Genomic DNA, 110133 nt, shown 5'->3' with positions numbered 1-110133 from the left:
CAACTCCTTGTTACAAATATGGTAGAACCATCACTTCTACCACAAAAGACTACTTTATAAATAATCTTCCTGATTTATCTCAATTTCTCAGCATATCCAATAGCTCAGAACATCTTTATGATGTAACAGAAACTATTGACCCTCACTTTTCTAGCGCTTTAGATACGCTTGCTCCTTTATGCTTAAGGAAGATTAAGGAAAAGAATCCAACACCGTGGTATAATGAGCACACTCGGGCTCTAAAGAGAGCAGCTGGAGAAAAACAAAATTAGAGGTATTTCGTATTGCTTGGCGGGAAAGTACCCTATCCTACAGAAAAGCATTAAAAATGGCTAGATCTGCTTACTTTATGTATCTTTTAGAAGAAAACAAACACAACCCCAAGTATTTATTTAATACAGTGGCTAAATTAACAAAAAAATATAACATCAGCAGGTGCAGACATTACCCAGCAGCACAGTAGCAATGACTTTATGAACTACTTTACTTCCAAGATCGAAACTATTAGAGATAAAATTGTAACCATTCAGCTGTCAGCCACAGTATCGCATCAGATAGTGCACTATAGATCCCCTGAGGAACAATTCCACTCATTCTCTTCTATTGGAAATGAAGAATTGTATAAACTTGTTAAATCATCTAAACCAACAACCTGTATTTTAGACCCTGTTCCATCTAAGCTCCTAAAAGAAGTGCTTCCAGAAGTAATAGATCCTCTTCTGAATATTATTAACTCATCGTTGTCATTAGGATGTGTCCCAAAAACCTTCAAACAGGCTGTTATTAAGCATCTCATTAAAAAAACACAAATTGACCCCAAAGAATTAATTAATTACAGACCAATCTCGAATCTCCCTTTTCTGTCAAAGATATTAGAAAAGGTATCATCACAACTATGTTCCTTCTTAGAGAAAAATGATATATGTGAGGATTTCCAGTCAGGTTTTAAACCATATCATAGTACTGAGACTGCTCTCATTAGAGTTACAAATGACCTGCTCTTATCATCTGATCGTGGTTGTATCTCTCTATTAGTGCTCCTGGATCTTAGCACCGCGTTTGACACTATCGACCACAACATTCTTTTAAATAGTCTAGAAAATTATGTTGGCATTAGAGGAAGTGCACTGGGATGGTTCAAATCGTACTTATCTGACTGCCATCAATTTGTGGCAGTAAATGAAGAGGTATCATACCATTCACAAGCGCATTATGGAGTACCTCAAGGCTCAGTACTCAGTAGAGATCATTAGGAAACATGGTGTTAGCTTTCACTGTTATGCTGATGATACCCAGCTCTATATTTCTTCGGGACCTGATGAAACTTACCAATTTGCAAAACTAACGGAATGTATAGTTGATATCAAAAACTGGATGACTAGCAATTTCTTACTGCTAAATTCTGAAAAAACAGAGGACCAAAAACTTTTGCATGTAATAACAGATCACTGTCTAATACTTGATGGCTGCTCTGTAAATTCTTCGTTATCAGTTAGGAACCTAGGCGTACTTTTTGATAGCAATCCTTCCTTCGAAAAACATGTTTCTAGCATTTGTAAAACTGCATTTTTCCATCTTAAAAGTATATCTAAATTGCGACCTATGCTTTCAATGTCAAATGCAGGAACATTAATTCATGCATTCATGACCTCGAGGCTAGATTATTGTAATGTTTTATTGGGTGGTTGCTCTGCACGTTTAATAAACAAACTCCAGCTGGTTCAAAATGCAGCAGCTAGAGTTCTTGTCATGAATCTGGTCTATGAACTTCCGTTAACTCACCACCAGAGGTCACTCGCTCACCACATGGACTCTTGCACCACACTAACTGTTGCACGCCACCTCAGACTACAATTCCCATCATCCATATTGCACTGACGACACACACAGCTGATTGCACTGATCACACACCCTACATAAACCATGGACTTCCTCTTCCTCTCTGCTGAGTATTGTATAGCGTATATCCTAGCGATAGCTACTCTATGGAGCCCACGCAGTTGTTATAGTCTTGTGTTGCCGGTTTTCTCGTGTTTTGATATCTGCCCGTGTTTCCTGGATTAACCCTTTGCCTTGTCGTTTGGAATCTGTTTGCACCTCGCTTGGATTATTGCTTGTGTACCTGGATTATCTCTCTGCCTTGCCCTGTTGGATATTGTTCGCCGATTGCATGCCCTAGGATTACTCTTTGTTGTCTGTGTTGCTCCTGCTTGCCACTGAATGATCCTTGCTTGTTTTGTAACCACGCCTTTGAATAAAGCTTGCAAATGGATCTGCATGTCTCACGTTACGGGGCAAAAGAGACAGTTCTTACTAGAACCAGGAAGTATGACCATATTAGCCCGGTTCTGTCAACACTGCACTGGCTCCCTATTAAACATTGCATACATTTTAAGATCTTGCTAATTACTTATAAAGCCCTGAATGGTTTGGCACCTCAGTATTTGAGTGAGCTCTTATCGCATTATAGTCCTTCACTGCAATCTCAAAACTCTGGCCATTTGATAATACCTATAAAATCAAAATCGACTGCGGGCGGGAGATCGTTTTCCTATTTAGCGCCCAAACTCTGGAACAATCTACCTAACACTGTTCGGGAAGCAGACACACTCTGTCAGTTTAAATCTAGATTAAAGACCCATCTCTTTGACCTGGCGTACACATAACACACTATCGCATTTCTATAATTCAAATCCGTTAAAGGATTGTTAGGCTGCATTAATTAGGTCAACCGGAACTGTGAACACTTCCCAAAACACCCAATGTACTTGTTACATTGTTAGAAGATTGGCATCTACGCTAATATTAGTCTGTTTCTTTCTTATTCCGAGGTCACCGTAGCCACCTAGATCTAGACTGTATCCAGATCAGATGGTGGATCAGCACCTAGAGATGACCTCTACAGACAGGACACGTCCATCGGGACAAGATCACAGGAACCAGATGAGCCCTTTGCACAATCTGATTCTGCTTTAGCCTAGATTTAAACTGCTGATTTTGTCTGGCCAGAGGAGAATGACACTATTTCGACAAACTCTTTCCCCGTCTAAATACTATAAAGCTGATATAAAGCCACCCAGCTTTATATCAAGCAGATGTAAAGCTGCTTTGACACAATCTGCATTGTTAAAAGCGCTATACAAATACAGTTTTTTACAATCGCTATGGCAGTTTTTTCAATACATTTAACAAGTTTCCTAAACTCTTAACACAGTTAGCACTACATCCGCCTGTGTAAGCTATACTATTAACACATTTCTTGTTGCTTTAACACAAAATGCATACAATTAACACAAATTTAAAATGCTTGAACTTCTTTTACACACAAGCTCAAACAAGACCAAAACAATGGATTTTTACTGCCAAATTTACCAATGCTTTAACACTGTATGTCAGAAGAGATAACACTATGTTCTAAACCTAACCTTACAGGCTAAAGTCAAAGTGAACAGCTGTTCATATTGTGAATTGAAACACAAATATATTCCCTGTATTTTATTCCATTGATAATGAGAAACAGCTTATTGAAGTTATGCAAATATACAAATCACAGCTGATTCCCATCTAGGAAGCACACTCAGGTGTTGAGGTTCTTTCAATCACATGATCATATGTTCTAAAAGAGGACTCTTTGGGCTGATCTTGTGTGGAAAAGGAACAATATAGAAAGAAAGAAATGCCTGCACGAGGGAGAGGAAGACGAGTACCAGGACAAGGGAGAGGAGTGGGACAAGGACAAGGGAGAGGAGTGGGGCAAGGTAGAGGGAGAGGAGTTAGAATGCGTGGTGGCGCTCAAAGAAGGACCAGAGCTAGGGTAACTGATCAAATAAGAGCTACTATCATTGACCATGTCATAAACCACGGGCTATCATACAGAGAGGCTGGTGAACGAGTACAGCCAAATCTCAGCCGGGACACAGTGGCATCCATTGTCCGTATTTTCAGAGAACCCAACAGGTAGGATATTGCTTCTCCTACAGCAAAGTATAAATACTGTAATATTACCATTTACAGTATTAGAGTGACTGTATGCCTCCAGTCTCTAATATGTAACTGTATTTTGTCCTTCTAAGGATTCAACGTCTACCTCCCTCAGGGGGCAGAGGGAAGCTCCTGAATGAAGAACAGGAACTTGCTATTGTCAACATGGTGATTGCTGACAATGAAATAAAACTGAAGGACATTCAGTCCAGAGTTGTAGAGGACAACCTTGTCTTTGGGAACATTGCAGCAATCAGCATAACATCCATTTCTCGGACTCTAGCTAAACACAGAGTCCGAATGAAACAACTATACAAAGTTCCTTTTGAAAGGAACAGTGAGCGTATCAAAGAACTCCGTCACCAATACGTCCAGGTAAGGTTACGCAATACAGTCATTACTGTACTATACACAGTGTGTTTTGCAGTAAACTGCTCTATAAACCTGGAGTACATTAGGACATACAGTAGATATACAGTACAGCATTTACATACACTGTGTCTAATTATGTTCAGAGAGTCATGGAGTTGGAGGCCAATCAAGTTCCACATGAAATTATCTATGTTGACGAGGCTGGCTTCAACTTGGCGAAAAGGCGTCGCCGTGGGAGAAACATAATTGGCAAAAGGGCCACAGTTACCGTGCCGGGCCAGAGAGGAGCCAACATCACCATGTACGCCGCAATCTCCAACAATAGTGCACTCCTGCATAAATGTGAGATTGGCCCCTACAACACCGACCGTCTTCTCCTGTTTTTAGAAGACCTGCACGAAAGACTGGTGCCAGAGGTAGAAAGGGGACAGGTGGGGGACCACTTGCCAATATATGTGATCACATGGGACAATGTGGCATTCCACCATTCCGGTGCAGTCACAGCCTGGTTTGACGCCCATCCAAGGATGATGTCCCATTTCCTTGCCCCTTACTCCCCTTTCCTCAACCCCATTGAGAAGTTTTTCTCAGCCTGGAGATGGAAGGTTTTTGACCATCGTCCACATGACCAAATGTCCCTCCTGGATGCAATGGATGCTGCATGCCAAGACATCACAGCTGAACACTGCCAGGGGTGGATAAGGCATGCAAAAAGATTCTTCCCACGATGCCTTGCCAGAGAAGATATCAGGTGTGATGTGGATGAGAACATGTGGCCAAATGCAGAATACTGGGCAGATTAGAAGATTACTTTTTTTTTTTTAATTATTATTCCGGTGCTTTTTCTGTTTGTATATCTGCAGTAATGTCATTTTGCAAATAAAGTCTTTACTGCAGCAATTCTGTCTCTGTCTTTTTTTTTTTCATAAACTGTACATTCTATAAAGCTACTCTGAGATGGTCATTTATTTTTTGTATTGAATTTCTGCAGCGAAAGAAACAATGCATGCATTTACTAAACCCAACAAAACAAAAATTTAGACAGGCTTCAAAAGAAACTACAGTGCAAAACACAATCTATGATCAATACAATATACTGTCTATTGTATAAGGGCAGACCTGACACATAAAATAATGCAGTTTCTGTAATTTCAGCTGATGATAGTGTTTTTTTTGTCATTGTGTTATGATTGACTAAATGTTCCTGTTGGAAGAGAACATGTGTTTTGAATAATTATTTGATTTTGAAACATGTTTGCAGTGTTTTGTTAGACATAGTGTATTGTGTTAGTGTATTATTGTATTTTGAAAATAAGTTTTGGGGTTTAGTTTACAATGTGTGATTTTGAGCATGAAATTAACTGTTTTGCCAATTGTGTGTTTTAGGTGAGTTGGTGCGTTAAGAGTTTTGGAAAATTGTTAAAAGTATTGAAAAATCTGTCATAGCAATTGTAAAAAACTGTAATATTGACTTGACTTATGTTCTTGGAATTGTGAGTTTACATCTTGCAATTCAGACTTGATTAGAATTGTGAGATAAAAAAAGGCACAATTACCCTTTACCCTTTATACTCCATGGCAGAAATAAGCTTTCATAGGTTCCACATGTGTAAGAGGAAAAAACACACATTCTTACTCTTCTCCCTTTTTCTGATCCACCTACTCCTCTCCCCCTACAACTATATTCCTCTCTCTCTGTCAGGCATAATTTTTTCTCTATGATTCTTTGTGTTGTTCTGCATCCACAAAACCAATTCAAAGAGGTATTTTTTCCTCTATGTTGATGTAATGGAAAGAGCTTCAACACCTGACTGGAGACTGGAATCAGCCATTTCTAAATATTTCAGTGATCTGTTACTTAAAAATGGTTATCAGTTGTTACAATATTTTATATATAGAGATTTTTTCCCCAGTACTTTTAAGCTGCTGCTATTGTAGCCTAACTAGAAGCTTTATACTATATTTAAGGTTTGGAATATTAGGTCTTCATTTCTGACATGCTGTGTTTAGCATTTGTAAATGAGACTAAAAAGATCCATGATTTTGGTTTTGGGTAAGCTTGTATGAAAAGAAAATGTAAGCATTTTAGAAACACGGCAATTGACTGCATATTGTGTGAAAACAACACAAATTTTGTTAATAGTATAGTCACAACAGACGGATATTGTGCTAATTGTGTTTAGAGTTTTGAAAATGTGACTACAGATTGGTCAAAAGAATGTCAGCAATTGAAAAAGACTAACAAAAAACATAATCAGTATAGTATGATGAGGTGCTCTATGCAGTGTTGGAGTCCCAGAGGACCTTTGAGTGTTGAGTTGTATGTTCTCCCCATGTTGATGTTGGTTTCCTCTGGGTTTCTCCCACAATACAGGACAGGTGAACTGGAGACTGTAAGTGTGTGTGATGGACTAGCCATCTGTCCAGGGGGTTTTCCGGCCTATGACCCAGGAAAGGCTCTAGCCTCATGACACTACATAGGACAAGTGCTTTGGAAAATGTATGGAATAGATGGATGGATGTTCAGCAGTGTGTGGGTTCTAGTCCCTCTCTTTGCCACTCTTTTTCCCCCCACCAATGTGTCTTCCCTGATCCATATTTCCAAACAAAATCATTCCAAAGCCATCCATTTATCAAAAGAGTTAAAAAAGAAAGAAAGAAAGAAGACGACTAAAAATAGTACATTTGGTTTGACTTTCAGCTGAAATTGCATTCTTCTAAGATTTTATATTTCAATATAATTCAATGCATTATTGTGCCATCCCAAAGAGGCACAAAATCACTTTCACAGACTTTTTCATTAACTGTTCCCATCTGGTGGAATGACCTGCTCAACTCAATCCGAGCAGCTGAATTCTTAGCCATCTTCAAGAAACGGCTAAAAACTCATCTCTTCCAACTTTATTTGACCCTCTAACTCTAACACTCTCTATTCTAATTTAATTTTATCTATCTGTCTTCTTTTTATTTAAAAAAAACCCCACATTTGACCTTCTATCAATTGTATATTTATTCTCTAACTGCTAGCTTTTATTGTAAAACTAACATTAGCTTTATTTTTTTCTATTCTATCTACTTGTTTCTTATAAAAAAACAAAAAACAAACAAACAAAAAACACTAGGCATCTTTTTTTTTCTATATTCTATCTACTCGTTCTCTTTAAAAAAAAAAGAAAAAAAAAAAAAAAAACCCTTTTTATGTGTACTGCGTTAGGCTAACCAAGACTTATAGCACTTGTTGTTGCTCTTTTGTTGGTTTTGATTGCTTCTAATGTCCTCATTTGTATTTCGCTTTGGATAAAAGCATTCGCTAAATGACTAAATGATAATAATTCCTGCAGAAATGGACAGTTTTCCATCGTTCTGATTTGAATGTGCTTTTATCAGTTTTGAAAGCAGTGTGTTAGCATCTGAAAAAATTGCTGAAGATGTACAGTGTTTTGCAGGTTGTGGAGTATGACTGACAAAAGAGTTTGAGGATTTTGATTTTCAATTTTCATTTTGTCTGAAAGCAATGAAAATTGATTCACAGTTTGGTCCACATAGACGTCTGTATCGCTGAATGTGTGCACAGTTTTGAAAATGTGGCTTCAGTATTGAACAATGCTTGCTAACAATAGGAAAAAAATAACTAAAAACAAAGCTCATTTTGTCAAAACTTCACACAATCCACACACACAAGAATCAGAACATCTCAGATCTTTTGCTAAATGAAACACTTCATTCAAAACTTTACAATAATTTAACAAAACCCAGTTTTGGTATGGCACACTCATGGTTCATTCAGTTGGATTCTGTTTGAACCACTTACACACTGCTGTGCTCAATCGTAAACTCTTGTCAAATTTCTATTTTTGATACATTATTTTCTTTTGTGAGATATTGTTAAAGTACATGAATATATTGACCAAACATAACACATGAGACAAGTACTGCACATTCATGAACATATTTATTTTATATATTTATTGTAAAATCCTTCAGTACAGCATTGCAATTAGGCTGCATTTTGCACTGAAAATCAGAACATATCCCAAATACAATATAGTACATAAACTTTTGTGGGGACGGGAAGAAACACCTTAGCATCATCACAAACGTGAGTATGTGGTCTGTGTTGTAAGGAGCTATTTTGGCATGAGGACCTCATTCTGCGTGATTACAGCATATATTGTGATGTTACCACCACGTTGATCAAACTGAGTTTAAAGCATGTAATGTGCTTACAGTTTTGCAGACTTGGCCAAAAGATTAGGTATATGAGTGAATAAGTGTCTTCAAGTGTCACTTTTAGTGTCTAAGCAATTTTAAAAAACTAATGTTTTTGAGTGTTGGAGCATAGTATGCTAAAAGTGCATTTTAGTTCATATTCATGGTGTCTCAAAATAGCACAGTTGAGTACACTTAGATGATCTTAAGTTTATCTTAAGGAGTACTAAAGGATCATTTTTAGTGTATTAAGTACAAAATTAGTGCGCGAAAATAGAGCACTTTAAGTACATTATGGAAGTGCACTTGTATTTCACCTGGGTTCTCAAACAAAATGAGTCATTTTGGCCATTGAGCTTCAGTTTCAGCCTGTGTGTTAACTGTTTTGAAAATGTGATATCTGAGTGGAAAAATGTGTTTAAGCAATTGAGAAAAACTGTAACTCACAGGCTGAAACTGAAGCTCAATGTCCAAAATGTGAAAATTGCACCAAAATGGGTTAAAAAACTGTAATATCAAGGACAGTGATAGGTTGAAGGGTTCATTCATTCATTCATACTTTATTATTGACATTATTCAGAATTATTATTGAATATCAAAAAGGTCAGTCATCCTTACAATTGCATCTCCCATTAGATTTGTTGGCTGTGTTGTATATGGTCCATAAAATGGATTGCTTAAAGACAGGGTGATGGAAAAGAATACAAAAGTTTTGTTTTCCCCTGAGTGACTTTGCATTTGCATACAAAATATTTACATTCTTTGTAAACAAACACAAAGTTTCTTGGGGGAACCAAAATATTGTGAGTGACTAACACAAAGTTGAGTATTTAGGTAAATTGCATGAAATTAAAATATGATGAAATTAACCCTATAAAACATTATTGATACATTTCTAAGGCCTCTGTAAAATCAGCATGAACAAAACTTTGCTGAAAAATCTGTTGCACACAATCTCATACATTCTTTCGTCTGACAGATAGTTCATAATTTTTTTTTAAATGTTTTTAGTAATGCCTTTTAGTATCATTCTGAAAATGCCCACCTTGAAGTACACATAAGAATAACTTTCATATTGTTAGTCACATTTTAAGGTGAGCGTTTAATGGACTGAAGCAACTTAGGCTTCCCCGCCCACAATAAAAACAACAGAGCTTTGATCATTAAGCTAAACATTATATATCATCTGACAAACATAGTATTTGAAGAACTAGAGTGACAACTGATATTACTGAAGTAATTTTGGAGCTTTATAAATCTCTAGAGGGTAACCATCAATGTCAGGGTTTTAACATTTTGCTTTACATTAATAAAATAAAAAATATATTGCAGGCCAATTGGCTCTTCTAAACGTTCTTTTTGGTCTTGTTGACTGAGTAAATGTTCAAATCATTCAAATAAGTTGCCATGATATATCTCCTGGACAGGTGGAAGTACATAAGTTGAAATAATATTTTTAAAGATTTATTTTTGGCGTTTTTTTTGCCTTTATTGTTATAGGGCAGTGTAGGTGAGACACGAAGTGAAGTGGCAGAGAGAGAGAGGAGGTGGGATTGGGAAAGATCCTCAAGCCGGGATTCGAACTCGGGACACCCGTAGCGCAAATAATATTCTTAAATGTAATTAATTGTTTTAGGGTTTACTGTCATCAGTGGAATTAACCTTGCCTGTCTTTCCCCCAAAACTCCAATGTAGTGCAAATGGGAAAACCTGATCAATCCAGGTCTTCAGAGTTTTGTATGATCAGTTTTTAGTTTTTTTTAAGATGAGTGAAGATCGGTCCATTCGTACCTTTAACATTCTAGTAAACTGAATGCCAGACCCTCCTTTTTCATCTCTACATATCATATATTTTTTATATCTTTATATAAATAAAGGTGACTTGACTTGACAAACCCTAAAAACAGAACCTTAACTATATTTGTCCCGAGAACTGAGACAAATCGCAGGCCCTCATTACCCATACCCCCCCCATGTACTGTGACTTACAAAAACTCATTTGTGCCTCTAGGGGGCACCCCAACCATCTGATACGTTCTCAGTATGTCAGAAGGTGATTATAGGCTACATAAAGTTTTCTTTGCTCAATGGAGTACCACCCTGCCTCCTAGTGTGCATACTTTCTAATAGAATGTGAGATTAGAATAAGCATTTCTCAAAGCATATGTTGAGAAGAGTATGCCAAAAGTCCCCAGAAGATATACTATTACTGGTATATTTTTGAAGTGTGGATCCATGCACACTCAACTAATTTGGCTTTAAGATAACAAACATGAATTGAATGAGTGACAAACATTGTTGATGAGTGTGAGACTGATGGCTAAGTGGATGCCCTGAAAGGGGCTTGAGTTATTAAAAAATATCAATCACACTTTATTTTAAAGTACAATTCTCATTATTAACAAACCATTAAATACAACTTTTGCCTCAATAAACTTCTAATTTGCTGCCTGTTAATAGTTAGTGAAGTAGTTGTTCAGTTTAGGAATTGGGTGTATATAGTCACTCATGCAGAATATGTGCTTTATAAGTACTAATAAACAGCCAATATGTGAAGAGTTCAGAATCAGAATGAGCTTTATTGCCAGGTATGTTTGCACATACGAGGAATTTGTTTTAGTGACAGTAGCTCCACAGTGCGACAGAATGACAGCGACAGGACACAGCGACAGGACAAATAGCACAAGCACAATATACAAAATAGACAATTCGGTATGACCAGGTATGTTAGGTGCAAATTTGAAATGTAATAAGTATGTGTGTAAAATAAAATAAAAAGTATGATAGTGTTGTGTGTTTCATGTTTATTGTTAAGAGTTCAAGTATTCATGAGATGGATTGCCTGAGGGAAGAAACTGTTCCTGTGTCTGGTCGTTCTGGTGCTCAGAGCTCTGTAGCGTCGACCAGACGGCAACAGTTCAAAGAGGGAGTGTGCTGGATGTGAGGGGTCCAGAGTGATTTTACCAGCCCTTTTGCTCACTCTGGATAAGTACAGTTCTTGGAGAGTGGGAAGGGTACCAATGATTCGCTCAGCAGTCCGGACTACCCTCTGTAGTCTTCTGAGGTCAGATTTGGTAGCTGAGCTGAACCAGTTATTGAAGTGCAGAGGATGGATTTAATGATGGCAGAGTAGAACTGTTTCAGCAAGTCCTGTGGTAGGTTGAACTTCCTCAGCTGGCAAAGAAAGTACAACCTCTGCTGGGCCTTTTTCACAATCGAGTCAGTGTGAATATCCAACTTCAGGTCCTGAGAAATTGTGGTGCCCAGGAACCTGAATGACTCCACTGCAGTCACAGTGCTGTTCATGATGGTGAGTGGGGGGAGAGCAGGGGGGTTTCTCCTGAAGTCCACAATCATCTCCACAGTTTTGAGCGTGTTGAGCTCCAGGTTGTTAAGACTGCACCAGACAGCCAGCTCCTTAACCTCCTGTCTGTAAGCAGGCTCGTCACCGTCCTGGATGAGGCCGATCAATGTGGTGTCGTCTGCAAACTTCAGGAGCTTGACAGAGGGGTCTTTAGATGTGCAGTCGTTGGTGTAGAGGGAGAAGAGCAGTGGCGAGAGAACGCAGCCCTGAGGAGCTCCAGTGCTGATGGTGTGGGTGTTGGATGAGAATTTTCCCAGCCTCACTAGCTGCTGCCTGATCCACTGATCCAGTCTGATCCACTGACAGACGGAGGTGGGCACGGAAAGCTGAGTTAGTTTGGGCAGGAAGAGGTCTGAAATGATAGTGTTAAAGGCCGAGCTGAAGTCCACAAACAGGATCCTCACATAAGTCCATGGTCTGTCTAGGTGTTGCAGTATGTAGTGCAGTCCCATGTTGACTGCATCATCCACAGACCTGTTTGCTCTGTAGGCAAACTGCAGGGGGTCCATTAAGGGTCCAGTGATGTCGTTAAGATAAGCCAAAACCAGTTTTTCAAATGACTTTATGACCACAGATGTTAGAGCCACAGGTCTGTAGCCGTTAAGTCCTGTAATCTTGGGGTTTTTTGGGACGGGGATGATGATGGAGCGTTTGAAGCATGAGGGGACTTCACACAGCTCCAGTGATTTGTTGAAGATCTGTGTGAAGATGGGGGCCAGCTGGCCAGCACAGGATTTCAGACAGGCTGGTGTCACACCGTCTCGGCCTGGTGCCTTCCTTCTCTTGTTCTTTTTGAAGATCTGGCTCACGTCATCTTCTGTTATCTGCAGTTCAGGTGTGGGGGAGAGGGGGCTTGCAGGAGGTGTGAATGGTGTTTTTTCAAACCTACAATAGAACTCATTAAGATCGTCTGCCAGTTGTTGATTCTCCACAGTGCTGGGGGATGGTGTCTTGTAATTGGTGATGTCTTTCAGACCTTTCCACACTGAAGCCGTGTCACTGGAAGAGAATTGGATCCTTAACTTATCGGAATAATTCCTCTTTGCCACTCTGATCTCCTTTTCCAGTGTGTATTTGGCCTATTTATACAAGACTCTGTCCCCATTCCTCTAAGCATCTTCTTTGGCCTGACGGAGCTGTCTGAGTTTTGCAGTGAACCACGGTTTGTCGTTGATATAAGTTACATGAGTCCTGGTAGCAAGGCACATATCCTCACAGAAACTGATATATGATGTTACAGTCTCTGTGTGCTCATCCAGATCATCAGCAGCTTCAAAAACAGTCCAATCAGTAAGGTCGAGACAGGCTTGTAAAACCCGCTCTGTTTCATTAGTCCATCTCTTTACAGTCCTTAATACAGGTTTAACAGATTTAAGTTTCTGCCTGTAGGTTGCAATAAGATGAACCAAACAGTGATCAGAGAGTCCTAAACCTGCTCGTGGAACAGAGTGATATGCGTCCTTTATCGCTGTGTAACAGTGATCCAGTATATTACTGTTTCTGGTGGGACATGTAACATGCTGTCTGTATTTTGGATTTGCTTTATTAAAGTCCCTGAGAATGATTAAAACAGAGTCCGGGTGTTGTTGTTCTGTGTCTGTGATCAGATCAGTGAGTTTCTGTAGAGCTGTGCTCACGTGCGCTTGCGGTGGAATGTAGACCATGTATATAGGTGGAATGTAGACCATGCGCTTGCGGTGGAATGTAGAATGTAAAAAAGCGTCTGTCAAATGACTAAATGTAAATGTAGACACTCACGAGAGAGGGTTTACAGTTGATGAAAAGTGTTTCTTGATCTGAACAGCAAATCTTCTTTAACACAGTTACATCTGTACACCACCTCTCATTGATGTAGAAGCATGTCCCGCCGCTGCACAATTTCCCCGTTGATTCCGCGTCGTGATCTGCTCTGATCAGCGTGAAATTAGGCAGATGTAAGGCGTTGTCTGGAATGGTGTCATTCAGCCAGGTTTCTGTGAAACACAGAGCAGCAGAGTTTGAAAAGTCCTTGTTTAACCGGGAGAGCAGAAGGAGTTCGTCCGTTTTGTTGGGTAGAGAGTGGAGATTCGCCAGATGGATGCTAGGCAACGGCATTCGAAATCCACGTTGTCTGAGGTTCACGAGCGCGCCGGCTCGCTTCCCCCGTCTGCGCGTCCTGAAGCGTCTAAACAGCGCCGCAGCTCCGCCGACTACTATGTTCAGCAAAACATCTGAATAATCGAAAACCAGTTGGAGATTTTGTGGAGTGTTCTGTCGAATGTTCAGCAGTTCTTCCTTGGTGAAACTGACAAACTAACGAACTAACAAAACTAACAAAAACACTAAAACAACTGGAGAGCCAAGCACAATGGCTGCCATGCGCAGCGCCATCTTGTTCTATCTTGTTCAGATGCATAGGTTCTTTTATAGTTTTTTTTCATTGCCATTAAAGTTAAATAACTGAACAGAAACATAGGAGCCTGAGAAAAATGCAAATTTCACAAGAACATTTCAGATGACACTTTTGCTTCTAAACTCTTCATATACATACACACACACACACACACACACGTATGTGTGTATGTGTGTATATATATATATATCAGTGGCGGCTGCTGGTCTTTCAAAGAGGGGAAGCTCATTTTCGGCCTACATCATAAAAATTGTCCATTTATTTATACATAAATTCTGCCATCGTGTGCAGTTTGCTAGCTGGCTAGTTCACCGCCTGGCCTACTGTATGAATGAATGAATGAACAAACGATCTAAAAAAACATTAAACTCGACGGAGGAAATGTGGGAATTAGGTTAAACTGAAACAAGGAATGTGGTGTATAATTGTGTGAAAAGTATAATGAAAATTGGCCAGCAATTTCGCCAAGCAAATATCAAGAAATAGGTTGCAGCAGTTTGTCTTTTGACTACACTTGCAAAGTCCACTATGGGCCTGAGCTCGAATCAGTGTTGCCAACTTCTTTCGATGGAAAGTAGCTAAAGCCAATTTGAAAAGTCGCTAAATGTCGCCAGATGACGTAATGCGCTAATTAGCATATTAATTATGTCATCGCGTCATATTGCCTTTTACATTTGTTTGTCTCTCTGTGCTCATACTGTATTTTAATGCAGCCAAATTCTCAATAAAACTGTTCTCCTTTATATATTTTACTTTTTATGTTGTCAGTCAACGGGATAAATATGAAATAGTGACTGAAACGCAGCCCTTTAAGAATACATAACCAGCTCTCCCTCCCAAGAAGTTAGTCTGCACAAAAATCCTAATTTATAATCGAGCCGTCGTCTGATTAAATCAAATAATACACACAAGATAAGACAAGACAATTCCTGTGCTGTGATTTCGGCTATATTTGCATGTAAAATTAGAGAAGCAACATAATATCTATTTGAACTGAACGCGCTGCTCCTCTCAGCCGCTCACTGAACAGAGAAAGAGGTGCGTGCGCGCTGACCTCGCGCCGTTGCGGCAGTACCAGCGATCACAGAGACTCGCTAAGGTTTGTCAAAGAAGTCGCTAGATTTGTCGCTAGTCACTTTTGGGGAAAAAGGTCGCTAGGGTGGTCTGAAAAGTCACTAGGGTGGTCTGAAAAGTCACTAAATTGGCAACACTGGCTCGAATAGCTTCAGCATCAGCGACTTCTTATAGGACACAATCGCTGTCAATCAAAAGGAGATGCAGTCTTTCGACAAACCCTCCAATCATCACGCAGAAGCCCGGAGTCCAGCCCCGCCCACTCCTCCATTCACCCCCAGAGACGCTGAGCGTCCGGGGGCGGGACATAATCTCAGCATTTATCCAATGAGCGTCTAGTTTTGAAGCACTGAAAAAAACTGTTCAAAGCAGCCCCATTGAAGTCAACGGACGCTGGGCTTCAACAGGCAAATACACTGATGCTACGGGAATATATGAGAAGGAAATCGAGTCACCTGCTATATGTAGCTGATTCTGAATGAACTCGTCTTCGAGATGAACGTGTTCTAACGCATTTTTAATCAATAAAATGTTAACACAATAGTACATGTTTGACCATTAATTTTTTGACATTTATAGGGGAAGCTGAGCTTCCCTTGCAGTCTTAAAGAAATCCCCACTGATATATATATACTAAACGTAAGGGATAATCAACGGCTAGCAGTGCATTAAAGGATTTTAATGCACACGACGTGGAGGCAAAGAACTGCCCGATGCGAGGGTGGTTGCCTCTGCAAAGTACATTTAAAATCCACGGCTAAAGCCATTGAGTATCCCACTTATTCCATGGTCATTTGCCAAGTTATAGACAAGTTAAAACTAGTATTGCTCTTTGCAGTGCAATATTTGACCGAATGGGTAAAAATAGCCACGGAAATTACTTTTTTTAGGTGCCACAGAATAAATGCGTTTTATTCATTTATTTATTTTTTTACATTTTGACATTTCAATCATACTATCATGTGTTTATGTCTAATCTTTTCTTGAATTTATCAGCATTTTAATCCATCTTGTAGATGACCTGGGAATTAAGGTTCACTAAAGTGGGAACTAAACGTCTTTTCCAACTTTAAATATACAGTCACAAAGAAATGTTTTTTACAGAGAATCTGTGCCAGTATCATGGACCAGAAGCATCACTTGGTCATTGAGTGTACACTTTTAAGTAATTGCAAGTTAGTCCAACTTAAAATAAAAAGTGAACACAACACATTTTCAAACTGTTATTTGTCAGTGTAACTCGGAATTGTCAAGTTCACTTAATGTATATCGTTAATTATGCATTAAGTTTATTTATTAATAATTGTAAAGCAACGGTTTTCCTACATTTTTTTTTTAAAGAAAAGTCTGATTGCTTTTTACAATGTTAGTTTGGGCTCCTCCTCAATGCATCCTTTTATTGACAAATCGCTCGCACATCCAGTCCGTTTTTCTTCATTACATTAGTAACATGCAATTTTATAGGACATGTTGAATTTTATCTTTAGATTGCATTTTTTATCATGTAGACAACAGGTTAAGTAAAAAATATTAATAGCAATAGCGAATAAATAGCAAAATGCTCCTCTTTATAGTTATTTTTCTAGCTGACTGATGAGCTTATGGACACTGAAAGGTTATATTCTGTGGTAAATATATTGTTACATGGCATTGATTACAAGCTTTACACGTTTTCCGCAGTTTAACACAGAATTTAACACATGAGGCATTTCAATAAGTTGTGGCTATAGGCTCTTTCATAAAATAGCCTACCTTTTGATGTTAAATCAGGTTCATGTCGTACTATAGTAGCGAACGCGACAGTATAATGGGTTCACTTGCCGCTTGAACTGAGGCGCTATTGCGATTGCGCCTGCCGCATTAAAGAGCGCCAAAACCGTATTTACTGTTTTATGAATTTTGATATGAATTAGGCAGAATGTTAAAGCTAATATTTTTTTTATTAAAAAGTAACAAAGCACAAAGCTTATTGTGATTACTGGACGGTAAGTGTGCTGCAAACAGGCTAAGAAAGCTCACGCATAGAACACAGACTAGGAGCTTGATAACAAGAAGCCATATTAGTAATGATTATAAATGAGAATTGTTAACGATATTGCCAATATCCACACAGCTGACAGCTTTACCTGTTGAAGTTTGTTTAAGTTGTGCACGAAATAGACACTGCTTTTCTGCACTTTCACTTTGCACATCTCCGTCATTTTGATCTCTCTCATGCTGCACAACTGAGCTGCGTTTAGCAGGCATTTCGGCAGAGATGACGACTGTTTGAAAGTCTTTTTTTTTTCATTAAAACTTTGATGCGCATCGTCTCAGTTTAATACGTGAACATAACAAAACATGTGATCGGAAAACAATCAGGAATTTTTTTAAAGTCATAACGTAAATACAGCCTACACGTGGGAAGTCGTGGCCTAATGGTTAGAGAGTCGGGCTCGTAATCCAAAGGTTGCGGGTTCGAGTCTTCTGGCCGGCAGGGATTGTAGGTGGGGGGAGTGAATGTCCAGCGCTCTCTCCACCCTCAATACCACGACTGAGGTGCCCTTGAGCAAGGCACCGAACCCCCAACTGCTCCCTGGGCGCCGCAGCATAAATGGCTGCCCACTGCTCCGGGTGTGTGTTCACGGTGTGTGTGTGTGTTCACTGCTGTGTGTGTGCACGTTGGATGGGTTAAATGCAGAGCACAAATTCCGAGTATGGATCACCATACTTGGCTGTGTCACTTCACTTTTCACTTCACTCATAGCCAGTGGCGACCTCAGCAAAAACTTCACTAGCAAATTAATATTGAAAACGAACATCCCCACGAACAACATCCCCTACCCTAGAAATCCCGTTGCAATTTACTTCTTACAACCGATAGAAATATTTAAAATTAATCACAATTACATGAGCTATGAATAATTTCATTTAAGCTAATTGCTACAGTTGCAGCATATTATAGTTAAACTTAGGTGTCTGAAAAGTGTTTCATTAGATAAACTTACACGAGAGCTAATGAATTCTACACCATAGTTTTAAATATCTGTCTGACTGAGAGGTGAAGCAGGCTGTGGGGTTGTAGGTCAGTCGCAGAGGGGAAGGCTGGCGTCAGTATTATAATTCAAGGGCTGCTACAGAGTTCAGCCTCTATGAGGCTATTTCATGTGATACAGTCACAATGTATGTGACAGCAGCTGCTTATTCATGGTCTGACCTTTGACCTTGAATACTGTTTGATCCTCCAGATGAATGGACTCACTGACAGTCAAATCAAAGCATTCTTCTGTCAGTCTACAATACTGTCTGTTCTTTATTCCATTACTGTGGTAACACACACACACACACACAAATAAATGACTTTCTGCAGTGCATTATGCATTATCTATTCTCTTTTTTCCGCGATCCCTCACATCTGCTGTTAATTAGAGCAGATACCATCTAAATTCCTTTTCTAGTTCCAAAAGAAAAACAATTCCACAACCCATGAGAGTGAGCAAAACAGAAACTTAACATTCCAACCCTCCAGTCCAGACCAACACCAAATCCTCCAAGTATGAGCCAAATAATTGTAAACAGGATCTTTTCACTGCAAGGCTGTAACCATGTCTTGAACATTGGGGGGGACCAATTAGTTTATATATATATATATATATATATATATATAATAGCTTTAATTGATGCACGCACACACACACAAAGTGCAGTATCCACACCGGTGGGGTGACTGACAGCCACAAATTAGATGAATCCGCGCTGGGGCCGGTGCACAATCCACGTAAGGAAGATAATTCCACAAACAGCTGCAATTGCTGGTTTTCAAACAGAGATAGCGACAGAGGCAAAACTTACGGACTGCAGCTTTTAAATAACTATATAACTATAAAAAGTCCCATTTATTAATCAATGTCTTTGCTGCTGACCTTCAATGATCTGATTTATCCATACTAATTAACAAAAATGACTTTAGATGAACATAATATTTGTGTGACGAGTGGGGCGGAGCCAAGAGCCGTGGGAGCGGAGCGAGGCCGGTGGAGTTTAATGATAATGAGCGACACCTGCGCCACTCACCGGTCTCGAGTACCATGGTGGAGCTCCGGAAGGAAAAAATTATGAGTGACAGTAGTGGAAGACGAGAAAGGACCAGGCCTGGACTTTCATTTTGTGTTTTGTGTGCGGCAGTCATCCGCGAGGGGCTGCCGCTTACTTTCATTTTAGTGTTTCTTTATTTTATTAATAAAAGTGTTTAAATGTTCGCCGGTTACTGCCTTCTTCTTCCCGTATGGGGAAAACCCAACTGTAACTGCAGACCATGAACACAACCATAGTCAACACAAGTTGTTGTTGTGCATTTAGCAGTTCTGTAGTAAATATCTAAGTTTAATAGTCCTGTAGTAACCTGCGATTATGTGTTTCGATCAAAGTCAAAATGGTGATTGGTCACTTAGCCTACAACCATTCAGTTACTAGTCTCAGCCTCAGACTAAACACCAATAAACCTCCCATAGTCTGTTTAAATGTCAGCTCATGTGGCATCAGCGGTTTTCAATTCCAGTACTGGTGACCCATCGCTCTGCACGTTTTGCAGGCTATGTCTCTCTTATGTAACACACCTGATTACATTCAGGTGAGGCACTGACATTATCAGCTCATTAGGAGAGAACTCCATTAACTTAAAACTGTTACCTCTTCTCCACTGGTGCTGGAGCTGGATCCAGAGTTGGGCAGTACTCGCTCATAACTGGCTTGTGTTTCCACTGACTTGGGAGCTGTGGAAGTTCTACTCACCGATGGCATAAATTCCCTTGTTTGAGACAAGCAAGGTTTTAGGGATAGTGTAGAACCAGAATTTTGGCCAGTTTTTATTTTTATTTTTACTTATTTATTTCCCTGTTGGTTTATGCAGGTATAGTGCTGGTCCAGGTTTGTTTATGCTGGTATAGTGCTAATTTATGCTGGTTAGTGCTGGTATAGTGCTGGTCCAGGCTGTTTTATGCTGGTTTAGTGCTGGTCTAGCTGGTGGAGCAGCATATGCACGCTGTTCTCAAGCAAAATGGAGCTGGTGATGCTGGTTCACCAGCATGGTCTTGCAGGGTTGAGTATAAGTAGGCCAGTTGTCTGTATGCAAGTAGTGTTTTGGGGACAAAGAGTTTTTACTTGCATATTTCTCCATTTAACACATAAATGATGCAACAGAAAAACAATATAAGGTTAAAACATGATTTATTGAATTATATGATACATTTGTAATTTCTTTTGCTCCCTCTGCTGAAAGTAGAATTGAAAATTTTACAGTTTTTCTCGATTGCTAAAACACTATAACCAGGCTTTTGAACTAAAATGTCAAAACCATAATGCCATTTTTCAAAAAGTACACCCCTTTCCCTAAACTATAAACACTATTCCCCTGCTTTGACACATTAGTCAGATTTGGTGAACTGTTACTGCAAAACTCTACACACAAATCCCTACATTTCTCAGTGCTTACACCATGTGGTCATTTAGAAGGTACTAGCATTCAATATTGTTCACTCAAGTCTGCACAGTTTGAGAGCAATTAGCACACAATTACCCAAGTGGAAACACTAGGAGTCAAAATTTATCACACACCAATCAGAATCTTCTATGGAGATAAAAAGGGCCAGAGTCAGCTCACAGTTTCTCTCAGTGGCTTTGGTGCATTTCTCAGACCAGAAATTAAATTCTCAAAACTACTTGTTCAACCTCCACATCATCTAGTCACCTGTGCACATCATAAAACGTTTTTCATTCTTTTGAACAAGTTGCAATTGTACATTTGTCTGCGGTTTCCTATATTATAAGTTGCTATTGTCATGTTGCTCAAAATGTGTTATATAGTTCTCTGTGCTATAGTCTTACCCCTCAAAACATCTAGTCATTAGTTCACATAAGTCATTATGGTAAATGCAAAATGGTTGCTCTAGTTGTCATAAACTGTCAAGCATATTTTTTTTACACATTTCTATTAGACTTAATAAATTTGGCATGAATTGTTCAAGTGAATCTTGACTTTCACTAATGAAGAGAATATAGATCAACCAATGACAAACCAGTTCTCTGAAATAGCTCAAAGGTACATCTCAGGAACCTTCAATTGGAAAGAATATATAGAGAGAGGACAACACAAGAGTTACAAATTCTGACAGTGGACTTTCTAATTTTTCTTTTCTTTTCCTTTTCTATTTCACAATGACATTGTAATGTTTTTTATTTTTTTATTTATTTTGGTCAAACCACTAGTACTGTAAAAGTGTAACTGTGAATCATATCCATTATATTTCAATCAATATCCCTTGTACAATAATGTACAAATTTGTAAAATGGATATATGGCATACATACCTGTAAGAATCAGAATGAGCTTTATTGGCCAGGTATGTTTACACATACGAGGAATTTGTCATAGTGACAGAAGCTCCACAGTGCAACAGAAAGATAGCAACAGGACAGGACACAGATAATAAAATAATAATATACAAATATAAAAATAGGCAATGTACAAAACAGCAAAAACAATAAATAATATAGACATTTATGTGTGTACAGGTCTGATATGTGCAAATTTGAAATGAAAAAATAAGTATGTTGATATAAAATAAGTATGGGGAATAAATAATGTGTAATAGAGTTGTGTGTTCCACGTCAAGTGTCAAGTGTTCATGAGATGGATTGCCTGAGGGAAGAAACTGTTTCTGTGTCTGGTCGTTCTGGTGCTCAGAGCTCTGTAGCGTCGACCAGACGGTAACAGTTCAAAGAGGGAGTGTGCTGGATGTGAGGGGTCCAGAGTGATTTTACCAGCCTTTTTGCTCATTCTGGATAAGTACAGTTCTTGGAGAGTGGGGAGGGCTGTACCAATGATTCGCTCAGCAGACCGGACTACTCTCCGTAGTCTTCTGAGGTCAGATTTGGTAGCTGAGCTGAACCAGACAGTTATTGAAGTGCAGAGGATGGATTCAATGATAGCTGAGTAGAACTGTTTCAGCAGTTCACAGTGCTGTTCATGATGATGAGTGGGGGGAGAGCAGGGGGGTTTCTCCTGAAGTCCACGATCATCTCCACAGTTTTGAGCGTGTTGAGCTCCAGGTTGTTAAGACTGCACCAGACAGCCAGCTTCTTAATCTCCTGTCTGTAAGCAGACTCGTCACTGTCTTGAATGAGGCTGATCAGTGTGGTGTCTTCTGCAAACTTAAGGAGCTTGACAGAGGGGTGTTTAGATGTGCAGTCGTTGGTGTAGAGGGAGAAGAGCAGTGGGGAGAGAACGCAGCCCTGAGGAGCTCCAGTGCTGATGGTGCAGGTGTTGGATCTGAATTTTCCCAGCCTCACTAACTGCTGCCTGTCTGTCAGGAAGCTGGTGATCCACTGACAGACGGAGGTGGGGACGGAGAGCTGTGTCAGTTTATTCTGAAGGGTGTCCGGGATGATGGTGTTAAAAGTGGACCTGAAGTCTACGAACAGGATCCTCACATAAGTCCCTAGTCTGCCCAAATGCTGAAGGATGAAGTGCAGTCCCATGTTGACTGCATCCTTCACAGACCTGTTTGCTCTGTAGGCAAACTGCAGGGGGTCCAGTTAGGGTCCAATGGAGGCCTTCAGATAAGCCACGTCTTTCAAATGATTTCATGGCCACAGATGTTAGAGCCACAGGTCTGTAGTCATTAAGTCCAGTAATTTTGGGTTCCTTTGGGACGGGGATGATGGTGGAGCGTTTGAAGTGATCTGTTGAAAATCTGTGTGAAGATGAGGGCCAGCTGGTCAGCACAGATTTTTAGGCAGGCTGGTGACACACCGTTTGGGCCTGGTGCTGTCCTTCTTTTGTTCTTTCTGAAGACCTGGCGCACGTCATCTTCGCTGATCTGAATTGTAGGTGTGGGGGAGAGGGGGGTTGCTGGAGGTGTGAATGGTTGTGTGGAGAGTTGTTCAGGGCGGGTGTGGGGTGTTTTTTCAAACCTGCAGTAGAACTCATTCAGGTCGTCTGCCAGTTGTTGATTCTCCAAAGTGCTGGGGGATGGTGTCTTGTAACTGGTGATATCTTTCATACCTTTCCACACTAAAGCAGAATCACTGGAAGAAAATTTGTTCCTTAGCTTGAGAGAATAATTCCTCTTTGCCAATCTGATCTCCTTTTCCAGTGTGTATTTGGCCTATTAATACAAGATTTTATCCCCCTTTCTGTAAGCATCTTCTTTGGCCTGATGGAGCTGTCTAAGTTATGCAGTGAACCATGGTTTGTCGTTGTTGTAAGTTAGACGAGTCTTGGTAGGAATGCACATATCCTCACAGAAACTGATATAAGATGTTACAGTCTCTGTGAGCTCGTCCAGATCGTTTGCAGCAGCTTCGAAAACAGTCCAATCAGTGAGAGAGAAACAGGCTTGAAATTCCGCTCTGTTTCATTAGTCCATCTTTTAACAGTTCTTAATACAGGTTTTGCAGATTTAAGTTTCTGCCTGTAGGTCGGTATGAGATGAACCAAACAGTGATCAGAGAGTCCTAAAGCTGCTTGTGGGACAGAGTGATATGCGTCCTTTATAGCGGTGTAACAGTGATCCAATATATAACTGTCTCTGGTGGGACATGTGATGTGCTATCTGTATTTTGGCAGTTCGTGGGAGAGATTTGCTTTATTAAAGTCCCCGAGAATGATTAAAACAGAGTCCGGGTGTTGTTGTTCTGTGTCTGTGATCTGATCAGACACATTATGCAAAAGTGCAGAAGTGCTGCTTTCTGCATTTCAGTACAGTAACTGTCATCCAAACTGTTGCCTTAGTTTACATCAGGTAATACTAACAGAGTGCACTGTTATATTGACAACATGACTAAGCATTTTGCCTATTTTGTTTGTGAACAATGACACAAGGACTTTTCATTCTGATGGCACTGATATGTTCATTAACAAATACTTTTGAGAGATTAACTAAATATTTTGAGTAAGTTACAGTCTTTTGCAGGTAATCCATTGTGTGGTGCTGTTTGTACAAATTGTTTTGAGAAATGCACATACTACTTTGCAAATATTAGAATAAGGATGATTCGAGAAATGCACCAAAGCCACTGAGAAAAACTGTATTCAGGTTTGAAACAATGGATCCACAGAGACGTGAATGAAGAGGTCAAGGACACCACAGAGGAGGAGGAGAAGGAGTAGGGAGTAGAGAAAGAAATGAAAGGAGAGGAAGAGTAGGAGGTGGAGAGGGAGAGGGCAAGAATGGCATCATTTTTCACAGGTTCTCATTGAGAAATAACAAACACACAATATAACTACCTCAAGAATCACAAAATGAACATAAATAGCACACATTTATCCATGTGTGAACATTCAGTAGCAAAATTGATGACACAGCAGTCAGAATCTCAGGATGATATGAACAGGAGCACAGGTGATTGTGTTTTGGAAAATGAATCCTGGTAATGGGATACAAAGAGGAATAGGAGGAGAAAATAAAAATGAAGGGGATGAGGTCAAGGGTAATTTGTTGCTGATGAAATATAAAGCATTATAGTTGACCATGTTCTTGTGCATGGAATGACCATAAGGAAAGCTGGCCTGCAGGCTCATCTACAGGGTTTTTACACTACTTACACATTACACTTGCAGTACATAGTAGCAGTATTTCAGATGAGAGGACTTTCACTATTCTTTGTACTGTAAATACTGTACCACACACCCTCAAACTCATAACGGTTGAATTGATTTGTAGCCAAGTACTACTTACATGTATTTGTGCAGAACTGAGAGTTGACTGTCTAGGGGAGGAAACATCTTTTGTCAGAAGACTAAGAAACTGCTATAGTATAACAAATAAGGATTTTACCAATACTGTAATGCAACTTGGCAGAGGATGCAGAATTAATTAATTTACAGTATTTGTTTATTGCTGTATAGTAACTGACAGTTTATGCCAATGTGTGTTTACTGTATATTCTGTTGTTTGATTTTTGTACTTTTCTCTTTTAGTGCTATTCATCTACTGTAAGATAACTTTACAGTAGTGTAATGAAAGTAAACTTTTCTTAAAGTTTATTGGTGAATTTTACTGTATCTGCACCGCTCTATTTATGCTGCAGACTGTAACAGTCATTGAATAGCAAGATGTTTCCTGTTTCCCAAAAGGAGGTTTTTGTAACAGTGTTTTGAATTGATCTCACTAGTGTTCACTAGTCAGGAAAATAGTCTGTGTATTTGACAGGTTTGTGTGTCATCTGAGGCCAAAGATTAGATTCTGACAAAAGAGAACATGTTTTTGACTAAAATGTTTGAGTTTGACCTGGAAGTTTGAAGTTTGCACAAGTTGGTGTGTAGTTTTGAGATTGTGTTTATGGTTGTGAGAAAATGGTGAATGGTTTCATGAATTGTGTGTTTGCAATCGAGAAAAGCTGTAAATTATTGTAAGAAATAAAACACTTGGCGTGTACCACAAACAAGATTTATTACCGGTTTTTGTAGTATTGTTTTGAATTTATCTCATCAGTGTGTAAGACTGTGTTGTAGTGTGTGTGTTTTTGAGGGGTTGTGTGTCATGTCTGAGAGCAAAGTTTGGTTGTTCAGGAAGATTGAGTTGTTTTGAGTGGAGAGCTTCATTTTGACCTGTACATAGGACGTTTGGGGAATTGAGTTCAAAGTTGTGGATTTGTGTTTAGAGTTTCGCAAAGAAGAGGCATAATTCCAAGAAAGGTGTTTAAGCAATCGAGAAAAAACTGTAATTGCTTTAGTTATGAAAACCTTATTAATTAATGTCACTGGTAAACCGGTAAAACTTTTTAAAGCATCAAAGGAATTCTCCTTTTTCATAAGATCTGTACACAAATCAGTTAAAAAGAGCTTGAGTACATTGCATAAATTCATTTAGAGATATGAAAACCACAAATATCTAATAGAAGTTTAATCATAAGCAGTTTGTTCAAAAACAGGGCTTATGAGAAGAGCCCTTTCAATGGGACAGTTAATAACAACTTGATAATGAAAGTTCAAAACTGAAAGTTGTTGTTTTTAAAGATGTTCATATTTATCTGGGAAGTCTCATATGTCTAAATCCAGCTGTCAGTCACTGATTTCAAAAAGTACACCTAGTAAAAGGTATGTCAGTGCAGTAAGGACCATGAAATATTATTGAAAATAGTGATAGCGTGCACTTTCTGCATGCAACTGCTGAATTAGAGTTAATTCAACCAAAGTCAATGGCAGAGAGCCCAGCTAAAGGGAACATTAATTACCATAATGGTAACATATTTCAGCAACCTTTGTACATGTACCATATGAAAGAAATAAAGCCAAACTGGTTTGCAATAAGTGAACATAGTAATTCTGTTTATGGAATTGTTTAATCATCATCTGTTAAAATTATGATTTAATCTAAGGTTGTGTTGCTGTAAGCAGTTGATGTGTTTGAGCAGTGTTTGTTTAACACCGGGGATTTTACTGTGTTAACATGTTACCAGCAACTGGTGTTTTTCTTTATTAAATAATTTGTTAAAATTGATTTGGAAAATTGTCTTTAACTACAAACACAAACCAATTTCAAAAGAAACGTGATATGTGACACATACACAAGTTTTGTTGTGGCCTTACTGGGATTATACCAGCACCCAAAAGACAACAAATACTGGTCCATCAGCACACCAGCATGGACCCAAACTGGTCCCAGCATGCAAAACATAACATTGCTGGTTCACCAGCACACCTGCTTACTGTGCTGGGGACCAGCAAACCAGCAACCAGCATCCCATGCTGGTCCCAGCTTGCAAAACATACCTTATTCTGGCGACCAGCAATGCTGGATTTTTCAGCAGGGTTTGTGTAAAAAAATGTGTATGGTAAAATGATAAATTCTCAATTTCTGATGCATAATGTCGCCAGGGCAAACTACAACATGTGCCAGAGTTATTTCCACATGTCTTTTATTTGTTGTTAGAGGTTAAATTTAGAGGGTTGTGTGTGTCGGTGTATCTCAGTTCCAGGCTGGGACAAAGACAAGACATACATACAACATGTAGTGGTGGGTTACCAGGACTGGAATTGAGAACCACTGGCTTACATTCGGATATGCATCATAGCAACAAGTTTAGCTGGAAAATATTAATAGTTTTAATCTCCTAGCATGACAAGGTAACAACATGACCACTGCCTTTTTAAAACGCATTTCAGTAATAGATAACTCATCCACATGATTTTCAGCATACCCTAATAAAACTGAAGGTCAGATGACTAGTCAGAGAGACTGAACATACTGAAGTTTCCACTTTCAGCATCCCAGCTATCAAAAACGAGTTGTCAGAAAGTTTTACTAACATTCCCATTAAATTATGAAAACGTTATTTTGGAAAGTTTGGTACACGTTGAAAATGTCCAGTTTTTTGAAAACGTACCATTTTGAAAACGTTATTACGGAATGTTTTGTACACGTCCTGTCCATTTTTTTTTTAAATGTTTGAGGAACATTCTACTCTACCATTGTCATAACATTATGAGAACCTTATATTTAAATGTTCTCTCTATGTTTGAAACGCCCATATTTGATGAGAACATTTTTTACTGATTATACAAACGTAGGACAAAAATTCCCTTTGATCTTTTAAACCTCTTATGACAACGTTATTTTTAATGTTATGTAAACATTCGAAACATTCAGGTTTTTTAATGTTTGAGGAACATTTGTTCTCGGTTATGTGAATGTTACAAGAATATCCCAATCTAACATTTTCATAACTGTCAGGAGTGCAAGATGAGGCAAGGACTCAGTAGTGCAGAAGATGGTATTTTATTAATAAAAACAAAACCAAAACAAACAACGAAACCTACCCCGTGGGGGAAAAACTCAGCTGGCAATTTGACAGGCTGGGCAGGAAAAGGCAGGGCAGGACACAACCAGAGAACATATGACGACGAACTGGCACAGAACAAGGAGAATAAATAGGGAGCAAATGAGGAGGGTAACGAGGGACAACAGGTGAGGCAACTGAACCAATAATGAGGTAACAAGATGGGTGGGGTCAAGACAATAGACATGAGAGCACATGGAAAGAAGAAAAAAGTGCTCACACAAAACAAAAAGAAGCTCATGGCCAGCAAAACAAATCACGGGCCATGTGCAAAACAAGACGACTACGCGGATGAGCATCTCCAAAGCTGAGTGCGATGCGATATGCATAACCAGTGATAGGATACATTCAAGATACATATGAAGCAGCTACCAATGCGATGAAATACGATTCACCCCTATTATGATGCAGTGCGATCTGATTTCAATTAAATTCAACACAATGCGATATGATGAAAAAAATTAAATAAAAATGATGCTATGCAATTCAGTATGGCACTGGGATGTGCCCAAATCCAAATACCATATTCAGAAAGGAAATGACTGTGCTACAGAACCCCAATGCAAACATGTTACAAACGATCCCATCGCTAACTTTTATGCCAATACCCCAGTGCGAATTGGCGAATTTTACCATCCATAGAACATGCAGCTAATGACAATACTCATAAGCCGTGTGTTCACACAAGACATGACAACACGAAAGCATGCAGCCAATGAAGAACACAAGCTCAACAGCACAAGACAAAACATAACATGAAAGCGCGTAGCCGATAAAAACACGAACTGCATGCAACAACACAAGAAAATGAGAAAAGCATGTGGCCGAACATGGAACCGCGTGCTACACAAAACCAAGAAAAAAACAAAACAAGAAACAAAACCAACACCACTCATGTGGACAGAGAAGCGCATGGCCGGAGTGAACTCGAGACCGCACACTCACACAACAAGACAGAACATGGAGCATGAGTGTCCGAACCCCGACACGGAGCAAAAACTGAGACTGAACAAGACATGAGTGCCGGGATCCGATCACCATGCTCCAACATGAAACAAGGAAACAGGGCACGCAGATGAGAGCGCCCTCGAAGCCGCATGCTCACAAGAAAACAGAGACATGACGGGAGTGTCAGGAATCTCTAGACCGAAGTGACAGAACCCTGACAATAACGTTATGATAACATTATATTTCTAAACTTTTTATATCAACATTATGAGGCTGTTTCTTAAATATGCTGTAAGAAAGATTTATTTTAACATGATGAGAACAATCAAGTACAAATTACATCACAAGGATGTTCTGAGAGTGTTGTTCTAAAGACATTTTCTCTAACCATTATGAGAACCTCAATCGTGTACAAATAACATCAAAATAACATTCCCGAGAATGTTGTTATAAGACCGTTTTCTCTTACCATTACGAGATCCTCAATCGTGTACAAATAACATTAAAATAACGTTTTGAGAATGTTGTTAAAATACCGTTTTCTTTTAACACTACAAGAACCTCAATCGTGTACAAATAACACACAAAAAAAAACATTCCGAGAATGTTGTTAAAAGATGTTAGAAGTTGGCAATCAAGAAATCACTTAAATAGGACCTGCCTGACAAAGTGAAGTAGACCAAAAGATCCTCAAAAGTTACACATCATGTTGAGATCCAAAGAAATTCAGAAACAAATAAGAAAGAAAGTAATTGAGGTCTATCAGTCTGGAAAAGGTTATAAAGCCATTTCTAAAGCTTTGGGACTCCAGCGAACCACAGTGAGAGCCATTATCCACAAATGGAGAAAACATGGAACAGTGGTGAACCCTTCCGTGAGTGGCCGGCCGACCAAAATTACCCCAAAAGCGCAGTGACGACTCATCCAAGAGGTCACAAAAGACCCCACAACAACATCTAAAGAACTGCAGGCCTCACTTGCCTCAGTTAAGGTCAGTGTTCATGACTCCACCATAAGAAAGACTGGGCAAAAATGGCCTGCATGGCAGAGTTCCAAGACGAACACCGCTGCTGAGCAAAAAGAATATAAAGGCTCATCTCAGTTTTGCCAGAAAACATCTTGATGATCCCCAAGACTTTTGGGAAAATACTCTGTGGACTGACGAGACAAAAGTTGAACTTTTTGGAAGGTGTGTGTCCCATTACATCTGGCGTAAAAGTAAAACAGCATTTCAGAAAAAGAACATCATACCAACAGTAAAATATGGTGGTGGTAGTGTGATGGTCTGGGGCCGTTTTGCTGCTTCAGGACCTGGAAGACTTGTTGTGATAAATGGAACCATGAATTCAGCTGTCTACCAAAAAATCCTGAAGGACAATGTCCGGCCATCTGTTCGTGACCTCAAGCTGACGCGAACTTGGGTTCTGCAGCAGGACAATGATCCAAAACACACCAGCAAATCCACCTCTGAATGGCTGAAGAAAAACAACATGAAGACTTTGGAGTGGCCTAGTCAAAGTCCTGACCTGAATCCTATCGAGATGCTGTGGCACGACCTTAAAAAGGCGGTTCATGCTCGAAAACCCTCCAATGTGGCTGAATTACAACAATTCTGCCAAGATGAGTGGGCCAAAATTTCTCCACAGCGCTGTAACAGACTCATTGCAAGTTATTGCAAACGCTTGATTGCAGTTGTTGCTGCTAAGGGTGTCCCAACCAGCTACTAGGTTTAGGGGGCAAGCACTTTTTCACACAGGGCCATGTGGGTTTGGATTTTGTTTTCCCTTCATAATAAAAAACTTCATTTAAAAACTGCATGTTGTGTTTACTTGTGTTATCTTTGATTAATATTTAAATTTGTTTGATGATCTGAAACATTAAAGTGTGACAAACATGCAAAAAAATTTAAAATCAGGAAGGGGGCCAACACTTTTTCACACCACTGTATATAAAGGTTTTAGAGCAACATATGCTCCCCATTACGTGTATTTCAGTAGGACAATGCAAAACCACATACTATCTATTACAACAGCATGTCTTCGTAGTAGAAGAGTCCGGGTGCTGAAGTGGCTTGCCTGCAGTTTCTTTCACATATAGAGAACATATGGCGCATCATTAAACGAAAAATACGTCAAAGATGACCACAAACTCTTCAGCAGCTGGAAACCTATATCAGACAAGAATGGGACCAAATCCAACACCAAAACTCCAGAAACTCATAACCTCGATGACCAGACGTCTTCAAACTGTTTTGAAAAGAAGAGATGCTACACCATGGTAAACATGCCCCCGTCCCAACTAGTTTGAGACCTGTAGCAGGCATCAAATTTGAAATGAGCTCATTTTGTGCATAGAATTGTACAATTTCTTAGTTTAAACATTTGTTATCTATGTTCTATTGTGAATAAAATATTGGCTCATGTGATTTGAAATTCTTTTAGTTTTCATTTTATTCAAATTTAAAAAATGTCCCAACATTTCCAGAATTCGGTTTATATATTCAGTTTAACCACCACAGCATCTTTTCTCCATTGGCTACACAAATGATTTGTGTTGATTGCATGTGACATTGTAATTTTGTATTTCTTTTCTTGTCGTCACAACCTGGCTACTGTTGTAAAATGATGATAGATTCAATTTAATTAAAAAAAAAAAATATATATAAATGCAAGTGATGTCACTTGCGGAAGTACAGGTGTCTGAAAATGGACATTTGAGAGTGGTCTGAAATTGTTCGCTATTCAGTTTGATTCATTTGCCTGATGAGAATGAGATGGATATTTACCTACAACCCACTGTTGGAAACAAAACTTGCAAATGTCTTCTATGATTTGACATCGATGAAGCAGCTTTTTATTAAGCGTGCAGCTTTTTAACAAAGACTCTATGCCGAAGGTAAAGACCATAGACAGAGTGTGTTTAAAAGGCTGGGTAAGGTTAGTCTTCCTGTGGCCACGGGTCAGAAATTAACAGGGGCTTGGGACAAACAATGCCCCTGAACAATTAAATTATATCTATTCAGCTGTCTTAAAATGAAAATTATTTGAGAAGTGCCGATTGTGGCATTAAGTTTAGATTTGTTAATGTTGCATCATGTTTCTTTGTACATGTTTTTACACTGTCGTGCATTATAACCAAACATGTGGTCCGGTGATCTTAAAAATGCAATGGCCAATCAAAAGCATTCAGAATGGCCATTGCTGAAATGCCAAAGTTTTGTTCAGTGCACAGGCTCGATGACTGAATTCTGTATTCTCATGAATTCTATCATCATTAACAACAAATTGCAGATGTACGTACGATGTAAGTTATTCATTCATCATACAGTGTCGACAGCTTCACTGATTATAATGGGAGTTTTTTTAGAGTGCTTAAACTCGCATTAGACTGAAGTAGTAATGTTCTATGTTCTTTGCTTGCAAGTTAAATACAAATTCAGTCAAATTAAAAATATCTTGTGGCATGACACCCGTATCTGGTACTTGCCTAAAAAGATGGGTTTATGATGTGCGTAGTTAATAGATTGCACTAACATTAGGCTACTTTTAGCCTAACCCTGGACTTGGTTCAGCCCCTGCCTACTGAAAAGACGATTTATATTCATTTATATCCAAAGCAGGATTAAAAAGGTGTATAAAAATATGGGCACACTTTTTTGATGGGGGGCCTGTGCTAGAAACACTTTATTTTGAAAGTCCACTTTAGACATTCTACTAACTATAATTAACTTTGTAACTACATGTCAACTAATTCTCATTAATTTGCAACTACATGTCTTCTAACTCTCAGAGTAGACTGTTAAGGTAGGTTTAGGGTTAGTAGAATAAGTTGACATATACTTGCAAAGTTTCTAATAGTCAGTATGTTATATGTTGTTTACCCATCAAAATAAAGTGTTAGAAGACATTAAACAGACAGTCTACGAATCCTCTAATGAATGCAAGTTGACATGTAGTGGCAAAGTTACTTACTGATAATAGAATGTCTAAAGTGGACTATCGAAATAAAGTGTTACCGAAACACCCCTGGTTCTGACGAGCTCAGTGAATTGAATTGTGGTACTGTGATAAGATGTCAACTTTGCAATAAATCAGTTCTTGAAATTTCATTCCTGCTAGATATTCCACTGTCAACTGTAAGTAGTAATTTTGTAAAGTAAATGCATTTAGGAACAGCAGCCACTCAGCCACTCAGCCAAGCATCAGTTGGAGCTGAGTAAAACACACTGTCACTGGACTCTGGAGCAGTGGAAACCTGTTCTGTGGAGTGATGAATCACACTTCTCTGTTTGGCAGTCTGATAAGCCAGGAGAATATTTCCTGCCTGACTGCATTCTGCCAACTGTAAAGTTTGGTGAAGCAGGGATGATGGTATGGGGCTGTTTTTCAGGGATTGGGCTTGGCCCCTTACTTCCAGTGAAGGAAAATCTTATTCATTTTGGACAATGCTATGCTTCCAGCTTTGTGGGAACAGTTTGGGGAAGCTTCTTTTTTTATTTTAGCATGACTGCCTTAGCGCATAAAGCAAGGTCCACTTTCCATGAGTGACTACACCAACGGTTCTCAATTCCAGTCATGGTGACCCACCGCTTTCCATTTTTTGTATGACTCTCTCTCTTATATAATTTAGTTGATTCAGAACATCAGCTCACTAGGAGAGTGTCAGATAAGAGAGACATAAAACAATGTGCAGAAAAGTGAGTTGATAGGAATTGAGAACCACTGGACTACACAAAGAACAACCAACACATACAAGAGCATATGTGTATCTGAGCATATGGATATGTTGTCACGCTTTCACCTAAACGTGTGTGTGTTGTAGGAGATGGTGTTTCCAGTTGGTTAGAAAGGTTAAGAGACATTCACAGAGAGGGGGAGGGCCACACCCAAGGTTAAAGGGTAGTGTAATGAGCGAAGAGCTGTCAATTGTCAGTGGATCAACAGCTTCCTGACAGACAGACAGCAGTTAGTAAAGCTTGGTAAATTCACATCCAGCACCCGCACCATCAGCACTGGAGCTCCTCAGGGCTGCGTTCTCTCCCCACTGCTCTTCTCCCTCTGCACCAATGACTGCACCTCTAAAGACCCCTCTGTCAAGCTCCTGAAGTTTGCAGACGACACCACACTGATCGGCCTCATCCAGGACAGTGACGAGTCTGCTTACAGACAGGAGGTTAAGGAGCTGGCTGTCTGGTGCAGTCTCAACAACCTGGAGCTTAACACGCTCAAAACTGTGGAGATGATTGTGGACTTCAGGAGAAACCCCCCTGCTCTCCCCCACTCACCATCATGAACAGCACTGTGACTGCAGTGGAGTCATTCAGGTTCCTGGGCACCACCATCTCTCAGGACCTGAAGTGGGATATTCACATTGACTCCATTGTCAGGAAGGCCCAGCAGAGGTTGTACTTTCTTCGCCAGCTGAGGAAGTTCAACCTACCACAGGACTTACTGAAACTGTTCTACTCCGCCATCATTGAATCCATCCTCTGCACTTCTATAACTGTCTGGTTCAGCTCAGCTACCAAATCTGACCTCAGAAGACTACGGAGGGTAGTCCGGTCTGCTGAGCGAATCATTGGTACCACCCTCCCCACTCTCCAAGAACTGTACTCATCCAGAGTGAGCAAAAGGGCTGGTAAAATCACTCTGGACCCCTCACATCCAGCACACAACCTCTTTGAACTGTTACCGTCTGGTCGACGCTACATAACTCTGAGCACCAGAACGACCAGACACAGGAACAGTTTCTTCCCTCAGTCAATACATCTCATGAACACTCAACAATAAACGTGAAACACACAACTAATACATTATCCATTCACCACACTCACTTATTTCATTTTTATTTTTCTAATTTCTAATTTCTAATTTGCACATACTTGACCTGTACATACATAGTTGTCTATATTATATATATATATATATATATATTTTTTTTTTTTTTTTTTTTTTGCTGCTTTGTACATTGATTATTGGCTATTTGTTGTTATTTTGTTTTTATTTCCTGTGTCCTGTCCTGTTGATGTCTTTCTGTTGCACTATGGAGCTTCTGTCACTACAACAAATTCCTTGTATGTGTAAACATACTTGGCCAATAAAGCTCATTCTCATTACTCACTCTTTGCCAATTCGCCATCATTACACTCACATTTAGGGTAACAACGGCAGAAGTTACACAAGAAAACACAAAGAGCTTACATATTTCTTCCTCGGTTTGGATTCTTTAAAATTATATTTTCTTAGTTGCATCTGATTTCCATTCAAGATCTTGTGAGGGAAATGTGTGCGTGAAGAAAAGGGGGGCCGGGGGTGATCGAGGGAGGAAGTCCAGCTTGGCAGGGCAGGGCGTAAGCGAGAGAAGAGAACAGCAGTGCAGACTACATAGGCTTGAGTAAGGACAAAAAATAGCCAAGGGAGAAGTAGATGTGAGAAAGACTACAGCAGGGAACACAACAACACACACTGCCTGGGCATTTAGAGTTGTTTGCAGGGGGAATCATGGCCTCCCTGCTGTTTGGATCTATCTGTGTTCTCTGCATTTTGTCAGCACTCACGCACACAGCTTCCTCGCAACAGTTAAACAAAGTCTACAGGGTAAGTCCTCTCTTTATGGCTGAGAAAAGAGAAATATTTGAATTATGAATTATTTGTTTATTGTGAAACCTTTGGCATCTATATGTTGATTTTAGTTCCTTTATTACTTGTTATACTTGTTTATAGATGCTGCAGATATACTTCTATCCAGAGCAGTTTCTTTAAAAGTGTTGCTTTCTTGTTAGAGCTGTGTGTGTTCAGAATTATCATTATTATAAAAATAGATTTCAGTACGCTCAACTATCTCTAATCAAATTCAGTGTTCTGATTATTTGATCTAGGCTATGCTAGTACTTGTCTCATTTGTGTTTTTATTTATCCTGAGGAATTATAGGAAAAATATCAGAAAAGAGTCAATTTAAAACAAAGTGTATCGTGAAAAGTGCCATACAGTATATAAACAAATTCGACTTAAAGTTAAACATTTCAGAACTTCACAAGCAACTTTAAAGCAATAGCACTTATCTCTGGGCTATTGTTACTGGAGATACTGAGATTTCTCAATAGTTGCTGATCAGAATTAAATGTTTTACGTGGCTGTTTGGGTGTGGACGTCTTGTATGGAATCTAGTGTTCCAATAAACATAAGGTTTAGTTTTGAATATGCTATGAAAAAAAGCGGTTTATAAAGGTCTTTACAAAGAGAGAGGCGTATGCATCTCATAATCTGTAAAAAACTGCCCACTCCAAAACTCTGTGCCCTTCCCACCCCCACCTACCCAACCAGCAGCTGTTGAGAGTCTAGAGGGTCTAATAGTCACTCCTCACCGGAAATGCAACAGAGGGGGGGACATGAAACAGACTGCATTAGGAGGAACTGATCCAATGGGCAGAGTGGGAACACTTCTGTACTGATAAATTCCCTGAGGATCAGAAGAGATTCAAGTTGTGTACCAAAGCTTGTAATAAGATCTCTAACTAGACCTTTTTTTTTTTTAGACATGTTCCTCCTAATGCAAAGTCTGTAAGTCTGCAAAGTAACAAAATAATGCTGCCATCAGAGAATTTGGCAGAATAAGGTTTCTTAGTTCATAATATTTCATAGTTATATTCAAAATATATGAAAGCTGTCTTTTATTAGAAGTTATCTTTAACGTCACCTTAATATTGTATGTAATTTAAACTCAGATTTCCGTGTTAACGGATTTAAAGAAAACAACAACAAAAAAAGTTGTAGTAACTTAAAAATTCTTGATATCTGTAACGATTCAGTCCACTGAACAGTGAGCGTAGTGAGAACCCAAGTGCAGTTTATTTACAGACGTGATCCAAAATACAAACATAACCTGAGACTTGGCATGAACAGACTAGACTCACCAACAGCGGGATACATCAATACACGACAAGGAACAATGACAACAAGATGGCTACTTATAGCAGTCAATACATATCACATGACAATAATCAACCAATGAGGAAACAGAACTGAGAGTAGCATGATAGGACAATAACTAATCAGAACATGACACAAAGAACAAGAGAACCAATAGCATGAATACAAGAGGGCAAGGGAAGCATGACACAAACAGGGACCATGACTAAACTCCAAAATAAAAGACATGAAAAAAGGAACATAGAACAAAACCCAAAACAGGCGTGACAGATCCCCCTCTATGGGTGGCTCCTGACGCCCCAAATATAACACCCACCCCAACCCAAACAAAACTGAAAAAGTCCAGTAGGGTGGTGGAGCGGAGGCGAAACAGGGGGAGGGATTGAGGGCCAGGCCTATGCAGGGGAACAGGTTCAGAATCATGGCCTGGACCATGAAGCAGTGAGCAAGACTATGGGCCATGGAGCAATGGTGGGCCTGGACCGTGAGGCAATGGTAGAACTAGGCTGTGGGGCAGAGGTGGGCCTGGACCGTGAAGCAGAGGGCAAGACCATGGGCCATGGTGCAGTGGCAGACAATGGAGCAGAGGGGGACCTGGGCCATGAAGCAGTGGCAGACTGATGATCAATGGAGGACCTAGGCCATGGATCAGATCCAGAGGAGCATGGAGCCATGGCGGAGCCGGCAGAGTAGAAATCCATGGCGGTGCAGGCAGAGCAGGGAGCCAGGGTGGAGCAGAGACATGGACAGACCACATGATCTTGACTAAACAGGCAGAGAGTTCATGAATAGCCCCCTTAGCAGTGACATGGGAGAATAAGGAGAATTAAGGGAAGTCGTGGCCTAATGGTTAGAGAGTCGGACTCTTAATCCAAAAGTTGCGGGTTCGAGTCTCGGGCCGGCAGGGATTGTAGGTGGGGGGAGTGAATGTACAGCGCTCTCTCCACTCTCAATAGCACTCTCAAAAGTACCCTTGAGCAAGGCACCGAACCCCCAACTGCTCCCTGGGCGCCGCAGCATAAAAATGGCTGCCCACTGCTCTGGGAGTGTGTGTGTGTGTGTGTGTGCGCGCGCACTTTGGATGGGTTAAAAGCAGAGCATGTATTCCGAGTATGGGTCACCATACTTGGCCGTATGTCACTTCACTTCACTTCACATGATGGGCAAAGTGTTCATGGACAGCCTCCATGGCCGTGACAGGACAGACACTGACAAGTCTGCCAGGTTCTGCAGTGGACGTCGCCTCCTCTGGAGGTTCTGCAGTAGAAGCCGCCACCTCTGGAGCCACTGGAGTGGATACATGGACAGGAGAGGCCTCTGGAGCAGACTCGTGGACAGAAGAGGCCTCAGGAGTGCAGTGTGCAGCCCACACGCTCAAAATGGCAACCGCCATCACAGGAAGTGCAGCAGACAGTGGGATGCCTGCTGGGCTTGAGAGCGTAGAGACCACTGGGATGTCAGCTGCTCGTACTGACATCAGTGGTGGGTCCATCACACTAGTAATCAGACTTTTACGTCCTGGCCCAAGCTCTGCATCTGCAGGAGCTTGGGTACTATGGTTCCCCACCCTGCCCCAAAAAAAAATCCTTTGGGGAAATTTTGGTGACAGCCGTGACATGGCGAGGCTCAGTATCAATATCTTTGAAAATTGTATGGGCAGTGGGTTTCTAGTTCCCAGCATACTTTGCATAGGACAGAAGAAGGAGAGTAGAGTGTTATTTTGTGTGTGTGTTTTTAGTAAAGGCAAAGACCTGTTAGTGTGATGCACATGCCGTTCATTCCGCTGTGCATAATAGCACCAAAGGAAAAAGATATATGGGCCATTCTACAGAATTGGTACAAACTGCTGTCCCACAACCAAAACACACATTTAAAAAGCATTTAAGTATTCAAATCTTAGATGCTTATTAAGAACATATTTTTATCTATTGAAACCCACAATAATATTTAAAACATTAGTAAGCTTTATAAAGTCACCATTTATTGGGTACTTTCAACTGGGAGTTGGCTGTTCCGAACCCTAACCCCTAAATTTCAACTTATAAAAATTATATTGATATAATTTTTTTATTTTTTTTTTACCCCACTGTTGTTTTTAAAAAATATCTTTTTGATTATTTTAAAAAGTGAAGTTCAAAAAATATTTATTTTATATTGTCTTTGTAAATTTTGAAACTTTGTTAAAAAAAAAAAAAAAAGGTGTCCTGCATTTTTCATGTCACTACCAAAACAGTGTTTTAGTCCATTGGCTGAGACTGATTTTAAAGGGGTCCTATTATGCTTTTTCACTTTTTGAATTTTAGTCAGTGTGTAGTGTGTATGTTTGGGCATAAAACGATCTACGAAGTTACAAATCTCTAAGTCCACTCCAAAGGGAGATATTTAGTTAAAAAAAAAAACCTTTTCAAGAACTACAGCGAACGGCTCGTTTGGACTACAAAGTTGGTTTCCTGTATTTATGACATCACAAATTGTAAATCCTGCCTACAGAAATTTGAATATAATGAAAATTTGAAATTTGAACAACAACTATAACATTACCACTGTAATATGTCTTGCAATATCCGTGCATGCAAATGTTCTGCACGATCCTCTTGTTCAATATTCTCGGGGTCTGAATTGATATGGCAATATTGACAAACTTGCTGTTCTGACAAGGGGCGGGGCAATACTGAAACACCATCTAAGCTGTTTACCAATCACAACGCACTGGGACAGCTAACCAATCACAACACATTTCGTTTTTCGGAAGGCGGGCCTTCACCAAACCCAGAACTAATTGAGTCTTTGTGCAAGGCTGGGGAGAAAGGTATTGTAATAATGTAAATTATGTGAAAAAATAATGCGATTTTCAAACCACCAAGCATGAGAGCATGTTCTAGTACACCCTCAAAACAAAATCAAGACTTTGTAAAAGAGCATAATAGGACCCCTTTAACTAAACCCATAAATTTATGATAAGGAAATATACCCGTGTTCCCGCTCTCATAGCTAAAAATTGTGAATGGATAGGTCTCATCATTTTGAGGTAAATGTGTACAAAGGTTCAAAAATTTGTGTGTAACTTTAAGGAACATCTCTACCAAACACCATTTTTTGGGAGTTATTCCATAACATTTAGTTTTTATCACTGTTCAAAACTGTGCTAGCTAACCATGTGCTGATTAGCATCTTTGAGCTAGGTTCAAAAGTATCTAAAATTGTCACTACCGAAACAGTCACTATACCGAAACATTTAGTGGAGTTTCGGTAGTGACATTTTTTTTTTGGGTGTTAGCCCATAGAGTTGTCACTACCGAAACATATGTCATCATTATTGTAGTGACAAAAGGGAACACATAATCCTCATATTTGGGGGAAATAAACAAAATGTTAGTACAGTTATGTAGTTTTTTTGTATTTTAGTATGTTTTAGTAGTGTTTTAGTTTGTGAGTTAAAATTCTGTAATGTGATCAGGGACGGATTACGAACCGGGCCAGCGGGGCCGCTGCCCAGGGGCCCTAGGGGTGCAGGGGGCCCATGGGGCCCCTAGCCCAAAACAATTTGCAACGCTTATCAACAATGTATTTTCGTTTGTCTATTTTAGAGGGCCTACATTCTTTGATCCTCTGCCTACAAGGGCCCCTGACCCTATAGGGAGGGCGTTTGGCTGCCAAGGGCCCTTGAATTGTGGTGGTGCTGGTGGGGGGGTCGGTGCTTTCAGGGGGCCCCCGGCCCTGCTATAGGAACTTTAAAGGGAAATGGGTGCATGGGAGCCTACTTTTAGAAGGCCCTCTTAGGCCCTCCTATTATAGTCCTGGCTTCTGGCTACCAGGGGGTCCTAGGGAGGATGGGGGCTTTTAGAGGGCCCTCTGATTATGAGGGCCCTACTAGGAGGCCCTAGAGAGGAGGGTGTAGTGTACCTTTAGAGGGCCATCTGATTACAAGGGCCCCTACCATGGGGCCCCTGGCTTCTGGGGGGAGGGGAGGGGGGCTTGTTAACAGCCTTACAGAAGGCCCTCTGACTAGGGAGCGGTAGCATGGTGGGATGGAGGCGGTTAACCTGCCCGCTGAGTGGCCCCCAGACCAGTGTAGCAGTGTAAGAGTTTGACCAGTGTAATCACTCCCAGGGCTGTAGTGGAGGCTAAACGCAAGTAAACACGGTTTACCCACCTCTGAAATTTCAGAATTAGAGTTTACCCACTTCTCAATTGATCTAAATGCACATCATAGTATAGTTTATGCACAAAATGTGATCACAGAATTCGTAGTTCACCCACCTCTTATTTTACCACTACACCCCAGATCACTCCGTTCTGTATGGGGATATGGTACACAGGTGGATTCTGGCATGGTTCAGCTGGACACGGTACACATGTAGTGTGATCACTAACCGTGCCCCAACATGGCTCTCACTGTACGTTCACACCAGGAGAGACCAAAGCGAACATGTCGCCAAGGCCGTTGAAGAAGCTTCGTTGTTGAATTTGCTTTATTCACTTTGTTCGCTCATTGGAATGTTTGATTTAGCCTGTTACCGTGGGGCGTTGGTAAATCTATATATTAGAATTGGTTTTCACCGAACCGCGTCATAACTCATTACATAAGGTTAACTGACTTTTAACTTCTCTTTTTCGCTCTGGTCGCCCAATTCGCTTCGCTGCCAGTGAATTTGCTTTGTTCGGCCAATTCGCCGACTCTCCATAGAGAAATAATGACTTTCGTCGCTCTGGTCTCTTCTGATGTGAATGTACGTGACATCAATAATGACACTCCAAATAATAAATATTTGAATTAATTTGAGAAAGTTGGTGTTAATAACAGTTTTTTTCACATTGAAGAACTTGCAATGCGTAAATCATGGGGAGAGACCTATCTTTTCCCATGGTAATAACCAGGCTGCTGAATAGAAATGGGATGATTAGCAAAAGTGCTTTGATTTAGAGCATGAATTGTATGACATTCAAACTGCATGATCAGTTTGCATTGTTGATTAAAACTGGACAAGTTCTAATATTTTCTGACTTCTGTCTGATGGTTATTTCACTCGATGCTAGAACAGCAGACAGCATGCTGTAGTAGACAGTTGCTACCAGTGGGGATTTCTTTAAGACTGCAAGGGAAGCTCGGCTTCCCCTATAATGTCAAAAAATTAATGGTCAAACATGTACTATTGTGTTAACATTTTATTGATTAAAAATGCGTTAGAACACGTTCATCTCAGAGACGAGTTCGTTCAGAATCAGCTACATATAGCAGGTCACTCGATTTCCTTCTCATATATTCCCGTAGCATCAGTGTATTTGCCTGTTGAAGCCTAGCATCCATTGACTTCAATGGGGCTGCTTTGAACAGTTTTTTTCAGTGCTTCGAAACTAGACGCTCATTGGATAAATGCTGCGATTATGTCCCGCCCCCGGACGCTCAGCGTCTCTGGGGGTGAATGGAGGAGTGGGCGGGGCTGGACTCCGGGCTTCTGCGTGATGATTGGAGGGTTTGTCGAAAGACTGCATCTCCTTTTGATTGACAGCGATTGTGTCCTATAAGAAGTCGCTGATGATGAAGCTATTCGAGCCAGTGTTGCCAATTTAGCGACTTTTCAGACCACCCTAGCGACCTTTTTCCCCAAAAGTGACTAGCGACAAATCTAGCGACTTCTTTGACAAACCTTAGCGAGTCTCTGTGATCGCTGGTACTGCCGCAACGGCGCGAGGTGAGCGCGCACGCACCTCTTTCTCTCTTCAGTGAGCGGCTGAGAGGAGCAGCGCGTTCAGTTCAAATAGATATTATGTTGCTTCTCTAATTTTACATGCAAATATAGCCGAAATCACAGCACAGGAATTGTCTTGTCTTATCTTGTATGTATTATTTGATTTAATCAGACGACGGCTCGATTATAAATTAGTATTTTTGTGCAGACTAACTTCTTGGGAGGGAGAGCTGGTTGTGTATTCTTAAAGGGCTGCGTTTCAGTCACTAGTTCATATTTATCCCGTTGACTGACAACATAAACAGTAAAATATATAAAGGAAAACAGTTTTATTGAGAATTTGGCTGCATTAAAATACAGTATGAGCACAGAGAGACAAACAAATGTAAAAGGTAATATGACGCGATGACGTAATGAATATGCTAATTAGCGCATGGCGTCATCTGACGACATTTAGCAACTTTTCAAACTGGCTTTAGCTACTTTCCATCGAAAGAAGCTGGCAACACTGATTCGAGCTCAGTCCCATAGTACGCCGCACTAGTTTGGACCCACAAGTGGCATGATGACGTAACAACTAGCCGTCCCAGACAATGCTGGCGTTTTTTTTTTTTTTTTTTAAGGGGGGGGGCCCTCGCGAACGTTTTGCCCAGGGGCCCACACAACCCATAATTCGTCCCTGAATGTGATGTGGTTGATACCAAAACATTCTACCGAAACATGGGATGTTTTGTCAAAAATAAAGTATACTGAATTATGAACTAAGATGTTATGATATTTATTACTTCAATGTATATTCAAACTAATGAATCCTTATCTTTGAAATTATTATGATCAACTTTTTGTCTTTTACAAAGAAAAATTGGATTCAAAATACAACAAATCTCATAAATTACACTTGAAATATTGTTAAAAATGTAATCATTATTGATTTACTTCTGAAAAAAAAAAAAAAAAAAAAAAACTTAATAGGTCATTATAACCCTTCTAATTAAATAATTATTACTGTGTTTCAGTAGTGACACATTTGAGGAGAGGACAAATATTCCAAAACCTTCTAAAAATACAATATGAGAGTTAACGGCACAATTACTTGAAATGTGTGCCTTGGATATTATAAAATTTGCATGCATACATTTTTTTGAAAAAAAGACAAGATGTTCAAGATGTTTCCAACTCTGACTTTGGACCAATTCCGTAGAATGGCCCATATATATTACATTTTCTATCGTACACACTGTGCATGTTTCTGATGTTACAAGATGATTGCAAATGCACCAGGGTTGGATAGAATTAAGTCTGAATTCAGAACAATGCTGCGGGGGCGCTGGCAACAAGCTTGGATTCAGAATTCAGCAAACATGCCCATTGTGAAAGCTCCCTAAATATATTCCACATGTAACAGGCAAATCATATTTTATTATAGGATTTTTAACTGACAACTCATTTTAGTTCTTAGTTTCTTTATTTTTACAATAGGTGAATTACATTTTGAATGATCCATGATCAATATTGCATTTTTTTTTGTACCTACAAGTTTTTACCTTCAAAATTCTATGACCTTCCATCAAATATTGTTTGTTTGTTTGTTTGTTTATGCCTATGTTGAGAGTTTGGGTGTTTCTTATGTAGGTAGCAGACAGCATATGGAGTAGTAGACTGATTTTCTTTTTATTAGATTTTTTTTGCAGGTATTTATTTATTCTCTGCCTTTATTTCTTCTTTTCACCATGCAACACACAGAAAACCAGTCTAGAATAGCATATATGAGTGAGCAGAGCGACAGATATTCCCTCTCCCCCGTGCACAGTTTTCCAGTTTTCTCAGAGAAACATGCTCTGAGCGATCATGGATATAATAAATTTGCTTCCATTCAGCACTGCATGCATAGTTTGGAATGCTTTGAACACTGACAAATATTGAAATGTCTCAGTGTGCTATTATATTCTATACCAGAATACTCTTGGAACACTGCTTGGCCAATCAAATTCGAGGACCAAAACTTACTGTTACACTCCTAAACTACAGATTGTCCAATATAATTTGAAGACAGTGTGTTGTTATGAACTGGTATGCACTGTTGTGTGTTTCTTAGTTGGTGTGTATGTTCACTAAAACAATGTAAACAGTGTGAGAAAGAAGGAGAGAGAGATGGGTTACAGGCAAGGAGGATAGCAAGCTGTTGCCATTGCACAAAGTGGGAGCCCCTGAAATGGGACTTTTGTTTATTAACATGTAGCCATTAGCAGACATTTTAACCAATGCAACTATACATTTTATGAGCTCATGCATTCATTGAGTATCAAACTGACCAGACTTCTGGCCAAGAACTGCCCACTTAAGCCAAAAGAATACTTCCCGTGCTGGCATAACTTTTATACTTGTATCCCAATTTTTGTGTCCACGTGGATAGCAGCGCATGTATGAGTGATTTATGCACTCAAAAAACAAAGGTTCACTAAGTAGTGTACATACACTAAATACATTCATATGTGCATGCTGTCCATATAATATTCTTCGAAAGGCTTGTACTGTCAACTGTGCACAAAATGGAGCAGAGCAAAGAAAATGAAGTATACCCAAGCCTTTAGCTAGAAAGAGTCCACAGACTGGTATTCCAGACCACTGCAGTAGACAAATGCATTGAGAACCAAAACACTCATACATATCATTTATTTAAAAATATTAAAAAAATTAATTAATTAAACATTAAACAGACCATTCAGACAGATGAGTATCATTTTTAGTGGAGTCACTCTTGGTTAAGGGTCCAGTCCATTTGGATAAATCCAGTTGCTGTTCAAACTATAAAGATTCCTCTTGTATTATATTTAATTTTTTGGGTAAATTGTATTTTAGATGTTTTGGATTTATAAATGATGATTGCCACAAACCTGTTATGCTTTGGAATATTAATTGATTTTTGACATGATGGGGTTTGGCCTTAGCTGGTCATTGGGATCTGTGCCAAGGGCTTGTCTGGTCGTTGAGGTCTGTGTAGAAAACAGATTCATAATTTAAATAGATTTTTTAAATAGTCTTCTAAAATCTGATCTTCTGTCTTATAATTATAATTGTAATTGCAATTATAAAATTATGAATGGATGATCTTGTCAATCTGTTTATCTGCAGAGCAGAAAACAGTTAAATTAGAAAAGAGATTGTTCCAATTATTGACTCCACGTTTCAGACAGTTCCGAAGTAAAAAAGTGAAAGGGTGCGATGTATGAAGCTCAGCTGTGTTCTGCCATGCATTGGGAGTTGATTGAATTAAACAATTCTCACTGCACTACAGCATACTACTAACAACAAAGCTCCTTTCATGCCACTCAGTAGCATGGGATGCCATCCTGTGGGCATTTGGATATGGGGGGGCAACTGAAGTCAATATACATTGAAATAATATTCATATAAAATGTTGCCAGTGAAAAAAATACCCAGACTTTCTTAAAGGAGTTATGTATTTTTGAGTAAAGCAAAAGAGCATCTGTACTGTATGTCAGTTGATGTACATTAAGACCAAGCATGGATTTGTAAGCTTTATTTTGGTAAATCAATAGAGACCTCACTGGACTGAAATTCTGAAAATATACTGAAATTGCCTAATATATATGCATATTTTTTGTGGTGGCCAAAAATAAAAGAACACTGGTATTTTCACCAGCTAAAAAGTGGTGTTAAATCAGTTATTTCTATCTTTTGCTGTAGTGTGTCAGTAGGAAATATTAGTTTACATTTCCAAACATTCATTAATTGTAATAATCCATTGAGATTTTTGTTTGCACATGGAGTCTGACAGCAGCCAGTGCTCCACACAGAGATCTGATCTGATCATCATCCAGTCTGTCTGGAATGACATGAAGGAACAGAACAAACTGAGACAGACTAAATCCAGAAGAACTGTGGCAACGTCTCCAAGATGCTTCAAGAAACCTACCTGCAAAGCTACAGTACTGTTAAAAGTTTTAGGCGCTAGGTAAAAATGAGGATGCTGTCAAAAAATTATGTCAAAAATAGATTTTCTCTCTCAATTAACTTCTATTAACTAAATTAAATTAACATTTGGTGTGACCATCATTTGTGTTTAAAACAGCTTTTGGTGCACTTGCGCATATGTGACCCTGGACCACAAAAGCAGTCTTAAGTTGCTGGGGTATGTTTGTAGCAATAGCCAAAAATACATTGTATGGGTCAAAATTATACATTTTTCTTTTATGTCAAAAATCATTAGGACATTAAGTAAAGATCATGTTCCATGAAGATATTTTGTAAATTTCCTACCGTAAATATATCAAAACTTAATTTTGTATTAATAACATGCATTGCTAAGAACTTCATTCAGACAACTTTAAAGGCGATTTTCTTAATATTTAGATTTTCTTTGCACCCTCAGATTCCAGATATTCAAATAGTCGTATCTCAGCCAAATATTGTCCTATCCTAACAACCCATACATCAATGGAAAGCTTATTTATTCATGTATAAATCTCAATTTCGAAAAATTGACCATTATGACTTTTGTGGTCCAGGGTCACATATAGTTTTTAGGTAGCTTTGCAGAGAGGTTTCTTGAAGCATCTTGGAGATGTTGCCACAGTTCTTCTGGATTTAGTCTGTCTCAGTTTATTCTGTTTCTTCATGTCATTCCAGACAGACTGGATGATGATGAGATCAGATCTCTGTGAGGAGCACTGGTAAAACTGACCCCACAAAAAAGGATGAACATCCTGTTAGACAAAGCTGAGATCTATATGTGTAGTTCTACAGTTTTTGTCAGGGTTCTGTCACTTCGGTCTAGTTTATTCATGGTTTTGTGACGGAGCCCTGACACTCCCTTCTTGTCTTGTTTTCTGGTGAGCGCGCGGCTTCGAGTGCGCTCGAGCTGCGTGCTCACTTGTCCGTGTGCTCTGTTTCATGTTGGGGCGTGGTGTTCGGATCCCGGCACTCCTGTCTTGTTCAGACTCAGTTCTGGTTTTGTGTCAGGGTACGGACACTCACGCTCCAGGTTTGTTCTTGCTGTAGGAGTGTGCGATCTCAAGTTCGCTCGGGCCGTGCGCTCCTCTGTGAGTGTGTGGGTTTGTTTTCTCTACAATGTTGAACACAATGGCATAAATCTATCTCTGTCTGTCTGAGACTTCGTAACTTTAAAACATTTCATCTTAAGGCTTTTAAAACTATCGTGGTTACAAAACTAAGTACATTTGATCTTCTATTTACCATATTTGATGTGCTCTGTTAAGTGCATTGATCAATGTTTATAATGGTTTTGCTGAAATGGTCTTTCAGTGGAGGAACAGAAAACTTTCAGGTTTCATTTTCATTTGTGTTTCAAAGATAATCAAAAGTCTCATGGGTTTGGAATAACACAAGTGTGAGTAGGTGTAAAGAGTACCGGAAAACCATACTTGAGTAAAAGTACAGATACCTTACAGTGAAAATTACTCCACTACAAGTTACAAGTCACCAATTCCAAAACAACTTGAGTAAAAGTTTTAGAGTATCTGATTTTAACAGTACTTAAGTATTTTACTTATACTGAATATAGGCTCAAAGATGCACTAGTAAAAGAGACATGCCAGTCAAAAACTGTAACGTTGTGGAGAAGCTGGGGAAAACAGGCAGAGGCAAGGATCTATGTGCAGACATTTCATGGAAAAACTAGAACAAACAATAAGCCAAAAACCACAGGCAAACAGACAACCATTACATTCAACAACTCAGAAAGAATTAAATCAACACTAGGTCTGTATATACAGTCATGACCAAAAATATCGGCACCCTTGGTAAATATGATCAAAGAAGGCTGTGAAAATTAATCTGCATTGTTAATCCTTTTGATTTTTTATTTTAAAAATTCACAAAAATCTGACCTTTCATTGGATAATAAGAACTATTATCCAATGAAAATATCATTATGAAATAAATGTTTTTTCTATAATACACATTGGCCACAATTAATGGCACCCTTTTATTCAATACTTTTTGAAACCTCCAATTGCCAGTTTAACAGCTCTAAATTTTCTCCTATAATGCCTGATGAGGTTAGAGAACACCTGACAAGAGCTCAGAGACCATTCCTTCATCCAGAATCACTCCAGACCCTTTAGATTCCCAGCTCCATGACGGTGCTTCTTCTCTTCAGTTCACCTCACTCATTTTCTATAGGGTTCAGGTTAGAGGACTGGAACGGCCATAGCAGAAGCTTGGTTTTGTGCTCAGTGACCCATTTTTGTGTTGTATTTGAGGTTTGTGTTTGGATTATTGTACGGTTGGAAGATCCAAACATGGCCCATTATAAGATTTCTAATAGAATCAGTCACTTATTGATTTTTTATCTGTTGGTATTTGATAGAAGCCATGATGCCATGTGTCTAAACAAGATATCCAGGACCTCCAGCAGAAATATAGGCCCACAACATCAAATATACAGCACTATATTTCATTGTACACATAGGGTTATTTTATCCCCGTGTTCACCAAACCCATCTTGAGTGTTTGCTGCTAAAAAGCTCATTTTTTAGTTTCATCCATAGAAGCCAGTCAGATTTGACGTTCCATTCGTGTCTGATAACTGAATATGCTGGAGTTTGTTTTTGGATGAGCTAGGAGAATTTTTCCTCTCAAACATGTGGTGATGTAGGTGCTGTTTGACAATTTTTTTTTTTCTTTTCTGACCCCGAGACTCAACTGTTTTCTGCAATTCTTCAGCTGTGGTCCTTGGAGAGTCTTTAGCCACTCAAACTCTCCTCCTCACCGTGCATTAGGACGATATAGACACACGGCCTCTTCCAGGCAGTTTCATAACATTTTATGTTGATTGGAAATTCTTAATCATTGCCCTGATGGTGGAAATGGGATTTTTCACTACTCTAGCTCTTTTCTTAAAGCCACTTGACTAATTTGTGAAGCTCAATTATCTTTTGTTGCACTTCAGAAATATATTCTTTGTTTTTTCTCATTGTGATGGATGATTAAGGGAATTTGGGCTTTGTTTTCCCTCCTATTTATAGTTCTGTGAAACAGGAAGCCATGGCTGGATAATTTCATGTTCATAATCACCCTGGAGTGCTCAACATTGTGAATGGGAATATACTTCAGAGATATTTTACTCATAAGAATTTCTAGGGGTACCAATAATTGTGTCCAACGTGTATTTGAGAAAAACATTTATTTCATAATGATATTTCCCCCCATTTTAAATTCTTATTATCCAATGAAAGGTTAGATTTTTGTGATTTTTTTAAATAAAAGATCAAAAGGATTAACAATGCAGATTAATTTTCACAGCCTTCTTTGATCATACTTATCAAGGGTGCCGATATGTTTGGCCATGACTGTATATATACAGGAGGCTAATAAGCTGACCAAGATAAGATACAAACTGACTTGAAACACCACGGGAGAGAGGAAGTGACATAAAAGTCCAGGACAAGGCACAGAAAATGCAACAAAAAGAAGAAAGAGCTGATTTGTGAGGAGAGCAATCACACTTATTTTCTAAAACCAAAATAAAACTGAACACCTCAAAATTGCAAAAGCAAAAAAACATTAACCTTCAAAAAGGTCTCTTCAGTATAAAGGATAAATAAAATAATGTTAAGTAAAATTAAAAAGTCAAAGTCTTCTTGCACTGGATGTGCTGGTTTCGGCCTCATTTCCAGCTGCAGTCATGTCCTCATCTCATATATAAAACACATTTGATTCATAACTACTTGCTAAGGAGCTCACATTCACATAAAGTAACCTTGTTGACAAGTTTGGGTAAGGGCAAAATGCACAAAATGTACTTTCAGTGGCCTGTAGTTGGCGATATCACATCTTTTGTAGCATAAATAAACTGCTGCAGAAAAGCTAGGTACCATGCAAAATGTAATGTGTAACTGCAACACTCATTTCAAATGTAATTGAGTAAAGAGTACAGATACTCATTCAAAAATGTAGTAAATTAGAGAGTAAACTATCTTTTAATATCTTTGATACTCAGTACAACTACAAAGTATCTGAAAAGATACTTTAGTACAGTAATTAGTTACATTTACACAAGTACTTTACACCTCTGGTAATTAATTCTTTTCGCCTTGCATCATGCTTAACAACGCCCTTCAGCCTTGACTTATTTACAATAACTGCAAGGCCTCTCGTACCTTATTTCAGCAAAATTAACTGTTTGTTATTTACTAGCCCTTCCCACTAGTAATGGGAAGTTTGGACTCAATTACATCGACGATTGGTTGATTCTCGCTGAATCAGAGCGGATGGAGGCTCAACATCGATATGTTCTTCTCGCTCACATGAAAGTGTTGGGGTTAAGAATGAACGCCAAGAAGAGAGTTCTTTCTCCATTACAGAGAACCACTTATCTTGATGTGGTGTGGGATTCGACCACAATGCGGGCATGTATGTCCCCTGCTTGGATCGAGTCGATCCTCACGGAGGTCAGGAGAGTGAAAGAAGGCCAGTCACTCACTGTCACTCGGTGTCGCCACGTAACGCTAGCGATGGAAACACTTTCTCCCAGACCTAAGAGATCACCATGTGTTGGTGCGCATCGACAACACAGCGGTGGTCTCTTATATCAACCACCAAGGAGGTCTGCGGTCGCACCCCCTGTACAGGCTGGTGCACCAGATCCTTGTGTGGTCCCAGGGCAAACTTCTCTCATTAAGAGCAGTTTACATCCCTGGGCATCTCAATGTGGGAGCAGACATCCTGTCGAGACAGGGGCCATGGCCCGGGGAATGGATGCTTCACACTGAGGTGGTGAAGCAGATCTGGAGAGTGTTTGGCCAGGCTCAGGTGGACCTCTTCACCACTCAATGTCCCCTCTGGTACTCTCTAATTCATCCAGCTCCACTGGGGCTGGATGCCATGGTACAGACGTGGCCGAGGCTTCGTCTCTACCTCTTCCCCCCGATTGCTCTGCTCCCCGGAGTTCTGGAGAGGGTGCGCCGGGACAGGGTCCGGCTGCTGCTAGTAGCCTCCGTTCTTGCCGGGCCGAGTGTGGTTCTCGGACCTGATTTCCCTCCTTGACGGCTCTCCATGGGAGATTCCCATCAGGAGGGATCTCCTCTCACAGGCAGGAGGCACCCTTGTGCACTCCCGTCCGGAGTTATGGAGACTGTGGGTGTGGCCCCTGAGGGGGCACGGCTCATAGCTTCCGGGCTCTCAACCGAGGTTGAGACCGTCCTCCAATCCAGAGCTCCCTCAACGAGGAAACTGTACACCCTGAAGTGGAGACTCTTCACTTCATGGTGCAAAGATCGCCAGCTAGACCCAGTTAACTGCCCGGTTGGTACAGTACTGGAGCTCCTGCAGGCTCGACTCTCTGCAGGGTTAACCCACTCCACCTTGAAGGTCTTTGTGGCGGCTATTTCGGCCTACCACACCTCTCTTGGTGGACAGTCAGTGGGTAGACACCCCCTAGTTACACGTTTCCTCCATGGTGCACTGAAGCTAAGGCCTCCAGTACGGTCCCGGATTCCTCCTTGGGACCTGGCTGTGGTGTTGGATGCTCTCTGTAGGCCTCCCTTCGAGCCTATTGAGGAGATCTTGTTTCTTCTGGCGATTTCTTCTCTAAAGAGAGTTGGGGATCTGCAGGCCCTGTCAGTGGCCCCTACTCACTTGGACTTTGCCAAAGCCTTTTTCTACCCTCGTGCAGGGTACATCCCCAAAGTTCCTTCCTTCCGTCACGCCACAGCCTGTCGTACTGCAGGCCTTCAGTCCTCCTCCCTTTCGGGAGCCTGACCAGCAAAGGCTTAACTGTATGTATCCAGTGCAACCAACTGCTGATTTGCTATGGTCCCCCTAAGAGAGGTCTTCCTGCTTCAAAGCAGACCCTCAGTCTGTGGATTGTAGATGCCATTCACATTGCCTACGAGTCCTCTGACCTCCCCTCACCGATGGGACTCAAGGCTCATTCCACTAGGAGTGTGGCGGCCTCCAAGGCCTTCCTCGCAGATGTCCCAATACAGGATATCTGCAACGCTGCGGGATGGTCTACGCCCCTGACCTTTGTCAGGTTCTACGGCCTGGACATGCGGACCACTCCAGGCTCTTCCATCCTCTTGCCCTAGATGTATGGATACACACTGGGCAGGGATTGGTAAGTCTGGCAGCGTGGATATCTCGTTCCCCAAAGCGTCTCCAGATGCAGCTCGAGTTCCTGAAGAGGAACGTCTTAGGTTACGTATGTAACCCCAGTTCCTTGAGGGAACGAGGCGCTGCGTCTCGAGGCCACACTTCCGGCATCCCTGCCAGCACTTGCTTCATTCTAGAAGCTGACGCCGGTTTCACCGCACATGCTTTTATACCAGCTGGTCATTACGTCACCTCGCCTGTGACGTCTCACCCATCCTTTGGACAGATTTCACTCGTATTCAGAGCCGGTTACGCTCAAGGCGTCCCCAAAGCATCTCCAGACGCAGCGTCTCGTTCCCTCGAGGAACTGGGGTTACATACGTAACCTAAGACATTTCTCAGGCTACTCATTTCAAGCAGTAATGATGACTCACACAGGATGTTTCATCTTCCCACAGTCCTTTGCTCCAAGAGTCCCCAGCGTGTTTATTTGCAAGATTTTAGGTCATATCAGATCAGATATGACTCAACAGTCTTGTATAGCTAACCCTAAAGAACTTTCACAATACTGCAGAGCTTGCCCTGTCTTTTTTCTGTAATTCATTAACTCTTTTTGATAACCTTAAAGGGTTAGTTTCATGCTAAGTATACAACAAAAACTTTTACATGTTTATGTACTTAATAAAAAATACCCTGCAATTGTACTTTTAGCATACTAAACTTGTGTATTTAAAGCCTGTTAAATTGGAACAACTTTTTTTGTGCTTAAAGGTTTAGTTCACCCCATGAAAATTGTGTCATTAATTACTCACCCTCATGTCGTTCCAAACCCGTAAAACTTTTGTTCATCTTCGGAACACAAATTAAGATATTTTTGATGAATTCCGAGAGCGCTCTGACCCTCCATAGACATCAAGGATCCTTACACGGTCAAGGTACAGAAACGTATCAAGGACATCAGTAAAATAGTCCATGTGACATCAAGGGTTCAACCGTAAGTTTACGAAGCTACGAGAATACTTTTTGTACGCAAAGAAAACAATAATAACATAATTCATTCAACAATTATTCTCTCCAAGTTACCATCTTCCACCATTTTGGAGAGTACCCCAGAACGTAATCAACGTAATCAGCGTTGTTATGTTCAGTTGAAAGGAGGCAAAATTATAATGCTGCTGGAGTTGTTTAGTCCAATGAAAAATCATGGTCCAGATTGATTAGATGTTTAATCAGTTTCTTGGTGGGTAAGTAAGTAAATAAATCTCTTACAAATCAACAATCAACAACCAATTTTCACAATTAACCAACCATTAACTATGACTTTTGCCTCAACTCCTAATTTGCTACTCATTAGTTTGTAAGGTAGTTTTTAAGTTTAGGTATTGGGTAGGATTAGGGATGTGGAATATGTGCTTTATAAGTACTTATGAACAGCCAATATGTTAATAAAAGGCACCCTAATAATCAAGTCAAGTCAAGTCACCTTTATTTATATAGTGCTTTTAGCAATACAGATTGTGTTAAAGCACTTAACAGTATCAAACTGGAGGATAGAGTGTCAGTAATGCATAAAAATAAGGTCAAACACTCAATTTTCAATTAAGGCATTTCATTATTGAATTCAAAGATGTCATTGTCTAGATCAGTTTAGTTTAAATAGTATCTGCAAAATCAAATTGACGATAATCACTAGAAATTAAGTGTCCTCAACTGAGCAAGCCAGAGGAGACAGCGGCAAGGAACCAAAACTCCCTCTGTGACAGCATGGAGAAAAAAAACCTTGGCAGAAACCAAGCTCAGTTTGGGGGCCAGTTCTCCTCTGGCCAGGAGATAATAGTTTATTTATTGTAATAAGCAACTATTTGTTAGTGAGAATTGGTTCCTATATTAAAGTGTTACCCTATTTTATATATTTGTAATTTAGTAGAGTATTCTTTCACATTTATTCAAAAAATAGCTGCAAAAATACAGTAACAATCATATTCTGTGTGTATTTTATTTTCAAAAACTGATGTTGATGTTTGATGTTGATGAGCCATCAAATGCTTACTAAACACTATGTGTTTACGAAAATACAACTCAGAGACCATGTTTTCAAGTAATTTCATGTTCATTTTCATGCCAGTCTTAGCATGATGGTTGATGGAGGAACTCTGATATTACCTTTTCTAATTTAGGACTTATAATATTTTTGTAATACAGCTCCAGGCGAAAAGCCAAAGCACCGAAACAGTGTAAGTCATTCATATAATCATATACAAAGAAATGCAAATGCTCAGGTTTCAAGGCTGAAAGCTCTCAACATAAACTGTTTGTTCTCATATTTCGTATGAGATATGTTTTATTTTATGTTTGTTTTGTTTTTGTATAGGAAATTATTTTCTTATGCACTTTCTTTTGAGGGAATTAGGCTAGTTCATCTAATTGAATCTGAAAAACGTTTTGTTTTTGCATTACTTTTAGGGGTGGGTTTATCTGATAATAGACTCATTTTGGTTCTTTCACAGATATAAAGTGCTATGAAGAAGTGTTTTCCCCCTTTTCTGATATTTATGCATATTTTCAGACTAACTGTTATCAGGACTTCAACAAAACCTAAGAATTTGTTCCTTTATGAACACAACTCAATAGAATTTCTTCAGCTCATTAACATTTGTAGGTTTTCAAGCATGAACTGTGTGTTTTTGGACTTGGACGTAGACGTTGGCCATTCTAAAATTTAAATTTTCTTATTTTTCAGCATTTGGGGTAATGTTAGTATGTTTTGGATAATTGCCTTGCTTGATGACCTAACTGCACTTCAGTTTCAGTTTACAGACAGATGGCTAATTCTCCTGGACAATTCTTAGACACAAAGCCAAATTGATCTTGATAGAGTCATGTGTAGACTGACCTTAGCCAAAGTGAGCAAAGACATTATGTTTAATCCTTGAAAATAATGTAAAAGTTCTTTAAAATTTGGATTTTGTAGAGTGTATAAATCCATTAGAGTGTAAAAAGCCAAGTTGTCCAATTACTATCGCATTCAACAGCATTTCAAGGTTTTCAATTAAGTAGTAGTTCTAATGAAGGATTTGAACACCTCTCCTGCTTGTCCCGTCCAGTCCTGTAGACTATCTGGTTCTGCCCAGCTCTGTGTCTCCTCCTCATCCTTATGAAAGCTAAAACTTCAAAATTGGTGATTGAGGTATAACAGCAATAAAAAAAAAAAAAAATTTAATTGAAATGATTAAAATGTAATATGATGGTATGATAATTTTTTATGATGGATTTTTATATTTTAAGGCTAAATGACAATAAATGGTCAACGATGGTCAATAAAATTTATACATAAAATACATTTTAAAAGTAGTAAAAATAAATTAAATGAACACACAGTAGAACAAAAAAGTTTACAAGATTTTTTATTATGACCATTAGGCTAAATAACAAAATAAAAAAAAAGTTAAAATGTAGTAGTTTTAATAAAAATAAAAATCTGGTATATGAAGTGCCATAGTAAAAAAAAAAAAAAACTCTCATATGGTAGAGATATGGCAACTGTCATGACTATGTTGATTGTTCATGTTTGAATGTTTCTCTATTGCAGGTATGTGCACGAGGTTTCTTTCTGAGTGAGCAGGAAACATGTCTCCCCTGTAACTGTAAAGGCCATGCTGACAGCTGCGAGAACATTACTGGGATATGCATTGTAAGTTTCAAAACTCTTTAAACCAGCTGTCTTTTTTAAACATTATTCCATGACATCAATACCCATCTATTCTCAAAATGTAAACAATACCACGTGGAAGAAATTTTTGTGTACACCAAAGAGAAATAGAAGATGGCATTTGGATGAATAACCTAATTAAACAATAAATGAAACACCTTACCACAAATGGATTTTCTGTCAATGTCCATTCACTGGTTCCTCGCATCCTTTAATTACAAATATCAAATTAAATTCTGATCCAATATTGATCAAGGCAACATAAAACCATAAACATTTCCACAACACATGCTATAATTCTAATGCTAGCATGCTATAATTGTGCTTTGCCCCAAAAGACCACAAATACATAATTAAAAGTCAGACAACTTTACATTTTAAATTTTAAATATTTTTAATGAATAAATGTTAATGCTTTAACAAAAACACAAGCTTCAGAAGGGCTAAACAGAAATGATTCTATGTGGTTGTTGTATGCACATATGGAAGGGCTCTTCAGTATTACTGGCAAATTAAAGGCAGATGTGTGTAGTTTGGGTTGGAACTAAAATCTTCAGGACACAGGCCCTGCAGGACTGGAGTTGAAGAGCCCTGACATATGGTGTTGATAGAGATGAACATTACTGTAACCTTGCCAGTTTGTTTAGAATGTTTTGCTGAAATGCACCTCACTTTTTGCTGTTTCAGGAATGTCAGGACCACACCGTTGGAGATTTCTGTGAGCAATGTGAAGATAGACATTTACCTGTGTTTCTTCCTGATGGCACCTTTGTGTGTAGACCATGTGCCTGCCCGCTATCATTGGAATCTAACAAGTGAGTCCAGACTTGAGCTCTGGCTAGACATAGCATGCTGACACAAACTATAACAGCAACATGAAAACAAAACAAAACAAAAAACAAAGCTGATGACTTTGGTTTTTGTAATTCAACTTATAATATTACATGCATTAACAATGGAATAAAGTTATTTTTATTACTAGTGTTGTTACTTGTGCGACTGCATCTGGTTTATATTTTAAGCATGCATAACAACATGCTTGGTTGCAGTCCAGAGACCTCAAAGTAGGAGGGCCTTATGCCACAAGTAGGTGGAAACCTTCCAGCAGTTAATTAGATGCAGTGATAGAAAGGCACGACAAGTAGCAACTCTAAAGGAAAAAAAAAACAGCTATTAAAACATAGTGTCAAGACTTTCCATTGCAGTTTAGATTTAATTTCTAACAGTTTCATCGTTATTATTGTCATTTTTTTTCATTTTTAAACATCATAAGGCATGCTGACATAGAGTGATGTTATTTCATGAAAATTATTCTGAAAATGTGTATAGTGTATAATAGTGTATGATTGTCTTAGATTCCTTGCCATTAGAGTATGCTTGGAGTACTGTCAGGGTCCATTTCCAACTCACAGGCATCTTCTAGTAATAACAATATTGGTGGCTAACGCACAAAGTCATGCGACTGGTTACAAGCAAAGGGCACAGGACCATGACTCATGAAGCTGTCAGTTTAGACCTGGCATGTACTGTCACGGCTCTGGAAGAGAGATGAGGCGAGGACTCAAGTGCAGGAGAAAAGTGGGTCTTTTAATAATAAAGAGAAACAAAAAATGAACAAAAACCACCCCAAGGGGGAAAAACAGGCAGGCAAGCAGAGAACTGCAGTACCTGCAAACATACCCACACACGACTACAAACATCTGACATTAAACAACAAAACAGCACAGGACTGCAGACACCCAGGAGAATAAATGGAGAGACAAACGAGGAGGACACAGGTGAAGTCATTGAAACAATGAGATAACAACCCCCTCTTTAAGGAGCAGATACCAGATGCTCCACACACTAAAACTGAAATCAAAATGTCTAGGAGGGAGGTGGGCCAAAGGCGGATCAGGGGGAGGGATGGTGGGCCAGGCCCGTGTAGCGGCAGAGGGCCTGGAGAGACCAGGGTGATACAAGTACCAGGGTGGTGCCGGCAGATCAGGAGGCCAAGGCGGGGACGGCAGAGCAGGAGGATCGTGAGAAGACACCGCCACTGCCTCAGGAGCTTTGTGTGCGGACAATGCTGCCTTGAGGAAAATCCAAGGCGGCATTGGATTTTCAAAAGCCTTGTGAGTGGGCACCGCCGCCTCGGGAGGATCTCGAGCGGACACCGCCGCCTCGGGATGATCGCGAGCGGGCTTTGGCGAGCACTGCCTGAGGCACACCAGCCACCCTAGCTGGGGAACGTGCAAGGAACTCAACAAATTCACAAAACGTCAGGTGGTCCAGCCCCCTCATCCGCCACCTGTTGAGGGGCTCCTCAAGGGCACTATTGAAGAGGTCCTTGAGGGCTGCATCATTGTACCCGAAACCCTCTGCTGCACCACCGAACCTCAGGGCAAACTTCCTCACGTCAGTGCCCTGCTGACAGAGGGAGCTCAGGGCCTGAAATTGGAGGATGCGTTGGTAGAGAGGGCTGCTGACGTTAAAGGCTGGTGGATGGTGTGAGCCCATTCTCCGCTGAGTCCTCATTTGGCTGTTTCGTTCTGTCACGGCTCTGGAAGAGAGATGAGGTGAGGACTCAAGTGCAGGAGAAAAGTGGGTCTTTTAATAATAAAGAGAAACAAAAAATGAACAAAAACCACCCCGAGGGGGAAAAACAGGCAGGCAAGCAGAGAACTGCAGTACCTGCAAACATACCCACACACGACTACAAACATCTGACTTTAAACAACGAATCAGCACAGGACTGCAGACACCAGGAGAATAAATGGGGAGACAAACGAGGAGGACACAGGTGAAGTCACTGAAACAATAATGAGATAACAAGGAGGGCGGGGTCAGACAATAGACAGGAGAGCACATGGCACAAACCACAAACAACAAGCCATGTGCTCAAACAAACACACAGTGACATCTGGTGGCCAATCAGGGCACACCAGCAGGACCGTGACATGTACAGTATGTGGTGGATGTCTGATACAGACATTGATTTCTGGATGAAGTAGGGTTCGGCAGCTGCATCCGTGACTGATCAGTTCTTTTTAGGATCCATCCTACTCATCACACATGGGGAAGGGCTGGAAACCACAATTAGTTGTAAGAAGAATGTTTATATTATAACATTTTGGAACTCCCTGCTTTCAATATTCCACCAATGTCAGACTTTTTATGTCAGACTTAAAGGAAAGCTTTGCTGATTTTCCACCAGCTTTGTATTGTCACAATGTAGTATACAGTATGTAAATTAACAATGTATACTCTTGTAAACGGTGTTACCTGCACAGTGTTTTCCCAATTTAATGATCAGCAAAAGTCTGCCAGATGACAGGCTTTGTGTCATATGAGCCCACATTGCCTTAGCTCTTGCCTGAGCTCATCAACCTCAACAATGAAAAGCTTCTCAGGATCAGGAAGTGTCAGTATAGGAACTGATGTCAATCGAAGCTCGAGGTCCTTAAAGGCCTTGAGGGGCTTTTGCACCATGTAGGTTTAGGAAATTAGTTCTGGGAACTAGTCAGCATGGTGGTTCTTAGAGAACAAATTTTCCCATTTTCCTGGTTGCATTCGCACCGGCAGCAGGAACTCTGAAGCGGACGACAGTGATATCTTTAGGCATTTACAAATGTCAACAACCGGTGAATGGAGGATGCCGTGATCGGAGCTGTTTTTGTTGTGTGTCGTGGGTTTCGTGATAACGGAGATGGACTGTAAATGCACAATTTACGTGATTGGAAGAGCATGAAAATCTGAATAAATCTCCTGACAACTTGCAGTGTTGCATATAATTGAGGCTGAGACAAGAACAAAACACTGCAGACAACATGTAAATGCTATTATCACTGTTTTCCATTTTGGTGGAGTAAACAATTTTACACAGCTTTTTAAAAATTCTGGGCAGCCAGTGTTTTGTATGTGTTTGGCCAATCAGCGTACACTATGTCCCTCGTAGTTCCTACAGAACTGTTTTAGACCCTACTCTGAAGTAGGAGCTAATTTACTTCTCCCAAATGGAGTTCCTAGAACTAAAACTGTTCCAGTTCCTCCTACTGTTTGAAATTACCTTTCAACAGGACAGAGAGTGGAACAGCAATGTTGTCAAAGTTTCCTGTAAAAACTGAAATGTTTAATGTTGGTTGAGGCCATTCTCTGGCACTTCAGTTTTTTTCGGATCCATCTGGACCTGACCACTAGAGATGATAAACTCCAAGAGGGATACAGTGGGAAAAATGGAATTCATTCTTTTTAAAAAAAAGATATTATCTCAAGAGCTGTAGCTGAATCTGGAAAACATGTTGAATGTTTTCTTGAAGGTCTTTGGAGTAAATTAGAATGTCATAAAGATGCCTGATGGTGTTATGCTATGTCTTCCATTACTCTTCTTGTCTAATGTGGACCAAGTTATAGGCACTGGGATCTAATAAAGATGGGGGCCCCTTGCCACTATTTCTTGATCCAGATTAGTGGTTATTATAGGTAGTGGGTAGTGACATTAGACAGTGATCTTGTTTAAGATCACCCATGAATACCTTTATTTGCTTACAAACAAGAAACTAGCCCCAGTGGGAAAAGCAGAAGGACGTATGAAACCAGTGGCCTTTCTTTTTGTTTCTGACATGGAGAAAAGTCTTCTCTTGGGAGGACAGGTTCTTGGTAAAAGGTCTTAATTGCTTAGTCATAAGTTCAGAGAGGGTGGAGCTTGGATCCCCTTTTTTTTTTACTAAATACTGCCCACAGATTATTAAGCTTTTATTAGCGGGCTGCTATATCCGTCTCCCCACCAATCACTAGAATTAAAGACAGGTGTTAGTCATCATTTACTTGACCTCCTTATCACCGCTCATCTCCACACTCGTTCCCCTGCTGTAGACTCTGACCTACCATGCCTCCCTCACCACATACCTCCACCGCATGACTCAGGCCGGGGAGCTATCCGGCCTACAGCCCCTCCCTCCCATTCCTAGAGAGGAAGTCAGCTACAGCCATCTGCGCCCCTGGCCTGTGGACCACCTTGAACTTAAAGAGCTGTAAAGGGCTTCCGACTTAGATACAACACCGGCCGTTCCTCTCCCCCGACCACCTGCGACAGGACCACCCCCAGCCCCCTGTCCGACGCAACTGTCTGCAACAAAAAAGGGAGATCAATGTTAGGAGAGTGTAAGAGCAGCCCGCCGCACAGGGCAGCCTTTACTTTGGTCAGAGCGTATTGGCACAGCTCCGTCCACTGGACCAGATCTGGTGCATCCTTTTTAGTGAGATCAGTCGGATGGCTGGTGAGTTCCGAATAACAGCCCGAGGAACTGTCTCACCTCCTTTTTGGTCTTGGGACCTGGGAAGGGTGCAATCGCAGCAGTATTATCAATTTGGGGACGCACCTGCTCATGTCCCAAGTGGAAGCCCAGATACCGTACCTCCACACGTCCAATTGCACACTTCCGCAGGTTCGCCGTTAGTCAAGCAACCCTTAATGATCTCAGGACAGTGCGCACATGCTCGAGATGCCTATACTATAGATAATGATATCATCCAGGTAGGCAGCGGCATATGTGGAATGGGGCCAGAGGATTTTGTCCATGAGGCGCTGAAACAGCCCCGAACAGCCCGAACGGAAAAGTGACAAATTGGTGTAATCCAAATGGCATGATGAAGGCTGTCTTTTCTTTGGATAATGGCAATGGGATCTGCCAATACCCGTTTGTTAAATACAGTGTCGAGTAAAAGCGAGCTGAACTTAACCGATCAAGCAGCTCATCAACTCGAGGCATTGGATGAGGCAAAATCTGCAAGCGACTTGGCTAAATCAGTGAGCTGCAGTGGCGAGAGGTGATCTCCCCCAGGGACCAGAGTAAGTGGACTGGCAGCTGCTTCTGGCCCCAGATATTCCTCTGCGGAAACGGCCACTGCTAACTCAACCGAGGTCTCCTCCTGCCAGCGTTTCAACAGGTTGAGATGATAAATTTGATGTGAATCACCCCTGTCCATTTGTTTAACCTCATAATCGAGATCCCCTACTCGCTGTGTAACCACAAATGGTCCTTGCCACTTTGCGAGTAATTTGGAACTAGACGTTGGAAGTAACACAAGTACTTTATCCCCCGGTGTAAATTGACGCTCTCGCGTACCCCTGTTGTACAACCTACTTTGTTTGTCCCGAGCCTGGAGCAAATTCTCCAGAGAGAGCCGCCCCAAGGTGTGGAGTTTTGCCCAGAGGTCCATGACATAATGAATTTCACTTCGGCTGTTTGAAGGCTTCCCAAGCCTCTCTAATGATGTCAAGGACCCCACGGGGTCGACGACCATAGAGAAGCTCGAATGGGAAAAACCCAGTGGAGGCTTGTAGGACCTCTTGCACCGCGAACAACAGCGTCCTCTCTTGGCGTCTTCTTTTACGAATTTACGAACCATGGATTTCAAAGTGCGATTAAATCGTTCCACCAAACCTTCCATTTGTGGGTGATAGACGCTGGTGCGAATTGATTTAATGCCCAACAGTTCGTATAATTCGCTTATCGTATGTGACATAAACACCATGCCCTGATCAGTGAGAATCTCCTTGGGGATCCCCACTCGGTAGATAACATTCACAATAACATTCTGACATTCACCACATGCTGCACCACCGGCTCATATCCAATGCCCCTTGCTGCATCAGGCTTTGATGAATAGAGGTTTGGTCACAGCTTGAATCCACTAAAGCCCGATATGCACCCCCCTTAATAGTCACAGGTATTTGGTACTGCCCAGCTTAATCAGGGGCAGCCCCCAGGGAGTTGGGGACCCAATCAACATTCCCACTTCCATTACCGGACAGCGGTCCTGAAAATGCCCGATCCCCGCACCTCCAGCAGGCCCACCAGTCTTCCTCCTGCGCTTGGACCAGCAGACGGAAACAATCTTCCTGTTCCCTAAATTGAGGGTTGTCTTGTGCCAGCCAACAAAACCCATGAATAAGTTAAAAATTAGGGGAGTGAATGAGATGGAAAAGAATTCTCTGTAGATGCTGATCAATGCACAGGTTACAAAATGGATTCATCATAGACCAGGGATCTTCAAGCCTGCTTCAACACACCTGCCTGTAAATATCAGGAAACCCTGAACACCTTGATTATCTGTTTCAGGTGTGTTTGATTGGTATTGGAGCTGAAATCTGCAGGACAGTAGCTTTCCAGAAGCAGGTTTGAAGATACCTGTCTTAGACTCAATGGCCTTTTGTGTTGTGCAGTACTTTTAAGATACAATACATACAAAAAACCAATGCAATATAAAATTGCTATATTTATATACATCTGATTCGGATAAAACTAAAACAGCTTAAAGCTGAATAAGCTATTTCTCATAGCAAGTCCACAGGTCTTATTCATAAACCAGCAAAAAAAAGCCACTTCCTCTTTTTTTTTCTTTTCTAAAGTAGAAGTTGCATTAATTGTAAGTAGTATTTAATTTATTCCTATTTGCATACTGCATATTGATATACCGTTTACTGTTTGATGAAACTATTGTTGTTGGTTAAACTGAAGCCCAAGTGCCACCAACAGGCCTATAATGTGAAGTGTAAGCAATTCAAGTTCAAGAACATGCAAAGGAGTTGTATAATTATTTTCATAATAATGCATTTATATAATTTTACTATAGTAATTGTTAAATTGGAATTACTCCATATGTAAATGCCCGTTTTTTACATTTGAGCCCCTGCCCCGGAGGAACTCTATGCGCATCCCAAAAATTCAGTCTTGAGGTCATCAATGCATGAACTAGCTTTTCTGCATCAGAAATAGGTAACATGTTCTGCAGCTTGCCAATGTTTCAAATGTAGATAAAGGCTAAAAAAAAAAAAAAAACTTTACTAAAGTTTACCGAAATAGATTTTGTGATCTTTGAAAATCATTAGATGATTGGAAAACTGGTTGGTAATGATGAAAACCATTGGCAAAATGGTTGGTAATGATGTGGAAATCCTGAAATAGTATCCTGCAGAATGACTATGATGTTTCTTTATTTGTGTGTGTTCTCAGCTTTGCAACTCACTGTGATAAGAGGGGTAATTTTCTGAAATGTGTGTGCCAGGAAGGGTATGCTGGACATTACTGCGAAAGGTTGGTTCTCCACCCACAAATAGCATGTTATATATAGTTTAGAAGTTGGATTTTTGTATTTTACCCCTTAATTATATTTTACTTCTTGCATCACCAAGATGTGCCCCAGGTTTCTATGGCAATCCAATGGAGTTGGGCAATTCCTGCAAAAAGTGTGACTGTAATGGCAACTCTGACCCAAACCTTATCTTCAATGAGTGCAATAATGTGACGGGCCAGTGTCTGAACTGTTGGGGTAACACCACTGGTGACAACTGTGAAAGATGTGCACCAGGTTTCTATGGAGATGCCATCAGTGCCAAAGACTGTCGGGGTAGGTGCCCGCAACAGTACAATACATTGCTGACCACGTGAAAAGTTATCTGGTAATATCTAGACAACAGGGACGTCTACATACCGCGGTCTCTAAACCATTTTATGCTTACATACCCATGACTCTGACCAATTGTGGCTTAGTGTTAACAGGACCCAGCAGTTACATTTTATATTACATTATATTATTTATTTTGTTGAATAATATTGGTATTTAAATGTGAGACATTCAAAGTCTACCTAAAGTATATTTGCAATAGTTCCACTTTAGCGCAATGAAATATACTTTTGTATATCTTAAGTTGGACTTCAACACTACTAAAATTTAGCAGACTTTAAGTATACCAGTTTAGTATGCTAAAAGTACAATTGTAGGGTATTTTTTATTAAGTACATAAATATTTAAAAGTATTTGTAGTATACTTAGCATGAAATAAATGCATTTCAAATGCATTTTAGTATATTTATTTTTTTCACTATGGTAAAAACAAAACATCTTGCTAACATTTTCATATTTTTGCTCTCTATCAGGTTGTTGTTAAAAACAGTTTTGTTTGAGCATTTCTCATGATTTACAAACTATCTGTCTTGTTCTCTTTTTTCAAGTTGTGCACTGAGTTCAACAGTGCAGCAGCAAGTATGTGAAGCTTTTGGCAGCCAGATGCATTGCAAGCTGATTTGCTAAAAGATTTGCTTGCTGATTTTCTTGTCAAACCAGGATGGATTATTATGGAGATTGTTGTTCTAGTGACACATAATCCATAGTGGTAAGACTTTAAGGTAGCATTTTATTTGAAGGTGTCCATAATACAGAGTAATTATCTAGTTAAGTACTTAGTAGTAGCCATTGTACTTACATGAAACAAAATGTACTTTCCATATTACTAAGTTATGGAACAGCCTGTACTTACAGTTTGTAATTATGTACATGTAAAACAGGGGTGGGGAACCTTTTTTCTATCAAGGGCCATTTACATTTTTGTAACATCCTTTAAGGGCCATTCTAAATTTTTGAACATGCACTAACCTCTCTAATGCGATGGTTGGAACTGCTTCTCTTTGGCGAGGTGTCTGATGTTAGATGGCAGTGATGACGATGCTACTCGCAGCTGGTTTTCCAAGTTTGGGTCAGTCAGTCTTGAGCGGAATCGAGTCTTTGCAAGAGTCAGTTTTGAAAAGAACTGCTCACAGCAGTAGGTTGTCCCAAACAGAGATGCAAACTTCAGTGCATGTCTCCTCAGAATGGGAAAATCCTCAGAACGTACATACAGTTTATAGAACTCAAGCAGAGGGAGGTTGTTGTACTTTGCTTTGAGCTCGTCATTGCTTTGCAGCTCAATTATTTCATGTTGTAGGTTGTCAGGTACTTCAGATGGTTCCACATTAAATGGCGTAGCAAATATGTTCAGTTCATTTTGTTTACTTTTCATGTCCTGAAACCTCTCGCCAAATGCCTGATGCAGTTTTGCACACTCACCAGCATACTCAGCTGTCATAGCAGGCTTTTGTTCTTGTAGAGTAGGAAAATGCAGTGTTACCCGTTTCCAGTTGCAATTGCCACAGCTTTAATTTCGCCTCAAATGATTTCACGTTTGAAAGCAGAGAGCTGAGAAGCTGGTTCGGACCTTGGAGCTTGACATTCAGCTCTGACAGGTGCTTGGTTATGTCCACCATAAAGGCCAAATCACACAGCCACTTGTCTTCACTGAGTTCCACAACAGGTTTTCCCTTAATCTCCATGAATTGTTTTACTTCTTCCCTCAAATTGTAAAACCGTGAAAGCATATCTGCAAGACTCAGCCATCGCACCTCACAATGGTAAACCAGATCTCCATACTCGGACTCAAGATCACTCAGTAACTCTTTGAACTGGCGGCTGTTTAGCCCTCTGCTTTTGATGAAATTTATGGTGGAAACAACAGTTGTCATTACACTCTGGAGCTTCAGGGAATGTGCACACAGACTCTCTTGATGTATGATACAGTGGCATACAATTAAATCACTTGGATCAAGATTGAGACGACTCATTTCTTTTTTGACCAATGCAGTTAATCCCTTTTGCGAGCCAAGCATGGCTGGCGCTCCATCTGTGGCAAGGCCACTTAACTTTTCAAATGGTAATTCAAATTTATTCATTGCCAAAACAACTTGCTCAAACAAATCCTCACCTTTGGTAGTGCCATGCATGGATTGCAAAGACAGCAATTCCTCTGTCGTTTCAAACTCAGCAGTAATTCCATGCACAAAGATGGCTAGTTGGGCGGTATTAGTTATGTCCGTTGTTTCATCGCAGGCCAGAGAGAAAAACTGGAATTTTTTTGCAGTGTCATTCAGTGTTGTTTCAATGTCTTGAGCCATATCAGTAATCCGTTCTGTGACAGTTCTTCGAGATAAACTGACACTTTGGAAGAGTTTTATTTTGTCTGGTGCAAGCAGCTCCGCAGCGGCAACAAGACACTCTTTCACGAACTCTCCTTCTGAATGAGGTCTCAGTTTCTTTGCTATTAGCTCGCTCACCACAAAACTTGCATGAATAACGTTCTCCCTGTCAGAATGCGGTCTTGTGAAAACTGCTTGTTGGGCACTCAAACTCCGCCGAAGAGTGTTAACTTTATCCAAGCGCATTTGTCCTTGCAACTCAATCAGTTTAGCATGCTTCGAGCTGTAATGACGCTCGAGATTGGCCTTTTTCATCACTGCAAGCGCATCTCCGCAAACTAGGCAGACTGGCTTGCCTTTGACTTCAACAAAAAAATAATCGTTTGTCCATTTTTCTTGAAAAGCACGACATTCTGCATCTACTTTTCTTTTCTTGCCTGTCGCCATGATGCTTATCAGCGACGACAACCGTGAACGTTACGTGCATGTTTCACGTTCACGCTGACTGTGACCCAGACAGGCAACCCTATTTCATATAATTATAAATTATCTATAATATTATATTTCTATTTTTTTATATATATATCTGTCATTTTTCTATCACAGGAAAATTAATTGCTGTGTAGCTTTTTTTTTTCTCTCTCTCTTCCTGAGGGATGAGGGGGGATTTTGAATTGACTGATGGGCCGGATCAAACTGTCTCGCGGGCCGCATACGGCCCGGAGGCCGGACGTTCCCCACCCCTGATGTAAAAGGCAGCTACTGTTACACATACAGTATGTAACAGGCCAAGTCTGTTACACAGCTACTTGTAACCAAACGATTGTTACATGTGTTGCAGACTTTATACAACGTAATTATAAATGTAAGTACACAGAAATAAGCTACTTAAAATAAAGTTGATCAAGATTGTACTTAAGTGTACTTCATGTGCATCTATACTGTACACCTTATCCAGCTGCACCTTAATTTGATTTAACCCATCAGTACACAGCTGAAATACATGTAATACCTTTCTAATTACATTAAAATAACAGAATATTACACAAGCATAAGCTAATTAAAATAAAGTGTATCAAGATTGTTCTTAAGTGTACAAGTCGCTGTGTAACAGACTCGGTCTGTTACATATGTGTAACAGTAGCTGCCTATTACATCTACATAATTACAAACTGTAATTACAGGCTGTTGCATAACTTAGTTACATGGTAAGTACATTTTGTTTCATGTAAGTACTATGGCTACTACTAAGTACATAATTAGGTAATTATTCTGTATTATGACACCTTAAAATAAAGTGTTACTGACTTTAAAATAGTGTGTAATTATGCTTCTGTAGCAGTATCAAACAGAACTGCAAAATAATCATTTCAAACTGGTTTCTCCAAACTCTCCAGCATCAACCATAGTCTCTTCCAAATCTAACATCAATGGTTTATTCAATGTTGCTGTGTTCATTGGATTGTTCTAAATATGTTGCGTATATTTCATGAATGTATTATATTAATGGCTCAAGTGAATCAGTTTTTTCTTGTATAGACTTGTTTGCTAAAAGGTCTCTCTCTTTGTTTTTCAGAGTGTCAGTGCGATAAGTGTGGTACTGCATCATGTGATGACAGGACAGGTGTTTGTCACTGTAAGCCTGGAGTCACAGGTCACCTTTGTGACAGATGTGAGGTATGGACATTCATGACACACTCAAGGAAATGTATGGCCAAGAAATTTCATATTTGTTTCTTAGAATGCATGTACTGTATGCTCAAATACATACATGTGCATACTGAGCACATTTAACCTGCATTATTTTTTGAGAATCTTCTAATTTTGCATATATAGGAGGGTTATTCTGGATTTGGCAGCTGTATGGGTTGCCGTCGGTGTGAATGCGCCTCTGCTGCTCTCCGTGCCACCTGTCACCCTCTTACACACAGCTGCCAGTGCCGCCCGGGGGCTGGAGGCCGGTACTGCGAGCGCTGCCTGCCAGGATTCTGGGATTACAGCCCATCTGGCTGCAAGAGTGAGTCTGAGCGATCAGTGTCTGTTCTATTTTTCAAGAATTGCAATGTAAATCGTATCTTGTCTGTGTCTGCGCTTAATTGCTTGGCCATTTGTTATGGAAAAAATAAGGAAAGTGTGTTCAATTAGTATGTTGTTAGACGGGTATAAAAAAGCTTAGTTTACCTTCACATATGTAGTTGTTTTTTGGTGTTTGGCTTAGTTTTATGTTAGAATCATTATTATACTCTTATACCTATTGTTCTTTAATATTTTGAATTGTTTTTAGCTTTATTTATTTATTTTGTTTTTCATTTAAATGTTAAGTTTTGAAATTTTGTTGTATGCATTTGTGTTTATTTAATTTCTTTATATTTATAATATGTATAGGTAGTATTTATAAAGTTTTAGCTTTTAGTTTTGGATCTGTTTCTGACAACGAGAATGTTCTGGGGAGTGATTTTGAGCCTCTCTGTGATGGTACCACAAGGCGTCGCTCACTAGCAGATCTCAGACTTCTGGAGGGGATGTAGGTTCGTAATAGTGAGTGGAAGTAGGAGGGTGCTGAGTCTGTGGTAGTTCTGTATGCAAGCATCAGTATCTTGAACTTGATGCGAGCTGCCACTGGTAGCCAGTGCAAGGAGATGAAGAGAGGTGTAACATGCGCTCTTTTGGGCTCGTTGAAGATCAGTCGTGCCGCTGCATTCTGAATCATTTGTAGAGGTCTGATTGTGTTTGATGGCAGACCAGCCAGAAGCGCATTGCAGTAGTCTAGTCTAGAAACGACAAGGGCCTGGACAAGAAGTTGTGCAGCATGCTTTGTCAGAAAGGGCCTGATCTTTCTGATGTTGTGTAGTGCAAACCTGCAGGATCGAGCAGTCTTTGCAATGTGCTCTTTGAAGGTCAGCTGGTCATCAAAGATTACACCAAGATTTCTGACCGAAGTTGATGGGGTAATCATTGATGAGCCTAACTGAATCGTGAAGTCATGCTGTAGAGTCGGAGTGGCAGGGAAGACAAGAAGCTCCGTCTTTGCCAGGTTGAGCTGTAGGTGATGTTCTTTCATCCATGCCGAGATGTCCGCCAGGCAGCCTGAGATCCGTGCAGCTACCGTTGGGTCATCTGGTTGAAAAGAGAGATAGAGCTGCGTGTCATCGGCGTAGCAGTGATAGGAGAAGCCATGTGTATGTATGATGGAACCCAGTGATGCAGTGTATGTGGAGAAGAGGAGGGGTCCAAAACCGATCCCTGAGGAACTCCAGTGACCTGTTGATGTGGTTTGGATACCTCCCCTACCCAGGCCACCCTGAAAGATCTCCCGGTGAGATAGGATTCAATCCAGCGAAGTGGAATCCCAGTGATGCCCAGTGATGAGAGGGTAGACAGGAGAATCTGATGATTGACAGTGTCAAAAACAGCAGAAATATCCAGCAGAATCAGGACTGATGATTTGGAATCGGCCTTTGCAATTCACAGGGCTTCAGTGACTGAGAGTAGCGCAGTCTCTGTTGAATGGCCACTCCTGAAACCTGACTGTTTAGCATCCAGTTTGTTGTACTGTGAAAGAAACCGTGAGAGCTGGTTGAAGACAACACGTTCGAGTGTTTTCCCTACGAATGGAAGGAGAGAGACAGGTCTGTAGTTTTCTAAAAGAGAAGTGTTTAATGTAGGTTTTTTGAGCAGTGGGGTTACCCGAGCCTGCTTGAATGCTGTGGCTTGAAGTGCAATACCACTTATAGTTAGTAGAATGTCTAAAGTGAACTATCGAAATAAAGTGTAAACCAGATCAGCAGTGAAAACATCACTTAGCAATGGTTTTAATCATTTTTAACAACACATTCATGGCTGTTTTTCCGGTTCACTGCAATACCACTTGCTCTGGCTTGTGGATTTGCTGGGAGAATGCAAAGGGGCATCACCCTTGTCCAAAGCAGAACAATTGAACAGCTGTTCCCACAACCCATCATTCATAATTTCGTTAAGGGATCTACAAACCCACACAGCCGCTTGGCCACCTGCACATAAGAACAGGGATTTACATTTATGATGGATTTCCTATGACATCAACATCTCCCTCTTAACATACCAGCCACATTTGTGGTCCAAGCAAGTTTTGAGTTTGGTGTGTTGAAACAGGAAATAAAAGAGAGATAACAATTGTAATAATTGTCTTCTCAGAAAATGTTTCAAATAGTTGAACCTGCTTAGGGTGTTTTAGTGTCCAGATGGACTGGATGATGGTGAAATCAGATCTCTTTGTGGATGTTTCTGGCAGTTGTCAGACTTCTTGTGCACACAAAAATCTTACTAGATTATTATTATTAATGGCAAAAATAATGTTTTGAAATGTAAACTGATATTTCCTACTGACACACTACAGTAAAATGTAGAAATAACTGACTTTTTTTGTTGGTGAATATACTACTGGTGTAAGACCTTTGTACTGTGTACTGTGTGTTTATATTTCTCAGAATGTGATTGTCCTGAGGAGAACTGTGACATTCACACAGGAGAGTGTCTACCTGAGGCCTCGAAAATCAACGAGTGTAATATCGGTGAGTTCAATGATACAAGACAAAACAGCAAAATTAAGCAAAATTTTTAATATGTTCATTACAGTTCACTTTCTAATGTTAGAAATGTTTTTGTACAACAAATAAACATACAAACAAACAAATAAATGGAACATTATAGAGAATTACCAGAACATCATAGAGCCATATTAAATATTAAAAATATGATAACCCATTATGATTTATAAACCTCACCACCTCCCAGACTGTGATGCGTGTATCTGGAGTCTGATCGGAGATATTCGTCAGTCCAACAAAACTCTGGACCAAGTGAGAAACAGGGTGCTGAACATTTCTACAGGAGCTGCTGCCAACGACAGATTAAAGTACTACAATTACACTGCACGCAGACTACAGGTAACCACACGCAAACCGCACACAGTTTACAGAAATGTACGTCCAGAGGATGTTGTATTTAATAAATAGTGTATGTTGCTGTCACTGTGTTGTAACAGGATCAGTTTTTAGGCTGGAGAAATAAGTATGCAGTGATGAGAGCAGATACGGGGCGCCTGGAGGAAGAAACACAAAAACTGCTTACTGACATGGAACTGGTCGCAGAAGAGGTGCCTCTCATTCCAGCACTTCCTGATTTAATTGATTAATTTATTCTGAAATTCCTTAAAGGTGAAGTGTGTAATTTCTGCACCACTTGCGTCACCAATCACTCCCACTTCTAACTCATGCCAACCTTGTCAGTGATGAGGCCTGTTTCACTAGTTGAACAAACTTAGGGTTACAGAATTGGTATTGGTTTGACAAAAGCCAAACAATTCCTAACCGTCTGGGTTTAAGTGGTACAGTAACTCTCTTTCATGAACGTAGGGCATGATCATGACAATCAAGAAGTGTAAATACATAATTGTAGTATGGAAATAGGACCAAAAGCCACACCTTACAACTATATTTATACTTATAAAACAACACATAAACATACTTTAACTATAACTGTAACTGTGCTCACAGCTGATTGTGTAATGATTGGTAAAATACATGTGGAGAGAGATCACCAGAGAAGAAACAATGGAAATTGTTCCTATAAATACTCAAGGGCTAACAATAAGACAATAAGACACGGATGCAGACAATGAGGGACTAATTAGGGGAACAGGAAACAGTAACAAAACTACGAACTAAAATACTGTACAAGACAAAGGCACAAGGACATGGACTGCTTTACAGGTTGGTACCAAATCTATTTTGTGATATGCAGATCTAGAAGACGGGTTAGCCATGCAGTCTGCTACTGTAACAGGGGCTTTGAGGGAAAGGTGGGAAGCCTCCAGACTCTTATGAGGAGAGTTCAAATAAAGCAAGCATACACAGAATTTTTTTTAACTTTTTATTGTTGGAGCTAACTTTCCTTTGACAACACCAACATGAACGGCCGCGCTTCCCACTCTGTGCATAAGCCATAAAGCAAACATCACATTAAAATCAAAACTTAAGAATGAATCAAAACAAATGATCCAACATGAAATAATCATACAAAAGTAATCGTACCACAAATCTAGGCTAGGCTCAACCGAAACTTTGTGGTAAAGGCCTCTAGTAGAGATGTTCAAATAAAAAGAGAAATTTTGACTTTGATAGTGCCACAGGTTTGATACAGTAGCATCACAAAGCCAGCAGGTTTTAGGAAAATCACTTACTTACTGTATTCTTACTTAGTGTCTGCATATGAAGTTGGCATAGGAGAAAGTATTTCAACATGTAGAAAATTGTTTATCTATGGTTCTGAGAATGGTGAAGTGGCATGTCTATTATAGCACATTTCAGTTGAACAGTAGTATTTATTTCAGTATAACGATCAGGACAGTAGAACTGTGCTTTAGTAACAAGTTGACGCCAGGTTTGATCACTTGTCAATCTAATCCTAATTTTGCAGCATCACAATAGAAATGACAAGATGAGCTGTATTTGTTTCTACGTTCAATGCCATATAAAGCATGAGGAAAGACAACGCAAAATTCTACACATGGCATGACATGACACAACCCAGTCTCTCATCTATCCAGCTTCCCCTCTCCTTCATGCTGCATTGTTTGCATTAGGGTGAACAGGTGCTTTCTCATGTTCTTCCAGGTGAAATGAGGTGATGTTTGTTTTATTTTGTCAGGAGGAAACAGTGCAGTTATTGGGAGAACGGGTGGATCAAGACACACTTGATAGCTCCACGCTAGCAAAGACGCTTATTGCTAACCTCTCATCAATCAGTGATCACATTGAAGGTAACATGAGACCTTGTGAACTCAGCAATTTTTGTTTGTGTTGTGCTGCGGAATATCTAGGTGGTCTGTAGGCTACTACCTGGAGAAAGCTGTCTGTTATCGTGATCTTTCTTAAGTAGTACTTGGAGCAGATTCCCTTCAGAGAGTTGCCAAGCGTCCCACATTATTCTTGCCCAAATTGAGTCATCCTGATTGCAGTACAATTTAGATGATCAAAGTTGAATCCGGGTGCAGCTGGTAATTGATCTGTTCAACCACTGTTCAACCACTACAACATTCAACCACTAAAGTACCTTATTAAACAAAATACTTTCTCTTATGCATGCACACTGACTGATGTAAAATGTTTGGATAACATACTGCGATACGCAAGGGTCAATCAAAAAGACAGTATAAGAATAATCAAAATGCATAATTCAGAGCTGTGTGAAGTGATAGGAAACAGGCAAGAATGAAGATTTTCTTTTTGATTCAGATAAACTTTATTAATCCTCGAAGGGAAATTGAATTGTCATGGCAGCTCAGTACATTCAAAGAACACAGAAATACAGCATAATACAGTGAATACAATACAATTAAGCTTCTTATATCTTAAAAAGCTTCTTTTATTTTATTCTGTGTTTAGTTATGTTCTGAGTCTAATCTTTATCTTGGCATAATACATTTGTACGTGTGTGTATTTTAGATATGATCAGGGATTGGGAATTATATGGTGTCTATCAGGAGTTCGATCCTCATGTAAAGCTGCAGAAAATAGCAGAAGCCGAGCGAATCTTGGGCTGGATGAAAAATCTGGACCTCTCTTCTAAAGAGCCACTTGCTACTGATGAGTCCTCCGAGGCCCATGAATGTAAGGTTTTTTTGTTTAATTCTAACTGAATTCTGCTTGTGTGTGTATGTGCTCTCATTCAACTTCTGCCTTTATGTGTCTGATTGTAGTGTTCCGACGTGTGCGCCATTTTGAGAAAACTCGAATGACTACACAGGGGCGTCTGTCACCTATGCAGGAAGTGCTGGGTCGATTCACCTCCAGACTCTTTCAAGCACAGGATCTCCTCAACAAAGCTGAAGACACACTGCAACAGGCACTCAACAAATACAAGACCAACCAGCTCAAACTACAGAGGAGAGAGGTATCATCTTTTCTATTTCAGTTTCAACTGTGGTTGCCATCTCTGGTAGTTTTTGTTGTGATTTTGTTTTTGTGTAATTTTGCGTGGCAGGTTTGGTGTAATTGAGTGAATACTGTTAATCCTAAATATTCAAGATAAGAACAAGTGTGTCCTGAATTGTAGTATGTTGAAATTTGTAGTCAAAAGTTACCCAGATGGTCTACTATTTCTGGTGGAAATTCAAAGTGCAGATCCGTGCATACTCTAATGGCTAAAATTGCCCCCAACCCACTGTGCTGTGGAAGAGGATTTGGTTTAGAACAACGAACACAAATAAAATATGCTTAAAAAAATTATAAATGTGCAAGACCAAAGGGGTTTGAGTAATTAATAATTAGTATCTCACCTGATATCTATTTAAAATACTTCAGTCAGATACAAACACTTTTTCATGTTTTTTTTAATGTTTATATTGTGATCACAGAAACATTTCCTTCTTTTCTCAGGCACAGCAGCAGCGTCTGAAAGACACCTATGAGAGTGTCAATCAAACTACTGTTACTGCTGGGGTAATCGTCTCTGAGGCAAACCAGACTGTCCTTGAGGTGGACGATATGATCACGGTAAATGCACAGCATATACTGTAAACTACTGTAGTCATGCAAATTTAAACTATTATAAGAGTTTATATTATACATTTAAACAGCTTTTATATTTTCCATTAAATAATAAAAATACTGTTCACCAAAGATATTTAGAAAATAGATATTAGAATATATAAAAATATTGCTTTTTCTCCCTCTTTATTTGATTTTTTTGTCATTTTGGTAATCAAGTGCACCAATGATTGAGAAGCATAGTGGGAAAAAATGATCATAAGCTTAAACTTTTTCAAAATATTATGTTTTTTTGTTGTTGTTGTTTTTTTTAGATGTTTTTAAAGTAGATTTCTGTGTTGTAAGCTCTAGACACAATACAATTTACACAATGAAATGCATAATATATAAGCTGAAGAACATAAACACACATTGCCAATAACCCCTTTAAACCTTAATGAATGTATTTATTGTTACCTTTGTCTTATTTAATCTGTATGTATAGAATGTGAGAAAACAACATGCAGAAATCGATGGGGCTCGCTTGTTACTGGAGAGAAAGTCTGAGAAGTTGTCTCAGTCAGACCGAGATCTAGTTCTGAGAGCCGAGGATCATGCTGATGATCTGCGGAGACATGCTGAAGAACTTCAGTAGTGAGTTTAAACCAGAAATGACTAATGTTACTTCTCCACCTGTATGATAGACTCTCATCATGAGTGTCACAGAATGGCTGTTGCATCACTCCAGCACTCAGATGAGAATTGCTATGGTCTTATTTCTTTTATTTAGTAATCTCAAAGGAAGTGATGCAAATGGACATGTACAGAAAGCCCTGAACGCTTTCAATGTGTATGACAATATTGTCAAAAACATAGATGATGCTAACATCACTGCCCTGATCGCTCTCAACATCTCCAGTAGTACTCATGACGTAAGCATACTTTGATATTACTATAACGATTAACATTCATTTTTCATGGTATTTGCACAAGACTCCAAGAGGAGAATGGAATTATTGTATATCTATAAAAATGGTGAAATGAAGAATCAATTTCTTTCAAAAGCATAAATGTCTTATATTTCCACACTTTTGAATGGCAATGTATCTCTGTGCAAGGTGGTTAATGTGGTTACTTCAAATGTATTCTGATATTTCTCTCAGGCTGTTGATGTATTAAACTCTCAACTGAACCTCACTCGCTCTCAGAGTAACGATATCTTCTCAGAGGCCTCGTCCTTGTACTTTAAGCAGAGAGGTAAAGCAGAGAAAGTGCTTTTTTCATACTTTTTCTACTTGAATAAAACTTGCTACACATTTCCATAGAATTGACAATAGTACATTAATAGTACAGTATCTTGTAAATGAGGAACATCACAAACACTTCGTCATAAGAGCCAATAATATTTATAGTACACATTGCCAAGTTTAAAATATAAACAGTAGTTGTGGATTAGAAGTTATTTTAATGCAGAATCTGTGTTGTATTTTGTTTTGCAGATGTTGTATCCACAGTCCTTGACAATAAGAAATACATTGAAGAGACCAATGAAATGATGGAAAGCTCATCTAAAAAAATAGCTAAGATCATTAGTGACATCAGTGCAATTCATAAAGGCAAGAATAAATGGTTGCATGCCTGCTTATGTTGTACGACCATCTCTGCCTGTCTTGACAGCTTTGGTTCTGAATTTGGCATTTCTGTTTTTATATGTTTACACTTGATATTTCTGCTCTACCTTTATAAAGTCGTAGTATTCTAGTATTTTCACTAGCTAAAAATGGTTTTAAGTCAGTTATTTCTATCTTTTGCTGTAGTGTGTCAATAGGAAATATCTTTTTACATTTCCAAACATTCATTTAGCCATTAATTGTAATAATCCAGTGAGATGTTTGTCTGATAACTGTAGCTTTGCAGGGAGGTTTCTTGAAGCATCTTGGAGACGTTGCCACAGTTCTTCTGGATTTAGTCCGTCTCAGTTTGTTCATGTCATTCCAGACAGACTGGAAATACTATTTTAACAATTGTTTCTTTTATTTATTTTTTTCCATGGGGAGTGTTAGTTGCCTTTAGTCTGAACAAAACAGGTTTAAAACATTCACGAAGAGTCAAGTTCAAGTTAAGTAAGTCGTTTAAGTCGTGACGTATTGTCAAGTATGGTGACCCATACTCGAAATTGGTGCTCTGCCTTTAACCCATCCAAGTGCACACACACAGCAGTGAGTAGTGAACAAATCCACACACACACACACACCGTGAACACACACCCGGAGCAGTGGGCAGCCATGCTGCGGCGCCCGGGGAGCAATTGGGGGTTCGGTGCCTTGCTCAAGGGCACCTCAGTCGTGGTATTGAGGGTGGAGAGAGCGCTGGACATTCCCTCCCCCCACCTACAATTCCTGCCGGCCGGGGGCTCGAACCCGCAACCTTTCGATTACGAGTCCGACTCTCTAACCATTAGGCCACGACTTCCCCGAGTTCGAGTTCCAGTTCCAGTTCCAGTTCCAGTCAAGTTTTAGACCTAGTACAGAGACTGCTCGTGTCAGAGTTCACAATGACTTACTTGCCAGCAGACCAGTAGTGTTTCTATGCTAGTATTGCATATGCATAATACATATTTGTGAATAAGTTTGTCTTTTTGTGTGTGTTGTTGTCTCAGATCGAACTCCGAAACGTCTGCAGTTCACTCAGGAAGTGGCTGAGGGCACTCTGAACCGCTCTGCTGAAGTGTTGCAGATGGTGACACCCATCTTAAAGAGAGTGGAGGAGTGGGATAGCAACATGAAAAATGAGGCGTATTCCGCCGCAGCTTTTGACCGCACTGTTCTGTCTGCCAGCGAGGCGGGTATGGTAGCCCTGCTCACCTCCACTCAGCTGAGTAGCAGTACCATTTAAATATAATTTAGGCAGCAACAGTAGCTTTTGAATGTTCTAGAAACTATAGACACATTTACAGTGTTTGGACTACTACTCATTTTTAAAATACAAAATACTAAATTCTATCATGCTGATGAAACAAATGTTGATTATAAATTAGAAAAAAATTGAAATGAATAAATAATGACAAAAATAGTGACAAAAAATTGACCATTTTACCCACAATTCGGGTTTGCCATGTACTGTATGTTTATGCTTATTTCAGTATAACGTTCTCAGTCTTATGTTCTAATTCATTCTAATGCATATGGTATACTGAAGCATTTTGTGTGAGGAGTGCTATTTATATGACACATAGATTTTCTTTCTATATCCACCTAATTTTAATGGACAAATGCAGCAGTTTGGAACATATATATTTGGCCTTTTTCACTGTTGAAATTGTGCAGGAGTGTTGCAAATGTTTTCCTGCTCAGTTTGCATATGTTTATTTGTATGTGTTTAGTTGAAAACCTGTCAGAGACTGTGCCAGAGCTACTCAGTAAGCTGCGTGTGGTTGAAGAGAAAAAACCTGTTAGTAATATCTCCACGAACATCATGAAAATAAGAGAACTCATCGCACAGGCCCGCAGCGTCGCAAAGAAGGTACATCAGGCATTACAAATGAACATCATCTTGACTGATCCACATGTAAAACACAACACATTTAGTCAGTCACATTCGGAATCTCCACTGAGGTTTTATTATAATAATGTAAAAGCCTTTCAGCACAGACCTACCAAAAATGTAAATAAAATCTCTGTGAAGAATTGCACAAAATTCACAAAAAAGTACATAGTCTTGTGTCTTTGTCTTGTCTTGGAACATTGTGTTGAATACATTTTTAAATGTTTTAGAGTAAAAAGTGTGAGCGGTCACTGTTGCATGCTACATATTTAGCAAGTCTGTAAAACCTGAGACCAAGAGGTATAATCATTGGAACGTAAGTGAATAGAGTGAGAGCAATATTTATTTTGTATTTCAGTTGTAAATAAAAAAGTAAAAAGTAGCCTACTTTTTAAAGTATGCTAAAGTGTACTTCTTTTTCACAAGTGTAAACTGCACACTATCCAGAACTTGACTTGAGCATGAGAACTTGACGATGACAGACTTGACGGACTTGACTTGAACATGAACATGAACACGAATAGTCTTGTCAAAACTCACTAGCAATGGGTTACACAAGAAACTATGGAAATGCAAGGGCTATATTTACAGGACTATGGGAATCACATGACAAAAAAACAAAAAAAATATTGCACTAATATTGTTGAGTTTTATAGTTCCCTATGACTAAAGAAATTCCTTTTGAGTTGGAGCAATTCGAGCTTGAAGAACCTCACTTTTGGCATTTTGGCCAGTTCCATATTATACTACAACAAGAGTTTGAATGCCCGTAAGTGTAAAAATGAAACTTTTTTTCTATAATTGCAGGTGCAAGTGTCCATGAAATTTAATGGCCAGTCTTCTGTAGAAGTTCATCCCCACTCCAACCTAGATGAGCTAAAGACAGTCACGTCCATCAGTTTCTACATTAGAGTGGACCCAGACAAAGACCCCATAGAAGATCGCTTCCTACTCTACTTGGGAGACAAGCAAGTAAGCACTAGTGAGAGAGAAATGGGCCTGAAAGGGGGAAGTGGATATATCATTCATTCAAACACAGGTTTAGGAATGATTATTGTGTGTTGCTGGAGACATAAGATCATATTTTCATTGGCAGAGCAAATATAAACAGGAGTAACATGCAATACCATGTCTAGAAATATAACTTATGCAATTTCTTGTTTATTTTACAGCTGTTTAAAAGAAATATGAGTTATTGCAGGTGTCTGCATTGCAATGGTGATGTGATTCTGTACACTCCAGTAAAGTATTCCAGATTGTTGTAGTCTGCTGTATTTTCCACAACCTAGCATTTAGAAACTGGCAGCAAAATGAGAAATGTTCACTGTTATCTGATTTGCATAGTGCCTTTAGTGACTCTAGCTAAAGCAATGTAGACAGCATGTGCAAATAAATGACACTAGCAGCTGGAACAAATGACATTTAGTGAGCTCCTTCCTTAAATAGGGTGTTTTCTCATTTCATTCGTTGTTGGCCCAAACTCAAGTTCTATTCCACCCCCTCCCCCTTTGCAGTGTAAACCACAAGACCTCTGCATCATAAATGTGATGAATTTAGAAAGAAGGCTATAATTATTCATTATTTATTTTATTTTATTTCATATGCAATGCATTGTCCTGTTTAATGTCAATTCTACTTCTCTCTCTGTGTGTGTGTGTAGGGACGTAAGGACTACATGGGACTGGCCATAAAGAATGATAATCTGGTGTATGTGTATAATCTGGGAGGAGAGGTTGTAGAGATTCCTCTCAGTTCAAAGCCAGTCAGCTCCTGGCCTCCTGTCTTCAATCTTGTTAAAGTGGAGAGGTAGAGCAACTGCTTTCATTATATGATCATGCATAATGTTTTTCTTAAGAAACTGTTCACAAAGCAGCCAAATATGGGGGTCAGTTTATAAACAATTACAGTACAAATTTTCAGCACTGTTTCATCTGAAGTTTATAGAGCCTGTTGCTGTTTTTTTGAGATACATCCCATTTTGTGCTGCACAAAAATTAAAACTACATTTAAAATTAAAACATGACCGTAATTCAAGATTTCACTAGTGAACATGTTCCATAATTAAACCAGTTTATTCAATAATTTTGCAGCTGTTGTAATAAGACTTGTTTGGAAGGTGCATCTTTTAGATTTTCTTTAGTCACTAATTTGCATGCACTGAAAAAAAAATAAAATTAAAACTAATTTGTTACAAAGCAAGTTTTTCTGAACAGGTCAATTCAAGAGTCATACTTGTTAGTAAATAAAGTTATACTTGTTAGTTAAAGTTCTCAATCCTAAAATTTTGTGTGAATGTATAGGAAAGTGAATGTGTGTATGATGCTTTTACATCAAATGCATGTCAGATGTTTTGCCAAGGGAAGCCCATGCATGCAGATATTTAGTACTTAGTCTATAATCACTGGATTTACCCTTCTTTCTGGTAGGTTGGGTCGGCATGGTAAAGTGTTCCTGACGGTTCCAAGTCAAGGCACCACCGCAGAGCAGAAGTTTATCCAGAAAGGAGAGGCAGATGGGACAGACTCCTTGTTTGATCTTGATCCTAAAGACAATGTTTTTATCGTGGGAGGAGTTCCTCCTGATATAAAGGTGCAAAAATCTCTTTTTTCTAAGGATCTCAAATAGGGGTAAAGGCTCTGATATACTCACAGAGAGGTTCTTTTTCATTCTTTGTTTAGGGGTAAAAAGTTTGAAATGCCTTTGCATATAAATATGTAAATTCAGTATGTGCTGTGCTTCTTCTCTCAATAACAAATTGGTGAGAAAATAGCAGTTAAGAAAGCATCTGATCATAATGATGTGGATTTGTTGCACGAGCTCTGCAGTTCGGCATTGAAGTCAAGTAAAGTAACGTTATGTTTACTTATATAGCACTTTATGCTAGTTTGCACAAGCAACTTTAAACTTCGTTTTGACCTGATTTTTTTCCGAAATGAAGTCACACCAGTTCTTTTTAAGATTTCGCTTGAAGTATATCAGGGTCTTAACCCTTTATTTCGATAGTCCACTTTAGACATTATACTAAACTTTGTAACTTTGCAACTATGTCAAGTAGACTTAATATCCGCTAGCACTTTATTTTATGGTCTCCCAACAGACATTCTGATGACTATAAGTAATTTAGCAAGTACATTTAAACTCTAACCCTAACCCAACATAAAAGTCTATGAATACCCCAATGAGAGTGGATTATCGAAAAAAAAGTTTAACCCAGTTAAAGGGTAATTAATTATTTTTTTGGTGACAAATTCATATGAATAAATGTCCATCATGTTCTTCCAGCTTCCTCCAGCTTTGACTTTGGCTCCTTTTGTTGGTTGCATTGAATTAGAGACTTTGAATAGTGATGTCATCAGTTTGTACAACTTTAAGCAATTTCACAAAATGGATATTGTGGAATCGATGCCTTGTCCCAGGTAAAGAAACCCTTTCTTACATCCTTCCATGCTTTAAACCATAAACACTATGTCCTGTAGGTGAACACTGCCTAAAGCTGGGGCCAAACAGTTTCATATTGCCTTAAGTGTTAATAGTTTATCTAGCTCAATCCATATTCCCTTATTCCCTTTATGGGTTTTGGTTTGCCATTTAATGTTTTATTGATATACTTTAGTCTTTTTATGTTTAATTAATGTTACATCAAAGCAAGATGTGTGATGTTTGTGGTCTCTTAATACCTACTTGATTAGCAAGCAAAAAATTGCATGGATACAGTTTTAGGTCTCATTAGCCAAATAAGCATGCAAAACAATATTTTAGGTATGATGAGATGAGTTGCTCAACTCTAAAAAGGTCTGTCCATGCATCAGTAGCTCTATGATTGTGCTTGATATCTTGAAAACATAGTTATTATTGTATGGATTCATGCTTTCACATTTTCTTACCTCTAAGGTTTTTTTTTTCAGATGTTTCTCACAAAAGGTGTCTTTTACGCTTGAATGACGTCAAAGTTCATGCTGTAAGGCACTTTGTACTGTATATGGTCTGTTTATACGTTGTGGTCTGTGTGTTTTCCAGGCATAGGTTGGCTTTCTCTCAGAGTCGTGTGACAAGTTATTTGTTTGACGGCAGCGGCTTTGCTTTAGTCAACAACATTGAGAGAAGAGGCAAAATTGGCATTGTTACTCGGTTTGATATCGAAGTTCGAACTGTTGCCAACAATGGCATTCTGCTCCTCATGATTAATGAGGTAAATATGGTTCCATTTTAAATGTTCTTCTTAAATTATTTTGCACTGATTCTTGGGCTCTGGGACAAAAAATAGAAAAGTGAAAAAAATAAATAAACCTTAATAGAAGGCCAACAAAAAAAAAATCCTTTGTTGGTCATAACAAGCAAACGTATAACTATAATAATTATAGTATAATATAATTCCATATTCCAAATTATTCATGAATAATCTTTAGAAATTTAAAACTTAAAAAACAACAACAACAACATTATCGATGCTGTTTATACCATGCCTTGCACTAATATTGGCACCCATAGTAAATATGACCAAAATGTTCTGTCAAAAATAGTTTTTGCTTTTCTCCTGTTCATTCACAATCTTCAGAAAATATTTACTAAATTGTTGGATTTATGCCATAGGCAAATTTTTTTGTGCTGGAGCTGAAAAATGGGTTTCTCCGTCTGATGTACGACTTTGGTTTCACTACTGGTCCTGCCATCATGGAGAGTAACTTAGCCAAACTCCAGATTAACGATGCTCGATATCATGAGGTAATGCTGTCTTGACACAACTTCCAGAGCATTCATCACGTCATATCTTTAAACATAATATGGCCACACATTGTAGCTTTCAACACCCTATTATTGCTATTTTTCTTTCTCAGGTGTCTGTAATCTATCATCACTCTAAGAAGATCATTCTGCTAGTGGACAGAAGCCATGTTAAGTCCATGGAAAATGAAAAGAAACTCTTACCGTTCTCTGATATCTATATTGGAGGAGCTCCTTCTAGCATTCTGCTTTCTAGGTGAGAACCATTGATGCATATTAATCCTCAGATCAGCAGTACTCATTTCAAACAATCAATCTAGCCATATGAATGAGCCATAGCCTTTGTCTCACAGGCCAGAGCTGTCATCCCTAGTGGGACTGAAGGGTTGTGTAAAGGGCTTCCAGTTCCAGAAAAAGGACTTCAATCTCCTGGAGGAGCAGGGAACCATTGGCATCAGCAGTGGCTGTCCTGAGGAATCGTTTGTATGTAGCACACCTTCCTATAGTCATACCCTGCGTTCCATTCGGAAAGGCTCATCCCTATGCCCTAATCCCTTCAAAGGGTTTACCCTATGGAGTGAGAGCTTCGAAGGTTTGAAGGGTGTAGGGGACCAAACAACTTTCTTGAAGTGCGTCATTACACGGAGGTGCTGTCATCATGCAAAGAATCAGCGCAAGGGATCATGGGGGCCTGAAGTGTCCATCAGTTGTTCCCTTCGAAATCCTTCATTCCAAAGGGCCCTTTGAAGTGGCTAATTTTGAGCACTTTGGTTTGAAACAACTCTTCAACATGGCGGCCATGATTGTTTTCACTCCAAAAGTGCCCTTCGGAGGGCGATATATACCGTTTGGAACGCACCGATAGACTGTATCTCAAATTGCATACTCGTAGGCATTAAGGGCATTGCACAATGAGTCCGAAATTTTCACATGCTTTTTTCAGTTTTTACATATTCCCCATCCTTTCCAATCAAAATGCATACTACGGATGCGAAAATGCAGAAAATCGAACCTGATCCGATTTTTTTTGGCAGACGAAAGTTTCGGAGGCAGTGTGCACACTTAATTTTCGTCCGAAATTTTTACACGTTAAAAAATAAGTACGACCTCACATTGTGTCAATAACGTTTGCACACTGTCTCCGAAACTTTCGTCTGCCAAAAAAAATCAGATCAGGTTCCATTTTCTACATTTTCGCATCAGTAGCATGCATTTTGATAGGAAAGGATAGGGAATACGAAAAAAAAAAAACGCATGCGAAAATTTCGGACTCAGTGTGCAATGACCTTTACTTTGCGACCTCTAAAAAGGTATTCTCTGTATAGTATGTATGAGTGCAATATGAATGTAAGTAAGATATTCTACCTTTGCCATGTTGTTATTGTCATGTGACCTACCAGCACCAGTTGCAGTAACATTGCTGGCTTTGTGCTGTTTTGCCCGATGCCGTCAATGAGACCACATCACTTTGATACTTGAATTTTATTACTCCAACCATGGATAAAAAATGAATTAGTTTAATGAACACAGTTAAATGATCACAGGCTCACAAATGTACACAAATGCCATTTCTGTCAGTGATGTATTTAACTTATTCAACAATTAACATTATAGATATCATTATGTCTGTGTAATGTAGCTATGTTCTTAATTAAAAAAATAATCATACAAATGTATTATGACGTTTTAAAAGGACTGTTGTGGTCTTTTACCTGCAGATGTCCCGTAAGGTGTATTTCACGGGTGATGGCTATCTGGGCTCTACAGCTAAAATCTCCCCATTCCAGTCTTTTGAAGGAGGGCTAAACTTCAGAACACTGCAGTCCAATGGACTCCTGTTCTACCACAGAGATGGAGTACAGTCTTTTTTATTATCTTAGTTTTACCATGTTTTACCCAGTCAAGTCTTGTTCTGTCTCTGACCTAAAAGAAAGTGAAGCCAACCCTAAACAAACCAACAAATGAAGGAGACCCAAGGTTTTGTTGCTTTTGTCATTTGAAACACATGAAGTTACATTCCTGTTTCAGTGGTTGCATCACATAGAGTACAACTCTTTTCCCCCATATGAACCTGCAGAGTTCCTGCTAGTGTAGAAACTGTTCTTGCTACTGTATATGATGGAAGGGGTTTGGGTGAATGTATGTTTGATACAGAGGGTACATTTTTTCCCATGATGTTATAGATCAAGCCAGTCTTTCTCTGTTCTAGCTGGATGAGTTTTCACTCTCACTGGAGAATGGTGCTGTGGTGCTCCAGTCCAAAGGAACCAGAGTCAGATCACATAAGAAGAATTATAATGATGGACGATCTCATTTCTTAGTTGCCTCAGTCACCAATCAGAAGTAAGTTGCTGGCTTTCTTCAACAATTTGCACACTTCAACAATACTGACATATTGTGTCATCCCAGGACATCCAGTCCTGTATACTGTACATTTGCACACTTTTTACAGTGTCAGCATTTTCATCCATGTTGGAAAAGACGTCCCGTTACCAGTACATCCATGTACTGGTAACGGGACGTCTTTTCCAACTTGAAAACAACATTTGTGTTGAATTTTAAATTACAGTTGTGTTGTATTTTTTAATTTAGCTCCATCTATTCTTTCTAGTCATGTTCACATGCACGAGACACTGCATAACATTTTTTTGCACAGCACTCTTTGGGACTATACGGTCACAAGCATTTTTATGGTTTTGATTACCGCTATGTTTTTTTACAGTGTCCTTTACAGTTTTTTTACAGTTGGGGGTTCGGTGCCATTGAGCAAGGCACTGAACCCCCAACTGCTCCCCGGGTGCCGCAGCATAAATGGCTGCCCACTGCTCCGGGTGTGTGTTCACGCTGTGTGTGTGTGTGTGTTCACTGCTGTGTGTGTGCATGTTGGATGGGTTAAATGCAGAGCACGAATTACGAGTATGGGTCACCATACTTGGCCGTATGTCACTTCACTTCACTTCACTTCACTTTTTGAAATGGCTTGTTCCGGAAATTAAATATATTTCCCTGCTTTGACACTTTTTTTTCCCAAAGATTTGCAAAGTTATCACAATTCTACTTTATTTGTATTTTTTTCTTTGTTTTATTATGTTGTATGAAATATAAAGTTTTTATCATATCCATAAGCAGCAACAGCCGCTCAAATTACCAGTGTTCATCTATTTGTCAATGTTCCGCCTCAGCAGGGAAATCTCCAACATACTTTTATATAAATTATATTAATGGTCTTTCTATATTTTTCTTCTTTAAAAAAAAAACTGTTAGTACAGTTTGAATACCTTGCAAGTGTTATTTCTCAGTTATTTATTTTTATGATGCATAATCGTCACTATTGTTGATGAGAAAACAATGGTCATTTTGTTGGTCCCATATCAACATTCCACACTTCCCTGATGAATACTTGTATTAGATGAAGTTCTGAATCTTTTGAATTGTCCTTATATGTGTACACTTGTTACATCAACCATTTGTTATTCGTGATCTCTAGGTATGAACTTATCATTGATGACAAAGACAAGCAGGATAAGAAGAAGCCGTCTTCCTCATCTCAGTCGGATAATGTTCCAAAGACTTTCTACTATGGAGGCTCTCCTATGAGTTCCATACAGAATTTCACTGGGTGCATCAGTTACGCCTACCTTAGCAGGTAACAAATACAACCTACACTCACCAAAGCCCTTTAGGAGCAAGACTATATTGAACAGAGTTGACAAACAACTCATTGATCTAATCCTATTTCTGATAGCAACGACTGTGGTTGTATGATATTATGTTTTTTTTTTGGCCTTCACTGAATACCATAACTAAATTTCTTGTAGAGCTCTCTGCACCTTCGTCATGGATTTAGATCTTTTTTTTCTCCTGCACTGTGAAAAAAAAGTTGAGCCAACTTAATTTTTAGGCAACCAGCTTCAGCAGATTTTTTGAGTTTTCTCTACTTGTTGTTTTAAGTTTATACAACAAAAAGTTGAGAATCTCCTACAAAAATAAGTTGAGAGAACTCAAAAATCTGCTGAAGCTGGTTGCCTTAAAATTTTAAGTTGGCTCAAATTTTCTTTTTTTTTTACAGTGTGTCTGGCTGGTTGTTCAAGTATTGATGGACATAAAATACAGCATTAATGTTGTCTAAGTCCACCCAAAAATGAAAATTTGCTGAAAATGTACTCAATCTCAGGCCACTTCATATGAACAGATTTGTAAACATTTAGCATTATTTCACTAGCTCACCAATGGATCCTCTGCAGTGAATGGGTGCTGTCAGAATGAGTCCAAACAGCTGATAAAAACATCACAATAATCCACACGTAATCCAGACCACTCCAGCCCATCCAAGTTTTATGAAGCGAAAAGCTGCATGTTTTTATGAAACAAATCCATCATTAAGGCATCTAATTTTAAACCATTGATTTTGGCCAAAATACGAGTTCATAATCCATAATAATGCTTTCTCCAGTGAAAAAGTCCATCCCTCTCATCAAAATCCATGCATGTATTTTCTGATTCTGAGTTCACTGGTGAAAGCAATATTATGGATAGAGGACTCTGAAGCAACGGTTTGAATGTAAAAACACCTTAATGATGAATTTATCAAAAACACACAGCTTTTTGCTTCACAAGACTTGGATGGACTAGAGTGGTGTGGATTACTTGTGGATCATTGTGGTGTTTTTGTCAGCTGTTTGGACTCATTCTGACGGCACCCATTCACTGCAGAGAATCTACTGAGGAGCAAGTGATTGCAATGCAGAAACACACTCATCTACTCATCTTGGATGGCCTGAGGGTGAGTACATTTTAGGCAATATTCATTATTGGGTGAACTGTTCCTTTAAAACAGCTCTTAACACATATTAACAGTAACAAACAGCACTCAGTGTACAGAAATGACCTTGGTCATGTGTGATTTCAAAATGTTATATTCTATAGTGACTTCAGACTTATTTATGCAAGTGTGATGTGATGTGTATGTGATGCAGGCAGGATAGAGATATAGAACCAGAAGACTTCCAACGTTACAGTGAGAACGTGCAGGTGTCGCTTCAGGACTGCCCACTAGAGAGACCCCCTGCTGCTCTAAACAATAAAGACAGCAGAGGATCATCTAGACACTCCCGCAAGGTGCAACATAATAACACACACAGATGCACGAATACACTGTGTAATTACACTGTTATACACTTAAACATACTGTTGTTTCTCAGGTGGGTAGAGATGAGTCTAGTATGCCACATGGCTTAAAGAACAATCCTTTGGATGTTCCGGAGACAGAGGCTGCTTCCTGTTACCTGTCCTCTCGCCCCCGAGTGACCCGCCACGCCCATCACTATGGCGGTTTTGCCCACAGCCGACATGAGTACACAGGAAATGCCAGTGTTATCAGAGATGAGTGAGTATTGTTGGGTATAAAGAAGGATGACTGAAGTGGAATTAACTCTAATTAATTGTGAGATAAATTCACCAAAATGTATTATTTCCAACATAGGATCCTTGGTGACATTTCTTGTTTGATATTTCGTGACACTTGTAGAATATCCACTGGACAGCTCAAAAAATGTTCAGTTTAATCTGAAACAGATTCACAACATTTTATGTTAGCTGTTCAGTGAGTGGCACTACAAAGATAAAGGTAGAGTAGGTGATTTCGGAGAGGCTAGCAATAGCAAGCTAACTTTGAAAGCATAAGATCCCACCCTTCCTGCAAATCACTCTCCAAATCCCCACGTCCTACAAAACACATGACCGGGCTCATGCAGACCAGAAGGTATCCAGCAACATGATGAGGCATCGCTTGTGGAGGGATAAATGCAACGCTGCCAGATTACCTCATGTCTCATTCACCAGTGAGAAAACAGTACAATGCGCATACTATTACAATAATAAAGCAACAAATGCAAATACATACAGTTTTTGTATATATTATGTATTTGGACACTGGCACAGTTTTCATAATTTTGGCTCTGTATGCCACCAGAATAGAAATAAAATGAAACAATTAAGATGAAATTGAAGTGCAGACTTTAAAGCGTCATGAAACCCCAGACTACTTTTTTAATAGATTTTAGTAGAGGTGTTTGTGTTACATATCATAGAAGATCATGTTAGCATCCGTTAATTTTAACTGTTGGAGAAAACTGGTTAATTTTAAGCTTTTTTGCGCTATTTTCATCTTCTGGCTTTAAAATCTACATTGTTTTGACGTCACAATTTGTGACATGGCAAAGGACTATAGTACATCGATGACGCATCGGTGTCTTAAATTATTCATGAGACTGCGTGTTCTTACCTATGAGAAGACGCTTCGCTTAATTATTCACAACAGCATGTGTTGATTTGCAATGACAGATGCTTTAGACTGTGAGATTGCGTACATTAACTGAGAGAAACGTTCAAGGATCGGAGGAGAGTGTTTGTTTTTGCTTTGTAATAAGAGTTTAGCAAAATGCGATTCATTCACTTATTAGTGAGTTTAACAGTTTTTACAGCTCCATGACACATCCTATCAAAAGGCTTATATAAATGCTGCAGAATAAGCCTTAAAAGTTATCAGAGGTGCAACAGCGTGTTCATATATATGTTTTTGATGCAGAGTGCACATGGCTGTGCATTTATCAGAATCAGAATCAGAATGATGTTTATTGGCCAAGTATGTTTACTGTAATGATGGCGCTGAGGCAGAGTTAGAATCCATTCGCAGAAGTTTATTAAAAGGGGTTTCAACAACCAGAAACATGAAGTCAGGTAAGAGGTCTATACCAGTATCACAGTTGAGTCCGTTGATACACACAGGGGCAATCCAGAAGGCGGAAATCAGTAGGCAGGCAAAGAGTTCGTACACAAACATCAGTCCAAATGAGCAAACAAGGCAGAGGGGCAAATCCAGGAAATCAGAGTCAAGGTCAACAGGCAGAGTTATACACAGCAAGGCAATGAGAAAGAGAATGGTAAACGCTTGGTAAGGCAGGTAAACTGGCAATACTTCGCAGTTTGACATGTGCTCAGTCTCTGGTTTATAAAGCAACAAACAGGAAGTGGCAGTAGAGGAAGCAGAGGGAGTGGCAAGCAGTCAGTACTCTGGTGAGAGCTCCCTCTGTTGGTTTGGTGTTACATTTACACATACAAGGAATTTGTTATAGTGACAGAAGCTCCACAGTGCAACAGAAATACAGCAACAGGACAGGACACAGATAATAAAATAATAATATCAGAATCAGAATCAGAATTAGCTTTATTGCCAGGTATGTTTGCACATACAAGGAATTTGTTTTAGTGACAGTAGTTCCACAATGCGACAATGACAGCAACAGGACAGGACACAGATACAATTAAAATTAAAATTAAAATTAAATATATAATGTACAAATATACATGAATGGACAATGTGCCAAGCACAAACACAATATACAAAATAGACAATTCAGTATGTACAGGTATGTTAGGTGGAAATTTTAAATGTAATAAGTATGTGTGTAAAATAAACATAAAAAGTGTGATTGTGTTTTAGTGTTTTCATGTTTATTGTTAAGAGTTCAAGTGTTCATGAGATGGATTGCCTGAGGGAAGAAACTGTTCCTGTGTCTGGTCGTTCTGGTGCTCAGAGCTCTGTAGCGTCGACCAGACAGTAATAGTTCAAAGAGGGAGTGTGCTGGATGTGAGGGATCTAGAGTGATTTTTCCAGCCCTTTTGCTCATTCTGGATGAGTACAGTTCTTGGAGAGTGGGGAGGGTTGTACCAATGATTCGCTCAGCAGTCCGGACTACCCTCCGTAGTCTTCTGAGGTCAGATTTGGTAGCTGCGCTGAACCAGACAGTTATTGAAGAAAATTATTATTTGTGTTTTTTACTCGATCGGAGTGAAATGAAACTGTCTGAAACCGAAGTTGTCTGTGTTGTCTGTCTCCCCTCTTCCCCCTCCACTCTGTTGCGCACCACGCCCACATTTTTAGCATTTTAAAACTGTGGTGAGAACTGACCCTTTAATTCAAGGGGTTGAACAAAAATATAACATAAAAAGCTGAGGAATTAGAACCATTTTTATACACATTTCCCTCATTTTCAGGAGCTCAAATGTAATTGAACAAATAAATGTAATCATAAATAAAATGTGGATTTTCTTTATATTTTGTTGACAATCCTTTGAAGGCAATGACTGCTTTGAGTCTGGAACTCATGGACATCACCAGAGGTTTCCTCCTTCATGATGCTTTGCCAGACCTTTACTGCAGCTGACTTCAGTTGTTGTTTGTTTGTGGGTCTTTCTGCCTTTAGTTTTGTCTTCAGCAAGTGAAATACTGCTCAATCGTGTTGAGATCAGGAGATTGACTTGGCCATTGCAGAATATTCCACTTTTTTACCTTCAGAAACTCCTGGGTTGCTTTTGCTGTATGTTTTGGGTAATTTCCACTTTTAGATTAGATTAGATTCAACTTTATTGTCACTGTGCAGAGTACAAGTACAGAGCCAATGAAATGCAGTTAGCATCTAACCAGAAGTGCAAATAACAATGTATATAAATAAATATAAAAAATGTGTATATACATTAAGTTTTATGACATATAGTGCAAGTTATGAGGTGGAGGGGGAGAGACTAGCTCAGTGCAAATGACTGTACATACAACTTAGGTTGCAAGGAAGTATAAACAGAAGGTACATTATAAAGTGAGGTATGTAAGTAGCATATGTTTATATATGGCCAATGACCTTAACAGCATCCGGAGGTAGAAATGTGCAAGGGAATGTGCAAAATATCAGAAATGTGCAAAATAACAGAGGATTATTCCATTAGGTGGTCCATCTTGGATGTAGTGTTCAGCGCCACTTAATTTCCACTTATACTATGAAGCGCCACCCAATCAACGTTGCTCCATTTGATTGAATCTTGGCAGAGAGTATATCCCTATACACTTCAGAAGTCATCCGGCTGCTTTTATCTTCTGTCTCATCATCACTAAAGACCAGTAACCCAGTGCCACTGGAAGCCGTGCAGCTCATGCCATCACACTGCTCCACCATGTTTCACAGATGTTGTTGTGTGCTTTGGATCATGAGCTGTTCCAAGCCTTCTTCGTACATTTTTCTTCCCATCATTCTGGTACAGGTTGATTTTAAGAATGCTTGTCCAGAAGTGGTCTGGCGTTTTTAGATATTTTTTGTAAGAGTGGTAAAGGAAGAGGAATCAGTTGCAGGGATAACAGAGATTTATTGAGTTTCAAACACAAAACAGGAACTCAGGAACTAGCCACTGTCTAAGAGGGTAACCAGGAGAGATTCCAGCCAGGTCTGTGGAAGAGAATGTCAGCTCAGCAGGAGGCATCTAGGAAAGGGGTTTCTGAGTGATTGGCAGAGAGCAACACTCCAAGAGCTATGAGACAGACAAGCTCTCCAATGAACAACAGGGCACAGGGAATGGCGACGGTGAGAGAGAGAGGGAGAGAAGTTCCGGGAGGATGAAGGCAGAAGCTTGGATGACTTAACTGGGATCTCCTAAGGCTGGTGGACGAGACTGATATTAGCTGAGCAGCTGGATGGATAGAACTAGAAGGGCAGGGAAGCAGGCGGAGCTGGGCAGCGAAGGATGGGAGGGAGGAGGCAGGCAGTAGGGAGTCCAGCAGCCAGAGCCGAGGGGGGGGGGGGGAGCAAATGGGGAAAAGGGAAAAACAATACAAAACAAAAACTTAACTAAAAGGCAGGAGCTCAACAAACAAGGAACTACATAGCACATAACTAAATAAAAAGAAAAAAACTCTAATATCATAAAGTATAAAATAAATGCAAAGGAAACTATGCAAGACTAGGCTTGACAACAATAGGAACAGGATAAGTCAACAGAGACAAGAGCCAGGTTAACTTAGCAGAGCAGAGATTCGATCTGGCACAGGACAGAAAACAAGAGGGGAATATAAAGGGTGATTAATGATCTAAAACAGGTGTTATCCCTAACAAGATAAATAAGGTAACAAGAGGGGCGGGGTAGCAATAGACAATAGAGCACATGGCAAACACAAATACCAACTGACAGCCATGTGCTCCAGACAGACCAGGACACAACATAAACAAACCCAGATCAGACCGGCGCCTTGACAGTACCCACACCTCCAGGAGCGACCCTGGGTGCTCCAGGAACAGAGGAGGCCTGTCGATGGTGGAAATCCTCGATCAAGGAGTAGTATCCCGAGACGGCACCCAGCACCTCTTCTCAGGACCGTACCCCTCCCAGTCCACAAGGTACTGGTATCCCCTACCACGCCTTCTGGCGTCCAACAGCCTCCTAACAGAACACCCCCGGCGAACCGTCAATGAGACGGGGGGAGGGGGGGCAGACACACCAGGGTTCAAAGGGGAAGAAATGACAGGCTTGACATGAGATACGTGAAAGACAGGGTGGACACGAGCAAAGAGCCGCACCCCCGCCGGACTTAAGACTTTGGTAATGTGGTATGGCCCTAAGAACCTGGATGCCAGCTTGCAAGCTGGCACCTTAAGGGGCAGGTCCATAGTGGAAAGCCATACCCTCTGCCCACAGACATACTTGGGTCCAGGAGTCTGACGACGATCAGCTGGCATGGCATGTCTCCCCGCCTGAATGAGCGCCTTCCTGGCTCTTTCCCATCTTTCCCATGTTTCCCATGCTCTTTCTGCACCTCTGGACAAAGGCCTGGGCAGAGGGGATCGCGGCATCAGGTTCCTGTGAGGCAAACAGAGGAGGCTGATAACCAATAGAACTTTGAAAAGGGGACATACCAGTGGCCGCCATAGGAAGTGTATTATGGGCATACTCTACCCAGGTGAGCTGCTGGCTCCAGGAGGCGGGATTGTGTGATGCCAGACAGCGGAGCATCCGCTCCAAATCCTGGTTGCCTCGCTTGGACTGCCCATTGGTCTGCGGATGAAATCCTGACGTCAGACTTGAAGAAGCACCGATCAGACGACAGAACTCCTTCCAAAAATGGGAAACGAACTGGGGCCCCCTGTCAGAGACCACGTCTTTGAGAAGACAGAGCATCAGGCTTGATATTCTTGGACCCAGGCCTGTACGGGAGGGTGAAACGGAACCGATCAAAGAAGAGAGCCCACCTGGCCTGCCGAGAGTTCAACCTCTTGGCCGAACGGATATATTCAAGATTCTTATGATCCGTCCAGACCAAGAAGGGCTCCGCCGCCCCCTCCAGCCAGTGTCGCCACTCACCCAGTGCCAGCCTAACCTCAAGCAGCTCACAGTTACCGACATCATAGTTCCGTTCTGCCAGGCTCAGGCCGTGTGAGAAGTATGCACATGGGTGCACCTTCCCATCAAGGGGGGGTCGCTGAGAGAGGACCGCCCCAACCCTGATCTCAGAGGGTCTGGAACAGACAAGAGAGGGTGCAGATGTGAAACATGATTTAAGTTTCGTAAAAGCCCCCTGTGCCTGCTCCGTCCACCTGAAAGGAACACAAGTGGAGGTTAGAGCAGTTAAAGGAGCAGCAGTTTGACTATAGTTCTGGATGAAATGCCGATAAAAATTGGCGAATCCCAGAAACCGCTGCAATACTTTATGAGAGTCGGGGACTGACCACTCAGAGATGGCCCTTACCTTGGCAGGATCTACCTTAACCCCCTCCGCTGAGATTATCTGTCCCAGGAACAGAACTGACTCTGCGTGGAACTTCTCCACCTTGACATACAGCTGGTTCTCAAGTAGCCTCTGCAACACCTGACGGACATACTGAGTGTGTACCTGCAATGACGAAGAATAAATTAGAATGTCATTAAGGTACACAAAGACAAATCGATTGATCATGTCTCTAAGCACATCGTTGATCAGGGCCTGGAAGACAGCTGGGGCATTAGTAAGACCAAAGGGCATCACCCGACATTCAAAATGCCCAGTAGGGGTGTTAAAAGCTGTCTTCCACTCATCCCCTTCCCTTATCCGAACCAAGTGGTAGGCATTGCTGAGGTCCAACCTTGTGAAGATTTGCGCTCCCTGCAGCAGCTCGGGAGCCGATTACATCAATGGGGGTACCGATTCTTTACAGTGATGTCATTCAGCCATTGAGAGCCCTGGCGATGAGTTTCTTCTTGAGAAGGGTGGTGGGAATGCCCCACCGAGCCACCAGGATAGCATCAATGAAATTACCCTCAGCCCCAGAATCCACCAGGGCTGAGCATGGTTAGAAAAAGGTCCCCACTTGACAATGGCAGACAGCTGGGTATGAAATACAGGAGAATCGGATACAGGGGTGATGCTCACCAATACTCCCCTATCTACTGGTGAGCTCTGGCTTATAAACGACATGCTGCAGCAAAATGTCCAGATTTTCCACAGTAGAAGTCGTTGGTTGAGGCGTCGCTGCTTCTCCTCCCCTGCCAGACGGGTACGCCCCACCTGCATAGGCTCCACTTCAGGAAGTGGCTCAGGGTGAACAGTAGCGGCTTCAGAAACAGAACGAGGAGGGATTGGCCAAGAAGGGTGACTAATAATCCAAAACAGGTGTTAACCCTAACAAGATAATAAGGTAACAAGAGGGGTGGGGTAATAATAGACAATAGAGCACACAGCAAACAAAAATACCAACTGACAGCCATGTGCTCCAGACAGACCAGGACACAACATAAACAAACCCAGATCAGACCGGTGCTTTGACAATTTTTTGGCAAAGTCTAATCTGGCCATGTTTGCACCTTGTGGTGAACCCTCTGTATTGCTCTGGTGAAGTCTTCTTGGCTGGATGTTGTGAAAGGGTTTTTCTTTACCATGGAGAGGATTCTCTGATCATCCACTACTGTGGTCCTCCGTGGACGTCCAGGCCTTTTTATGTTGCTGAGCTCACCAGTGAGTTCTTTTTCTCTCAGAATGTACAAAACTGTTGATTTGGCCACTCCTAATGTTCCTGCTGTCTCTCTGATGGATTTGTTTTGTTTTTGAAGCCTAACAACTGTCTGCTTCACTTGCATGTAGAGCTCCTTTGGCTGCATGATGTGGGTTCACAACAGCTTCCGAATGCAAATGCCACACTTACTGTAGAGTCAACTCCAGACCTTTTACCCGCTTAATTGATGTAGAAATAACGAAGGAATAGCCCACGTCTGTCAATGAAATGGCTTTTGAGTACTGCCCAATTATTTATGGTCCCTTGAAAAAGGTGTGAGGTACATATTAAAGAGCTGTAATTGTATACCCTCAAGATAATACCCTAAAATTAAAGCTCAGAGTGTGCACTTCAAGCCCATATTAATTATATAACTGTAACTTGAATATGTTTTGGTCAACAGCTAAAATAATAAAAATTGTGCCTGTGTACAAATATATATGGACCTAACTGTATGTTGACAGGCAGGTAGGAGAGCCTATCGTACCTGGCCAAGTATACCACTTGACTTATATTTATACTACCTGATACCACCCTTTTTTATTTTTAAAGAGCAAAATGAATAAATAAATGATAGATAGATAGATGGATGGATGGACCTGGCAAAACATAACAGTGTTCTCTGTTTTTCCATCTTTTTTAGATCTCACTTTTCGCTATCATTGAAAACTCAATCAGCATTCGGACTCATCTTCTACCTGGCTGACGAGTCCGAGGAGAACTTCATGGCTCTGTTCCTCACTCATGGAAGGCTGGTATTCACATTCAGCTCGGGCCAGAACCAAGTCAGAATCAGATCTAAGGAGAAATACAGTGATGGACAGTGGCATGATGTAAGTTAAATCTGATTTCAGTTTGAAAAAGAAAAAGAAAGACTGCAATCACATACAGGCTAGTTTTACTGACTGCAGAATCGGTGTATTTTATTTTTTAATAAATAATAAATAATTTTATTAACAGTTTGGCTTATGTCTAAAGAAATTCTATTGGTTAAGTGTATGATCTTTATAATAAATAATCTTTTTTTATTTAATATGAATGTTTATGTCTTTGGGAAAATAAATATATTTGAATCATTTTAAAATTAAAAAAGAAATATGTGAAAAACTAATAATGTTGGCTGTAACAAATTATTGAGTATTTTCTTTTAAGTTGATCCTGAGTGTACTTTTTTTCAGTGCAGATAATGGTTGTTTCCAAACATATAGAGTTCTACAGAGGTCAAATTACTCACCTTTAGATTGACATCCCATTAGAATGTTTAGTATAGTAAGCTTCATCTACATCACTTACAGCGTAAGACAGTTATTGTCAGTGTAAGCATAAGCAAAAGAGGGTGAGATTTCATCAAAAGCAGTCAGTGGCAGATCCTTGACTAAAATAGAGTTGAGAACACAGCCTTCGAATTCTGAGATGTTCAGTTCAGTAGTTTGATTTGTCAGTCTTGCAAGTAACAGAATCCTCTTCCCAAATAAGCATGTAATTATTGAATAGTTTTCCTAATACAGGAGTTGTTGTTTTTGTGACACTTTATCTCTCTCTCTCCTTCTTTAGATAATCTTTATCAGAAGTGGAAATAATGGCAGACTGATAATTGACGGTCTTACGGTATTAGAGGACAGAGCTCCAGGCGGAAACATCTCACTGCTTGTCCAAGATCCTCTCTATGTAGGCGGGGTGCCACCTGATCAGGCCAAGAAAAACATTCAGGTATTCATTAACTGCTCTATTCCCTCAGGTGCTTCAAATCATTCTCTGAAATCAAATCTGAAAATGAATAATGTAATTATCATCACAAAATTAACTGAGACTGAGTACAGTCCAAAAATGACCAGTGAACCCAGTGAACAAGTGCAGTAGTGCACTAAATATCTTGGCATTAACAGTCTGTCACTGTAAATATCCTGTGTTGTCACAGTTTAAAATAGTATTTACATTAATTAGGCGCAATTTGTCATGAAAGCTTTCAGATCTTATCTGAAAGAGCTTATTTCAGAGCTGATATATTTTATTGTCTGGCAGCTGCATCAGAATACTAGTGTTTCTATCCTCACTGTCAAGCACACTGTAGCACACTCTTTATTGTTCATAATAGAGTACTGTATGCATACTTTTTTCTTTACTTATTATGGAAATAATATACTTTAAAAGAAATATAGTGAATATAATGGCATTTATGGTAAACTAAAATATACTTTAATGTAATTTCTGTCTGAGTTATGTGTGTTAAGAAACAAGATCCTAAAAGTGTACTCTCTTTAAGTACATTTAAGTGGCCTTTTATTTTTTTCAAATTATATTTTATGCAGATACAGCCCTTCTTTTTCACAAGGGTAGTTAAATTGAGCTCTCTTCCGCTTTTTTTGTGCATGGATGAATAAATACAGACAAAATTAGCCTACATCAAAATGCGCGTTTTGGCGAATATCCTAGGAAGCACAGTCGGTTGGCATATGTCTTAATGTAAACACGTGTATAAGGCTATATTAACTCCGTGCTTTCATTCTTAAAGCAAACAAATGCTGTCAAAGAAAAATACAAGTGTTCACTGCTCCTGACTAAATAACATTTGTAACATCAATAACGATTAATCTATATTTCATGTATACAGGGAAGACTATGTAGTTATTTTACATTTGATTATTACGTTTCTGCAGCGTAGCTACTTGAAAATTTCTTTTAGACTGAGCTGAAAAACTTGAAAAGCACTGTTTATTGAACTTGTGTCTTTATTCTATTGTATTTATTTTCTGCCATTACTTATCATTTGGTTATCTGTAGAAAATATTTATTTTAGCGTAGTAGCAGTCAGAATTGTTTATCCAATTGTTTATTTTCTTTATTATAAAAAAAAAAAAAAAAAACTAATTGAGGTACAGGATGTGAACATTTCTGATGAATGTTCATGTTATATATTTTGGTTGCATTTGTGAGTTAATAAAAATGTAGATGGTTGTTTAAAATAGGTATATAATATCATAATATCGAAATATGGATCGATATACTCCTGTATAGAATCGTATCGTAGAATTGCAAATATCGTATCGCTGGGTAGAATCGATATCATATCATGTCGTGACGTGACACACCATTCGATTTACATGTGACATATGCTATGCTAAATCCTAATTAGCATATTAACAGGATTATTATGCATCTTTTTACATGGCTGTCTGGAATACCTGATTTAGATTGGTCATGGTCAATCACAGCATTCTGTATAATGACTGCTAAAATCAGCATTTTTAGACAGTGTCTCCTACACTGTTATAGTTTTGTGTCATAGCACATAATACTTTCTTTTCTTCTCACATCATAAAAAAACTCAATATTTTTATAGCATATCCTTTTATTTATTTTAGTGTTATATGCTTAGTGTTGGGTCCTGATCACAATGTTTGTGTTTATTTTGTGATGATGTTAATGAAATGTATAAGTTTCTGAAGTTCTCGTTCTTCTCTTACTTCTGTAGAAGTCGTCTGTGTCTGGCTTCTCTGGCTGTGTGCGGAGTCTCCAGCTGAATGGCCGCCGGCTCACTTCTGCCTCCCACAGTTTTGGGGTCACACCCTGTTATGAGGGCCCCTCTGAACCAGGGACATACTTCACTGAGGAGGGAGGATATGTGCTGCTGGGTAACAAACAATATATCACTACTACTCTCTCTCAAATTCACTTAATTAAATGTTTTAGTGTCGAGAAAGAGGAGACGGTATTCCCACCACGACTCACTGACCCCACTGGGTATGTCAGCATGAATTTATTTACATTCTTGATGTATTCCTCAGCGAAATTAACGTAACAGAGTTCCATCTTTTCAGTGAATAATTTACTCATTAAAAACAAACAAAAAAGGTATTAAGCTATTATTAAAAGCTGTTAAGTCTTGTGGACTAAGCATAATTTATGTGAAATAGCTTATTCAGGCAGGGTTATTATCGGTAATTAAAACTAAAATGATAAAAAAAAGAAGTTATTTGAAATAAAATGTTAACTGAAAAAAAAAAGAAATATAAAAAACCCAAATACATTTATATTTCCAATTTTTGCTCAGTTTAACGTAGGACACTAAAATAGCAACTGAACATAACTGCCATTCTATTTGTGTTATTTCAGTTTGAATGATTTTACTATTTTAACCTGTGAACTGTCAGGTTATCATTCGTAATATACTACAGTATTTTACAGTTAAAATCTTTGATAATCTTGACAAAACACGTCATTGGAAAGATCTGAGGCTCAAGGTTCCATATTTGGTGGTTATTTTGTGATAGAAGTAATTTTGTGACATAAAATGTGTAATAGGAAAATGCATCAAAAAAGTTCAATGAAGTTTGGGTGTCACCCAGTGGCTATTTCTGGTACAGCGCCTGAACAAAATCTCACAGGAACCTCAATTTTTGAGATATAAATTTCAAATTTGACATAGACACAAGGCTTTAATTTTATTTAAATTTAGATTCCAAAATATTTTGTAAAAAATTCATTTTATATAAAAACTTCACATTTTCTTTACAATAAATTTGAGACAGCAGCTATTTGCACTTGGATTCTATTTACTCCAAGTGAAAATAGCAGTATTTTGTACTATTTATACTACTTTTTGCAAATAGTGGCAAATATCTGCACCTCAGTATTGTGGTACATTATAAAACAGCATGCACTAACATTGAGTGTGATCAGTTTTGTTTGAATTATTAAATAGATGGCTCATTATTGTAACAATAAAGCCTCCCTACACCTACCCCAACCCTACCCGATACTTTATTTGAAACTTTTCAATTATTTCCTTAATTTTTATTGAAAATAAATGCCTTTCCGATGTGATAAGAGATGTGAAAATAGAGAAGAACGAGTTCGGCAAAAGGTGGATTTGAACTCGGGTCTCTCGTGTCGTAAAGAATGCGTCAAGCGCTTATCATCTACGTCACTAAAGCTGTCAATTGATAGCCGTCTTTTGTAATGCTGTCCAGACCAACCACACGTTGGTGGGCGGAGTTAATGCAAATAGCCTCTGCCAACAAAGCAGGCTTTTTGCGCTTAGTGTAAATATAGACCCTCTGAACATAAATATAACATAATAACCAAACTTAAAGGTGCTGTATGTAGGATTGACACCATTTGGTTGTAATTCAAGTTTGGATAGTGCATTTTCACATCTATGATCAAAGTGGAGGGAGTAACGGTTAAAGGGTTAAAATGTGGAAAATAGTACTGACAAAGAATTAGTAGATACACATTTGACTGTTTAACCCATAACACTAACCCTAATTGCTAACTTGTCAAGACAATGCATGTTTTGCTTGTGAGCGACATTATGGTGAGAGCCAAACTCACACTAACCAGCTTGAATTCTCATGGTGGTCGTATACAAGAATACCACAAAAAAAACCCCAACACATAAGTGAGAGCCACAGACAGACAGAGGCTCCTGTGAGAGAAGTGGAATGTGATCTGCCGCTTGTTCAGCCATCTGATTGGTTGGTGCAGAGGCTGAGAGGTTGGTGTGAAGATTTAAGCAGTCCTCAAGATCTTGGGAAATGGAGTTGCAGCTTTTAAATGTGCATAGAGACATTTCACGCCCTAGTGCGGCGGTCATGGGGTTACACATGTACATAACTCTACTTGGCTCAAGAGGACACAATCCCAGCATGCACAGCTAAACAGCTGAATACACAGCAGTGATCAAGAATCAGATGTCTCCTTGTATAAATGCACTAGCTGTTTGCGGTTATAAGCTAATCCAAGGATATTATACTGACATAGTATGTTCTTTTCCTGACATTCAGATGACTCCTTTAATTTTGGCTCAAGATTTAAGATGGTGATAGAGGTGCGCCCTCGTGTGATGTCAGGAGTGCTACTGCATGTCTTCACCGGAGAGAAGGAATATCTCACCCTGTACATCTATCAAAACCAGGTCTGAAGATACTATCAAATATTTATTATAAATCCCATGATGTATGATTCAGTTTCTGTTCATGAAAATATTATTGACTTATGTTTTAGTATCGTAGTCAACACATCAAATATTGTACTTCAAAGCATGACAAAAATGATTAAACATAATCATTTAAAATGTACTTTAAAATAAAACATTTAGTTCCACATTATTACAAAGTATTAAATGTAGAAGAAACATAGCCATGAAAGTGTACTATATTTTAAAAAAAGTACAATTAAGAATATATATATATTTGTATTAATATTATATTATCTGCAAGTACAGCTCTTTAAAAATATACTTTTAAAACTAAAGATATAGTATAGATAAAGTGGACATATTTTTGTGTTTTCAAAACCTTTTCCAACCCTCATTCCTGAATGTCAGTCATAATCAGTAGGGACACTATATTGTACTTTTTTTTCCCTCCAAAGTTCATTAATGTTATTCATTTCAATGTTAACAATAGATTTTTATATAGATATCATAGCTATTAACTAACTACCGTTTACAGTAACATAGTGATGTAACTGGCATGTTTGTGTTCATTCATCATTATCAGTTTGAATTGTTTTCAAATGAGGCTTTTCTCTTTTCACTTGACTGTGATCATTTTTGCCTAAATTTGAATTCATTCTCCACAATCTGTACTTATTTTACTGCACAACTGAACTATTTCTTCTTCTTTTTTAGGTTTTATATAAAAATGTTAATATAATTCATAAGCACATTTTACTGAATCTTGCGGTGTTTATAGAAATCTCAGAATGATGTCTATGCTGTAGTACTATTTGAGCAAGCAGCAGTAACCAAAAATACAGAGCTTAGGGAATGCAATGCAAAGGTTTCATAATGTTTTCCTGTGCATGCATTTGTCTTCTTGCTTGTTTTCATAAGAGATATTTAATAGGAATAGTGAAGTAACGGGTTTGATTTGATGGGGTTTTGTAGGTGGTTGTTGTGGTGAATAATGGTATCCGTGAGTTCTCCACCTACGTGTCTCCTAGACAAGAAATCTGTGACGGAAACTGGCACAAGATCACAGGTAGAGACTTAAAACCCATACATGTTTTTTACTGTTAGAACTACTTTTCACATGCAGGAATAATGCAGTGCTAATTGACATAACATTTATTACAGTATAAACTTTTCTGCTTTATTATGTGTTTGTACAAACCAATCATTAATTACCAGTTGTAATTAGGAAAAAATATTATAGAATACAAATTATAGGTTATTGTCTAGCAGTGTATTTGATTTCTTAGCCAATTAAAAGATATACGAAAAAATAAAGCCTGTCAATTAGACAAAAGTCAGTAAAAATGTATTTATTTATTTATTGTTTTATATTTCTGTCCCTCTCACTTCTGAAATGATGGCTACACACCTGTATAGGACTTGAATTTGTTATAGATAACATGTAATATTACATGATGTTATGGAATCCTGTTAACTGGGCAGTGAGGCAGCGAAGTTCCTTCATCAGTGTGGTGCTATCATTAAGCTTTGCTGTGTTTTGCAGTGATCAGAGATGGTAACGTGGTGCAGCTGGATGTGGATTCAGAGGTGAATCATGTTGTGGGGCCTGTTCGTGAAACAGTACAGAACAGCAGCTCTCCAGTGTTTATTGGAGGAGCCCCAGGTCAGTCACCACCAGTCTATGTCTGTCTGTCTGTTATCTATGTTATTGTCTGTGTTTGTCTGTCTGTCTGGATGACCTTAGAAACTAATTCAGAGTTTTTGCTCAGGCTTTTTCAAGCCAACATAAAATTTGTATTGGTGATGATGTCCAGTAATTACATTTAGGCATTTTTAAAAATCTAATTAAAATTTAATTAAAACCAGATGTTGGATTCGGTCATTTTGTCATCTTGGTTTTGATCTTTGAGCTTATGCATCTTAGTATATATTTGATCTTTTGATCTTTTATTTAGAAAAATTCACATTTATTGGATAATAAGAATTTAAAATGGGGGAAATATCATTATGAAATAAATGTTTTTCTCAAACACACGTTGGACACAATTATTGGCACCCCTAGAAGTTCTTATGAGTAAAATATATCTGAAGTATATTCCCATTCATAGTCACAATTTTGAGCACTCCAGGGTGATTATGAACATGAAATTATCCAGCCATGGCTTCCTGTTTCACAGAAATATAAATAGGAGGGAAAACAAAGCGCAAATTCCCTTAATAATCCATCACAATGAGAAAAACCAAAGAATATATTTCTGATGTGCAGCAAAAGATAATTGAGCTTCACAAATTAGTGAAGTGGCTTCAAGAAAAGAGCTAGAGCAGTGAAAATGTCCATTTCCACCATCAGGGCAATAATTAAGAATTTCCAATCAACATAAAATGTTACGGAACTGCCTGGAAGAGGGCGTATGTCTATATCGTCCTAATGCATGATGAGAAGGAGAGTTTGAGTGGCTAAAGACTCTCCAAGGACCACTGCTGGAGAATTGCAGAAAATATTTGAGTCTCAGGGTCAGAAAACCTTAAAGAAAAATTGTCAAACAGCCCCTACATCACCACATGGGTTTCAAGAAAAATATTCCTAACTCATCCAAAAACAAACTCCAGCATATTCAGTTATCAGACACGACTGGAACTTCAAATGGGACTGGCTTCTGTGGTCAGATGAAACAAAAAAATGATCTTTTTAGCAGCAAACACTCAAGATGGGTTTGGTGAGCACAGGGATAAAAAGTACCCCATGTGTACAATTAAATATGCTGCTGTATTTTTGATGTTGTGGGCCTATATTTCTGCTAAAGGTCCTGGATATCTTGTTTAGACACATGGCATCATGGATTCTATCAAATAGCAACAGATAAAAAATCAGTAAGTGACTGACTCTGTTAGAAATCTTATAATTTTAAATAAAAGCTCAAAAGGATTAACAATGCAGATTAATTTTCACAGCCTTCTTTGATGATATTTACCAAGGGTGCCGATATTTTTGGCCATGACTGTATATTTATACTATATACTCAAAAAGAGTTTTTTTAATAGCCATTTTTACTAGGAAGACCACATGTGTACCAAGGTGGGGGGAAATCCCAAAGTTATCAAAATATTTTAGGAAAGTTGTTATACCGAAGGTATATATACTGAGGTCCCCTTATAACGTTATCAAGATTTTTACATCATAAAACATCATAATTTAGAAGTAATAGGCTATTTTTCTGTCCTGTTTTTAAACCCCCTCATCAGAACGCTCTGTTTTGAATAGTTGTGGAGGACTGTAGACTCGGAAGTAAACACACTGCTGTGATTGGATAATAGTTGTGCATGTTTGACAGCAAGTCCTTCACAGATGGAGGCTGCTGTAATTTAGGTCAAAAACGCATTAATAACTCAATACATATCAAACAATCTGAAAGAAGAGAAAAATAAATAGTGATCACATAGTAAAAACACACATTACTGTCAGATCCAATATAGTCGGCACAACATTGTCTTTTAGTTTCTGTCTTTCTGAAAATCCTACGTCGAATTGTGCCTTGTTTGTAAACGAATCTGCGGTAAAATGAAATGAACAAAGGGCCGAGTTCTTATTGACGCTGTCTGGATCTTCATTAAAAATAAAGTCCATTCACTCTTTCCTAACGTTGGGATCAGAAGAAAGGCAACGCAAACACTGTTTGTCCACATCTTGGCACTGAACAGTGTCTTGTTTTCTTCAGAGCCATCTTCATTGTTTGGTTTCTGCTTAGACCTGCGTTTGCCTCTCTTGTTATTTACACTACATGTGTGAATCGGTAGGCAGGGCTAAACAAGCAGCGATGTTGAAGCAGGTGTTGATCTTCTTCTGTGGAGGCGGTGCTTATCCACACTATTACATCATAGAGTAGAATATTCCACAAACTCTCATTTTGACTGCCTTCGATATAATCTGTTTTTAACGAGAAAGTTTTGAGTTCTGAAACTTACAGGATGTTTTTCTAGTACAATGACCTCTTATGTCTCAAAAGATCAAGGGAATTTTGATTTCTCAGTTCATGACCCCTGTAAAATGACTGGAATACAGCATGAGGTTTGATCTAAGCACAATGTTGTTTCTTTCTTGTCTTTGTGACTTTATGAGTGAGTGTTGTATTTATTCCTACTCTAAAGTGAATAATTGTAGCTCATAAATCTCAGAGAGAGCTTATTCCAATGTTTTTGATCCTTTACTCTCCTCCAGACAACATGCTGCCTCACAGTCTCCACAGCAGGAGGGGCTACACGGGTTGCATGAGGAACCTGTCTGTGAACGAGTCTCCTGTGAGCTTCAGTAAAGCAGCTCTGGTTAGCGGTGCAGTCGGTGTGGGCGCCTGTCCTGCTGCTTGAGCGACGGCAACAGAAATCAACCTGTGTCATTGCTTGTGTTTCAGTAAAGAATGAAGCACCACTGTCACTGTCTATTCAACATCATTTATAGCTACAGTATTCTATCACTATGAAATATTTGATTAATCACTAATGTACTGTAAACCAGAGCACTGCAAGCATTGTGTTAAACTGATACAAAAAGATCTTAAACTGAGGTATGCAATTTCTATAAACCTGATACTTTAAACGAATATGCACAAAATATTAACAAAGCCATACAGTCCACCTTAATAAAGCTGATGTTTTCTGATATTTGTCTTATATCTGTATTTCTATATGAATTCCTGTCAAATGTCAACTTCCTGCAGGAAGTACAACCTGAATTCCAGAAATGTTAGGACGTTTTTTTTTTTGTTTTTTTTTAATAAAATGAAAACTAAAAGTCTTTCAAATCACATGAGCCAATATTTTTATCACAATAGAACATAGATAACATAACAAATGTTTAAACTGAGAAAATTTGCAATTGTATGCACAAAATGAGCTCATTTCAAATGTGATGCCTGCTACAGGTCTCAAAATAGTTGCGACGGGGGCATGTTTACCATGGTGTAGCATCTGCTCTTTTCAAAACAGTTTGAAGATGTCTGGGCATCGAGGTTATGAGTTTCTGTAGTTTTGGTGTTGGAATTTGGTCCCATTCTTGCCTGATATAGGTTTCCAGCAGCTGAAGAGTTCGTGATCATCTTTGATGTATTTTTCGTTTAATGATGCGCCAAATGTTCTCTATAGGTGAAAGATCTGGACTGCAGGCAGGCCAATTCAGCACCCGGACTCTTCTACTACGAAGCCATGCTGTTGCAATAGCTGCAGTATGTGGTTTTGCATTGTCCTGCTGAAATACACAAGGCCTTCCCTTAAATAGACGTTGTCTGGAAGGGAGCATATATTGCTCTAAAACCTTTATATACCTTTCAGCATTCATAGTGCCTTCCAAAACATGCAAGCTGCCCATACCGTATGCACTTATGCACCACCATACCATCAGAGATGCTGGCTTTTGAACTGAACACTGATAACACGCTGGAAGGTCTCCCTCCTCTTTAGCCCGGAGGACACAGCCACGGTGATTTCCAACAAGAATGCCAAATTTAGACTCGTCTGACCATAGAACACTTTTCCACTTTGAAACAGTCAATTTTAAATGAGCCTTGGCCCACAGGACACGACGGCGCTTTTGGACCATGTTCACATGAAGTCGGGGAAGGGGAAGTCGTGGCCTAATGGTTAGAGAGTCGGACTCGTAATCGAAAGGTTGCGGGTTCGAGTCCCCGGCCGGCAGGGATTGAAGGTGGGGGGAGTGAATGTACAGCGCTCTCTCCACCCTCAATACCACGACTGAGGTGCCCTTGAGCAAGGCACCGAACCCCCAATTGCTCCCCGGGCGCCGCAGCATGGCTGCCCACTGCTCCGGGTGTGTGTTCACGGTGTGTGTGCATTTGTTCACTATTCACTGCTGTGTGTGTGCACTTGGATGGGTTAAAGGCAGAGCACCAATTTCGAGTATGGGTCACCATACTTGACAATACGTCACGACTTTACTTTTTTTGACTTTACTTTTACATATGGCTTCCTTTTTGCATGATAGAGCTTTAGTTGGCATCTGCAGATGGGTACGGCGGATTGTTAACCGACAGTGGTTTCTGGAAGTATTCCTGGGCACATTTAGTAATGTCAATGACAGAATCATGCCGATGAGTGATGCAGTGTCATCTGAGGGCCCGAAGACCACAGGCATCCAACAAAGGGTCTTCGGCCTGGTCCCTTACACACAGATTTCTCCAGTTTCTCTGAATCTTTTGATGGTGTTATGCACTGTAGATGATGAGATTTGTAAAGCCTTTGCAATTTGACATTGAGGAACGTTGTTTTTAAAGTAGTCCACAATCTTTTCACGCACTTTCACAGATTGGAGATCCTCTGCCCATCTTTATTTCTGAGAGGCTCTGCCTCTCTAAGACATCCCTTTTAAAGCTAATCATGTTACAGACCTGATGCCAGTTAACTTAATTAGTTGGTAGATGTTCTCCCAGCTGAATCTTTTCAAAATGTCTTGCTTTTTCAGCCCTTTGTTGCCCCTGTGCCAACTTTTTTGAGACCTGTAGCAGGCATCAAATTTGAAATGAGCTCATTTAGTGGATAAAAGTGTAAAATTTCTCAGTTTAAACATTTGTTATGTTCTCTATGTTCTATTGTGAATAAAATATTGGCTCATGTGATTTGAAGGTCTTTTAGTTTTCATTTTATTCAAATTTAAAAATAGTCCCAACATTTCTGGAATTCGGGTTGTAAGAATATTTAATAACAAAACTGAAGATAAATTTAAATTTATATAAATTTTATATGAATATATTTACATTATTGTAAATATTACATTAATATACTAACAACAATACACTTTTTAAAAAACATTTTTATGGAAGTTGTAGTTCCACGTACAAATGAACACTTCCATATTTAATATACCTGCAAAAGACGAAAAAAGAAGTTCAATACAGCTACCTTTTCTCATTTAACCAGTTCTGCAATGTTTCTCAAAAGGCAAAAATTTTCAAGTGAAAAATGTGTTCTCTATTGGTAGAGGAGTTACAAAGTCTACATACAGTTGGGCACTTTTGATATAGCCTAAATTTAACACTTAGGAACTTATTGGAAGAATGTATATTTTAACATTTTAAAGCGAGTCTCTTTCATTTTTGGATGAATATGAATTTTTAATTGAGGTTCTTATATATTTAAAAGTTGGGTAAAAAATGGGTAACAAATATTAGGAACTTGTCTGATTGAACTCAGACATCCCCAGGTATAATGATAGTAAAATTTGAGTAGGATAAACAAAACTTTCAATAATATTTTATTA

At 39.5% G+C, this 110133-nt stretch overlaps 1 protein-coding gene across 1 annotated transcript; it reads left to right on the top strand.

Moving 5' to 3' along the window:
• Positions 1-35457: 35457 nt before the first annotated feature.
• On the top strand, positions 35458-107667 carry LOC306880040 (laminin subunit alpha-4-like). Its single transcript, XM_079433311.1, has 40 exons — positions 35458-35754; positions 56444-56545; positions 57251-57378; positions 64561-64641; positions 64740-64954; positions 68909-69009; positions 69169-69349; positions 71799-71882; positions 72106-72257; positions 72356-72466; positions 74020-74131; positions 74817-74981; positions 75071-75264; positions 75750-75866; positions 76345-76493; positions 76630-76771; positions 77003-77096; positions 77339-77455; positions 78499-78684; positions 79222-79361; positions 80190-80354; positions 81043-81188; positions 81809-81971; positions 82665-82798; positions 83400-83571; positions 83973-84104; positions 84218-84360; positions 84458-84587; positions 85823-85960; positions 86314-86447; positions 87592-87750; positions 89081-89222; positions 89306-89490; positions 97593-97782; positions 98504-98659; positions 100422-100581; positions 102736-102866; positions 103842-103935; positions 104413-104532; positions 107086-107667. Exons 1-40 carry the CDS (start codon positions 35659-35661, stop codon positions 107229-107231), a joined length of 5607 nt encoding a protein of 1868 aa, XP_079289437.1. The 5' UTR covers positions 35458-35658; the 3' UTR covers positions 107232-107667.
• The last annotated feature ends 2466 nt before the right edge of the window (positions 107668-110133 follow it).

The sequence above is a fragment of the Barbus barbus genome (genome assembly GCF_936440315.1).
Source record: "Barbus barbus genome assembly, chromosome: 14".
Classification (NCBI taxonomy): domain Eukaryota; kingdom Metazoa; phylum Chordata; class Actinopteri; order Cypriniformes; family Cyprinidae; genus Barbus; species Barbus barbus.
This window is presented reverse-complemented; position numbering and strand designations above follow the sequence as displayed.

Bases quoted from the DNA above. Each gene is read 5' to 3' on its own strand.
- LOC306880040 (XM_079433311.1), top strand. From the start codon at position 35,659: ATGGCCTCCCTGCTGTTTGGATCTATCTGTGTTCTCTGCATTTTGTCA. The intron at 75,265-75,749 runs GTATCATCTTTT...TTCTTTTCTCAG, and splicing joins TCAAACTACAGAGGAGAGAG to GCACAGCAGCAGCGTCTGAA. The intron at 79,362-80,189 runs GTACATCAGGCA...CTATAATTGCAG, and splicing joins CCCGCAGCGTCGCAAAGAAG to GTGCAAGTGTCCATGAAATT.